General features: G+C 40.0%; 20 protein-coding genes and 4 long non-coding RNA genes across 29 annotated transcripts; 9 read left to right on the top strand and 15 right to left on the bottom strand.

The window, feature by feature from the left end:
- Positions 1-17,126: 17,126 nt before the first annotated feature.
- On the top strand, positions 17,127-17,511 carry LOC26533632 (uncharacterized). The gene is made up of 2 exons (XR_001450944.2): positions 17,127-17,217; positions 17,355-17,511. It is a non-coding gene; the product is annotated as an uncharacterized lncRNA (long non-coding RNA).
- Positions 17,512-17,780: 269 nt separating this feature from the next.
- On the bottom strand, positions 17,781-19,367 carry LOC6903478 (BTB/POZ domain-containing protein 9-like). Its single transcript, XM_002132321.3, has 2 exons — positions 19,140-19,367; positions 17,781-19,081 (listed from the first exon to the last, which is right to left on the bottom strand). Exon 2 carries the CDS (start codon positions 19,061-19,063, stop codon positions 17,951-17,953), a length of 1,113 nt encoding a protein of 370 aa, XP_002132357.2. The 5' UTR covers positions 19,064-19,081; positions 19,140-19,367; the 3' UTR covers positions 17,781-17,950.
- An 11,002-nt stretch (positions 19,368-30,369) lies between these two features.
- LOC6903485 (BTB/POZ domain-containing protein 9-like) lies at positions 30,370-31,622 on the bottom strand. Its single transcript, XM_002132328.3, has 2 exons — positions 31,547-31,622; positions 30,370-31,487 (listed from the first exon to the last, which is right to left on the bottom strand). The coding sequence occupies exon 2, from the start codon at positions 31,467-31,469 to the stop codon at positions 30,678-30,680; it is 792 nt and encodes a 263-aa protein (XP_002132364.3). The 5' UTR covers positions 31,470-31,487; positions 31,547-31,622; the 3' UTR covers positions 30,370-30,677.
- A 15,232-nt stretch (positions 31,623-46,854) lies between these two features.
- On the top strand, positions 46,855-47,527 carry LOC117184037 (uncharacterized). Its single transcript, XM_033380046.1, has 2 exons — positions 46,855-46,962; positions 47,033-47,527. The coding sequence occupies exons 1-2, from the start codon at positions 46,951-46,953 to the stop codon at positions 47,408-47,410; spliced, it is 390 nt and encodes a 129-aa protein (XP_033235937.1). The 5' UTR covers positions 46,855-46,950; the 3' UTR covers positions 47,411-47,527.
- Positions 47,528-50,062: 2,535 nt separating this feature from the next.
- On the top strand, positions 50,063-51,607 carry LOC4818007 (ATPase family AAA domain-containing protein 1). Its single transcript, XM_001357335.4, has one exon. The coding sequence runs from the start codon at positions 50,332-50,334 to the stop codon at positions 51,535-51,537; it is 1,206 nt and encodes a 401-aa protein (XP_001357371.4). The 5' UTR covers positions 50,063-50,331; the 3' UTR covers positions 51,538-51,607.
- Positions 51,608-53,750: 2,143 nt separating this feature from the next.
- On the bottom strand, positions 53,751-55,172 carry CSN1a (COP9 signalosome subunit 1a). The gene has a single exon (XM_001357336.4). The coding sequence runs from the start codon at positions 55,052-55,054 to the stop codon at positions 53,855-53,857; it is 1,200 nt and encodes a 399-aa protein (XP_001357372.3). The 5' UTR covers positions 55,055-55,172; the 3' UTR covers positions 53,751-53,854.
- A 2,340-nt stretch (positions 55,173-57,512) lies between these two features.
- LOC117184014 (uncharacterized) lies at positions 57,513-58,198 on the bottom strand. Its single transcript, XR_004469143.1, has 2 exons — positions 57,801-58,198; positions 57,513-57,605 (listed from the first exon to the last, which is right to left on the bottom strand). It is a non-coding gene; the product is annotated as an uncharacterized lncRNA (long non-coding RNA).
- Positions 58,199-66,565: 8,367 nt separating this feature from the next.
- LOC26532591 (uncharacterized) lies at positions 66,566-67,650 on the top strand. Of its 2 annotated transcripts, none has more exons than XM_033380620.1 (3): positions 66,566-66,746; positions 66,803-67,380; positions 67,441-67,650. In XM_033380620.1, the coding sequence occupies exons 1-3, from the start codon at positions 66,643-66,645 to the stop codon at positions 67,521-67,523; spliced, it is 765 nt and encodes a 254-aa protein (XP_033236511.1). In that variant the 5' UTR covers positions 66,566-66,642; the 3' UTR covers positions 67,524-67,650. The 2 variants fall into 2 exon arrangements, with proteins under 2 accessions (XP_033236511.1, XP_015035441.2); XM_015179955.2 differs by having other exon boundaries at positions 66,567-66,746; positions 66,803-67,375.
- Positions 67,651-72,267: 4,617 nt separating this feature from the next.
- LOC26533499 (protein bunched, class 2/F/G isoform-like) lies at positions 72,268-72,851 on the bottom strand. The gene is made up of 2 exons (XM_015179956.2): positions 72,692-72,851; positions 72,268-72,629 (listed from the first exon to the last, which is right to left on the bottom strand). Exons 1-2 carry the CDS (start codon positions 72,701-72,703, stop codon positions 72,348-72,350), a joined length of 294 nt encoding a protein of 97 aa, XP_015035442.2. The 5' UTR covers positions 72,704-72,851; the 3' UTR covers positions 72,268-72,347.
- A 1,396-nt stretch (positions 72,852-74,247) lies between these two features.
- LOC6903489 (uncharacterized) lies at positions 74,248-76,647 on the bottom strand. The gene has a single exon (XM_002132332.3). The coding sequence runs from the start codon at positions 76,578-76,580 to the stop codon at positions 74,274-74,276; it is 2,307 nt and encodes a 768-aa protein (XP_002132368.2). The 5' UTR covers positions 76,581-76,647; the 3' UTR covers positions 74,248-74,273.
- An 11,148-nt stretch (positions 76,648-87,795) lies between these two features.
- On the top strand, positions 87,796-88,251 carry LOC6903490 (uncharacterized). The gene is made up of 2 exons (XM_002132333.3): positions 87,796-87,907; positions 87,988-88,251. The coding sequence occupies exons 1-2, from the start codon at positions 87,887-87,889 to the stop codon at positions 88,138-88,140; spliced, it is 174 nt and encodes a 57-aa protein (XP_002132369.2). The 5' UTR covers positions 87,796-87,886; the 3' UTR covers positions 88,141-88,251.
- Positions 88,252-88,330: 79 nt separating this feature from the next.
- On the bottom strand, positions 88,331-88,887 carry LOC6903491 (forkhead box protein O-like). The gene is made up of 2 exons (XM_002132334.3): positions 88,779-88,887; positions 88,331-88,707 (listed from the first exon to the last, which is right to left on the bottom strand). Exons 1-2 carry the CDS (start codon positions 88,788-88,790, stop codon positions 88,429-88,431), a joined length of 291 nt encoding a protein of 96 aa, XP_002132370.1. The 5' UTR covers positions 88,791-88,887; the 3' UTR covers positions 88,331-88,428.
- Positions 88,888-90,088: 1,201 nt separating this feature from the next.
- Positions 90,089-90,514, bottom strand: LOC6903492 (glycine-rich cell wall structural protein-like). The gene is made up of 2 exons (XM_015179958.2): positions 90,406-90,514; positions 90,089-90,344 (listed from the first exon to the last, which is right to left on the bottom strand). Exons 1-2 carry the CDS (start codon positions 90,415-90,417, stop codon positions 90,159-90,161), a joined length of 198 nt encoding a protein of 65 aa, XP_015035444.1. The 5' UTR covers positions 90,418-90,514; the 3' UTR covers positions 90,089-90,158.
- Positions 90,515-91,749: 1,235 nt separating this feature from the next.
- Positions 91,750-92,480, bottom strand: LOC117184032 (uncharacterized). The gene is made up of 2 exons (XM_033380032.1): positions 92,359-92,480; positions 91,750-92,300 (listed from the first exon to the last, which is right to left on the bottom strand). The coding sequence occupies exons 1-2, from the start codon at positions 92,368-92,370 to the stop codon at positions 91,920-91,922; spliced, it is 393 nt and encodes a 130-aa protein (XP_033235923.1). The 5' UTR covers positions 92,371-92,480; the 3' UTR covers positions 91,750-91,919.
- Positions 92,481-92,600: 120 nt separating this feature from the next.
- On the bottom strand, positions 92,601-93,448 carry LOC6903493 (uncharacterized). The gene is made up of 2 exons (XM_002132336.3): positions 93,342-93,448; positions 92,601-93,277 (listed from the first exon to the last, which is right to left on the bottom strand). The coding sequence occupies exon 2, from the start codon at positions 93,208-93,210 to the stop codon at positions 92,722-92,724; it is 489 nt and encodes a 162-aa protein (XP_002132372.3). The 5' UTR covers positions 93,211-93,277; positions 93,342-93,448; the 3' UTR covers positions 92,601-92,721.
- Positions 93,449-93,607: 159 nt separating this feature from the next.
- Positions 93,608-94,945, top strand: LOC117184033 (uncharacterized). Its single transcript, XR_004469184.1, has 2 exons — positions 93,608-94,495; positions 94,556-94,945. It is a non-coding gene; the product is annotated as an uncharacterized lncRNA (long non-coding RNA).
- A 207-nt stretch (positions 94,946-95,152) lies between these two features.
- On the bottom strand, positions 95,153-97,137 carry LOC26534202 (spidroin-1). Of its 4 annotated transcripts, XM_033380033.1 has the most exons (4): positions 96,429-96,483; positions 95,491-95,561; positions 95,294-95,414; positions 95,153-95,260 (listed from the first exon to the last, which is right to left on the bottom strand). In XM_033380033.1, exons 1-4 carry the CDS (start codon positions 96,466-96,468, stop codon positions 95,196-95,198), a joined length of 297 nt encoding a protein of 98 aa, XP_033235924.1. In that variant the 5' UTR covers positions 96,469-96,483; the 3' UTR covers positions 95,153-95,195. The 4 variants fall into 4 exon arrangements, with proteins under 4 accessions (XP_033235924.1, XP_015035445.2, XP_033235925.1 ...); XM_015179959.2 differs by having other exon boundaries at positions 95,153-95,414; XM_033380034.1 differs by lacking the exons at positions 95,491-95,561; positions 96,429-96,483 and adding an exon at positions 97,054-97,130 and having other exon boundaries at positions 95,153-95,414.
- A 938-nt stretch (positions 97,138-98,075) lies between these two features.
- On the bottom strand, positions 98,076-99,482 carry LOC26532717 (protein Turandot X-like). The gene is made up of 3 exons (XM_015179961.2): positions 99,380-99,482; positions 98,711-99,321; positions 98,076-98,654 (listed from the first exon to the last, which is right to left on the bottom strand). Exons 2-3 carry the CDS (start codon positions 98,731-98,733, stop codon positions 98,201-98,203), a joined length of 477 nt encoding a protein of 158 aa, XP_015035447.2. The 5' UTR covers positions 98,734-99,321; positions 99,380-99,482; the 3' UTR covers positions 98,076-98,200.
- A 3,145-nt stretch (positions 99,483-102,627) lies between these two features.
- LOC6903496 (uncharacterized) lies at positions 102,628-103,416 on the bottom strand. The gene is made up of 2 exons (XM_002132339.3): positions 102,900-103,416; positions 102,628-102,834 (listed from the first exon to the last, which is right to left on the bottom strand). The coding sequence occupies exons 1-2, from the start codon at positions 103,290-103,292 to the stop codon at positions 102,670-102,672; spliced, it is 558 nt and encodes a 185-aa protein (XP_002132375.3). The 5' UTR covers positions 103,293-103,416; the 3' UTR covers positions 102,628-102,669.
- A 541-nt stretch (positions 103,417-103,957) lies between these two features.
- On the bottom strand, positions 103,958-105,646 carry LOC4817956 (uncharacterized protein ZK652.6-like). The gene has a single exon (XM_001357337.4). The coding sequence runs from the start codon at positions 105,481-105,483 to the stop codon at positions 104,158-104,160; it is 1,326 nt and encodes a 441-aa protein (XP_001357373.4). The 5' UTR covers positions 105,484-105,646; the 3' UTR covers positions 103,958-104,157.
- Positions 105,647-111,032: 5,386 nt separating this feature from the next.
- Positions 111,033-111,611, bottom strand: LOC117184027 (uncharacterized). The gene is made up of 2 exons (XR_004469178.1): positions 111,471-111,611; positions 111,033-111,405 (listed from the first exon to the last, which is right to left on the bottom strand). It is a non-coding gene; the product is annotated as an uncharacterized lncRNA (long non-coding RNA).
- LOC6903497 (uncharacterized) lies at positions 111,149-116,900 on the top strand. Its single transcript, XM_002132340.3, has 5 exons — positions 111,149-112,110; positions 112,170-112,318; positions 112,379-112,592; positions 112,665-114,667; positions 115,446-116,900. Exons 1-5 carry the CDS (start codon positions 111,180-111,182, stop codon positions 116,571-116,573), a joined length of 4,425 nt encoding a protein of 1,474 aa, XP_002132376.3. The 5' UTR covers positions 111,149-111,179; the 3' UTR covers positions 116,574-116,900.
- A 326-nt stretch (positions 116,901-117,226) lies between these two features.
- LOC6903498 (uncharacterized) lies at positions 117,227-124,183 on the top strand. Of its 2 annotated transcripts, XR_004469177.1 has the most exons (6): positions 117,227-118,229; positions 118,289-118,437; positions 118,498-118,711; positions 118,784-120,780; positions 122,602-123,808; positions 123,864-124,183. XR_004469177.1 is itself a non-coding variant. In XM_002132341.3 (5 exons), the coding sequence occupies exons 1-5, from the start codon at positions 117,299-117,301 to the stop codon at positions 123,736-123,738; spliced, it is 4,428 nt and encodes a 1,475-aa protein (XP_002132377.3). In that variant the 5' UTR covers positions 117,227-117,298; the 3' UTR covers positions 123,739-124,183. The 2 variants fall into 2 exon arrangements, 1 of the variants encoding a protein (XP_002132377.3); XM_002132341.3 differs by having other exon boundaries at positions 122,602-124,183.
- A 525-nt stretch (positions 124,184-124,708) lies between these two features.
- Positions 124,709-131,895, top strand: LOC6903499 (uncharacterized). The gene is made up of 5 exons (XM_002132342.3): positions 124,709-125,715; positions 125,775-125,923; positions 125,984-126,197; positions 126,270-128,263; positions 130,559-131,895. Exons 1-5 carry the CDS (start codon positions 124,788-124,790, stop codon positions 131,684-131,686), a joined length of 4,413 nt encoding a protein of 1,470 aa, XP_002132378.3. The 5' UTR covers positions 124,709-124,787; the 3' UTR covers positions 131,687-131,895.
- The last annotated feature ends 7,116 nt before the right edge of the window (positions 131,896-139,011 follow it).

Genomic DNA, 139,011 nt, shown 5'->3' with positions numbered 1-139,011 from the left:
GGTTTTCCCTCATTTTATAAGCCCTTTCTAGCCAGTAGCCAGCAGCTACTTTAATCCCCAAAACAGTTGAACAATCTGCAATAAAAACTTTGCCTGGTCTCTCAAGAAATGTGCCTTTAAGTCGAAAGTTTGGTTGACCCTCAGTTAACGCCCAGACGACACTCCCCCCGCATTGGCCCATTATTTGCAGTCGAGTCCCCTCTCGAAACTGTCGCCCAATTAGCCACAATTTCGACTCATTTGTTGCACTCACTTGTGCTGGAGGGTCAAAGGACTCTCCTCAAATTATGATGTGGGATGAAGAGAGATTTTGGTTTATACTTTCTTTTTTTTTTTTTAGTACAGCTCTTTCGAATGTTGTTTGTTATTGTGGGTAATAAGTAGGAGTGGTCCTGGTTCTGTCCCTGCTTCCATCGTATAATTTGCGTAACATAAAACTTTCAAAAAGTCATCAAAAGTTTATGTAGACGGAAACCACCTAAGTAGGGGGAGGGGGGGGGCGTGCAGCAACCTGTTTTCTCCCCCACCTTTCAGAGTATTTTCCATGGTGTTTTGCATATGTTAACAGGGGAACGTTTCCAACGTTTCCAAGTTATGGACAACTTTTTAAAGCCTTCTTTTCAGGATCTTTAAAGCAGCACAGCCGTAGCAGTCGGGAGTAGTACAGAGGTGTTTGAGCTAATTAGCCAATGCCCCCCAATGGGGGGGAAAAACGCACTAAAAGTAAACTCGATTCGATGCTATCGAGTTGCGCTTTCTTTTCCTCTCCGATACCCCCCACCCTCCCTCCGTCCTTTTACCCCGCCTGCTTATTTCTGCTTCGTTTAGTCCTGCCGCGCGTTGTAATTGCAAAAGTTTATCTTTATCTCGGCCACAGCAGCAGCAGCAGCAGCAGCAGCAACTCGGCCAAAAGCAGCAGCAGCAGCAACATCAGCCACTAAAGCGGCAAATGGTCACATTAAAGTAATTACATCCAATGCTCGATGCTCTCCTCTCATGCAAAGCTGCTGTGGCTGTTGCTGTTGCTGTAACTCGAGATTTAGCCAAAGGCGAACAAGATGTGGAGGAGAGATTGCGGCTAAGGGATACCCATTAAACACAATCTGGCTGGGGTGGAGACCATTTCTATAGCCATTTCAGAGAAACACAATCCATATTCATTCGATTTTTAGACTTATCTTTGATTTAAACATAAATTTATGGTATTAAAAAGTATTTTTAATATGGCCCATATTTAATGTAAGTATCAAACATTAAAAAAAACACATTTTTGGGAAATATATTAATTTTAAATTACAAAAATTATTTATTTTTTTTTTTCAAGCCTTAAACGACAATGAGCGAGTATAAGATACATATATATATATATATTTCTTTTCAGATATGTAATATGTACATTTAAATCAAATATTTTTATATTTCAAATAATTTAATGCAAAATAAATGAAAATAAAAATTGTATATTATTTATAAAATATTAAATTTGAAGAAAATATTTTATATTTAATCGAAATATAAAACAATTTAATTTAAATCATTTATTTAGTAGTTATTTATTGAATTATTTATTACCTTTTTATTTATTGATTATTTATTTATTATTTATTACTTATTTATTTATTTATTTATTTTTATTTATTTATTATTATTTATTTATTTATGCTTTATTAATTATTTATATATTCTCTATTTATTTATTTTCATATTAATTTCATATTCACTCATATCACTCTAGAAAAAATCATATTCGTATACATTTTTTAATCCAAGTGTAAAGATTACAATTTCAAGTATTTTTCTCCGAGTGTAGTCTCCGACAACCAGTTGCTATATTTTTCCCCTCCTTTATTCAAAAAAAAAATCCCTTCTTGTGGCCTGCTTAATTCAAAAACAATATACCCTGGTAGTCCAGCGATTACCCCGTACAAAAAGGGCAAGTTCTTCGAATTAGTCTTGGCCCTACGCTAATTTGCTGCCAGAAACCAGAAACCAGAAACCAGCAACGGATTTCAGTGCAAAAAAACAGCCAAAGATGTAATGTACTGCTGATGATTCCGCCCCCGAAAAGCCCCATGGGGCTCCCAGGTGTATTTGTGGGTCCGATTTCGTGGCAATCAATCAATTCCTGTACCTTAAATTCGCTTTACTTTCGGTTTATTTCTCTTTCTGTTGACGCACACAGAAACCACAGAGGGAGAGAGAGAGAGAGAGAGAGAGAGAGAGAAGGAAATTGGCTGCACAAAACGGAACAGAACCATTTGAAAGCTCGTTGACTTGTTTACTCCTTGGCCTGGTTTATTACCAAACTCTCACACTCTCGTTGTCCTTCGATGACAGGTCCAGTCCCGGTCCCGCACCAGTGGCAGCAGCTGTGCCCATAGCCCATGGCCATCGCACTTAAGAAGATTAAAGACTATTCGTTAGGTGGAATACTGCTGCTGCTGCTGCTGCTGCTGCTGCAAGTCCACTTGCCTCAACTTTCCATTTTGCGATGCGACTTTTCGCGGTCTGCCTGCTGGCAGCAGCAGCCGGTGACAGCTTCATTTGTTTGTGGCATCTTTTACAATCAGCCCTAAAAGCCACAAAAGCCGAATTGCTTTTTATGGATCTCTCTCTCTCTCTCTCTACCCTTTCCTTTCCTTTTTTTTCGTAAGAGATTGAGCGTAGGATTCGTTGCTCTCCCTCAGACCTTGATCGAACTACTGATGGCCGAAACATTTGTTAAATTAGGCCCAAAATTATGGCACACAACATTATCTCACCTTTGGCTCCTCTTTGGGAGCCTGGGTCTCCGCCTCGTGGGCACTATCCCGCTCGATCTTGTTCAAAATATTTGTGCAGCTTCTCCGCAGTTGTGACATGACATTTGGAAAGACGAATCTCATGATCGAGTCCTGAGTCGTGGCATCGGATTGTGTGATTAACTGTAGGTTCTTCAAGCTTTGGCTCACAAGTTTCTCGATTTGATCGAAATTATTTGATTCCTTATCGGTGGTATTTTCGGCACTTATTTCATTTAATTCAAGCAAATTTTCTTCTAAGGTTTTTGGCAAATTTTCTTCTAAGGTTTTTGGCAAAGTTTCTTCTAAGGTTTTTGGCAAATTTTCTTCTATGATTTTTGGCAATTTTTCATCTAATTCTATGGTCAAATTGTCATTAAATTTCGACATATTTAAAGCAGTTTATAACTAGGAAATTTTGAATAGAAAATGAATCTATAAAAGTAACTATTTCAAGTCGAACAAGTAGATACAAATTTTCCAGGCTACTGTGGCGAAGAAAAATTTGAAATTATTTTGCAAATAATCTTTAAAAGCTTTCATGGATTTTCCTGAGTACCTTCTATAGATTTATTTATTAACCAACTAAATATAATACAAAATAAAATTCCCAGAAACTTAAACAACTTTTTTTTTGAGGAATAAAAAATCCACAAAAGTAATTTCATATTTTTTCCTGCTCGAAAACCAATCGATCTGCGCATTGTTCCACTCTGTTCCCGCCCCCCACACAACCCGAAAACGGCATCCATTTCAAATAAAATACAAGAGAAGGCAAAGAGAAGAGGGTGGGGGAGGGGGATGGGGATGGGAGAGGGATGGCAAATCAACAGCGCCAAATTCAATTGCAAATAGTGAAACACATTGTTCTCGTGTCTCACTGTGTTTCGTTGACAATTTTTTAGTTTTTATTATTTTTCGCCCCACCCAAAGGGAGCGGAGACATCGACGACGATGCCATGGGAATTTATTGAAAATGCTTCGATTTATGTTTAGTGCGATATTTGCATTTTGGCTGACGAGCTGGGAGCAGGAGCTAGGAGCCAGGAGCTAGGAGCAAGGAGCTCCGGCGACAAATGCAACAGAAATATGTTTTCAGTATTGTGACAGGACCCAAAGGGTGGTCGCCAGTGGAGGATGCCATGGGGGTTAGACAAGGGAATGCAATCATTGTTCGAGATTGCATCAGAAAAAACCTTGAGCTGAATTTTTGTATTTTTCTCGCAAAACGAATGTAAAGCGATTATAATCCTTAAAAGTCGATAAAAAGTTAAACAGGCTTCACGAAGAGCAATCCCTGATATAGGAGAACTTTTTCTAATAATATTATTATACTTTTTGTCGCGCAAAAAAAAATTCAAATCAAAACGTTGGCAAATTTATACCTTTATGCCGCACTCTCTTATATCCCGGCGACTCTTATACGGGCCAGCCGTTAGCCGGCACCGTCTGTTGCTCTACTTTTGGCTTCGGCTTTTGGCCGAACTCCCGTCCTACCGCAACCAAAAACTTGGTCAACATTATTTGCCCTCTCTCTATTCAGCAAGGGAGCGAGAGCGAGCGAGAGAGAGGGGCTGATTCTCTCTTAAAAGGACTCGACTGTCGTGCTGTGTCGACTCGTGCCTTGTGCCAGTTTGGGTTTATGTCTTCATCGGATTGGGTCTGTTGGAAATTTATTTACATGCCGGTCAGGCATTTTGCCCCTTCTCGGTGGTGCTCTATAAATTAAGCATAAATCAGCTGCACGGCAAATCATTTGATTTCATTTGACGGAAAACTCTACCCCCCCCCCCCCCCCCCCCCAACCCCGCAACCCCCCAACCCCCTCCCCCCTTACGATTGTCAAGTGACATTTCTCTTTGTCTCACGTAGCCTCAGAGCAGGGCACCGCCATGCATGGCTGGGCTTAAAGGCCGAAACAACAACAACATGATGGCCCAGCAATTGATGAATGGAGTGTCCAATTGAGGTCCTGGTGGGGTTGACACGAAATTGATAAGCAAATAGCCATTTAATGGGCATGAACTGAATACTTCCAGTAATCGAAATGATTAGCCGCGAATGAGGTTAAAGCTGCCACTGCCACTGCCACCATTCTCGTTTAGCCATGATTTGTATATTTTGTAAATCGATAAAAAAAATACTTTCAAAATCTAAACGATTGGGCGTGGCAGAGGGGGCTTCAAGTGGAACACCTTTTGGGGTAATAAAATCAGATATCGAGCAGCCAATCTCCCTTTTTGTATCTCCAGCTTACAGATTCTGACCGGGAATTTTCTTCTATATATCGAATGATCGGATAATCGAAAGCATGTATATCTTAATCGATTATTATACTAATAAAACATCGTTAGCCTTAATGGCTGTGCAACATATTGAAGGGCATGGCATACACGCACTCGATACACCCACACACACACACACTTGTTAACCCCATACCAGCCAATGCGGCCAATATTCTGCCACGTCATAGAAAATACGCAATAAAATCAAATCATGCTCGAAAATTTGATGAATATTCATGACATTAAAAGCTCTTGAATTATTAACGAGTAGAAGATATTCAGTTTTGGGCCAAATGCGCCACTGTAAAAGCACTTGGCCATGGCCATACTCATGCATATTCCCCCTCACCCCCACCCCCACCACCACCCACCATCCATCGATGAGGGGAAACTGTTCAATTATGAATTTTTGACAATGTCGAAGAAGAGGCAGAGGATGATTCCGAGTCGAGTCTGTGAGGCAAAAAGGTGCAAAATAGGCAAAAATGTATTCAGTAGAGTGGAGAGAGGAGAGAGGAGCGAGGGGTAGAGCTGCTAACAACCCTTAAATGGGTCTGATGAGTGGGAGGCGGAAATCAAACCCTGTCATGACATGCCATGCCATGCCTTGCCTTGCCGCCCACCTACTGTGCGAGTGTGCTGAAGTGTCATTGAAAATGTCTTTGGCAGAGTGCAAGCAGGCCCAAAACAAAACAACAACAACAAAAAAAGGGCAATGCAATGCAATGCAATGCAAGTGAAAGTGCAAACAAAGGCCCTGATTAGACGATGAAAGATACAGAAAGACGTTGAATGAATGCATGTTAATTGAGAGAGGGGTGGTGGTAGAGGGCGGGGCAAAGAGTGGCAGGACATCTGTAAGAGATCCATCTCTGGACCTGTGTGAACAAAACTCTAGTTTTCACACGAGGAAATTCTTGAAATTAACACAAGTCAAAAAATAGAAATGAAAATCCTTACAGCTTCCCTATTTTTTTTTCCTTTTCTTTTTGCTCTCAGCTTCTCTTTTCCCCTGCTGACACTGCAAAAAAGAATTATGAGAAGAAAAAAAAAACAAAACAAATTTTCCATTTGGGTATTTTCTTTCTCTCCACTTCATTTGACCCACAAGCAACAGAAAAAAACGGTGAAACTGTCTAGACACATACCCCACGTATTTATAAACGTGAAAATGAGCTTCAAATACCTTTAACCTTTTTTTTTTGTTGGCTCCATTGATTTTTGGTAATTATTTGGGGAAAAATATCCAACATTTTATGGGTATTTTTTGTTGCGGAGAAGAGGTTTCAGATTTGAAGTTCACTTACGAGATTATTGGCATGACCCCTCAGATCAGCCAGTAGACAATAGACAAAGGTTAATTGACAGAAAAACGCGACAAAATTTTGTCGAAAATAGAAAATAATTTAAGGGATTTTTTAATTGACAGAAAAACGCCATGAAATGGTTCTAAAAATAAAGAAAATTGTAAAGAATGTTTGTAGAATATTTTCCTAGTTCCTATGCCATAAATGCCTTTCTTCGGCTTCCTTTCGCCTTAAATCGTAAAAAATTATTAAAAATTAGTCAAAAAGAATGCAAGCATTAATTATTTAAAATGTATCTATTTTTTTAGACATCCAATATCATTTTTCTAGATTATTCATCATTTAAAATATTTTATTACGTGTTCTATTATTTACTTATTTTTTTAGACATCGAAAATCAGTTTTATGGATTATTCATCTCTTAAAATATTTTTTAAGTGTTTGATTAATTAAATTTGTTTTTCAGACATCGAATATCATTCCTTTTAATAGATTATTCATCTATTAAAATATTTTTTAAAGCCATTAATTATTTATCTGTTTTCTAAGTTCATTGATAACTTGTATTTCACATTTTTCTGATCATCGAACAAATATATACATATTGTTTTTATTTTTTCTTTTCATATTATTGTAAAATCATCGATTAGTTATCTTTTTATTATTTAAAAAATATCGATAATATATCTCCGACTGCTTTAAAGTCATCGATTATTTATCTATTAAATTTGAAAGCCATTGATAATTCAAAAATTTGTTTTCAAACAGGATGCTTTTTTTTCCCAACCCATTCTCTGAGTAAGGCAACAGGCCAATTGAATGCCCAGTTCCACAAAGGACATTCTTTAAGAGAAGAGAACGAGCGGCCAAAACCCATTAAAGAAAACATAATGACCCAGCAACAACAGCAACAAACCAAAAAAAAAAAAAGGCACAAGAGACATAAAAAACGAAATCAAATTATTACTTAATTATTCTTAAACGCCTATTACCGCCAGGACACAGCTGTTGCTGCTGTATTTTCGATGGTTCCGAGGGCCAGGACCCGCCCTCAACCCTCCCTCGGAGAGAGAATGTTGATTTCATTACAAAATAAATAAGGGGACAACAAGAAAATATTTGTTACTCGGACTAAATTGGTCACGTCTTTCCAGGGTCTTCCCAGGTAGTATAAAGCGGATATTGTAAAATTAAATTGATTCTCGTTTCCCCTCGCCATGCCTCTGCATCTTCTGGTTTTTTTTTTTTTTTGTACAGATTTTTCTTTTGCAAACATAATGGAAAAACCGCATACGGGAGGGGGGGCATTGTGTGTAGAGAATAAATAAATATAAATGCTTGTTCATCATTCTCATTTTCATCAAGAGGGAAAGAACGTTTGAAATTTACGTGACAGATTAGTGAGTGATAGATAGACGGAGGGAGAGTGTGGAATTTCACAATTTTATTTTAAATAAATTTCAAATGAATTTCCAAAAGCTTTAAAGCTCCTCCTTGAGCACCAGAAGGGATTGCCAGCAAAAGGCCAACGATTTAAAGATGATCTATTGAATATATGTATATGGTATCTTATGGTACCATACGATTGATACCCGCATAGGGTTTCCAATTAGAAGCCGCAAACATAAACAGCTAATTCCATTTTCTCTCGACGCGCCGCACCGCTCGAATCCCATCCAATCGAATTCTATTTGGTCGCTGTCAACAAGCCCGTAAAAAAATATAGAGCAAAAACCTGGCAAAAACACACACACACAGGCAGAAAGAGACGAGAAAAACAACGTGAAAAACACTTGCAGAAATGAAAAGGAGGCAGGAGGCAGGAGGCCAGAGGGAGGGGGTGCGCAACAATATGTTGCAATTGTCTAGCAGCGGAGTAGTAACAAAAGTGAAATTCTAACATCACGTAGGATGTGTGCAGCACGGGGAAAAAAACCAGAGCCAGAGCCAGGAGCCAGGAGCAGGACTCACGTATGAGTCCGGGACAGGACATAACGCTTGGTGGCTGGCCAGGCTTATGATACATATGTACATATATCTCCTCTGTATTCCTGTATCTGAACTTCTGTATCTGTTTCTATGGGGCGGCCATCGCTGTTGCCGTAACAATCGCAATCACAACAAGACAAGAGGCAACACTGAAATGAGAGTGGTACGAAGTCGTGGCAGCATCAGGACCAGTAGTAGTAGTAGCAACACGATAATTGGTACAACGGGAATGAGCTTCTATTCCACATGCTACCGCCAAAAGGCAATATGAGACACACACAGAGCAAGGATACAAAACTGTAGGATTCTCCAGTGTATAGACAACGAAGATTGGATGCTCTTAGAGAAGGAGAAACATTAAGAAGGAGGGGAGTAGGATATGGCCAAAATATACACATTTTCCATGCCATTCCATGTGATATCGTACATATCGATAAAAAATAATTGCAAAAGCTCTAGCTGGAAATAATATTTCAAAATACACTTCCTTCCTTCCCCCCCCCCCCCCCCCCACGACAAGGTCAAAAGAAATAGAAAGGAAAAAAACAACCCAAATTGGAAACAACAGTGTCTTGTGAACAGTGTTGCAGATACAGATACAGATACTTTTGCTGCAACACTTTTACCATTTTCCCCCCAATTCCTTCTGGTTGCTCTTTTGACCCTTGGGCACACGCCGGAGACGGGACCAAACGATGCGGCAAATATTTGGCGTTTCAACTTTTTGATGTTTCATTTTCCCCACTTGACCCTGAACCGCAGATATTGATTTTCTTAGGAGATTCTCTTTAATTCTTTAATGCTAATGAGAATCTGTTTTAAGAGGCGAAAGAACGGAACATAGCCTAAAAACCTGTTAACAACCTTAATCGTGTTCACACACTTGGCAACACAATTGGCAAGGAAACTGAATTTATGGCTAATCTGTAAGCCATCGAGTGCTAATTTGCGCCAAGTGAGGTTGGGCCTAGTGCCAGAACAGAGCGGTTGGTTACGTTTGCCAAGACCCTATAATATTTAAAGTTCATATATTAAAGTTAAAAATGGTATTTTAATTGAATATAATATGGGGCGCTTCTTGTACTTCTTCTGGCTATAGAAATACTCTTTATGGGGAAAGTTATTTTCCAGCCTCCAACGAAATGGCAACAAAAAGTCGAAATAGTGTATGGAATTTCTGAAAAAACATGCAGTTTGCCGGGAGAAGCGCAAATGAGTAAAAACCCACATACCTGTGCAAGAAAAAGTAATTTCCACTCAAAAATGTTCGAGCGAAAACTGTGCCAATAATGACAGACAACCGCGATACAGCTTAAAACGTACACAGGGCATTTTACAAGCGAAAACGACAAAAAAAACGCACACTTTTGAAAAAAACCATCACAAAATATTGTTCCTAATATTTGTGGCAATATTTATTGCATATTTCTAATGTTTTTAATCACTTTTCTAATCGCGTAATTAACACAAGCCGCGGAACCCTTGTGGGTCCAACCGATGCCCACCGAATTTTTTTGCCGAATGTCGTGAGCCGTGAAGATGAGAGGAGCTCATTTACCCTTGTTGCCACTCAACAGTTTAACAGCGTAATAGAGGAAGCCATGGGACAGTGCTTATTTAACAGTACTGTAAATGATCTATGCATATTTCATTGCCTAAACTGCGCTCCGTCTCTGTCTCCCACTCTCATTTTTATTCTCTCTCTGCCTGGCTGTCAATATGAGTTACTTTTTGGGAGAGCTGCGTATTCTCTCTCTTGCACTGCAGTCGGCTGTCAATATGCGTGACTTTTTGGGAGAGCAGGGCGAGCGATCATTCACATATGTTGTCGCTTAAAAGATTAATGCAAGACGGGCTTCGGTCAACTCATATGACACCACTGTAAATGATCTGTGCATAGTTAACAGTGCCGATGCTGGGCTTCCTCTTCCACTCTCATTCGCTCACTCTGGCAATGCAGTGCGGAACTTCTACGTGTGGGTGTGTGGTGATTTGTTTTGCGTGTGTGATCTTTTTGCAATGTAAGTGAAATCCATTTCTCTCTGGCATTGCTGTTAAAAGGAACGACTTTTTTGGAGAGCGCGAGAGATCATTCACTTATGCTGTTCGCAACAATTTAACAGAGTAATAGAGAAAGACTATAAATGATATCCACATAATTGATTGCCCAAAATGCGCTTTGTTTTTCATTCTCCCTAATATTCTCTCTCTGGCATTGCATTCGGCTGTCAGTATGCGTGACTTTGTGGGAGAGCAGGGCTTTAAATTAGGCAAGTGCGAGACATCATTCACCTGTGTTCTCAGTCAACAGTTTAGCTGCATTATCGGATAGTACTGCTTTTAAACAACCTGCAAATGATTGCCCAAACTGCTCTCTGTCTTCCACTCTCACTTTCATTAACTCAGTGTGTCAGCCCACCGCTCACGTCATCACCTTTATGGATCATGTTACGTGGATTCTATCTCTGATTATGGATGCTATTGTGTTTAGCTCTGGTTTCTGGTGAAATTTCCTGTACTTCTGGCTTACAAAATTCTCTCTATTTAGTCAGGGAGCAGTGTTTTTCTGTTTGGATGTTTTTTAAATAATGATTATCCCGGGCTTTAAACCAGAGATCGGCCCGCACACATTGCAGTGTGTTTGGATGGAACAAAAAGTGTTATTTTTTTTAATGCCGATAGATAGGGCCTTGCCGAACCCTTCTTTAAAACAATTGGAACCTTAGCTTTGCATTTTGCACCCAGTGTGTCCCCCCCCTTTAAAGTATACAAAATACAACCAAATAGCAACACAAACACCCCACAAAAAGCATAATATTACAAAGAGTTCCACGCCTGTCACGCCCTCCCAAAGAATAATCCTCAACGTTACAGAGAGGGGAAATGCCATAATTAATTATAAATTAAGTAAATGGTAAACCCAAGTAATTATAGTTAAAGTTTTTGGTTAACAAAAACTTATGTGCAAGTGTGTGGGTGTGGGCACACGAGTTGAACAAACTCCATGTTGTTTTTTTTCTGGGTTGGATGTGGTTTCTGTGGAGTAAAGTCAAGATAGAATCCTTTTCCTGTTTTTCTAACAAATGAAGCATGTCGCGTTATGTTTTGTCAGGCAGCCCCCTTAAAAGCCCCCCCTCTCTCTCTCTCTCACTCTATCACACTCTTTCTGTGCCTCCTCCCTGCACTGTCAGCAAATCCTTTACATCTCACACAGACATGATGGAGGGGGGAGGGGGGGGCACATCAGAAAGCCGCATTTATCATGCAGAGAGCCGCCTGCAACTTGCCGAGGAAGTTGACGACGAAAAGCTTTTTAGTTTTTTCCCCCTCTATGTTTTTAGAGTTGTTGCCGGAAAGAAGTGCGTCTATGCGTCTGTGTGTATGTGTTTGTTTTTGTTGCAACATTAAAAGGCTTGAGGCAAGGTAGTATGGTGTTATTGTGAGGTTTTAAGGTTTCTACCTTTGGAAGGCTTTAGAAATATTTCTCAAACTATTCCGCACCGCCAATTACCGTTAAGATTCATAATGCTATCAAACAGATTCCACTCCGCATAATCTCTCACTAAATGATTCATACATATGTATATATATATTTTATTTATTTTACTTCCTTTTATCATTTCCCATTTTAATTATTGCTTCAGTTTAATTATTTTCCACGATAAACGCAAATTATTGGATATAAATGTTAAACGCAATTTGTTGTCGCTCCAAAACTGTCGCCTGCCTTCAAATGATTCAATTAAAGAAAACAATTTGCATACGATTTTCATTTTCGTTTTAATTTTTCGATTTTTCCACACGACAACAATTACAGCGGCAAATAAATTACATTAAAAATAGGCAGAACCAGTCGGAACCGTTTGAGTAGAGGCGGCACACGGGTCGCGACACTAAGATACCCGGTACTCATGCCACATCCTTGAAAGCCAGGTGTTCAAAGAGCCAAACGATCTTCTTTTTCTCTACTCTGGCTATAATAGGGTTCCGTTTGGAACCAGATTTTGCACTCTATTAGATTTGATCTTTATTTAAACGTTTTCCTTTGCTTTTCTTCTGGCTGACGTAACTACTTTGATATAGCCTCAGTACTATTTAAATACCGTTTATAAAAATGAAAATCATGTAACGAAAATTAAAATACCAATGTGTGTTATTAAACAAAACGTATATAAACAAAATACCCCAAAAAAATACCTTATGGCTTTGGAAAGCTTTTTCAAAATTCGATCTCTCACAGACAACATAGAAATATCCCTTTATAGTTTTTTGTATATCCTCCATCTCTACCTACCACTGTACCTGTGTTTTTTTGTTTTTTTTTTTTTTTTTTGAGTTGTCTTTCTCAATTTGCATATCAATGGGCGAGAACGAAAATTCCTCTTGAATTGTACCGCCCATCCGAATGCATCCATCAGCATTTCCATATGTCGACATCGTCGTCATCGACAGCATATACAGCAATCGGTGGAATTTTCAGGGAGCCAGAGAGACAGAGAGACAGAGACAGAGACAGAGCCGTAGAGCAAGCGGGCAATTTGTTGTTGTCACTTTGGCACCTGTGTGAAAGTTTGGGGCGCGACGATGCGCGTTTTAAATTCATTTAACCACAAAAATGTTAAACCACAAAAGAGTTAATGCCACGCCCATTGCCCACAGCACAGCACAGCACAGTTCCCGTCTCCCTCTCCCCCTTGTGTGGCACTGCGGGCGTGTGGCATGGCGATGCTGAATTTAATTACTCAAGTGGCAGGCATGCAGGCAGGCAGGCGGGCACGCAAAAAAAAAAATGTGCCAGAAAGAAGAAGTTAGCACTCGGATAGTACATCTGTATGCACAAACATATACATATATGTATTGTCCGCACTGTCCTACAGTTGGTATATGCATTCCGTACATCTGTATAAATTTATAGCCAACTTATGGCCTTCGGATAAAAAAAAAAATTAAAAAAAAAACATTTTTTCCTTGTGGTTTTCATGTCGAACACGGAACACATCAACGCGTGAACCAAAAGTGAAAAAATTGGCCAGAACCAGAGATACAACAGAACCAGAACAGAGCTGAAAGAACAATTTCAATATTTCCTGTGCCAGATTTCGTGCGATAATTATTCCAATATTCCACACTAAAGAATCGTGCACCTTTTGAGTAGCTCCATTTCGTAAGCCTAATTCAATGTGCATCCCATAAGTATTTGCCACACTTTCAGCTAGAATGCAGCAAGCAGGAGACCTAAAGAAACGTCGCCTGCTAAGTGCCAAGGATCTCTCACAGGCCTCCCATGCTGCAGGCAATTGCTCCTGCTCCAGCTCCTGCGACTACTCCCGGACTAAAATATTCGATTTTTGGCACTTGCCAGCCAACTCTTTAAATATGCATTATGTACATTTGTAACATGCCTCCGAGGTAGGTAGCAGGCGAGACCCGAGAACTCCTAGTGCCTAATGGCACTTAAGCTTAGGCATCTCTCCACGGTTGTATCCCCCACATCCACATCCTCCCTGTCCCTCCAACCTATTCCTTTGCACTTGCATATATATCACTCCTGGTGGTGGTAGTATGTACGTGATTCGTTGTCGCTCTCCGGTTCTTTGGTTTCGGTTCCGCATTTCACATTTCGCATTTTTGTCCAGAGAGAGAGAGACAGAGAGAGAGAGAGAGAGAGGTGTGCAAATGCAAATTTCAAGAAAATCAGATTTCGTCTATGGATTTCCTCCGTTTCCCTGGTACATAATTTATACGCACAATGCAAGGCCAGCCAACCCAACAGGAATTGCAGAACAAATGGAAATGGTTTAATGGAGGATGCAATACAGGATACTACGACTATATTACTGCTTTATGCTTTACGCTTGATGTGAGCAGCGAAGCTTTTAGGAAAGAAGATACGCAGATACAGGTAGTTGATTAGAGGATACAAAGTGCACACAAAGAAAAAAGGGCTGAAACTTGTATATTTACACTTGGATTTAAAAATCTATATTAATGGTTTTCAATAACATTTTATCATTAGTATTTAAATTTATTTAAAATAATTATATTTTGTATATAAAAAAAGTGTATATTTAATTTTTAAATAAAATATATTTAAATATAAATATATATTTAGTATTTAAATTAAACGTTTTTATTTTTTCATTAAATATGGGTCTATTTATTTTTAGATCAAAAACAATTTTATTTTATTTTTCTAATATTGTATTTAAAAACTGAATATTAAATTTTTTATTTGTATATATATATTTTTTATTTCTTTTATTTTTGTTTTTTCTTTTTTGTATTTTGTGTTTGTTATTTACAATTTTTTTATTTTATTTTTTTAATTATTTATATTTTTTATTTTTTTTTTATATATTTACTATCATATTTTTATTTTAATTTTTTTTTTTTGATAATAATACTTTTTTTCTACAATACATTTTTTTTGTTACATTAATTTATCTTTATAATTTCCCATTTTCTTTGGATCTTGAATATATTCATGAAATTTAAACTTGTAAATTTTCCATCTCTTTGGGGGCTATTTTTTCCATGTCTATAGTCCGCAGTCTCTCTCTCTCTCTCTCTCTTTTGTCTGCATCAATTAAAGTCGTGTAAGGGCAACTTAAATTGTTATTGTAATGTAGTACATTAATTAGTCCATATCAAATGCTTTTTGTCTAACATAAAGTTTTTTTGTATGCCAAAAAAAATCCCAAATATTATAATACCATATTTTGACCGCCGCGTCGGTGGTAATTGCTTTGATCTGCGTGTGCATCTCATAAGCACTGTGGCTCTATCATTCAAACGACCTAGCATTTTTCATACGGCCTATAATAAAGCCCCGACTGGAACTATTTTCTGCAATATAGTAAATATCATACATCTTTATAATTCTCTCTCTCTCTCTCTCTTCTGTCTGAGTCACTTAAAGTCGTGTGGGGAGGCTTCAAAATGACACCACAAAAGTCCGTGTGCTGCATAGCCGCGAGGCTGCATTAACACAATCTTTGTAAATAAGCTTTTATCCGCTCAACACAGAATCCAGAAACCAGTTCTGCTTTTGCCTCAGACGTGTATTGTCCAAGCCGAGTCGGGGCAGAGAATGGCGGGTTTCCAGTTCTTTTTTTGTATCTTTGTGTGCACGGGGGCTTTTGTTTGAGGAACAACAACAGCAGTAGCTGCAGTTCCAGCTGCAAAAGGTTCAGACTCCGTGCAACATGGCGTATGCGTGATGTTTCCACTTTTTGTCCATGCATTGGTCTCTCTCTCTCTCTCTCTGTGCAGTCTTTTGTGTGTCAACGGTTGTAATTATTGCTACTGCTTGTTCCAAACAGACACACACACACACACACACAAACACACACACGGAACCCCATACGTGAGTGGATAGTGTATTTGCATACAAGCATATGTCTGGGGCCTGAATCCCTTCTTCTGGCTTTCTACTTCTTGAGTGTTTGTTTCAGTTTTTTCGTGCCTTTTGTCTACGCTAATTAGCACAGTTTGTGGCCTTTTGACTGGGGCGGTGAGTGGGCGAAAGAGTTTGGTAGAGAATGTGGTCTATAACTTCCACTGCTGGTAGATTTTACATTGTACTCCAGAGTCAGGGGAGTTTTCAGCTGGATAACGGTTTTAAAGTCTGTAATTGAACAGTTTTTAACAGTTTCTATGATAGAACTAGCGTTTGCTAGTTGCTTGAATCTGGATCTGAGCCGGTGAGTAAGTTCTGGTGGTGTCTCAATTTAAGGTCGTTGCACTTTTAGTGAAACGCAACAAAGACCATTTGGCTCATGCTTGAATTTGAGCACATGACAATGCGGACATTCCTTGTCCGAAGCATCAATCATCACTTTCAGATGAGCGAAATTTTCTATATTTGACTCGTACTCCAGCGCGAGACGGATGAAACGAAGTGGATGTAAATGCTCAAAGTACTTGTTGTCGTTGTCTGACATTTTCTCTGTATGTAAAGCTTACACAGTCATATATTAGATGTTACTGTACACTTTTGTCTGTTTAACTTTTGATTTTTAGCTGCCCGGCCTCGGATTGCTCTTTTGTTCATTATTAATTCAATATTTAATAACTTTCTGCCACAAATCTCACAAGTTTTCGACCAGACCCAAATCCATTATACCATTTTGTACCACGACCCTATATCCTTTATCCCTTAAACTGTCAATTCAACATAATTTCATTTGCAACAAATTCTAAATCAATTAATGTTAAGCTCCAACCGAAAATATCAACATTTTGGGGATGAAAGGGGGCGTAGGAGATTGGGTGCTATTTTCAAGAGTAGTTTGCTGGATACGAGTGGGGTGCATTGCAATGCCCTAAATTGAAAACAACAAATGTCAGCAGTTTTATGTACTACAGCGGCAGTGGCAACAAGAACGACTACTACTACCGACAGACAAATACAATGTATAAATGATGATGTGGCTGATGATGAATGCACAAGTGGCTGTGTGTGTGTGTGTGTGTGTGTGTGTGTGTGTGTGTGTGTGTGTCTGTTTTGTGCTTGTGTGACAAAGTGAATACGAAATTTGCATACGTTGGCTTTACGACTGGAGGGAAAGAGTTTGCCTTGGCCAACAATTTACGAGCAGATCAACCAAATTGAAGGACTATCTCACCCTTTCTCTCTATCTCTATCTCTATCTCTATCTCTCTCTCTCTCTCTCTCTGCTTCTGTGTGTATCCCTCTGCTCTCGTCGCCTGTCATTTCAACTTTCAACCAAACACCACATTTTTAGTCAAAATATATCCAACAACAAAACAAAAAAATAGACATTTTCAGCTTTGAACCACTTGATTGCGGTACTAAATTAAATTATGGCATTACTTCATTCATTTTAGATCTATGTAAATTCCATTTACATATACTATGTGGCATTCTCTTTTATATTATATATTTGTCTATATCTATGGCAAATGAGAAATGCCCAAAGATGGCTTTGAAAATTCCATAAAATATCCTTATAGCAATCCCTTACTTACAGCTCCAGTTTGTTTGAGAAATATTCGATTTTAATGAACTCTGAAATGGTATTGTATACTAAATTAATTAGTCCACATCATACGCGTTTTGTCTAACATAAAGATGTATTTTATATAATAAAACCATATTTTGACCGCCGCGTCGGTGGCCCGTACATATCCTTCTGCCCCCCTCTAGGTCGGGGTTTTGTGGGGTTTCAATTGCTCCATAGGTCAAATCTTTGACAATCCTCTAAGCGGTGACGTTTCCCACAAATGAGTCTTTTCCATCGTTTTCTATGATTCCCGATGATTAGGAACGGGTCTGTGCCATCTCTTACTTTTTGGTCTTCTGCTACAATCAAGAATAATAATAATGAAATGCCAATAGACCAAAGACCAAAACCAGTTTGAAACCACAATTAAAATGGAAAAATAAACACAGGAAATGAGAACAATTTCAGTTTATTACATTTGAATTTTTGTATGTAGATATACGTACGGCTACTAAAGTCTGTATTTCCTGTAGAGTAGAGATGGGTTCGACTACCTTTCACTTTCATCAAAGGACGTAACCTTCCCCACTCAGAGGTCGCTGCTGATGCACAAAGTCACAGTGCTACTTTATGTACATGGCTGTCAGAGACTGTACAGAACCACTAGGTACACCTTTAAAACGAATGTAGCGAACGGGTCGCTGTTTGAATGTTAAGTAATGTGTCGCGGTTTCATAAACACTTTTCGATCCCACACGATTCCAGTGAGTCTGGTCGCTAGAAACATGCACTTCGAACGTGTTGTTATATGCGGAATATTGGAAAATAGCTTCAATAAAGTTGATTACGAAAAGGTCTCTCAGCTGGAAGGCTGTACGATTTTGCTCATCCTGGAAACGGCGCGCAAAATGTTTCCCTGATGCCACATTCTCCCCCGGCAACAACCCGACACGGTAGGGCAGATTCTTTCCGGTATCCACTTCACCAATGGCGTTGAATATTTGGTCCGGCTCGAATAAGCCAGAGAGGCGTACCTCTTGCACCAGCTGTTGGACAGTCAAAAGCGGGAGACGTACGAGCGCAGCCACCGTCTTGAAGTCCTCGTTCGGATGGTTGTCCCTCCATTTGCATACAGCTCGAAAGATATCAATTTCGAGGGCCCATAACTTGTCCCGTCGCAGGAGTTCCTCAAGTGATTCCTTGGGCAGTTGTGCGAAGGAATCATGTTTTACTATATCGAAGCCATTGTTGTCGATGAAATTGAGGCATTCTTCAGACAGCTGGTTGAGATTGTTGCGGCGTGCGACATCCAGGATCGTGCACACATTACTGACAGAAAGATTCTGCTGCAGGTAGTTTCCTATTCCCGACTCGACGGCCTGCAACCCGTAAAGATGGGCCAAATCGAGCACATCGATAATGGTGTCAACGTCCAGTGTGGACAGAGGCATCTTCCCCGAGTAGAGATATCCCAGGATTACCTTGAAGGCTTCAAGCGGCACCTCCAGCGGAACTTCCCGTTGGTTCGACTCGGCCAAACCGCCGTAGAGCAAAGCGCGGAAGTACTCAGAGCGCGTCGCCAGAACGAGACGGTGGCCCGGCAGCCGCTGATCCTCCACCAGGAACTCCACGTCCGAGTAGGGCTCGTTCATGCAGAGGCTGGCCATGTCCGCGACGAAGCTGTCGATCTCGTCGATGTTTTCCACAGTGGTCCCTTGATATTTCTGGCTGCTCATTTTCGTTGCTGTATCTTTCTGTGTGGAATGGAAAAATGATGTCTAAAAGTGTATTCTTTGTGTTCCATAAACTCACTTTATTTCAATTTCTTGAACAATTTATGCGCACAGATTGTTTTGTTCCTCGTTTTGTGGTGTTTGGCAATTTTTGTGTCAGTTTCTGCTGCTTCTATTTATGCAGGCTTTCAGGTACACACATGGGCTGTAGGTATGTATATATTTGTGGGGTTTCCCTTTCTTTGACTTCACAAGTCGGCACAGCGGCAGTCGGTGTTTTGCTTCGAGTAACTCTTGAATTCATCGATTGAGTCGCTATCGTGCTATCGATATATATGTGTATATTTAACACGCAAAACATCGATAAAATGGAGATATTTTAATGAATACTTATTTGGTTTAAATCAATTACAGTTCCACAGATTACGTGGTAATTGCTTTGATCTGCGTGTGCATCTCATAAGCACTGTGGCTTTATCATTCACAGTGTTTGATTTTTGTTTTTTCCGACACTGACAAATGGACATGGCTTACGTCTAACAATAGAGCCTTTTACGGCTGCAAACAATACTTAACCCATAGAAAACGTAAACGAAAGAAAAAAAAACCAAAGTTCAATTCATTTGCCACATTTTCCTTTGGTCCTGCCTTCACTCAATTTCCACCTGAGTGTCTTGGGAGCAAAAGCAAAACGTAGCTCATTATGTAGTCTATTTACAATATGCTTAAGCAACCAGACGGATGGAACCAAACCCCCCCCCCCCCCCCCTTCCTCCTCATCATCTTCCTTCTCCTCGTCGCCGATCCATCTCCGGCCCACTTCTTGCTCAAGAGTGCATTGTAGTGCCACTTGGTTGGTAGGTCCTACCCTGAGGCCCGAGAGAGAACCCATCGCTGATGATGCTTTTCTGAGTGCTGCAGTGAAAATTAAAATTACTTTGGTTACGTCAAATAATGTAGCCTGCGGTGGTGGTGTCCAGGACGGAGCACAAGAATCGGTACAAGAGCAGGACAGGACACTCCAGTGGGTGGGGCGTCCAGAGGCAGAGGCGGAGGCATCCTTTGGCAACATCTTCGCTTGCGAAAGGCAGCAATTTAAAGTGGCAACAGCATCTGTGGAAGGCACAGGCACACTGCCGTGCCGTGCCGAGAAGTGCCGAGTGAAGGGTAAACTGATAAATATGACAGGTACTGTATAGCTCCGAGGTATCCTTTAGCGGGAGTTGCATTCTGTAGATAACTTTTCCTCCTTGTCTACCTATTTTCATTATTTTTAATTATGCCCCAGGCACAACACAACATTTCACTGCCGTTGCTGCTGATGAAGATGGAGGCCAAGAAAATGGAGATCCCTTGAGGAATCAGGGATTTCTTTAGTTCATGGTATTTTACGTGACTTTTGAACTGGTTAATCGGCCAAAAAAAAAATACTATTGATGTGTAAGGCAACACCTGAGTACCCTAAACAAATCCCATAATACCCCTACCGATACCCAGATGTCAGCCCTGACCTATCCGGATATTAATCTTTAAGCGATACTCTAGTACGATATGTCTATTGCAATATTTTAGGTCGATAAGTCTTGTACAATATTTTGGTGCGATACTTTGTGCCCTGACCGATCCCGATATTAACCCTTAACCGATAAGTCTTATGCGATACTCTAGTGCGATAAATTTATTGCAATATTTTAGGTCGATATATTTTGTACCATATTTTGGTTTTGCGATAGGAGAAGACAGGTGAAATAAACTAGAGAATAAAACTAAACCAAGTACTGCGCCACAGATGGAGGAAAAGATGTATGTTGCCAAATGTTCTACCCATAGTCCTACGATTATTTTTTATGTAATCATCAAACAGCTTTTGCCTAAATGAATTTTTAGTAGGCATATCCCATACGATAATCCATTGAAAAATATAACAATAGATACCCGGAACAGCAATATTTAATTCCGCTTATGAAATTCTCTGACCAATAAATCCCTTAAATATTTTATCAATTTATTTTTGGGCCACAAGCAGACACACACGCAGAGCCATATTTTAGTTGAATTGTTGAATTAAAGCTCTACACTTTAAAGTCTAGATAAATATGTATGTATATTGTATCTACTCACCCTCTTTACACCACTGTCCACAGTCACTTCTCCTTCTTGGCCATCTCGTATTGCAATTATGGCTCGGCCTTTACTCTCTTGGCAAATCGTTGGGAACATTTTTATAACGAGCTGGTCTACCCTACAGAAGAACAGAAGCAAAGAAATGGTGAAATAGTTCAGTGGAAAGAAAAAAAAAATAAAAAAATAAAAGACCTTGCATGCAATATTTTATGGTAATTTTATGCAATAAACGTTGAAATGTTTGTCATCAATTTTCTTAACTCATATTTCATGTGCAAGCCCCAACCCACTAGCTCACTCACTCAGTCAACAATTGCCAGGACTGCACTCTCTGGCAGGAGTAAAATACCGGCACTGGGATGGGAATGGGATGAGTTGGGAACTTCATCTAAGAGAAATGAGTGGGTAAGCTGCTGCATGCCTTCCTATAATTTCAAACACTTTTTATTTTAGCATCCTCCCAGTCATCCATCCCGTCCCATTCGACCCCTTATCCCCCTTTCTGTGTCTCAATGATTTTAAGCCAGACGCGAAATGCATTTCACCAAAGACAAAACAGGGTGTCTTTTTGGGGTTTGAAAGTAGAACATGATATGTATATGTACATATCTTGTAGGGGATACCTCAAAGTGGTTATTTTCTGTATATAGGATAGAATATGGGATGTATAAGGATATCAAATTGTAACATATATTCCATAAAGCATAGCTATTAAAAGAAATATTAGTAAACTTATATAAAACTCCCTTCACTCGCTTTTTGTTATATAAAAGAGAGATATTCTCACTTTAGACCTTTGACCTTTTCTTTTCTGGTTGAAAGCCGGCCCTGAGCGGGGGGAACTTTGGCAACAAACACCCTGTATGGGTAGAACCACTTTCCAGAGCTATCTTGTATTGGGGTTTCGCTCTCGATTCGTGTTGGGGCTATGGGGCCGCAATCCCATGCATTTTCTTTGCCACTGCAGAGCAGAACAGAACAGAACGGAACAGAATTTTTATGCGCTTCTTTGGTTTTACGCTTGCCGGCTAATGTGATTTCCAGCGCATAAAAACGATAAATCTATGGGTAGTCCGATGATGATGATGATGATGACGACCACGAGGACGAAGGGGGGTCTGGGGTAACGTTTTCGATTTCAGCATTCCTTTCCGTGAAATGGTTCGATGCCTTGGCTAACGAGGCAGTTAAAAGGAATCTCCGCCAATTCCTGAATTTTTCGCACAAACTGCAGCGCATAGAAATTGCAATCCATTAAATGCACATTTTCTGTCTACAAACCAATTCGATTTTTCATTCTATTCTTCTATCTTTTGGTTCCGTTTATTTTTCTTCTATTTTTCATCAATTTAAAACCGACAAAATGCATAACCAAAAATTGTTTTCCCAACAAACGTTTGCATTTGTTTAGGCAAACAGATTTTCGATAGAACACAAAACAAAAACAAACAAAAATTACCGAAAAAACTGGAAAAGCGTCAGGCACAAGTGTATTCCCAACACATCCCATATCTCGTATTTGTATGTATCTACATATCTGTGTAGTCGTTTGTACATGCATTAGATACTTAATTGATTTCAATGATGGCGATACCATATATATAGAGAATACTAACTGATTTTTTGGCAACCAAAAAAGGAAAAAAGAGTCCCCGCCAACAATAGAAGATGTGAATGGAGTGCCGAAATATGGATACGCTGCATTTGATGTCTTTAAAGAGGATCTAAAACATTTATTAAATTTATTTATTAATATTTATTTTGTAGAATCAATTAATCAAAACTTTTGGAAAAACTATGAGCGAATAATTCAATTCTGCTCAAAATATTGGATAAATACTAGAAAATAGCAGAAAAATACTTCCAGTATACAAAAAATACCATAAAACACCAGAAAATATCAGAATATACTGAAAGCTACCAGAAAACTACTATTAAAATGACTAAAACATGCTATAGACTTTCAACATTCGTGATGTTTAATAAATCTATGCCATAAAGCTTATTTAAATACTAGAAAACTATCAAAAAATACTTTGATATACTAGAAAATATCAAAAAATACTATAAACGACCTATAATATTAGAAATATATTTATAGTATTTTCCACATTCCTGCTAAAATTAATGTCAGCTTCAATGTTAATTTAATTATTAGAAAGCTACCATTGAATACTTGAAGGATACAAGAAAATACCAGAAAATTCAAAATACTTAAAAAAAATGCTACACAAAATACTTAAAAATAACATTCAAAATAAAGTAGTATTATCAAACTAAGGGACCCTTTTTTTAACGATCTTCCAAACAGTAGTTTTCTAACTAAATAGCTTCGAAAATGCACAAAACTCTTCATGAAAAACACGTCCAAAAAAATATGGAAAAATGGAAACAATTCGCATTCGTCTGCCAATTGAAAATCCATTCGAAAAGCAATTAGCTGAGTGGTTTTTGTGTGTAAAATGCACGAGGGCGCACACAAGAATTCTGAAAATTCCACCAAAAAAATGAGTATCAGCTTTGTTGCACATTTTTAGAACAGAAGCTAGAGAGTTATTTGGGAAACATTTGTGAAAATAAAATCCAAAACCCCCAAAATACTAGTAGATTTTTTATCTTATGACAAGAATATTTTTTTAAACCCTTTTTGGGACATGAGAGTGAACTGTTTTATTTGGATTTAGTAGTGTTGCTTAAATAAATTTAAAGACACAAATCAATCATGTGAAATAATACTGAAAAGAACTAATATACTGCAAAAAACAATCCATAACAAATTTGGTAAAAAAAAAAGGTCCCTCTTCATTCCATATCAAATATTTAAATGCCTACACAACAGCAGTAGGCCTTGCTTCTTCCAGCAGTTCGATATGTAGAAGTTCCATCAACAGAATACAAAACATTTATTATTTTTGTTTTCGGCTAAAGCTTTTGTTGCTCTGTCTGGGGTGGGGGGTTCTGCCAAAAGCAGAGCAAGAGCATTGCCAACTAATTAAACTGATGAGAGGCAATGCCTCATGTAAAACAGTAACAAGCAAACAACAGCAAATACTGTCTAACTGTCGGCCGGCATCAGCAGCAGCAGTCGTCCCTGCAGCCCCACCTGCCCTGCCCCGCCCCTCTCTATCTTTCTCTTTCTATATCCCTCACTCTGTCTCTGTCTCTGTCTCTGACTGTGTGATGTGTGTAAACAGCAACAAGCAGACGATTCTACATCGGTATATGTCTTGTTTTTTTCCGATACACTAACGCAATGTGGGGAATGTTCTTGATTGGCAGGGAATTGACAGGAATTTGGTATACAGTTTTTATGGGATGTACCTTTAGTTTTGGCACTACTATCAAAATTCCAGAAAAATACTATAAGCAACTAAATCAGCTCTGAAAAATCAGTAAATAATAATAAAAATGCCAGAAAACAGTCAAAAAATACTAGCAAAATATATATAAACTGCCATAAAAATACTATAAATATTCGATACCACTAAAAAATGTGCAAAATAAATAGAAAATGGCAGAAATTGCTAGAAAAGTTCTAGAATATACAAGAAAATACTGGAAATTCCAAAAAATACCATAAATATTCAATACCCTTTAAAAAATACCCAAAATGAATAGAAAATACCAGAAATGGATAAAAAAAAATTCAAGAAAATATTAAAAGTTGCAGAATAATACCAGAACATACAAAAAAAAAGTGGAAATACTTCTAGAAAAATATAAGAAATTGTGAAAAATAATATGCCAAAACTCTTAAAAAAATACCAGAAAAATAATTCATATATGTATCCCCTTTAAAAAGGGGATTTCCATATTCGTTGTGCAAAAAACCCCAAATATTTTTCATGCTCTGTGTTCTGTTCTTTTTTCAGCATTGTTGTTACAGCACATTTAAACAATTGAACACACACTGGCACCGCCATGCGATGGTCAGGATTGGGGGGTGACGAGTGGTGTCTCTGTGCCTCGTATGTGTGGGAGGCCAAAAACGAAATGTTGTCATGGCATTTGCACAATTTCCCACAATGAAAAATAAATAGGTGCAGGATTCATTAGGATTACAAGAGTTTGTAGTCGACAATTGTCGGGCCAACAGAATACAGAGTGAGAAAGAGAGAGAGAGAGAGAGAGAGAGAGAGAGAGCGATGTGCCATATGTACATACATATACACCTATCTATATACTTTGAGTGATTATTCAGGTAGTGAGACGATGGCTAGCCTTTGGCCCAGTTCGAATTGTTACACAGCATCCAAATACATCGGGAAACAGAACGAAAACGATTGTAAATGAGATGCAAATTTGTATACTCTAAGAACGGTAAGAGGATTCTCATAAATTTCAATCAAAGATGATATTTTTTTTTAAAGCTAGATATGCCGTCATTAGTTGGATTCTTGAGATTAAAATATCTTTGATATAACAATGGGTAATAGCTGCGCTCATGCGCCAATCCCCGGCTCACTCGCTACTCTCGCTCGTACCAACCCCCGGCTCACTCGCTACTCTCGCTCATGCCAACACACGGCTCACTCGCCACTCTCGCTCGTACCAACCCCAGGCTCACTCGCTACTCTCGCTCATGCCAACACACGGCTCACTCGCCACTCTCGCTCGTGCCATCCCACGGCTCACTCGCTACTCTCGCTCATGATCGCTCAAGTAGATATATGTAAAAAACAGGGGGAAAAAGGTAATCCTCACAAAAGCGTATCCAATCTTCACATTTATTGAACCCAACATTTCCATTTTCATTTCTTGTTGCTACAGAATTTTCAATTGTACATTTGTAAATTGTATTGCCCATTGTTATGAACTACAATTATTGTTGGATTTCATTTCATTTCTGTTCTGTTCTGTTCTGTTAAATTTTTTGTGTGTGTGTGTGTGTGTGCTCTGTGCCCTGTTCTGTACTCTTCAAATAGCAGTAGATTTACTTCCATTTGACATTTTCATGGCAATTAAGATTACAATTTGGAATTGTGAGTGGCAATGTCAGTTTATTAGCCCTTTCCCAACAACAACAAATAAAAAGGGGGAATTAAATGAATAAAGTATGTGTATGTATGTGTATGTGTATGTAAGCAATTAAGAGGACACATGATAAATGTAGAATTAAATTGAATAAAAAAAAAAAAAAAAAAAACGTTTGCCAAACGTATTTTATTTTGGTTTTTCCTTTCACTTGTAGTATTGAGAGTTTTCTGCATCATTTCCTTTCGAGTTGAAGTTTTATGGGCCCGCAAAAAATGCTCTAATTATATTCCAGCTCCTGTAGGTGTTTACCTTTTCAGATCGTTGCCAGTTGCCACTCAGATGCTGTGTTGTATTTGCCTCAGAATTTAGGAAAATTTTACGCAACGTCGCCTGCTAATTACAGTGTAGACCCCACCATCCTCCCTCTCTCTCTCTCTCTCTCTCTCACTCTCTCTTCCTGTATCTATCCATCTCTGTCATTTTGTGTGTCCTGAGTTCCCAGAGCGCTCTTCTCTCTGATAAATGTTTGCACAATAACAAACAGTACGTACTGTTGGCAACTCTGGCTCCGACACTCACAATTTTCAGCAAATAGAGCTTCGAATGCATATGCGTACTGTTTGGTCAAGGAGTAGCCCGGGATGTGCATGTTTATGTGTGTGTGCGTGGCAGGATGGTTGACAAAATATTTAGCTAATTTATAAAATGCACTTGTGCTTCCATACTCCATTCCCCATACCCCAAAATGCATATATGAGCAGGTCTTTGGCCAACAAAAGACAGCGGGTCCTGCCAAAGTGCAGGGCAAACAATACGAGTATGAAACGTATTTTTTTTTTTTTGTTCAGCCTCAAGCACCAATAAAGAATAATTGATACCCTATAAAGCAAAAAAAAAAAAAGAGACATAATAACTCTTTTATTGCTGAAATATTCCACAATTCAAAGACATATCCTTCATCTTTTGCATCCAAAGCCTTAAAGGATATCCCAGAATCGAGAGACTCGGTTTTTAATGTTTTTAAAATATTATATACAATATCCGGTATTATGTCCATTGGGCGGGCATAAATATATACTATATATATACTATATATATACATATATATGTAAACATAATTCATTTTAAAAATCGATTTACTCGTCCAGAGTTTCGTCCTGTGTTCTGTGTCCTGTAACGCAGACATTGTCGCTGCAGTTTATGAGTTTATTGTTTACGCTGCCTTTCAGCCATAAATATTTGCAAAGTGCTTGTAAAAAACAAAAGAGGTGACCAAGAACTGGTTGAAGAGAGATGCAGATGGAGTCCATAAAGATAGCCACGCACAGAGGAGTCCAGCCCCTCCGCAGTATCTGGCATATCCGGATGGAGTGTTGATGAGGCCCCACGATTGCTAAGGAGAGAGGGAGAAAAGGCCAATAACTTTGTGAAACACAGCATCCATCGCATAAAACATAACTTTTAAGTGGACCGTCCTATACATTTAGTACGATGTTCCAATAAGCTCCAACTAAATCTTTAATTGCTCTCTCACTCCTTCCCCGGCTCCAATCAAATTGGCCCTGATTCCTTTTGGCCCTGTGCCGTGACTCACCTTTTGCTACCGTACGCGCCACCAAAAGCCATAAAATTTAATTTATTTGTCTCTAATAATTTCCCATGGCAACTGTTTGTTCTGCAAATAAGAGGGGCATCAGGGGTATATAGGGAGCGGTGTGCACACAATCCCTCTCTCTCTCTCTCTCTCTCTCTCTAACCACCTGCCTTTAGGGTATCTTCAGGGTCCAGCATTGTTATGGAATGGCTTAAGGCTTCCCCAGAGCTCTGATGAAGCAACAAGAAGATGGACAAACACACACACACACACCTCCACCTCGGCCCAACACTTGATTTGGTTTGCGTGCCACATTTGAATTGAGCTACAGCTCAAGTTGAAGGACCGCTCGTAAAGTTGCCTTCTCCCTACCTCCCCTGCCCACACTTAAGCGCAATTGGTGGCGGCCATAAAACTGGAGGCCAAACAGAGGCAGGGCCCAAGCAATTAGTACGTTCTGGCCAGCACACAAATTGAAACTAAATACTGGTTAATAATTGAACCCCAATAGAACCCCAAAGCTGCAGTTGGTTGCATTTTCCCTTCTTCTTCTTTTTTGTTTTATTATTGCCTTGGCTGAAAGGAGGGAAGGTCCGGGTCGAGATTTCAAGCCAAACAATTGACTTATCATTTGACTTTGTACGGCAAATCCCAGAGGAGAAATCAAACGGAAGGGGGCGGGGCTAAACAATGGCGAAATTCCACGCAATCGGCTTATGCTGCTGCTGACATTGTTGCTGCGGTTTGATGTCCGCCCTCTGGGCGCAGGACAACCCAGCAACAACGACAATGGCAGCAGCGGTGGTTGTCCCGCAGTGTAGCCAAAATGCGAAACAATGAACCGCATAGAGAGAATCAACAATAGCTTTAGAATCGGGCATGGGGCATGGGGCATGGGGCATGGGGCATGGGTGTTCCCCCCAGCCCCTCTCCCAAGTTCAGAGCAATTAAAGCCACGGTTTTCTGCTGACCTTATTTTCTAGAATAAAACTGCAATTTTATGTTTTCTTTTATTTACTTTCTATATTTCTCTGGCAAGGGACAAGCCCTAAAAAAAGTATGCCAAAGAAATTAAGTGCTGGAAATTATTAAAGGAGCGCGGAAACCACAGTACTTATTATTGAGGCTAAAATTATAACAATTTTTTGCTGAAATGCGGATATTACAGTAGTATTGAAAACTTTTAGTGTTACAATATTTTTTCGTTCCCAAAAGTATTCTGGTTGAACAGGCAGCGAATCGATTTATATTAAATATTTTCTTATTTCAATTAAATATATTTCATATGTAAATTAAATATATTTTATATTTAATGAAATATATTACATAATTAAATAAGAATATATATCATAATTAAATTAAATATATTCTTATTTAAATTAAATCTTTTCTTATTTGAATTAAATACATTTCATATTTAAATGAAATTACAATTAAATATTTGCATAAGTAATTTAAATATATTTCATATTTAAATTAAATATTTTCTAATTTAAATGAAATTTGTTCTTATTTAAATTAAATATATTTCATATTTCAATTAAATATATTTCATATTTAAATTAAATTACAATTAAATATTTTCTTTAGTAATTTAAATATATTTTATATTTAAATTAAATATTTTCTATTAACAAAAAATTTTTATTAGTTAAGTTTAATCTTTTCTTATTTCAAATAAATATATTTCATATTTCATTTAAATATTTTCTAATTTAAAAGAAATTTGTTATTATTTAAATTAAATATATTTCATATTTAAATTAAATTACAATTAAATGTTGTCTTAAGTAATTTAAATATATTTTATATTTAATTTAAATATATTTCATATTTAAATTGAATATTTTACATATTGAAATTACATTTATTTTATATACATTTTACATTACATTACATTACATTTTTATTTATTTCATAAAAATGTTTTTTACTTATGATCTACTATTTATTTTAAATTTTTTATATCTTCAGATTAAGTATGGGCCATGTTAAAAAAAGCCATTTCAATATATCTATGTTTAATTCGAAGGGAATTCTATTTATTTTTTATACTCGTATGTATGTAAAATATTTATTTAAAAATCAAATGTTTTATTTATATATGGATGTGTTTCTCTTTACTACACGCTTTTTTCTGAGAGCCTTAATAGCATATTTATCCCAAATTGGTCCATGCCCGAGATGGCTACAGAGCGAATGCTAGATTCCCTATTCCATACGTTCTTTGTCTTGGATTTATTGGCAAATTATCAGCGTCGAACGCTTGCTAACCAAAAAAAAAAAACTTTTAGAAATTTGCATAAGTTTGCTTAGCAATTGAAATTCCCTCTTCACTGAATTGAATCCTTTTCTTTCCCGTTTTTTTTTTTCTGTACCCAGCTTTTTAGGTGGAAGGAGGCGAGACGGATAAAGGGGAGCCACAACGAACTGAGATAAAAATTCAATTAAGACCCGGCCCCCATTCCAACAACGAACACCTTTTGTCAACTAATTACATGTCGGCAGCCAGGCCAGGCCAGGCCAGCCCCCCCGATGGCCGACGAAAGGTTAAAGTAATTTGCAGAGAAGCGTTCTTTGGCTTTTAATTGGAAAAAAAAAATACGCTTTCGCATTGAGTGACAAAGGTGTGATTTATTATATTGAATTGCTTTTGGGTCTTTTTTTTTCGTTGCCTTTCTCCGAATTCTTTTTGCTTTGCTTCGCTTTCAATTGTCTGCAAAGTTTCTTGTTTACTGATTTTGTTGGCCCAGCAATTGGCATTTAAATTAAGCTGAAATTTGTTTTTCAATACTTGAAAAGGGTTTCAAATGGTTTGTTTAGGTGGAAACGCAAAGGACGTGTTCTAAAATTAAATATCTGTGGCTCCTGAAACGGATCTTCCGTCTGACTTAACTAACTTGTGTCTGTCTGGCTAGTCAATTAACAAAGAACACTAAAGTTGAACTTATTCAACTTAAAATCGATGGCGTCGAGTATTTTTTCCGGCTCAAAGAGGCCTGTAGGACGCACCTCACGCAGCAGCTGTTTGACACTAAGTGCTGTGAGACGTACGAGCGAGAGGAGCGTCTTGAAGTCCTCGCTCGGATGGTTGTCCCTCCATTTGCACACAGCTCGAAAGATATCAATTTCGGGGGCCGCAAACTTGTCCCGTCGCAGGAGTTCCTCAAGTGATTCCTTGGACAGTTGTGCGAAGGAATCATGTTTTACTATATCGGAGCCATTGTTGTCGATGAAATCGAGGCATTCTTCAGCCCGCTGGTTGAGATTGTTACGACGTGCGACATCCAGGATCGTGCACACATTACTGACAGAAAGATTCTGCTGCAGGTATTTGTCTACGCCCGTCTCGACGACCTGCAACCCGTAAAGATGGGCCAAATCGAGCACATCGATAATGGTGTCAACGTCCAGTGTGGACAGAGGCATCTTCCCCGAGTAGAGATATCCCAGGATTAACTTGAAGGCTTCAAGCGGCACCTCCAGCCGAACTTCCCGTTGGTTCGACTCAGCGAAATCGCCGTATAGCAAAGCACGGAAGTACTCACAACGCGTCGCCAGAACGAGACGGTGGCCCGGCAGCCGCTGATCCTCCACCAGGAACTCCACGTCCGAGTAGGGCTCGTTCATGCAGAGACTGGCCATGTCCGCGACGAAGCTGTCGATCTCGTCGATGTTTTCCACAGTGGTCCCTTGATTTTTCTGGCTGCTCATTTTCGTCGCTGTATCTTTCTGTGTGGAATGGAAAAAATGATGTCTAAAAGTGTATTCTTTGTGTTCCATAAACTCACTTTAAGCGCGCATTCAATGAATGGATTCAATGAAACGATGCCGAACGCACTGTTGAAATTAAGTTTGTTTTGTGCCTTTTTTTTGTTAATTTAATTGGTTTGCCAGCTCCTACTGTGTTTCGTTTATTTAGGCTTGAACATATCGATGTACGATATATGGAAAAGTTGCGTTGCTTGTGGTTCCGTGGAGCGATCTTTTGAACCAGTTTCTAGAGCGTCGAAGGGCGCTTAAGTTTGGTTGACTACTGTTTTAAAGAAAGAATGAAAAATAATAGAAAAATGATATCTTTTGCTTTCCCTGGGCCAGCAAAAAATTTCGAACTTCCTTAACAATTTTTAATTATCAGTCGGAGGTATTTTTTTCGTACCCTATAGCTATATAGATAGCTCCTAAATTGGCCAATAATTATTGGAAACGGAAACCTCTTCCCTTCCAGGAATCCATGAGATACCACTGATGCCGAAAGAGAGAGAGAGGAAATTAATTTATTGAACAGCTGCCAAGGCGCCACAAAATTTGAATATAGCTGCCGGTTACAATTTAATTAAAAATTCCCCTCGTCTGCGACAAGTCCAGGAAGAAACATCAAAGTTTTGCCTTTTGCCCGGAAGTGGAAAGGCGGCACGGGGATGGGCGGAAACTCTCTCTGGCTAGCTTAAAAAAGTGTGCAAAAGGGAATTTCAATATTGGCATCAACAAATTCGTATAGATTATACAATTGTTGGATACGATTCCGATTCGCCCCTTCTTTTTGGTTAATTATATTTTAGAGATGTATGTACCTGGGGGGGGGGGGGAGGGGGGGATAAATAGGAAATTAAAATCACCAACTGATCCCGTTTAATGGAGTATTTTCCATTCATTGATATCGCTTTGGGCGCTGCAGCTGCCAAATGAAGTGAATTGACTTGATAGAATAAATCATTTGAATATCAATTCAATCTTTGATTCCATTGAATTATTTGTCACAATTTTTTGGTAAATCGTTTCTCGACCAAAAGTGAAAAATTAATTTTCCATAAATTTCAATGCGATTAGTTCCTATGGCACCGGGAATGGCAATTTATGTCGCAATTTCCTTGTCAACATTCTGCTCTCACATAGATACGGATACACGCCCCCACACACACACACACACACACACACGCCCATAAATTATAAGACCCCCCCCCCCCCCCCCACATATGGCACAGAGCTCTTTGGCAGAAAACTTAATTGCCTCTGAGTCTCGTCCTTACTCTAATAGTCTTATAAAATAAACACTGTAAATTATCAAACAGGATTTTTGTCGTCCCCGGCAATGGAGCGGTTTCGGAGGTGCGCAGAGCCCTTAAGTGCGCTGTGTGTGTGGGCGTGGAATTATGTGGGTGGTGGGTGGTGGGTGGTGGGAGGTGGGAGGTGGTTGTATGCTCCATTTTGCATGCCAATTTTCTTATCAAACTGAAACTTGCTTCACAGTCTCCATACACATGCAGATTTAATGTGAATGGCTAAGGGACATTTTGAGGCAATGAAAAATGATTTCTTTAACTTTCAAGATTTATCGATCTATAATCAGATCAACGCTTCAGACAGGAGTTTGAATCGAACAGGATATTCGCAGTCCAACTTGTGTGATCAGAGATTCGACGAGCTGTTAGTTAACAGAGGCTGTTAGGTTTACAGTGCTGTTAGCAACATCGATACTTCGTCTTGGCTTCGAGGCTCGAGATCATATTCTTTCCCTCTACTAATTATATACTCTTCTTATATTCTTAGGTTATAATTTTCATATATTTTTCATAAATATTCCATCATTTTATTTGTGTGCCAACAGCAAAGGGCTTATGAAAATATCCTCTTTGCTCTCGATTTTCGAATACCCTTGAGTGGCTGTCATGATTATGGCTTATAGCAATGTGTGTGTGTGTGTGTGTAAGCCACTTTATGCTGCCTGTGCACGTAATTAGTTAACAAGTTGCATAAGCACTTCAAACCTAAGCCGTTTAAGTAGCCATATAGCTATGCTGATGATGATTCATCATCATCATCGTCTTCGTACTCGTTTTAGGTTCCTCCTTCGTTCTTTAGCCACTCTTTGTCCACTTGTAAATACCCTGTAATCGTGTGTAGCAAAGGGTTATGTCATTTTGTGGCTAAGGTATTCCTAATAATATGTACCATATACATAATTTGGGAGTTTTGTAAGACTTTGGCGACGAATTGTTACATTGGGTATCCCCTAGTCGTTAGACTAGACCTTGCCATGCTTGTAGTGGTTATATGTGTGGGTGTGTGTGTTTCGACAAGGACATTTCATGCAGCTAATGATGTATTCATTTGCCATGTTTCAGCTCTATGTCCCTCAGTCGCTCTATTTCTTTCTCTTTCTCTGCCTCTGTCTCTGTCTGTCTCTTTTTGTGTGTGTCTCTTTTGCAGCCTTTCAATTGCGACTAAATGAAGCTCCTTGTGGGCCTGTCAGAGTATGCTGGATGCTCTGATGCTGAGAGGTTTTAGTGCACTGAAAATATACGCTACGGTGCTACTCTACTTGTATTCTTATGAGCAAATAATGCGATTTGCTTAATGAGCTTTTTGCAGGCGACAGAGAGATAGAATCGTGACCCTCCGTAAAGTAGGCAATTCGGTCAGTAAAATCAGCCTTGAACCTTGAACCTTGAACCACCACAGTGTATCTGTAGCTTTTCTTTGCTTCTCCAGTTAATTCCATTAAAATATATTCATCCGACTACGATTCCGATTCCGATTCGGACTCGGAGAATTCCCAGTAGAACTATAAATAACCCTTTCGATAACAAACATTGCGATGTGTTTGTTGATAATAAAAAGGGTTGATTTATTTCTATGCTATGATGTGATTTATGACCTTTAATGGCCGCCGCCGAATGCCAGAAAAGCCAAAGGAAACAACCAAAACGAATGCTGGCCTTCGACTTTCGACAATGTGATTTAACATTTAACATTTTTGTGGCAGATGCAACAAGAAAGCCACACAAAAAGAGCTGTAGAAAAAATCATTTTGGGCGAATGTGCGGAATAGATTTACGTTGTTGAGGGGTAAAGGATCATTAGAAACTTCAAAAAGGACTTCCAGAAAAAAACTATGATTGAAATATGTACTTTTTAGTGGCTATTTATCCACTAACCATGAAGATTTTTCTTATGTTATTCAATTAATTATTTAGTTTTGTCATTCATTTAATTTCAAATTATTTCCTAACTAGGGAATACAAAAATTAATAATTAAAAGTACTATTTGGGGGGAAATATAAAAGAAAATTTACAAATTTCACGATTAAAAGATACTATTTTAGGGAAAAAAATAAAAAAAAAAAAATAAATGTTGTGAGTAAAATAAACTATTTTTGGGGGAAAAATATAAAAAGTAATTAAAAATTTAAGGACTACAAAATAAAACTTAGGGGAAAAAATATATAAATATAATTACAAAATTTTACGATTAAAAGAAAAATATTTTAGGGGAAAAAATATAAAAAGTTATTTAGGAAAAAAAACAAAATATTTAAAAATTAAAAAATATATATACATTTTTATAATATAATATATATATATAATATATAAAATATAAATATATATATAAAATATAAAATATATAAAATATAAAATATATAAAATATGAATAATAAAAACTATTTTGGGGGAAAAAATATAAAAAGTAATTACAATTTTACAGACTAAAAAATATAATTTTAAAAGAAAAATTAAAAAAATATTCAAAAGTTATACGATTTTAGGCGGAAAAATATAGCAAATAATTAAAAATTTTGCGACTAAGAGATACTATTTAGATTTTTTAAATTTTAACAATTTTACACTTAAAGATTTAACGACTATAATATACTATTTTAGGCGGAAAAAAACAAAATATTTTAAAATTATCTGTTCTAAAGATACTATTTTAGGGGAAAGCATTACAAAAAAAAATAAATACAAAATTGTATGATTAATATAAAAAATTGTAGGGGAAAAATAAAAGGTAATTTAACATTTAATAATTAAAAAATGCTGTTTTAGAGGAACAAATAAAAAGGTAATTAAAGATTAGACGATTCAAAAATATTGGTACATTTTAAGGGATATTTCCGGTGATACAACCTATAAAAAGGTTATTATAACAAAGACATCTAATGATGGAAATCTAAAGGTTAGGTTCCCATTTCCCTTTAAATATCTCCTTTAAAAAGTTCTTGTAAAGCATTCACTGGGAAAATGATCTAAAGGTAATGCTTTTGGGGCTGCCTCCTGCCCCATTCAGCAGCAAGAGAAATGGAAACAGCAACCGTGAAATTTATGCTTTATGCGGCATAAATTGAACTACGGACGGACTCCCGCAGCACGACGACTGATGGGCGTAACGCCCCCAGAGGGGTGCGAATATTTCCCACTGATTTTGTTTGAACAATTAAAATGCCGAACGGAAAACCCAGCCACCCACATGGCCCGGAAAACCGAGAACACATTAACTACAAATTACATTCACATTAGTGTTTCCTCCAGCCGCCTGGTCTCTCCTGTTGTTGTGCCTGTGTTGCCAGGGCTTTCTTCTTTCTGCAGTTACTTCCTTTTGTTTCCTCTTTGTTCCTTTTATTTCTTCTTTCGTTTCGTTTCGTTTTTGGTTTTTCTTCGTTTTTTCTTTTTTTTTTAAACCAAACACCTAATAAATCAAAGCGGACTCGTGAGAGAACCCCAAGAGTATGCTTGTTAAATGCTCGTAATAAATTAGCTGCCGCCGAGGCAGACCACACCAATGCCGCCCCCACCGCCACTCCGAGCCTCCCCCCCCCCCCCCCCCAGACCACCCCCTTTGATTATTGGCTTAGCTCATGGTCTGGCCATTTTACAATTGCTTCCTCTTCATCTTTTGCCCCGCAATTGAACTCAATCGATGGACCCCGTCTGAGGACTCCACCTCTCGCTCTCCCCCCCCCCCCCATTTCACTGTGGCCCAGACTCATTCATTTTCCCTGCAAAAATTTCTTCTTCGTTTTTTTTCAGAATTTTCTTCTTCGTTTTTGGAATTTTTAATGAAGTCAGCGCAAAATTTTTTTGTGCTGTGTGAGCAAAGTTTTTAGCCAAGATGCAGGAAGGGGTGGGGGGGGGGGGGACTGGCGGCTTGGGGTGGATTTCGTGTATTTGGCATTCGCTTTTATGCAATTCATTTTTAATTTCGCTTTGTTTGAACTTTTACGCTACTGCTAATTTTCCTGAATCTGAATCTGCAGCAAAATTCTACCAAAAGCTGTTTTAAGGTTTACCTGTATTTTGGCTATAAATAAACCAGTCCATACCCGGCTCTATATGCACTAAAAGCATGCACGCAAAAGCTCATTGCTCTGACATGAGGATTATTCGAAAGCCAGGTGTTCAAACAGCCCAACGGCCACCTTGCTTCCTTCATTCTGGCTATAATAATAATCCGATTGGAACCAGATTCTAAGATCTAGTAGATAACAATCCACTTTACGATTCTGCATTGGCGGCGTTTTTTTTTTGTATTTTGAAATATGAAAATTACAAAAATTCATATTTAATACATCACAATTTTAGAACCAACTTTTTTTACACCTTTAAAAAAAATTATAAAAATTAAAAAAAAAAATAATGAAGAAAATTTTGAGAAAAATACGAAAAACATTATTCTGTTCTTATAATTTTTTCCATGACTGTACATACTCTAAGGCATCGGATACGGCTTCTTTCTAGCTGTTATATCGAGTACATCTGTACGAATTGAATATACCCCATGTGATCTTTGAGTACTGAGCACAGGAAAGCGACCACAATGGGGATCTCTTCACTTATTCTGAATTTCAATGAGATACTATTCATAAAATACCATTAAAATAATCAATAATTGTTCTGAGAACACCAGCAATGAGCGATCTGTGCTATAAATAAGAGATTGTTGCCCAAAGTTAAGCTCACATTGAAATCAAATTTCTTAGAGAGCAAACCACATTGAAAGATTATTTTATAATCTATGCCAAGAATCTCCAGAGCAAATAAAAGCCCCTATCAAATGAAATTTTTGGTGGGTAGAACACCAAACATATAATCTTTCAAATATATTTTTCAACATAAAATTTTCTCCGCAGATTCTAATATTATTTTCTTGGGTTGTGTGTGCTTTCGGCAGACCCCAAAGATTCATGGAGTGCATTCCATACGCCTCTGGATCGATCTGCAGTCAGTACAATCGAGGAAGGCCAGTCTCCAGTTACTATATGGGTAACCAGCGACCCTTAAGGATATTTCCTATACGGAAAACCAATGGATCTTCAAGGAAAACGGCGGCTCTACAACATATCTATGGTGGAGGAGTGGAAGAGCAACTGCCGGCTTTACCTGGTAGATGATAAAAGTCACATTATGAAAGATTCGAATCTCATTTTCCAATTAAAAAAAAAAGGTGAATGTATCCCTTATCTTTTCCTCTTATATTTTCGTTCTCTGCAAAGCTCCAGACACATCTTATGAGCTGGGGCGTAAATGTTGCATAATTGTTTCACGTGCACAATGTCACAGGCGCGGAATTAACGAAGCGGGGAACTACCTACTAGGCGGAGTAAAAGTCAGTGGCAGGAGCAGGAGTCGAAGGCGAAGGCGACTAATTAGGACGCCAGCGACAGACGGGCAGACGAGAGATAGTCGTCATCATACTCGTACGCAAAACCATTCCCCACTTGACTTTCGTACCCTTCAAAGGGGGGTCCATTTACTTTGATATGGCTCAGATATTAATGGTTCTTCGAGGGTATCTTCCACAGCGGTGCTTAACATTTTTGCGAAAACTTTTGGGCGTGCAGCAGTGAAAAGTGCAACGTCAACGCCTTGAACATCCCAGTGGACCAAAACTTCGTAAAAGATATCGCAAACGAGAGCTAAGCGGAACTCAGCCGTGTAAAACTACCGATTTGAGATCCGAAAACGATAAGAAAATGAATCACTAGTCGCTCAGTTTGTGGCAGTGAAAGTTTCATTTTCGGTAGCACAGAAACGGATCTTTTGCGAGCCTTTTATGATATCTTTTGCGGGCCTTTTGCGAGCCGTCTATGATATCTTTTGCGGGCCTTTTGCGGGCCGTTTATGATATCTTTTGCGGGCCGTTTATGATATCTCTTGCGGGCCTTTTGCGAGCCGTTTATGATATCTTTTGCGAGCCGAAAGTAATATGAAAAGGGACGCACAATTTTTTTTTGTTTTTTATAATTTTTAATTTTATTTTAATTAATTTTAATTTTTAATTTTGGTTGTACATAAATAGATTAAAAAATTATATTAGTGAATTAAATTTAATTTGTTTTTTCTCCTTCGACACTCTGTCCTGGGCGTACTGGAAAAATGTTTGCGTGATTCGGTCGAAATCGGCGTCTTCTAACGAAAATCTTTCCTTAAATCCCGTTGTAAACAAATAATCATGTTTATTATATTACAATATATATATATGTAAATTTGAAAATAATACTTACTACGGATGGCTAGAGTAACCCGCAAGTAACACCAAAAATGGTGCGCAAAGTCAGTTCCAGCGAAAATTGTTATATGTACATATTCGTTGACGCAGGTCGCCTGATGCACAAGAAGATGGCTAGAAAAAAATATATACACAGTATGTGTAGATTGTTGTCTTTTTGGGGTCTTATACTGCTCCCAAACTCAAATTTTGTGCACTATACTATACTATTAAATAAATAATAATTTACTTACCGATTTTTCCTTTTTTTTCACTATTTTTATGATTTAACTCCCCGTTTACGTCCTTCTGCTGCGGTTTTTAATCACAAAATAACACAAAACGAAAAAACGGCGGCGTTGTGCCGGGCCGCAGTTTGACATGTTCGTTCATGTTCTATTACGTGATGCGGCGTTTCTTGCGTATTGTGCCCGTTTTTAAGTCCGTTTGTGATAGTTTTGCGAGACTTTGGTCGTCGCACGGTTTTCGCCCGGTAAATGCTCTTTTCTGAGTCCGTCTGCGAGCATTTTGTGAGACTTCACCCGTACCTAGCTACTTTTTCCGTTATGTTTCACTTTTCTGTCCATTTTTCACCCGTTTTTAAGTCCGTTTGTGATAGTTTTGCGAGACTTTGTCGTCACTCGGTTTTTGTCCGGTAAATGCTCTTTTCTAAGTCCGTCTGCGAGCATTTTGCGAGACTTCACTCATCGCTCCCGGATTTTTATCATTTCTAAGTCCGTTTCCGGACATTTTATGATAGTTCCGTTTTACTATCGCTTTTTGGTCCACTGGGATAGAACGCCAAAATTTCAACGTATCTGTGTGTGTGTGTGTGTGTGTGTGTGTCTACATCACGCTAATTTTTGAGCAAACGCGTGCCGGGCTAAAATTAAAATACCAACGCCAGAAAAAGAGATGCTTGCACTCCCCGACACGGCACCGGCACCGGCACCGGAAAAAATCCGGCAAGCAAATAAAAACTGGCGTGCGCTGCAAAGTATGCTACAACTCCTCTACTCGGTGCCGGTGGCCTCTGCCTCTCAGCCTTATGAATTTCAAATGCATATAAAATGAGGAGCGGTATCCAAACAGAAGGCTTATTTGCTGACTGAATGAGTATGACACACCAGGCCATAACTAATGGTAAATCTTCCAAGTATTTCACTTATTTTAAGGCATTCAAAATACCTGTTCTTTGAATGTGCAAAAGAAATGCCATTTCTCTGCCACTTTTACGGATTTTTTCTTTACCATAAGTCTCTACTATACTGAACAATCTATCGTCTTTCTTTTATATCATTATATTTATATATTTATATAAATAATATAATTTATTATTTATATATATTTTATTATTTATATATATTTTAATATTTATATATATTTTATTATTTATATATATTTTATTATTTGTATGTTTATATATTTATACCAATTTCCTAGCAAAGTTAGTTCCAATTTGTTTCAGAGCAATGCCATAAGTCTTTTGCTTCAACAATTTCCAGTCTTTCCCTAACAATTCCCTTAATAAAAGACTCGCTAAAATTCCTATATATTTTATTATTTATATATATTTTATTATTTATATATATTTTATTATTTATATATATTTTGTTATTTATATATATTTTATTATTTGAATATATATATTTTTTTATTTTTATATATTTTTTTTATTTTTATATATTTTTTATTATTTTTATATATTTATAAAAATTTTCTGGCAAAGTTTGTTCCACTTTATTTCACAGTAATTCCAAAAGTCAACAATTTCGAGTCTTTCCCTAACAATTTCCTTAATAAAAGTCTTCCCAAAATTCCTCTTAAAAAATATAACCAGCCTCCGAGTACTTTAGCTCTTTTAGAGCATTCCCTTAGTCACCATTTGTGGCCCATTTTTGCCGGTTTTATATCAAAACCCAAAGTGACCAAAACTTATTTATTATTCATATGCCGAAAAGTAGTAGCCAAAAAAAAAAAAAAAGCCAAACAATCTTCTTTTCTTTTTTTTGTTAATAAATGCAGCTGGACGGGGGGTCTGGCGGTTGCATGCCACACGCGTGCCGGACACAACTGTTGCCCCAGGAAGGTACTGGGAAAAGGACTCCAAATGAAAAATCACAGCGCTGTGCCTGCCTTTTCCCCTTCCGTTTCATTCCGTTTCGTTCCGTTCCTTTGCCGTTTGGTCTGGCATTTCTCTAGCAGTTTCTTTTTTTTTTTATTGTGTTCTGCTTGGTGCCGCAAAGCCATATTCATTCACATTCATTCATTCATTCACTTCTGACTTGCAACACATTTTTATGTCTCCATATTCTTTTTTTATGCGAATATTTTGTTGTATTTTTTATACACTTACAGTGGGTACCCACTAAAAAAGAAAGATTTTGGTTGGTAAATGAGTTCCGAAAGGGAATCCTTAGGTTATTCTAGGCTGGTACCCAAAAATCCTCCGAGAAATCTTAAGTGTAGGGTATCTAAAGTTTCACCCCCTTTGGCGTTACTTTTTCTTGGTTTTTATTATTTTCTCTTTTTTCTAGCATTTTCATTTCCTATTTTGCACATTTTTCACTTCTCTTTCTGCTATGCTTTGGCTTTTTGATGTGTCTCGTTTTGGTGTTGCGTGTGTGTGTGTGTGTGTGTGTGTGTGTGTGCAGCAGTTAAAAGATTTATAAATATGAATTTTATACATTGTGGCATAAAAAATGCAAATTTTTAGAAATGGCCAAAAGGAAATAGAAATGGTCCGGTCGGGGGCTAGTGGTATTTTTCCCCAGTGCCATTTCCCACTGACGCTGCTTGTGGTCTCTACTTTTCACTCCATTCCTCCCCCCTACCCCCACCCCTCCTCTCTCTCTCTCTGTGTCTCTCTTTCTTTTTATGTCTCTTCCAACGAGTTTTGTAGTTCTTTTTTCGGCTGCACACAGATGCATTTAATGACCAAGAGACTTGCAACGAATGCAACAAATGGCCAAAGGAACCATCAAAATGATACTCTATATTTTTTGCTGTAAAAAATGGTTCTTTTGAATGGGTGACAGACCGCGTTCAGGCTTTGAAATAATACTTTGCCGTTTGGCTCTTGGAACACCTGGCTTGAATGCCAGAGCAGCCAGCTTTTGAGCGTTCTATTTTACACTCCCTTTGGTAGTGTATCCCCAACGTCGTTGTTGCTTTTAAAAACCCAAACAATTTGGTTTCATTATTAAATAATTAATTGCTATTTCTGTAAGAGTTTTTTTTTGTTGTTGTTGTCGTTTGTTGCTTTTGTTTTTTCTGCTGTAACGCCACTCGTTGAATGAACTTGTCCGGGCCTGTTGGGTTTTTGTTGCCGCTCGAATGTCCATAAATCAGTGCATTTTAATGCAAAAATATTCCAGCAATTTTATGGTCTAAAATTGGCAATCGCCGCTGCTGCTCCCCAATGGCCACTGGCCACTGGCCATTAATATTTATTAACATGCGGTGCTTGATTAATGCTCAATAATGAAATTAGTTAAATCCTCGGCGAAAAGCCCACAGATGAAAAAGAGTTTCCACTGTCATTTCAAGTAGAAAGCTGGCAATTGTTAAGTGTAATTAATGTCAAATGTCATCAATTATTCTAAGCCAGAAATGCACTTTGGACGCGAGACCGGCGAAGACCAGGCATTTAAATCAATTCAATTATGAATGCAATTAAATTCATTTAAGGGCCGTCCCGATGACAGCAATAATATTCAATTTTTATTTTGCAATTTCAGTTAATTAATAATTCAATAAATTTTCTGCACAAAACCACTTAAAAGTATTTTCAAATTATTGTCATCAAATGTGTGCGTGTGTGTGCCCGTTACTGTGATCAATTATGCAGTTTATCAAAGAATGAGGCCATTTGAAGAGTGTGTTAATTGCCGATTGAAGTGCGGTGTGAATTTTTAATTTAAATTGGTTTTAATTTTTCAATTGAAATCCTAATCACTTCAGGCAAAAAAATAGCAATCGCTGAATGCAGACCGAAGGTCGCCACCGAACGCACCATTGTATTGGTGCCAGCCACTGTTATACGTAGCAAACTTGTTATACCATGCATAGGGTTCGTTTAGCCACAAAGCACTGGCGTTGGTGGCTTCGGGTCTAAGCACTGGCGTTGGTGGCTTCGGGTCTAAGCACTGGAGTTTCTGGCTTCGGATCCAAGCACTGACGCTGGTGGCTTCGGGTCCAAGCACTGACGCTGGTGGCCTCGGATCCAAGCACTGACGTTGCTGGCTTCGGGTCTAAGCACAGGCGTTGGTGGCTTCGGGTCTAAGCACTGGCGTTGGTGGCTTCGGGTCTAAGCACTGGAGTTTCTGGCTTCGGATCAAAGCACTGACGCTGGTGGCTTCGGGTCTAAGCACTGACGTTGGTGGCCTCGGATCCAAGCACTGACGTTGCTGGCTTCGGGTCTAAGCACAGGCGTTGGTGGCTTCGGGTCTAAGCACTGGAGTTTCTGGCTTCGGATCCAAGCACTGACGCTGATGGCTTCGGATCCAAGCACTGACGCTGGTGGCTTCGGGTCTAAGCACTGGCGTTGGTGGCTTCGGATCAAAGCACTGACGCTGGTGGCTTCGGGTCCAAGCACTGACGCTGCTGGCTTCGGGTCTAAGCACTGACTTTGCTGGCTTCGGATCCAAGCACAGGCGATGGTGGCTTCGGGTCTAAGCACTGGCGTTGGTGGCTTCGGATCCAAGCACTGGCGATGGTGGCTTCGGATCCAAGCACTGGAGTTTCTGGCTTCGGATCCAAGCACTGACGCTGGTGGCTTCGGATCCAAGCACTTACGCTGCTGGCTTCGGGTCCAAGCACTGACGCTTGGTGGCTTCGTGCCAAGACAAACGCTTCGGTTTCGTATACGATCGGTTGGACGGCAGAACACATCGAACGGCATCGGGGACATGTTTGATCTTGCATTCTTCGTTGCTGCGATCTCAAACAGAATGTAGACCTCGGCAGGGAAGAGCTGCGAGAGAGCCCAGCACTTGGAGAATAACCTACCATTTATCTATTTTTATACCCGATACTCAAAATGAGTATTGGGGTATATTAGATTTGTGGTAAAAGTGGATGTGTGTAACGTCCAGAAGGAATCGTTTCCGACCCTATAAAGTATATATATTCTTGATCAGCATCAATAGCCGAGTCGATTGAGCCCTGTCTGTCTGTCCGTCCGTCCGTCTGTCCGTCTGTCCGTCTGTCCGTCCCCTTCAGCGCCTAATGCTCAAAGACTATAAGAGCTAGAGCAACGATGTTTTGGATCCAGACTTCTGTGATATGTCACTGCTACAAAAATATTTCAAAACTTTGCCCCGCCCACTTACGCCCCCACAAAGGGCGAAAATCTGTGGCATCCACAATTTTAAAGATACGAGAAAACCAAAAACGCAGAATCGTAGAGAATGACCATATCTTTTAGACTGCAGAATCTGAATTGGATCGTATTATTATTATAGCCAGCATCAAGAAAACAATTTCATTTTTTCTCGCCCTGTCTCTCTCTAACACACACGTAGCATAGGCGGCTTTGCTTAGAGTAAAACATTAGCGCCTAGATCTCAGAGACTATTAAAGCTAGATCAACCAAATTTGGTATCCACACTCCTAATATATCGGACCGAGACGAGTTTGTTTCAAAATTTCGCCACACCCCCTTCCGCCCCCGCAAAGGATGCAAATCTGGGGATATTCACAAATCTCAGAGACTATTAAAGCTAGAGCAACCAAATTTAGTATCCGCACTCCTGTTAGATGTCACTATAAAACGTATATCTCAAAATTTCGCCCCACCCCCTTCCGCCCCCACAAAGGACGAAAATCTGTTGCATCCACAATATTGCAGATTTGAGAAAACTAAAAACGCAGAATCATAGATAATGACCATATCTATCAGATTGCTGAATCTGGATCAGATCAGATAATTTTTATAGCCAAAAGGAACAAATCAATTTGCATTGGCTACGCAGCGCCCGACGTCACGCTCAGACTGATTTTCTGTCTCTCTCGCACGCACTCTTTGTCGTGTCGTTTAATATTAGATGCCGCCTGCTGGAGGAGAGCCATACTGACTTAGTATCGGGTATAACCGTAGAGTTGCGGTGTCCGCAGCAACTCACAACGTTCCCCCTCGTTTATCTTTAAAAAACTGCCAACTATTTGTGAATACCATTTTGAAAAGCTCCAAGTAAATTCCATATTAAAGTGCATTTTACCGAATGTTTAAGGAACTACCTCAACCCAAGTGATTTGCCGAGAAACGACTCCGGCAAATGAGAACATAAATTGCCTGTCAGACTGCCTGTCGAGAGTGGCACGGTTTACGATTGTTAGTTTTATTATGCCACACGTTTGCCATTCTCATTCTCATTCCCCCATTCCCCCATTCCCATCATCATCAACTGAGATGCTGAGATACTCAGAAACTTTGATGGATTTGTCTTTGGCCTCGAAACTGGGATTATGCTAATAGTCTCAAGAGCTGGCTGGCCTTTGAATTAGCCTGCAAAAGTGTGGCGTGCGTTGCATTAAAATTTATCCACTGAATGTCTCAGAACTCCTCTGCATATATGTAAATTGATTGTTAAGGGCTGACAGTGTGGTATGGTGTGGGGTTTAGGCGGCAAATCGCTTCTCGTAAAGTTCGTCTTGGCTCAATTATGACTTTTAGCCGGGAAGTGGCCTCATCTGGTGCAGCAAGTCTTTTACGACTGCCATAGACATAAAACCCCACACAGGCCGCAGTGCAATCGTAAATTTTAATGCCCTGCAAATCAAATTATTCGAATAAATTAGCCCCAAACACACACAGAGACAGGATAAGGGCTATTTTTAGACCAGATAATAAAACAAGTACTGAGACAATGGTTGCTGTTCTACGAGTGTGTTTCTCCCCAAGAGATTTGGAAAAGTTCTAGCATTAGGAGATCCCAGAATCGCCATCAAACATTAGCTTCATTGAAACATTTCCTTCTGCCATCCATAAGAAATTCAGGTGAAATTTAGGGGTTTTATGGTTTCCTTGGTATTCCAGGAAGTAGAGGTGAGTAGAGGTTCAATTGTGGGATCGAAAAACACGGCTTCAATCAAACCCATTGAAGCCGAACTCAAAGACGAACAGACTGTTCGTTCTGGCCTGCTGTTTGAACCATAAATAACATACGCCTATAAGCAATCATCTATGATTTATTGACAGCAGTTTAGGATCAACAATCTTACAACTGATTGAATGACTGAATAAATCATAATACGGCAATCATTCCCATCATCCATAATACAGCCCTCCTACCATTGGACCTCCAGGATAACTAGAACCTTGGTTCCATGGTTGTTGTGGATAATTTGGATATCCTTGAGTCATTGGTACCCCAGGATAGTTTGAGCCTTGATACGTGCGACGGGATTGACATCCCCCGCCATTTGGCCTTGCCAGAGCAGTGCCCATCAAACAAAATAATAATATTATCTGCAATATAAGAATTTTTATAAATTGGGTATGTCGGATTCCTGCATTTCAAAAGGAATCAAAGGAGGTAAGGGATTACTCTACCGCGTAGGTCCCCATTGATCCTCTTTCCTGCTCTACTCACCAATAATTTCATGTCCATTTATGCTTCCGAAAAACATCGAAAGTGCGCGATATTTATACAAAAACAAATTGATCTGCGCGAATTAATGGCATCATCTTTTGAACCTTGGGTTATCGTGATTATTTTTACGTGTTTTACAAAGAAACAATATTTTCGGTATCGCAAAAGCTAAAAGGTTTCAGTTCAAGTTTATTCGGTTATCAATTTCCAGTGAATCGACCTGTGAACTCGTGTGGAACCTTATCGTTGATAAGAGCTTTCTATGGCCTCTCCATCCCGTATAAGAAGGGGCTTCTCATAGGAAAACATTCACATAATTGATACCAAAATCGAAATGAAATTAATGGTAAGGCTTGTTGACTTAAGAGCGACTTTAATCGATTATTAAAACAATATTTGAAAATATATATCTGCAGTGGACTCTACTTGTTTTTGCCTTGATGGTGACCATTGGAAGGACCCATCAGGAACAGAACTTTGACTACAGACGGGGCTGGGGCTGGGACGTAAGGCTCTTAAATGGGCAGTATATTGCCTCAACATTTTATAGAGGTCATAATTGGGTAACTTGGCCTATATTTGGTGGATACCCCGCGGTAGTATATCCCTGCGGAGCAACATGCACTATCTGTGGAGGAACAACTACTCCAGGATCACAGCCACCACCCAGTGCTGGAGCCAGTGCTGGAGCCACTGCCGAACCATCCACTGTCGCACCATTGCCTGGTAACAGTCCAGATATTGATGAAGATATTCCTGATTTCGATGCAGTTCTAGAAAAATTAAGACAATAATCGGAAGGCGCAGTGATACACTTTTTCATAATGGTAGATGGCGATTCCGGAGCTTAATGTAGGCCCTCGGGATTAAAGACATTAAAGAAATTCAATGAACAAAAAAAAAAGAGGTATTTTATAAATTATTGGAAACCCAAGGGTCTTCTATTAATACCCTATCCCTAAGGCTAAAAAATACCTTTCATTTAAACATTTCTTCTTTACTTTTTGGTCTTCTCTCATATCTGATTACATTTCCCTGTTTCTAGGACATCCATTGTGATGGGAAAAGTGTAAGCAAAGGGTGGGCATCATGCCAAAGGCAGTGAAAAAGGCGAAAGAGGGTTAAATGATGGCTTAAACCTATCAAAGACTTTCTATCCATAACGATATAGCAACGATCCATCTGTATCTGCAGCTCCTCCACTATTCTTGGTATATTCCAATCAAAATGCAGGCATCTCTGGTCTTGGAGAGTATCTATTCATCTGTCAAAGTATCTAGGGCTTTCTTGATGTATTTTATATTACGAGACTGTGACAAAAGTCGGCCACCGTTGCAGCAGCACAACAATGTACCGTACAACAGCAACAAAACAACATAATTAAATTTTCGTGTGTGCAGCAGAACGAAAGAACGAACTTGGCTGCTGCTCCACAAAAGACTCGAAAGGGGGACTGAAAGGAAGGGCCAGGCCCAAACTATGGGCGAAAGGGGAAGGGAAGGGCAGGGGAAAGCGACGCTCAAAAGATTGACGCTCAAAATCATGGAATATTGCACACAGTTGAAGTGATTTTTATGAACTCTTGAAAAGTAGCTCTCGCAAGAGAAAGAGAATGGGGCGACAAAGGAGTGCCGGAGTGGCGGAGTGGCGGAGTGACGGAGGAGTAGTAGGAGGATTGCCAACATAAAGGACGGCATTCTCCGGGACGCTAACGAGCTTAAAGAGCGCACTGGAAATTGCACCCAAGACGGCCATTCATGGCTGCAGGTGATTTCCTCTAGGACGAGGTCTCCTATTTCCCCACTTCCGTTTGGTCAAGACTGGATCACATTCAAGGAGGTTTCTTTGAGCAGCATAAGGCCATCATCTAGGTAATTTTTTGGTACAAAATACCCATTAAAAAGAGAATCAGAGATTAATTTTTTGAGAAAAATAATACAGTCTTTAGGCACTAGAAATATTCGAAATTAAAGCGTCTTGAAAATGGTACAACTAAAACAATTGGTTGGAGTATATACAAAAGGGATTATGGTGGATGAACACAGGGGAAAAAAAGAGGTAGAGATGGGTGGCAAAAACTGATCTGGGGGCTGGCTGAGAAAACTTTGCCCCAGACATTGTGTTGAGTAATTCTTTTGTAATGCGGAAGGAAGCTCCTGCACAGCACAGCGATTTTCTTCAGCGGTCTGGGCTCTGGGATGGAAACAACAAAAAAAAAATAAAAAAAAATAAAAAAAAATATATAAACTTTAAGACAAAGCGCATAACTGACCTACGTTCGGTTCGGGTCGGCGAAAGGGGTACCAAGATAAATTGCTGCAGTGTTTAGTTAATACTTTTGACCGTCTTATGCCTTGGCCTTTAGTCTGCCGCTGCTGCTGGAATACCGACAGCATCCTTGGAGGAGGACTACGGACTGGAGAGTACAAGGAACTGGCAGCTGGCTGGACAAGTTTATCTTTTGTTACATTGACTTCCGCTAAAAAGATGCTTAAACTAGAAAACATCTTCTGCCCGCAGTCCCTGCCCCTTCTCTATGCTGTACTTTTCTCAACTCTTTTTTTTTTTGTTTTTTTTTGTTCTTGGCTTTTGTTGGCTTACATTTCTTCGCAGGTCCTCGCACCGGATAGAGGGAGACAGAGAGAGCTACGGGCAAAACAGGAAAAGTTCAACAGAAATTAAAACGCAGATACACTGACAGAAATCGTTCTTCAGGAAAGGTGCACAATTTTCTATAAGCCAGAGATCACAAAAAATAAATATGATTTTGAAAAAAGTGCTACCCTACTTTTTAGAGAGCTATCCTGCAAGAGGATTAACTTTTATTTAAAAAAAAAACATTTATATATAAATATAAGAAATATAAAAATAAAAAAAATAATATATTAAGAACAAAAATTAGAATTATTAATCAATTTACTGATTGATATTTAATTTTTCTTCATATCATATTTATCATTATTATAATTTTATTATTTATATTTACTATAATTTTTTAAACACTTTTTTATTTTATTAAATTTATGTTATATATTATGTTTGTATCTTTCTATTATTTATTATTATAGCTTTTATTTCGATATACATTTTTTTATAATATATTTAATATTTTTTGTATTATTTTTTTCTTATATTTTTTTATTTGAAATTTTTTAAATTTAATTTCAATTTAAATTTTAATTATTTTTTTTTATATTTATTTTCTATTTTTGTTTTTTTTTTTTGTTCTGCCTTTAAAAAGAAGGAAAATTCTTGTGTTTTTTTCATAATTTTTAGATTTAATTCAAAATATTTGTATTTGATTTTATTTTAATTGTATTACATTATGATACCTGCTATAAATCATGAAGCTATGGAATTTTAATCATTTTGTGATATATTTGTGACAGTGAAACGAACTCAACTTCCTCTCTTTGAAGCGCCATTTCGAAAGATCGAGCTTCGATCTACATGCTTTCCTCAGTCGCCGTATATTCGGTATTATTCGGTATTATATTCCAGTGTGGCCGTACATTTATGGCTTATTAATATACCGCAGGGATGCCGTATTGGCTGATAGGGGCTGCCACATGTTTTTCCACTTTTAGTGCATTTCGTAACCACGCAGTAGGCCATTTATTTACTTTTATTTCCGGCTCAGTTTAGTGCCTTCCGTTTTAGTAGAAATCTAATCTGTAGACATCTCTTCTCTGGTTCCAAAAATATTTGCACACCAATGGATACAATTGGCGACTATTTTTTAAACAAAATGTCGCCGCGTCGCGTTGAGCAATCGTCGTACTTTTCACGCGGAAATCTCTTCTTAGATGCGGTGAAAGCGAGCTTTATTTTAATAGGTGGATACCTTCTGTGGACTGGAGTTACCTGCCTTATGGACAACGCTTTTTTCGTTGACAAAACCCGCAAGGAGGCCAAGAAGCGGGCCCAGAAGCAGTTGAAAAAATTGGTTGAAAGCGTGAAGAAATCTGGTGGACCACAGGTGGAAATTGATGACTTGACCGAGCATGAGATGCTTATTGCCGCTGGTCTGGTCGTACCCGAGGACATAGACATCCACTGGAGCGATATAGCCGGTCTCGATAACATTGTCCAGGAGCTGAAGGAGACGGTGGTGCTGCCCGTGCGACACCGGGAGCTGTTAAAGCAATCGCATTTGTGGCGTGCCCCCATGGGGGTGCTGCTCCACGGTCCGCCCGGCTGTGGCAAGACACTGATTGCCAAGGCCATTGCCAAGGAGGCGGGCATGCGATTCATCAATGTCGATTTGGCCATACTCACGGACCAATGGTACGGAGAATCCGAGAAGCTGGTCGCCGCCGTCTTCTCGCTGGCCAGGAAACTGGAGCCCGCCATCATATTCATCGATGAGATCGATTCCCTGTTGCGTGCACGGCGCCAAAATGATCACGAGGCCACGGCCATGATGAAGACCCAGTTTATGCGGCTCTGGGATGGCCTGGTCACGTCCCAAAACTCGGCTGTGATAGTCCTGGGTGCCACCAATCGGCCCGGGGACCTGGACAAGGCCATCATTCGACGCATGCCGGCTAAGTTCTATATTGGCATGCCCGATACGACCCAGCGCGAGCAGCTGTTGCATCTGATCCTGAAGGACGAACAGCTCCATCCTTCGGTGGACTGTAATGTGCTGGCCACGCAGACGGCGGGCTTCTCTGGCAGCGATCTGAAGGAGCTGTGCCGTCAAGCCTGCCACCATCGCATGCGCAAGTTTATGCGCGACACTCTGACGACTGAGGACGAGACCATCAGGGACTGCCTCAACCTGGAGCTGCACATGGGGGATCTCCTCGAAGCGCTGACGGCGATGAATAAATCCAAGTACCCGTCGCCGCCGTCGCCGCCGTCGTCGCCCACCCAAAGCCAGCCCAAGAACTATCGAGTGAAAGCTACGAATATGTGATGGACCTATTTTTTTTCATCGTTTTCTTCTAGTGTTGGAAATACAACTCCTTTGCTATACAACTTCTGAACCCCTTCATCTTTTTTGTTTTTGGTATCGACCTGGCCAATATTTTTCACATTTCATGCCATGCATGAAGGAGCCAGGCTGCAAGGCAGAGTGGCAGGCAGAGCCTGCAAAAGGACACCAGCAACAAAAAATCTTTTATGTAAAATTGAATATTCATAAGTTGTTCCACAGTAGCAGCCGCAGTGGCAGTGGCAGTGGCAGTGGCAGTGGCAGCCTAACTGCCAGGCCTCTCCTCGTTTGCAGCAGCCCTTGTTGTTGTTGTTGTTGTTGTTGTTGCTGCATTGGACGGGCCAGTTGATTGTTATACCCTGTAGCTGCAGAGTAAGCAGGGGTATATTGGTTCTCCAAGGGAAGATAAATCGTCTAAGTCTCTCTAACATCGTCTCTCTGTTTGCCAAATGAAAGACTGTGTATTTTGTAGCTGGAATTGGTCGTGCCTCGTCTCTCGTCTTTGGATTGAACTCAAAAATACTCTATAAGTCCAAAATATTCTAGGTTTTCCAGTTCTCCCGGCTATCCAAGTACAGGGTGTATCCTTGGCTCTGAATATCGGAGATGTTTCTACGTTTCTACTTGTTTTTGTGTGTAGTTTTGTTTGGCTGAGTGAACCTGCAGACGCTTCCCCACACATGCACTCCCCCCCCACCCCCCCCCCCCCCACACACACACACACACACACACCCTCACAGAGATGCATACATTCATGGAAAAGCTGCCGTTGTTTGCTATTTTGTCATGCAAATTGTATTTATTGCGGCGAAAAACCAACAACACCAACAACAAGGCAGAAGGAGACAACGCCTGCGATGTTGTAATTGTTTGTTATTTGCCATTGTGTGTGCGTGTGTGTGTCCCCGCCCCGTGTGTGTGTGTGTGTGTGTGTGTGCTCCTGCTCCATTGTAAACAAGAAAATTGACTGCCGTTGGCGGCATGGAAACTTTGGGGGGGGGGGTGTGGGGATTTCTATGCAACGATGCCACAACAACGACATCCTGTCCACTTCCAAGATTTCCCAGCATCTCCCTTAAAACTTAAAATATCTAAGCGGAACGGAAAAAAAAACATACACACAGATTTGCATCACCCTTGGGGGGGATGGGGGGGGTGGGGGGCCCTTCCTGGTGCTGCTCTGTGACTTTTGGTTATTGAGCGGATGATAAAATTATAAGGGAAAACAATAAAAGCGATGGGAAAATGTACTTCAGATGTTAGCAGGTTTATGTTCGGAGAAAAATGTATTAACGGAAATTAAAATATGTTCCGAAACCAGAAATTGAATATTTAAAATTATATTTAAACCATAGAAATAATTCATTTAAATTTATACTTTTTATATAATATATAAAACAAATAAATAAATAAAATAATAATAAATTTATTTCATAAATAAAATAAATAAATTCTTGTTTAAAATAAAATAATAATAATAAATATATTTCTTATTTAAAATATATATATTTTATATATAAAATAAATATATTTCATAAGTCAAATAAATATATTTCATATATAGAATAAATATATTTTAAATTTATTTTTATATATATAAAAATAATAAATATATTTCATAAATAAAATAAACATATTTCTTATTTAAAATAAATAGATTTCATACATCAAATAAATATAATTCATATATAAAATAAATTATTTCATACATAAAATAAATATATTTCAAATTAAAAAATATATGTATATATATATTTCTACTTGAAAAAACAAAAATATATTTCATATTTAAAATTAATATATTTCATATTAAATAAAATTAAAATAATATATATTTTAAAAGTGTTTTATAATTAAAAGAAGAAGAATTATATTAGAAGAGTTATGAATAGATTTATTTTAAAATCAAAGTGAATTCTATTAAATTTTTTAATGCTTGTATTTAAAACCCATATATTTAATTTGATTTGTAATAATAATTTCCTTTCGGTTGTGTCTGTAATTATTATACGGTAAATATTTTTATTGTTTCATCCAAGAGCCCCTGGACAGCCCTTCTATTGAAAAACTTGAGGATTTGCCTAAAAAAAAACGATGATATTTTTCTGGAAATGAAAATATTTCCATATCTGAAAATTAAATTAGAGGTGTGGTAGTTATTTAAAGATAAAATCTTAAAAATAAATACATGCAAATAGGATTTACTATATCTTGAATTTTATTAGCATAACTATAACTTAAAGAACCTCCCCTTCCCCCCACCCCATTGAAAAACCCAGAAAATTGAATATATCAATATTCAGTCCATGCGAATATTTCTTCGTTCGTTAATGACCCTTAACCTTTGCGGTGCTTTGGCAGCGGGAACAGCGGGGGGGGCCCTTCTCTTTTGAATTCTGGCCTTGATCTTCCCGAACAGCGTATCCACATGCGGCGCCAGATAATAGTCCAATCTCACGTGATCCTCGATTTGGTTCAGCACCAGCAGACAGTGCTCAAAGTCCCCGGCATGGAATGTGGTCACAAGGGACAACACTTGCGGCGACAGCTGAAAGAACGGCCGAAAACCCACCGAATTGATGACGTCCAGAGCCAGCTGGTCGTGGTCCAGGGTGGCCAGGCCACACAGACCCACATAGTAGCTGACATCCTCGCGGGCCACAATCTTATCAAAATCATACTGATCGAACGGCGTCTGCAGGAAGCACTGTGCGGCCGTTTTATAGATCTTCAGGCCCATATTGGCCAATCCGGCGGCACAGTTGAGCTGTGGCGGCACCTTCTGTGCGAGATTCTCAAAGCCAAGGGCGTACTTCTTGGCGTCCTCGATGTAGGTGAGGACATGCCACCAGTTGGCCATGTAAATCGAGACCCTGATCAGATTGCGAAACATATTGATCACATTATCGGTGCTGGTACAGTACTGCCTGGCCCTGGCGTAATACTTGACGGCCAGCTTCAGGTTATAGCCCTTCAGATGATAGTCCCCGATCTCCTCCAGTATGCGCCTCACCTTGGCGCTGCCCGAATTCGCCTTCTTGTATTGCAGCTCCGCATCCAGCTCCTGCTGCAGGAGCGTCGACTCCATGGTGTTGTCCTCCACCCAAAAGGCATCGTAGGGCACTCGACGACCGGCCTTCTTGATACATCCCGCCTCCGAGGAGGACGACGCCTTTGATGTGCTGGCGACCACCTCGTCGCTGGGTTCGATTTCTGCCTCTCGCTTTTCAATGGCCTCGCACAGGGTCCTGTAGAGTTCATCGTAGAGCTGAACATTGTATGTGAACGTCTTGACATGATTGATGGCCAGCTCTAGGGCCGGCACTTGCAGCTTGGGGCACACTTTGGCAATGAATTTTAAACGATTGAGGCGTGCTATATCCGTATAGCGACTGGCATAGGTGGCCAGGTGTAGCGTTGAGGGCTCTGCCGCCACCGTGGTGCTACCTGTGGATGTGCTGGCACCATCGACAGCTTCTTCTAAAGTGCCCGCGATCATTGTTGAGAGCCCAAACAGTTGTGATGTTTATGGGTGGAAATATATATATTTTGTTGGGAACTACGGAATGGAATGATGTTGGGGGAAGAGTGTGCTTAGGTCGGGGAAAACTTGTACAAAAATTTATGTTACATTTTCTCGGAATTTTCTACAATTTTTAAACCAATTTTGGGGCCAATAAATTTCAGCTAAAAGCCAAGCATCAATAAACCGTTAAATAGCGGTAACAATTTCTTATACCATTTGCCATTTTGCCATTTCCCATTTGGTATTTTCTGTTTCGATTTCGGTTTCCACTGATTTATGTGTCTACTGATGTCTGGCGATTTTTCAAGTTCTGGTAATTTGATTTTTCTTTTGCATATTCTTTACACCCCCTCCATGCCATACACCCCCCCATCACAATTTGATTTGTATCTACGTAATGGAATGTTCAATGCCTTCGGACAATCTGCAGATACAGATACATTCGCTTCTTTTCGATGGCATATTGCATGGATGTCACACCACCTGACGGTCAGAGGTGTATGTTAAAAGGATTCGGATTGCCACGCTTCATGGGAGACATTTAACAGCCGCCACCTGCTGTTTAAATGGAGATTTTATTGTATGTTTCAGCATGAATATATGAGTAGCAGTAGAGACACCATCTATTATTTTACTTAAACCTGCAATTCGATCAGATATTTGTTAATGTTTCTCTCTTTAAAAGAACACTTTTTGTCCATGGAATACTGCCCATATCCCCGCGCCAATCGGTGAGGGGGGGGGAGGGCCATTCATTGGGCGTGTGAAAATTTGACAGTTTGGATTGATTTGCCTTTGAGCGACAATCATTGACACGACGTTGTTGTAATGGCAGTGCCATATATTCCGGAGTAGCAAAGGCGGAGGGGGGGGCGTTGAAAAAACCAAAATCTCTCGATATTCGACACATTAGTCACGAAAACTGCCAGTAGCATCAAAATTGGGATTCAATATTTCGCTGGACTGCGGATTGGGATTGGAAGAAGAAAAACGCCCAAAAAATAGAACCAATTATGGGCCGAGTGGCCGACATGCCACGCCCAGTTAATGCCCACTGCCTGTCTACACACACACACACACACACAGTAGCGTACGCCCTCTCGACCGCCAATCGAGCGTTGAAGCTTTTGGCGGGCGCTTAGATTGCAATTAAAATCGATTTTCCACTTTGATCGGCGCACTTTGATTGCCAAAAGCCTGTCTCGCCCACAAGCGGACCATGTCACCACCTCCACCTCCTCTCTGCGCCGTTTCGGGGCGAGAGTGAGCGAGACAGAGAGCTTTCTGACGTCTATTGTGCCGATTTCTGTCTGTCAACGTCTGGGCCAAACGGGCCATCGAACGGTGGGGCCTTTGAACAAATTTTAATGAAATTAGAAATTTGCACGCGCCGACGAAAAACTGAAAGCGATGCTCTTCCTCCTCCGTTACGCAGCGATTCCATCCCCTGCCCCCCCCTCTCGATTACATGTCAATTGCGAAACATTTTGTGACTTTGATTGCCCGGGAAAATCCGTAGTGCGCCTTCCAGCCATCAATCACCGATTGCAGAAGGGCCATGAAAACTCAGAGACTCTCGCTCGCTTTTGGCTACTTTTTAATCAAAAGTCATCCCGAAACGAACAAAGGAGAGAAAGAGAGGGATGAAAGCAACAGAAGAAAAAGCGAAAAAGCGGGAAACGCTGTAAATGAGAACAAGAAATCTTCAAAATCTTTGGACGCATCCCCTCCTTCAACAATTCCATAAATATTTCGATTTCAGGTAGATTTTGATAGAGAGCTAAAATATGTCAAAACAAATAAACAAAATACAGTAGAAAAATATTTTATTTTAATTAGTAATTACTATTATAATTATAGTAAATAAAGTAATATATAAACACCATGTTGTGCGGACTCACCATTTATTTAAATCGACTCAACTCTCTCTTTGGTTCTTCTCGGCTTTTACTGCTTGCCGGTCTTTATTTAGTTCTTGCTGTTCATTATATTGTTCTTATTTTCACTCACTTCTGTCTTATATCGTCTTGCACTGCTTATAGCGTTTGAGTGCTTGTCGCTTTGTTTTTGTATAATTTGTTCGCTGCATTACATTGTTTTTATTCTCACTCGTAGTCTCGCCTGTTTATGGCTGCCGCTCTTTAAATAGTTATTGCGGTACATTTTATAGATTTTCTTTTCACTCACTCAGTTTTTGCCTTTTTATTATGGTTTTCGCTTACACTTTCACTCACTTTTTGCCAATAACGCCTTTCGCTGCTTGCCGCCTTCAACTCCTTGCCGTCTTGAGACCATCCTTCACTCACTCACTTCACTCACAGAAAAAAAAAATTCTAATTGTTTGCTGCCAAGCATTGCGCTCAACATTTCCGCTCTTTATATAGTTCCTGCGGTACATTTTATATATTTTCTCTTCACTCACTCACTTTCACTCACTTTTTGCCAATAACGCCTTTCGCTGCTTGCCGCCTTCAACTCCTTGCCGTCTTGAGACCATCCTTCACTTCACTCACAGAAAAAAAAACTCTTATTGTTTGCTGCCATTTATTGCTCTCAATATTTCCGCTCTTTATATAGTTCCTGCGGTACATTTTATATATTTTCTCACTCACTTTCACTCACTTTTTGCCAATATCGCCTTTCGTTGCTTGCCGCCTTCAACTCCTTGCCGTCTTGAGACCATCCTTCACTCACTCACTTCACTCACAGAAAAAAAAACTCTAATTGTTTGCTGCCATGCATTGCGCTCAATATTTCCGCTCTTTATATAGTTCCTGCGGTACATTTTATATATTTTCTCTTCACTCACTCACTTTCACTCACTTTTTGCCAATAACGCCTTTCGCTGCTTGCCGCCTTCAACTCCTTGCCGTCTTGAGACCATCCTTCACTTCACTCACAGAAAAAAAAACTCTTATTGTTTGCTGCCATTTATTGCTCTCAATATTTCCGCTCTTTATATAGTTCCTACGGTACTTTTTTTTATATTTTCTCACTCACTTTCACTCACTTTTTGCCAATATCGCCTTTCGCTGCTTGCCGCCTTCAACTCCTTGCCGTCTTGAGACCATCCTTAACTTCACTCACAGAAAAAAAAACTCTTATTGTTTGCTGCCATTTATTGCTCTCAATATTTCCGCTCTTTATATATGTAGTTCCTGCGGTACATTTTATATATTTTCTCACTCACTTTCACACACTTTGCCAATATCGCCTTCCATTTCTTGCCGCTTTGCACCCTTTTCCACCTTTATGACCAGCCTGCTTCGCTCCAACTCTCTCAGAAAAGAAAAGAAAAAAAAGGAAAAAATCAAGCTGAACGGTGACATTATCGCACGGTGCCATGCATTTTGCTGAATTTTGTCTTGCGCCGTTTTCACACTTGCTGCGATCTTTTTTTTCATTATTTCGAAACCTTTGGCGCTCCACACTCATGGGATTGCATTTTCCTGCCTTTTCGACCACTTTTCATCTCTTTTTCGGCTTCTCACTACACTTTTCACCACTTTTCCGACTTGTTACAAGACTTTTCTGGCGCATTTTCATTATAAGCACTTGCTACACTTATCACACGGGTTTTTATATAATTTTCCGAACATTTTCCACTATTTTTCAAGATTTTTTTACTCCACCGCACGGAAAAACGTGCGTCTGCGCTGGGAGCTAAAATTTGACACAGCATTCGGTCATTTATTTGTAGGTGAACGAACCGTAATCGGTGAGAGCATTGAAGCTCTCGTTTTGCTTTTGCATTTTGTGTGTGTGTAGTGCTTGCGCTTATGCTCCAGAAAGGGACGGAGGGAAAATGGTCAGTGCATTGATGAGATCATCAGCATCGAAAAAGTCTACTAATTTGAAGAATTTTTGTCTTTGATCCTCTCTTTCCATTGCAGTTGGTGAGAGTGCAATGAACTGAGGCAGAGGCGAAAAGTTGAGAGCGTCTTTGCTTTTGCAATGTGAGTGTGTGTTAAAGCTTCTGCTCTTGAGGCGTGGGTGGGAGATGGGCAGTGCGTTGTTAGTGTGTTTAGTTTCAAGAGTTTTACCTTTGATTGATTTTGTGTTTTAGCTTGAGCTTATGCTCTAGGGGCGGGGGGAGATGGGCAGTGCATTGTTGAGATCATCAGCATAGAAAAAGTGAGAGTGCAATGGACTGAAGCAGAGGCGAAAAGTTGTGAGCGTCTTTGCTTTTGCAATGTGTGTGTGTGTAGTTGCTTGAGCTTATGCTCTAAAAAGGTGGGGGGAGATGGACAGCGCAGTGATGAGATCATCAGCTTAGAAAAATTCTTTTAATGCAAAGATTTCTTGTCTTTCATTCTCTCTTCTTACTGCAGGTGGTGACAGAGCAATGACCTAAAACGAAAGCGAAAAGTAAAGAGCGCACCTTTGCTGAGAGGATATAAAACCGACATTATTTCCATTGCGTTTCCTCTCTTCTCAGTTTTTGGCACTGCAATGAGCGTCTTTGCTTTCGTTTTGGTTGTTTCTATCGTCTACCGTTCATTGTCTTTACTCAGTGAGGGTGGTATAGGGAGGTGGGGAGTGTGTGAATGAAATTCTAAGCGTAAAGATTATATTCCAGTTAATCCTCTCTTCTTAATTTACGTGGTGTCAGCGGAGGCGAAAAGTTAAAAGCGCACCTCTGCTGAGAGGATTTAAGCGCAGCCATGATGAAGTTACATACATATATGTACATACATATGTATATTGTGGCTCTCTCTCGTGTATTATCTTACGCTCGGTACTGCTGAGAGCGCAAATAAATAACCACGCAAAGTAAGATCCGAAAAGAGAGCACGGCTTTGCTTTAGCAATGAGTTTTTGTTGTTCTTGTTGCTCTGAACTATGGATCTTTTCCTTTCTTTCGTTGCTCTGTAAAATGTGTGCAAGAGAGGGAGTGCGTAGATGAGAGCAGTAGCATAGTCTAAGGTCTATTCAAGGTGAGAAATATCCGTTTTGCGTTTTGCTTGCTTGCCCTCCTTCTTTCTATTTCTTTCTACACGCTTGCCTTCTCTCTTTCTGCAGTGAGACACTGCAGTGCGGTGATGTCATTTAATGGAGAGAACCGCAACTTCGCTGAGAGAGAATGAAAAGAGCGGTTTTGCTTTTGAAGTGTGTGGTTTATGTTGGTTTTGCGTGCCTATGCTCTACACTAAGTTTTTCGGTAGGTATTTTTTCTCCAACATGCGAGTATTTAATTATATTTATATTAAATTCTTGGATATCAACAGAAGACAGAAGGATGCCAAACCAATTGTTGGAAGCTTTTTTAACTCATATTTTTGCTGCCTTTGACGCGGTTCAGAAGGAGGTCTGGCAGCCGTTAGAAGGAACAGATACTGCCGCCACGCCCCCTTGATTCAGGTTGCAGAGGCGGTAACCACACCGCACACACACACAGCGGTTGGTGTGGTAGTGAGGGGGGGGGGGGGGTGACTAAAAGAGAGAGCTCTTTCTTGTTGTTGGGGCTAATTAAGTTTGGTTTTTGCGTTTAATGGCAATGCAGGGAGACCCAAAGGAAAGGAAAGGAAAGGCTGCGAAAGGATTCCCAGCCATCAGGAGAAAGCATCTGCGTCTTGGTCCTTTGTTTTTCCATTTATATATTTCTTTTACCCCGCGTTCTGGGAAGACCCTTCAACAAGGCCAAAAGATGGAGGTGGAGATGGAGAGAGCATTTCTATCTCTTTCTCTGCTGCAGTTGTAGAAATGGAGAAATTATCGTCTTGGTTTGTCCACTTTGAGACGACCTGCCCTTCAGCCTTTGTCCTCGCACAGCACTCCACTGTCCACTTTCTCCTTTGTTCTGCGGACCAAGAGAATCCTTTTGCTCAGATTTTTTTCTGGTATTGCAATTAAATTCCCTTTGTGTTCTCAGTAAATTAAAAATGTATCTACGGTCTAGCTTCCACTAATCATTCGAATGAAAGGGGGTCTATTAATATAATAATCCACAATTTTACAGCGAAGAAACATAATTCTCAGTTATTCAAGATCTATACAATAATAATCCATATGATAAAAGATAAGGAGCACTTTTTGGCACTCTAAGATACAAATGTATCTTGTAATAATTTTGTTTTGGTTAGCTATAAATGCATTAAAATATCTTTAGCAAGTTTTAAAAAGAAAAAATAATACCATTAAGGTACAAATTACCAAAATACCAAAATTAATCCTGTAGATATTTTTGTATATATCTTAAAATTTATTAAAATGTTAATTTAGTGACATTTTGTAATAACAATATAGGTTTTAGTGGGTAAAGATAAAAATTTATCTTATCGAATTTTTTTTAATGGCTATAAAATCATTAGAATGTCATTTTAGGGACATATGAATACAGCACGTGGTCCGCACAGCCCAAAATACAAATGTATCTTGTAGATCATTTTCTAGATAGCTTAAATTTCATTAAAATGTTGTTACAAGGACATATTCGTTTAAATTTGTAAATTAGCTATAAATTCATTTTTAAAAATAATACCATTTAGGGATAAAGATACAAAATAATCCTGTAGTTCTTTTGTAGATAGCTTACAATTCATTAAAATATTAATTTAGGTACATATTCACACATTTTTCAATAAAAAATAGGGTTTAGTGGGTAAAGATTCAATTGTATCTTGTAGATATTTTTTAAGAGCTATAAATTCATTAAATTGTCATTTTAGCAACAAATACAAATTTTCCATAAAAATATAGCTGTTAATAGGATAAAATAAATATGTATCTTGCAGATAACTTTCTAGATAGTTTAAAAGTCATTAAAATGTTATTTTAAAGATATATTCACCATTTGGTGTTTAAAAATAAATTGCCAGGAGGTAAAGATACAAAGGAATCTTAAAGATACTTTACAGAAAGTTGTACGAAAATGTAAAAAATAAAAAGAGAAAATTTAAGAAATTCTAATGGCCAAAAGATGCAAAAATTATTTAAAAGATTTTATTTATTTATTATTGTTTTAACCATTATTTTGTAAATAATATAAAAAAATGAATAAAACCATTAGATTGTCCATTAGTTCTCAAGGTAAATATATTCTTTGATTTCTCCCAAACATAAAATGATTAACATTTTTTTAAATAAAAATTCCACCACCTCTGCAGAATGTTAAAACTTTTCATAAAACTATATTTTGCAGTGGCATTTTTCCTTTTTCGGTTGATTATCATTTGAATCGTTGTTTTTGTCGCCTAAATTGAATATGGATAAAAACTCTTTGTCAAATAATCCCCCAAAAACATTTATGACCCAATCAAGGCAATTAATTAAAAACAAAAACCGAATTTCTGCACAAAGTTCAACGCCCAAAAAACAAAACAAAAAAATATGAAAAGCTCGAAAACTGGGAATCATGTCAGAAATAATTGTTTGCTTTCAGCAAAATTTATTGTTCAATGCACCTGCGGCAGAGAAAGAGAAAGCGAGCGACAGAGAGCGGCAGGAGGGAGACAGAACGAGGGATAGAGTGACCAGAGGTATTTTCTGTCATTTTGCCTCTCAAAAACATGGCCGTCCATGTGTGTGCAAATTTTGTACAAACAAATGAGTGCGAGAGGGCGGAGATGTTTGCATTGAGTGAGAGAGGGATAGAGAGAGAGAGAAAGATACCAGGGGGATACCAGTTTAGTTTGGGCTTTGGAGTTTTGTTGACCATTCAGGCCATTGGGTAAATAAAACATGTAAGCCGTTTGTCAAATATTTGAATATCGAAGCTTTAATGCCATTTCAAGCGCGATATGGAGGCACTTAAAGTTATAGCCCGCCCTTCCCTACCACACACACACACACACACGTCTATACATGTATAGACATAGAAAACTGAACAACAAGAACAACGAGTAGGAGTACGAGTACGAGTACGAGGACGACAAGGACAAGCGAGAAAGTTCAAATTCAATTACCTTTCAAATATTTGCATTTTGCGACACAAACTTTCATCATAATGGTGCACAATGGGGCCTGCCTGGCTGCCTGGCTGCCACTCGAATGCCACTTGAAAGAACAGCCGCCAGGTTGTGGGGGTTGCGGGAGGGATGCCAGTGCCAGGGTCCTGGAACGATAAAGAACGGACCGACAGGAAGCAGCACTCAAAACAGTTGCCGCTAATGTCGTCCTTCTTCTGTCGGAGCGAGAGTTCGGCAACGACAATGACGTTAACTTTTGCCGCCTACTGTATCCGTTGTACCACCACCATTCCATGCCATTCCCCCACCCCCACCCCGTACTTTCAAAACAATTACAAAACAAAGGCCAGGGCCAGGGCCTGCCAGCAGCCAGCAGCCAGCAGCCTGCATCGTCGTCGTCCGTCGACATCGTCGTTGAATGTCGAGCGCATAAAAAATACCTAAATAAGCCAATTTCAAAACAGAAATTGCAGCAGCGCTTGCTGCTCCCCGCCCATTTCCCCTCCCAGCTTCCGTTTCGTCTCGTATCTTGTATCTCAAACCACGAAACGGATCCAAGGGCGAGACGAGGCGGCGGCGGCGGCGGCGGCCGCAAGGCCTGTGGCTGGGCATTTTTTCAATGCCACTACTCGTAGAGGAAGGAAGAAAAGATAGAGTATCTCAGGGATACAATTGGCTATTTGGAGAATTGTTCAGAGAAAAGTTATGGAATTTTAAAGGAAAGATCACTCGTTTTAGAATGAAGGAGGTATTGAAACTGTTTTGGTACATTTTTAATTTAAAATTAATACATTAAATATTAATTTCAGTTGATTTTATAATTTTATTTTAATAAGTTTATTATTAAAAAATAAATAAATTAAATTTCAATTGATTTTTTAATTTAATTTGATTTTATTTTAATAAGTTTATTATTAAAAAATAAATCAAAAAAAATATATATAACATTTTAATTGATTTGTTAATTTAAATTAATTTTTAATTAAAAATTAATAACTTATTTATAATAATAATAATTAGCTTTTTTCATTTAATTATATAATTAATAATTGTTGTCTTGGTATATGTAATTATCTGTGTACAGATATAGGATCATTAGGATCTTCAGAAAATCCGATAATATAATATTTTCAACATTTAATTTTGTATTATTTTATTATTTAATATATTCTATTTTAATTTTTGTATTATTTTTAATATATTCATGCTGGCTTCGATTTTCACTTATTTTTGCGTCCCTTCCGTTTTTGCAAATTTTTTTCTCATTGATATGTCTCATTTTCTTATGTTTCCTGATGAGCCATGCCATCTGACTCATGATTAAATTTGAGCACATGAGATATTCTCTGTCGAATCAGCAATTTCGGATGAGCGGAATATTGAATACATAGTTCGTAGCGTCATCCTTATATAAGAAGATGAGATGAAATACTTTTTACACATAAACATATCTCAAAGAGAATTCCTAGTCGATTTCATCACCATAAAAAATCTATAAAACATTTATATTTTATATATTTTCTATATCTAGTAACAATGCATACATTAGACTCGTATTTCACATAATTGGAATAGCCATGTTAATGCTAATTCCAAGATTTTTAAGATATTCCTTTTTCCCGCCCACCAAAAAAATAGAAAAAAACATGTGCAAATGTGGGAAACAAATTTGTCATCTCCCGTGTACGAGACATTGAATATTTTATGCAACAGGAGGGTTGGGTGGATCCACCCCGCACCCCGCACCCGACCGACATACACCTTAACCTTATTTGCATGCGGAATTCTTTGACACGCAGGACGAGGTCCCTGCCTTCTGGTCAGAGCTCTCAGGGGACTCTCTCTCTCTCTCTCTCTCTCTGTCTGCATAGAAAATGCAGTTTCCCGACTCGCGTCCCATGTGCGTGTATGCCGGAAAATGAGACTCGTATCTGCATATATTTTATATAATATGTGTGCATATATGGTGGGGTTGGCGAATGGGGTATGCGATGCATTCTATGAATGCCCTTTGGCTGAGTAGCATCATATAAAATGCATAGAATTTTCCCTTTTAGTCGATGCATTTTCGAGTCAAATTTATGTTATGCATGATGCTCAAGGAAAAGCCAGCAAGCAAAGAGACTGAGCGGCAGACCCATGGGAAAGGAGTTCCACAAAACAGATTGAAATGTATCTAAAATCTTGGGCTTGAATTTTTGGTTCCATTGCCCCCTGTATTACTATATGGCTAATATGAATGATTTCTGCTTCTGGGCCTCGATTTTTTTTTGTTGTTTACAGAAGGACAATGGAAGCCAAGCTGTCAGCCACAATGAAGATGTGCCACAGTGGAGAAAGATGTGCAGCGAAGGATAGGGGCAGATGTAGATGTAGATGCGGATGCGGATGCGGATGCGAATGCGGAGGTAGAGTCTGCCGGGTGACATGTGCAGGCCCGTACAGAGAGGCTGGGCAAACAATAAAGGATAACATTTACACAGCCCACCCACACCCACCAACACACACACACACACACACTCTGACTCTCTGGTAGTGGGGTCATAAAATCCTTTTGGCCAAGTTTGCTTTTGTCCTCGCTGTCATCATCGTTGCAGTCTCTCTTTCTCTCTCGCCCCGTACTCCCCGTTCACATTGTCTTTATGCCGGTTTAATCTGTGTCAAAAGGCGTGAGTTATTACAAGCCAAGCCACGCCCATTTAGACTGCAGTCTGGGCTCAGAGAGAGTGGAAGAGTGAGGAGTGCCCAGTGCATGGACCTGGACCTGGACCTAGTCAAAGGTTTATCTTTTGTCAACGGCTTTTGTGCCTCTGACCTAATCGGCTCTTCTTTGATCGGTTGTCCATTTTGAAGTCCACTAATGAGCGTCACAACGACGGCCATCTGTCTAAGGATGCGAGGGCTATTGAATAAGTTGCGACGCAGATAAGCGCTGGATAGGTCTTACTTTTCGGTCCCAGGACACAGCTAGTCCCATATAACGTTATCCAAGTGAGTCAAATAGCATATTGAATGCGTTTTCCAGATGGCTTCTATCTCCTGAAAAGTTCTGCTTTAAATCCCTTTACAGACACACCACATTTCCGGTCCTGGCTGGCTCCCACAGGCCAATTACCTGAAAACATTTCAATGCAAAAACCACTTACCGAAAAGCCCTGCTCGTATTACAAAATAAAAGTATTAATATGCATAAAAGTAGCATAAACTCCAATTAAAAATGGGGATAAAAAGGGGCCAGAGACTGGGACAAATATTTGCTGCCATTCGATGGAGTGAGTCCTTTGTCCTGGCCCATCGCCCAGAGCGAGGGTCCTGCTAATGAACTTATTTCGCATTTTGAATTCAAATGCAAAGCGCCCACTCCCCACGCCCTCTTTGCCGGAAAATTGGCTTATTACAATCGACTGTCATTAAACAATCGATGCTGCTAATTGTGAGTACCATAAGGAACAGATACTGGGCAACGAGTCAGGGGCTTGGGGTCACCAAGGGTCGGGCCCGGGCACAATTGCAGTGCAAACGAGCTGACTAATTAATTCAAGTTTTTCGTTCAATCTAAGAACTCTGAAAAAACTCCGTAAAAGTCAACATTCAACATTTCAATCAAACTTCAACTCTCTTTACAAATTTTGTAAAATAAAAAGAAATAACACAATGAGCTATGATAAACCCCAAACATTTTCATCGTACAACCATGATGAAGAAGAAGAACACCGTCTTATTGAAATGTTCAAAAACACAAACTTCATAGCTGAATCGTAAGTACAGTCGCTCCTTCCATCAGGCACTCCCAGCTGATGCCAATCCACCGCAGTCCCACCATGATCCGTCCGAGTAGGTCAAAGTTCACAGCCGAGGGCATTGTGAGCACACCCTGTGACGACTCGAGCCTGCGAAAACGCAATCTAAATGCGGTCCTAAAGCTGCCTGACTTGAAAGAGCGTACCTCCATGTCGTCCATGGAGGGTCTGTACGAGCTGTCACAGAAGCTGGCAGTGACGTCACCCAGACTGACAAAGTTTCTCAAAGACCCAGAGCAGCCAGAAGAGATCACAGACCCAGACATGGTCCGGGGCCTTGAGAATACTCCCCAGAAGAGAGAGGAACAGCCCGAGGCAACCGTCCAGCAGCCAAAGGTTAAAGGCAGAATTTTACTTTTCAAGCAGCATCAAGAATTAAAACTTTGGAAGTCTATAATCCGTAACCCGATTAACCGTAATTGGTGCGAACAAGTAAAGAACAAGCTAAAGAACAAGACGAAAAAGAAGAAAAAGAAGAAAGATCATCTGCCTGCGCGGGTCAAGGCTGTGCTGGACTTGAAACGAAAAAATTACATAAATTTATTACGAAAGCCAACAGGCCATGGTGCAAGGAAATACCTGAAAAGGTTTGGTAAGGATCCAATGCTATTTGTAGGTCTTATATCAGGTTTTTTTTTTTGTTTTCCCGCAGTCGCATCTAAAGTACTCCCTTGGCTCCTGACCTTTGGTATTGCTTTCCTGGTATACGTAACATTATTAAGGTGGACAAAATGATGCGTAACGGGGATGGCGATGGGCAGTAATATTAATCCATTCTTAATGTTTAGTTACTTGTTGAATTATTGATGTTTTATGTCCTAAAACATTTTCGACAGCAAAATTATAAGGGCCAAAAAAATAACAGAAACGTTGTTCACCCTTTTTTTGCCGTAGGAGAGCCGAGCAGAAAAGAATGGCAATTTGTAATGGTAGAGCAATTAGATAGAGAAGCAGAAAGAGAGAGAGAGATAGCTTGAGCGAGCATTTGGGAAGCGCAGCAAAGAGAGAGAGAGAGAGAGCATGAGCGAGCATTTAGGAGGCGCAGCAGAGATAGAGAGCTCGAGCGAGCATTTCGGCAGCAAGGCCGAGAGAGAGAGATCGAGCGAGCATTTCGGCAGCAAAGCCGAGAGAGAGAGCTTGAGCGAGCATTTGGGAAGCGAAGCAGAGATAGAGAGCTCGAGCGAGCATTTCGGCAGCAAGGCCGAGAGAGAGAGCATGAGCGAGCATTTCGGCAGCATTTCGAGCGAGCATTTCGGCAGCAAAGCCGAGAGCGAAACAGAGAGAGATAAGCCGCCCACGCAGGCAGCGCTGCTTTCGTTCAGTAAGGTCTCTCAATTTAAGGTGCGCCCTGGCCTCTCCCTCTCTCTCGTTCAGTGCGAGTGGATTTTAAGTTGAAGGAAAACATGCTAGTGTCGTGAGTGTAATACCTGTAATGCCTCACCTTACACTTAATGCACCCCAAATATGGGCTTCTTATGGATATTGTTTTGTAATCCTTTTAAGGGTTTTTTGTTGCACTTTTATTCCCCGATCAAAACCCAGGTTCATTCAACCTTCCAACGATTTGATGTACATTTGTAGTTTTAATTTTATTTCTAGTTATTTTCCATTCTACTTATCGTTTATCCCTTGGCTATCAAAGCGTTCCACATACGGAGAGTGAGAGAGGGGGAGGGGGGGGGGGGTGAATGGGGTTACCATCCTAGATCCAGTATCCTGTATGCTGTTGTGTAGAGAACCCTGTTGGATTTTTATTATCTCAACAATATATAAAGCCATTTTAGTTGATATTTGTTAAGTGGGCGTCGGTCACGCCCCCCAAACAGAGGGTGCAAGAGGGGGCCGAAGGCGGATGGCCAGGCAAAAAGGGATTGGAAAATATGGCAACTAACTAAAGAGCAAAATAACCGTGAAGCAGTGTATGTTTTTGCAGTTGACTGCATTTAGACCCCGGGCTTAAACCCCACCCCAGCCCCACGCCTCGATTGCCGGAGCATTTTTGTGAAGTGCATTGCCAGATAACCAAATGGATGACAGCAGCTGTGTCCTGCAGGCTAGTCCTCTCTCTGTCCCTTTGGCTTGGGTTCAAGTAGCCCCATTGAGTTTTTTCTTTCCCTCTTTTTGTATTTGTATGGGCAATACTCGTATTGTTGCTTTATGGCCGAGACAGGCCCAGGACTCTAGTACTAGTACTCGTTGTAGTTGTCTCTACGATTTGTTTCCTTGTGGCTGCTGGACACACTTGTTGGGGATGGGATAAGTGGAGATCCAGAGCCGTTTCTGGATCTGTAGACTGTTGATGTATTAATACTTAAGTAGCTGTAACTACAGTGAAGACTCCAAATAAAAGAACTCGCTCTCTCGAAGAGCGTCTTAGCCGTCATACTCGTGCAAAAGAGACAATTTCTCTCGGCAGTAAATTTTCCAGCAATCACTCCTCTATTTACTGTACCCTACTGTACTTTTAACTTTCTGCTCGCAGCTGCAACAATTGTGCGACAGAATTTAATGACACTTAACATCTGCCATGCAACGTACAAAACTTTTACTGAATGAGAGAGGGAGAGAAAGAGAGAGAGAGAGAGAGTGGGCTTGATAGGGGCTGAGAAATGTTAGCCATGTATTTTCTAAAAAAAAAAAGCGCCTGCAAACCAAAACTGCAGTCGAGGGACGAGAAGGCGATGGAGAATTTGAGTTGAAAAATGTTTCCAAGTTAAATGAAGCGCATCAAACGTCAGTCGATAAATTTAAAAGCCAAAGCTATTGACTTGCAAAAAATAAAAGCAAATAATACTGCTGCCGCCTGACCAGGCAGTCGGCCAGGATGGCAGGAGGCGCACACGGGCAGTCAGAAGGAGTCTGGCGATGGCCAATCTCCGTACCCCAAGCCCAATCAAATACAGGACGTAAGGAGAGAAAGGGATGAAAAAAAGAAAACCGATTCCATGTGCATGCTGGTGACATTTTGCTGACAGCAGCAGCAGCGCCCCAAAACGGAAGTCCAAGTGTTGACAGCGGCCCCCCTTCGGGGAGCCCGTGGAGCATATAAAAGTAAAGGAGATAGAGGAGAATCTCTCAGATAGTTTTCGGGTGTGATGGGAGGACATGGTGATTGGCTACTTAACTCTTTTGCCAAACTCTTCAGTCAGATGGCTGTCGAAAGGTGGGCGTGGCAGCGTATGTGATCCAATACCCCACCCCCCCCCCCCCCCCCCCCCCTCCCCGAGTCTGGACAAACTTTGTCTTTTGCATGCTGTCGAAACTTTTATAGAAATTCAATTTCTATTATATCGGTTTTTGCTAGTTGAAACTCTCTGGAATGTTGCATATGTCGTTTGGCCCTATTGAAACAATAAATTTTTTGAACTTGAACAGGAATATGGTGCACACTCGAACATGTAACCCAGCCAGCACGAACTTTGACTTGTTCCAAAAAGTAAAACGAAAATAATATAATAGGGTGAAGCGTTGAAGCCTGAAAAAAAAGAAGAAAAAATAGTGGAAGAAAGTTTTGCAAATTTTATTAGGTAAAACTTTGGGTGTGGCCTATGCTGGGAAAATTAAATAGTCTATGATAATGATTTGAGAGGGTATACCAATACCTCTAGTGGTAAAACAAACCATAAATTCACAAAACCTTTCGTTCATCATCTTGTACCGTTCATTTTTGTATCAACAAGTGGGCCACAGCCACGCAAAAATATTCGCTCATCATATGGGTATGGGTAGAGGGGGGGAGACGAAACCCAATGAGAGAGCGACACACAAGCAAAGCGTGGAAAGAGCAAGAGAAGGACAGAATGCTATGCGCGAGTGCTAAATCTTCTACGCAGTTACACTTTCATACAAAAATCGCGGTGTTAAATTCAAGAAAAACTGTTTGGGGTGTGACAAGGACCGACGTAATACACAATTCCAGAAACTCGAAACAATCAGATCAATTAAAACAATCTGCGGAAAGCTGTGCAAATTCATTTTTTCATTAACAACCACCCTTTCCACTTTTGTCACGCGGTTTTTTTTCGTGCTGTCTTGTAAGGTGTGTGTGTGTTTGTATGCGTGGGAAAATAAAGCAAAAATAAAAGGCAGAAATAAACGCGTGAGAGCGGCACAGCTGTGAGGCGTAGGAGTATTAGTAGGTCTCGCTCTAGCTGCTCTCTCTTTGGAAATATTGCCATTTGCTTTTGCTCATCTTCCACTTTATCGTTTCTGTTTTCCTTTTTTACTTAAAAAACAAGCAAACAGCAGGACTTGCAACGATCAAATTCCAATAAGAGCACAGATTTCGGGCATTTAGTCAAGCATTACACGGAAAACTCTCACTCAAGCGACCAAGCTGAGCGAGTGAGAGAGAGAGAGACTACTAACCCAAGATCGCCCATGCAGGCGCAGTGCACCTTAACCCTCACAATCACCCCTCTACAAACAAGTGGCCAACACATGTATAAACTTGTAACATAAATGTGCATGCTCTTTTTAACATCAGAGGGTCAGTGAAACACGGAATTTCCAATAAGAGAAAAATTTGAGCGAGCACTAATCTCCCACACATGTATTTCACACGGACTGTAAATTGCTTAAAAAATATCACCATATCGAATGAATCAATTATAAAATATCCATATATCGATATATCGGAAAAAATTCAAAAGTTCAAATTCGAATTTTTTTGTGTTTACAGCAGATAGCAGTTGTTTTTAACAACTAATTTTATTGTTGATGCCTGATGTTAAATATTTGAGAGCCAGCTGTGTAATATTCGGTTTGCAATTGGGTCTAAAAATATCGATTTGTGATATAATCGTGGACAAAAATATCACACTGATAATATCGTAAATAAATATATCGGAAAATAATAATATCAGCCATATCGATATAATATCCTAACGCGGACCCAAGAAAGCACGCGTCCTAAGTCAGCTCCGCGTTTTCAGACCGGGAAAAGCGCGAAAACTCGGAAAATAAAATGAAAAAAGTGTCGAGCAGCTGCGTAGCGTTCCGGTGCGGGAGAAAAGGTGAAAATCAGATAATAAAATACAAAGGTAAGTGGAAAATTTGAGGTTTTTTATGTTTCCTTGTTCTCTCTCTCTCGTCGCGCTTCTCACGAAAAGAAATCGCTCTGCCCAAGGGACGGAGGGGTGCGGTGCGCTGCTAATTTTGCCGCTTTGGTTTCCCTTTTGCCACTGATTCGCCCCGCCCTTGTCAAACTGCAAGCAGTTTTTCTTGAACTCACGATTTTTGAGTGAAACTGTAATTGCGCAGCAGGCTTAAAACTCGCTCATATTCCCTGCCCTGCTCTCCGTCTATCGCACACTCCATGCCTCGCTTGTGTGCTCTCTTCCTTATTGCTCTCCCGTTGAAAGCTGGCAATTTCTGCTCCTTGTCTTCTCCCTCTCTATTTGTTGTGTCTGTGTGAGACACTTGTTGGTGAAAATAGCAGATTGCTGAACGAATTGTGAATAAAAGGCAAACGAAAGAATTACTTGGGCATTCTTATACATTTTTTAATAATCATAAAAAGGGTAATATACTTATTTATATAAGATAATGTGTATTTGCTTAAAACAAACTTGGGCTTGTGTTTTTTATTTTGCTTAGATAGGCGTCGAAATCAGGGGTTGTATCATATGTGTCTTTGATATCTCCTGCCTGAAGTCCTCCATCATATTGTCCACCGCCTCCCAGATTTGTTTCTTCGTAAGGTCCGAAGCCGCAGTGTACGTTTTGTACATTTTGTTGGAAATGGTGACGGTTATGGTGATTGTGATAGTGATGTGGACCATGACGTCTATGATGTTTGGATGCTACTGCAGCTGCCATCAAGGCCATGATTAGAATGTGCTGTTTAAAGGGAAATCAAATGAATATTTAAAGTATTTTACAAACTCCTCAGCTCTACTTACCAATAAATTCATGTCACTTGTGTATGAAATTTTGGCTAGAGCTTCGTATTTATAGACAAAACAAAATAGGTTCCAGCGAACTCTAGTTTTCGTTGAAATCGAAGCTTATCGGCTGTTCAGATTTATGGCATTCTTAGAAACCATAAAAGTCTGGTTATAATCGGAATATTTGTGATTTTGGGAATGAGAGAATGCGATCTTTGTCGATCTTCGAATCAGAGGTCTTTGTGTACATGTTTATCTCTTCTTGAGAATTCGGTTCAAAAGGTAGACTCTTATCTTTTCAGTGATTTCCAAGCTGTGCAGTGATTTTTGCTATAAATACGAACCTATATTCCAAATTAAATTCAATTCCAAATTGTAGATCAACCAATGAATTTCTTGGTGAGTAGACGACAGCCGTCAAAATGTATAGAATATTAATGTGACATTTTGGGACCCTGTAGATCGTATTGTTTGCTTTGGTGGCCGCAGCATTCGCCGTTCCCCAGTACTACGGTTATTCGGTCGGGTATCCTACATACTATGGGGCCGAATATCCTTCATACTATGGGGCCGAATATCCTTCATACTATGGGGACAGATATTCTTCATATCCAGATGATTCTCAAGAAAGTTATGAGAGTGAGGAGGCACAACAAGAGTGTTGAAAAGTTCCCCAACTTCCGGAAGCCTCCTGTGCTATAGTTTCTATATTCTATGTTTCTTGTACAATTAATGAATTAAAATTAATAATTAAATTATCCAATACAATGGAGATACTGTTAAGAGAATTTTCCCCTATCTCCACATCTTTCTTTGTGTTCCTTTGGCATACAAATTGCATATAAATTGCGCTCATTGACGACACGGCAGATACGGCTAACAAAAAAGTAGCACAAACACGGAATTTACATGGAAAATATTTTGTTGGAACATAAATTTCGTATTTCACATTTTTCATAACACCCCTTCAACCCGCCCTCCGGAGTTTATCAAGTGCCGTGGCAGTCACACCCCATGCACCACGCCCCCTCTCCCTGTCTCTCTCTTTCTCTCTCTGCCCCTCTCATCTACAACAACCGGCGAAAGCAGCGACAACTTTTACCTTGTCAAATGACTTGCCGTGCGGAAAGTTTCAACTTTTTTGATACCCTCGAAATGGGTACTACCCTTTTGAAGAAAGGTTCGACTCGAACATGTTTGATCCCGAAAGCACCCCATCGAACCACGAAGAACCATCAGCTCTCGAACCTCAAACCCACGATCAGCAAAAGCTACCCGAAGATACCCTTCGTCTTACTTGTTTTTTTTTTCGGTATTTTTGATGAGCAGCTTGCAAGCAGTGCAAGGGGGACAGACGGTCTTTGGGGCTGCTCCAGGACTTTATTAAAATTATATATTTGCATGTTTGTTGCAATTTCGTTCAGCGAAGGCACGAAGCCAAAAGAAATGGCAATTGCATATGAATTTATAAATATGAAAGAGCCATTTCCCAACTTTTCTTTTGGTTTATTTGAATTTTTCGTAGCCGTCTTTTCAATTAAGAAATCAACGAGAAAAAAGAACGAAAAACTAATTAAGGAAAAGGTGCTTTATGTTTCTATATTGGTACAACATCTGTGCTTTCGATGACAGATACAATATCTTCGGCTATGTTGCACAAATGTGAGTAGGTCTGTATAAAGAGGGTGTCCCGAAAGTATTTCGAATGGTAGAGCTTTGACAACACAATGGATTTGATCTTCTCCTCGTCCAGCTCTTCTTCGGCATAGACTTCGAGCAGTTTCTCCAGATCTGCGGGTGAGAGTGTGGTCAATGTACTCAGATCCTGAACCGGCTCGTCACCCTCCTCCTCCTCCTGCAGCTGCTGCAAGAGAGTGATGTAGTAACGCTGCAGTTCTGGCTTAAAGAACGATTCCTCGATGGTGCACATGAGATCCTCCCACTCCTCGATGCCATTGCAGATGACGCCGCGGACGTAGATGAAACGCGAGCGTTGCTTCTGTGTGTCCATCTGCCGGATGTCGTCCAGGCTGCACGACGGCTCCAGCATATTGGCCAGGATATCCATGTACAGGATGAAGAGCTTCTCGCGATCCTCCAACGTTTCGATGCGCATTATGTACTCCTTGATGGTGTCCAGCCGCAGATCCCATGGCCGTTCACGTGGCTTCTTCAGTTGCTGGTGCAGACCCTTGAGCACCTCCAGATCGTCGAAACGACAGCAATGATGGCCCGGATTCAAGGCATTAAAGATCTCCCGTTCATCCAACGTCCGATCGTAGGGACAGCAGGCGGGCGGCGGCACTACCAAGGGCGATATTGTGCCCAGTCTTGTGGTTATTTGATTGACTTCTTCGGTGTTCGCCTTGCATATGGGAATGCAGCGGAGCTCCCTCAGCTTGGCCCTGTATTCCTTTGGGGTGGTACAGCAGCCGTGTAAGCGGACCAACAGCGACTCCTTGTTGCTGCAGAAGATCCTGGGGTCCACGCTTAAGAACCACAGTTCCACGGCCATGCTCACCTTTCGTGGCTGATACATTACGATGATGTTCCGGGTCTCGCCGTAGGTCAAACGAAAGCTATCCAGGTCGAAAAGGAACTCATTGTCCTTGGCCAGCAGCAGGGAGCCCCGATTGTAGTAGTAGACACCCTGTTTCCACGCGAAGGACAGCGTCTGCTGGCCAATGTTGGTCAGCTGCAGGATATGCTGGGCACTGCGCTGGAAGGGATCGCAGGAGAACTTTATCAGTATTTCAAAGCACTCGTTGAGACCCTCATCGCCTTCGCCTGGGATGTAGTCCTTCTTGTTGATCCGCAGCCCCAGCTGCGGTACTTCGGCCGCCTCTACGGAAGGCGTTTGATACTCCGTATACGACTCGTATTCGCACTCCTCGTGGCAGGGCAGCGAGGAGCTATTGGTGATGGTCCTTAGGGATGGTGCACCCATAAAGGTGGTCGATGGCACACGCCTGAGCCGCTCGATATTGATGCCCGTGACCTGCAGGTTATCCAGATCGGGGAAAAAGTCGAGAACATTGCAAATGTGGCCGAATCGCTTTTCGAGACGCTCATCCAGGACGTTGGACTTTAGCCAGCCACGTGACAGATCCTGGCCCATTGCCTCTCTGCCTAAAAGCTCTCGCTTGGTCACATCTGGCAGGCCTATGATCTCCACGTCCTTGTAGCCATCGCGTTCTGCCTTGGGCAGAGTCTCGAGCAGTTCCCGGATGATCGTACACGTGCAGGGATCCCGGAACTCTCGCAGCGCGGACACGGTCTTCACCATCAGCTTCTGGCACTTCATGCGCTCCGCGTACTCCAGCAGACGCTTCACCGTCTGCTCGTTACGATTCTCCAGAGTGGCGGGTCGATTGAACAGCACTTCGGCGGCAACCTTGCCCGTGAGTTTCTGCACTCGAACCTGCAGCTTGCGGCGTCGCTGCATCATCTCGCGCCAGTACTTGAGACGCGCATCGACATGCAGCTCCTTCTTGGACTTGGCCCACTTCACAACGGCCAGGTCGCAGTGCGAGGATGTTGCCGTAAAGTCGCCGCGTCGCTCCTCAAAGATCTGCTGCAGTATATCGTCCACCACACGATCTGTGTACTTGGAGATCGGCGCTGGCGTTGTCAGCTGATCCACGGCATGTGATTGCGCGGTCTCTATATCGCCGGCACTGTCCGAAGGCAGAGATGCCAGATTGGCCAATGTGAAGCGGGAAAAGTCCGGCAGCACCAGAGTGGTGGCCTTGCGGCTCAGCATCGATGTGGGTGTTCGATTGTTCAGGACCAAAGGATCCGTGATATCCGGATTCATTAGTGTATCCCATTGGTTGTGCACGTTCGGCTGTCCCCGCGATTTCCGCGGCCCCGCGGCATCATCCATCGAAATCTGATCAGTCATTTTTCCAAGCAGTTCGGGAGCTGTTTTGGTTTGTTTTATATGTAATATGGTATTTGTGAATGAAGTATATAGAATACTTACTTACTGTTATTATGTATGACGTCTCGGTCAATGCATTGTTTGAATAAGTTCCGAGAAAAAGGAAAAGCAAAAGTGTGGCAGGAAGAGTTTAGTCGATCCTATACCCTCTGGTGGCTATATAATAATAGGTATGTTAATATTTTTTTAAATAAATTAAGAAAAGAATCAGGGCTCAAAACTGTATTTAAGAATGATTTAAGAAGACTCAATGTAAAGGTAGAAATTATCTTAATTACTGGAGGACATGTGCTCATAGAAACATAAAGAGAAACATCATACAAACATCATACTAAATCCTACTTGGGACCGACTTATGCTCGTGGCCAAAGAGTGTGTATTTTGTTGTTGGATTTGTTGGACAAAAGCGCACTTTTGTTGCTGGATTCTGGGGACTGACTTAGCATTGAGCTTAGGCATGGAGTACTTTATTCAGCTTCGGTTTTAAACCTTTCCTTTAAGCCATTTATTCCGTACACCAAATGATCCCCAAAACGTTGCCTTTTCAAATGAGTTAAGTGACAAATTCTCGGCTTTCTCTGCGGCGCCGCCCCCCTTAAACGCGCATTTTTCCGTCGAGTGGCATAGACATTCGCCCAAATAAGCCGAGCATAAAATGCCTGCACAGATACCCCCCGTCTGGTTAGGGAAGGACTGGGGTGTGCACCCTAAATGTGTGTGTTTTGGAGGTAAATTAAATTGAAAGCCAGGAAATGTGGGCATAATATTTGCGCCTTGTTAGTGTTTGTCAACGCTTGGCTAACTCTGAATGATGCACAGATGACAACGATGACGACGACGGTGGCGTTGAGTGGGTTAGCGGCAGCTGAAGGAGTGGAGCACCGACTGGGAAGCGGGTGAAAATGTTTCACATTTAATCACATTTCACCGTCACATAATTAAAATAAAAATAAATGCAAAAAAAAAAAAAAAATCACAAATAAAATGCATTTTCTGTTCCAATTTCGGTTTGGCATTTGAGTGGAGAGAAAAAAAAAACACATTGGAGGCCCCCCAATGCCACAGTGCCACAATGCCACCCCAACTGCCAGAATCACGCTTAAGCTAACGATTTATGTGGGATTCTTTAAGCGAAATCCAAGTCAATTAGTTTCCTAATTCGTTTTACGAAAAGGAATTTATCGATTTTATCTGCAGACGTGCAGAAAGTAGTTAAGACCACAGTTTTCTCTGAAACCTATTTTCATCGCCAACCAGCCCGCTCGCCCTCTCTCTTTGAACAAGTATTTCTGTACTATATAGTGTATGTATATTTCTCTGTGTTTGTGCTCCACGAAGTGTTGATAATGATGCTGAGCTGCGTGGCTGCGTATCCGTGTGTTTGTGTGTGCGTTTTATGCCTTTGGTGGGAAGGAGCAGCGTATAAGCAATAAACAAGCCGCATTGTTTATACGCCATGTGGAGCACACAGGCACACACAAAAAAGTAGGCAAACAATTGTTTGGTTGCTAAATTAAATTAGATTTCCAATTTGTTTTTGGCAGTCTTATTTAAATGCTTAAATGAGCCCCCAGCCACCAAAAAAACTAAAGGAAGTAGAATGGAGGGCTAGGAATTAAGTGGCTGTTGCACCGCATACATGTCTTGTGCATGATTCAACCAAACAAAGTCTTCCTTCGGCTTTGGCTTGGGCTTCTCTTACCTTAATTTTTTCCATCAAAGCCTTGGCCCTCAAAGTAAAAGAAATTAAGACCCAAGAATAAATATAAATCATTTTAAAATTAAAAACTTTAGTTATTACTTCACTTGTGTTTACATTTTCCCAGCGCAAAGGAAAATTGCAGTTCCAGAGCTAAACCCCTTAAGCCCCCCCCACCCCCCTCACAGCGATCGCATATTTTGTGGCCTACCGTGAGGCAGAGGCAGAGGCAGTGGCAGGTCTTGCGCAGTCTTAAAGAATTTTTAATTGCTTTAAAAACAAGTTGAATGCTGTTTTATTTATATTGGATGGCCAGAGTGGTAGATAGGGGTGCCAGGAGGGTGGGTGGGGTGCCACCGGAAGGCGATGCCATAGACAAATTCCATTAAACTTTTGGCTCCTAAACTGTGTCAAAGTTTTTGGTCCCGGGGAGTAGGCGCTTCCGTGGTCCGCTGGCTAAGGATAATTCACTGGAGAATGAGAGACGGAGAGACTGAGACTCAGAAGCTCTCTCTCTCTCTCTCTCTCTCTCTCTTTTGCTGGGTGAAAAGTTTTTGCGCAAAGTAAACTCAACTCTGAATGAAATGAAAATGCCACAGAGGCAGAGTCCAATAGGGTATAAAAAGTAAGAGGAAGCGCGGGGTGGTGGTGGTGGGGTGGGGTCGGGATACTGTGGCTGGGATTCTTGGTGAGCAATCAATTTCTGTTGACGTTGACAACAAGGCAAAAGTCCGGCTAAAGTTAAGGCCAAAAAACGAGGAGAAACGAGAGGAGAGGAGAGACACCGAGGGGGCAACAAATCAAAGTCGATGCCAAGAGAGAGATGCTTCTTAAGACGCCTGTCGAATTGTTCAGGGTGTCAGCGCGTTACGCCCCCTCCTCCAGACCCCCACCAGACCCCACTCCACCCCACCGAGACCCCTAGCTATATCTCAATCTTAAGTCTGTTGCTGCTACTGCGGTTGAAGTGTATTTAAAAGTTTGATTAGTTTTTAATGTTTGTGGTGGGGCAAGTTTCATTCGCATCGTCATTTCAGTTTTTACTTTTTCCGAGTAATTTTAACAAAGTTCTCCCTTCGATTCGTTTAAATAAATACCCACACAATATATTTATGCAAAAATCGATTTAATCACCAACAAAAACATATTGCATAAAATAACAATTTTATTAAATTGAAACAAATGCCTAGTCTAGACTCTCCACAGAAATGTGCGCCCATAAAATTATGCAAAATTAATTTTAGAGCTCAACAAAAATGGCAACAATTTCTCATATTTTATGGCCCCTACCGCGACCCCCGTCCCACCCTAAAATATGTATTTTTGAGAGAGGGACTCTTGTTTTGTTGGAATAACATTCCATAGTTCTGGGACATTTGTGGACTTTTGTTATTCTTCTGATAAAAGTTCAAGCTTATTGGGAATTTTCAACGATTTATTTCAGCTATTTTTATTGTAATTTAATTCAAATTTTTCATGTTTTTCCAAGAAAATTTGTATTGAATGTTGAAATAATTATGCTGTAAAGTGTGGGCCTTATAGATTAGCATTTTTTATACGTAGGCGTACGACAATTCATACGATTCTTTATCTCTGATTTCAGTTTAAATGGAACTCATTGTTTTACCCAATTTTTTCATAATACATTCTTCAGAAAAAATTAATTTTCTGGTGTGTAATTTTATCTGATGGAACCATACATTTTTTTAATAATAATATAATATACAAAATAATAAAAATATATAAAATCATAATAATATATAAAATAATAATAATATATAAAATAATAATAATATATAAAATAATAATAATATATAAAATAATAATAATATATAAAACAATAAAAATATATAAAATAATAATAATATATAAAATAATAATAATATATATCAGTAATATTTTATTAAAATTTTTTTAACTATTGTTTTTGTTGATTTGAATGTGTTCTTCATTTTTTAAATGCGGATTGCTTGTAAAAAATAATTGAATTAATTAATTTAATATAAATAATATATTATAAAAAAATATAAATAAATTTTATAAAATTAAAGAATTAAATCAAAGCCATTATTTGCTTTAAAAAATATGCCAAATTTTTTTTCTTAAACACCGTTTTTCCACACCCGATTTTCCCTAAAAGAAAATTCAAATTACTTAAAGAATGTTATTTAGTATTCTTTGGCTGTCAGCAGATGGTTATTAAACATGTTTTAATCATTAATTGCAAGTTAACGAAAAGAAAAAGTCTTCCTTGCTTTCAGCCATAAAAAGTTACTTACGGTTTGGGCCTCCTTTTATGTTGGTGAGCCATAAATTATGAATATGAATGTCAAGGTAGAGGTGTCTACGTGTGTGGCCAACAGAGACAGACCTGCCTGGCCTGCCAGCCTCTCTCCCTGGGGTCCAATAATGCTAAGAGAGCCAGAGGACCACAGGAGGGTTAATAGAAACACTCCGTCTCTCTCTCACACTCTCACTCTGTTTCTGTCCGTAAAAGTTATAAACATTTATGGCAGCTACTTAAAAATGTCAAGGCGAAAAAATTATGATAATGATACGTGACATTTGAAAGCAATAACAATTTAGTTAGCACACACTTTTTGATTACTTCTCTGCGCCCTTCACAGCCGCCCCACTTTCGTCCTGTTTCGGGTTTCCTGTTTCGTTCATTATTTATGAGTTTTGGTCTACATAAAATTGAAAAATTGCTTAAGAAAGTACACACATATGTGTGTACATTTTTGAGAAGAAAAATTCTACCATACATACTCGTAAGTGTAATAACAATAATCATAAAGCACGGCAATGGCAACGGCAATAACAGAAAATATGCTTAAAGAAAGCGTGGAGCAAAGGTTGAGCAATGGGAATGCCCTGTAATAGATTTGCAATAACAAACAGGACTCTACTTTTGGATATCCCACCGGAAAGGGCCTTTAGCTTAATGTCCCAATGGGAGGCAAAAGGAAAAGTGGAGCTATACAAAATCTTTAAATGTATTTAAATAATATCAATTAAATAGTTTTGATTAGACGGTGATCTTAAAATCATGAAAAAATATCCTCGATGGACCTTTGGTTGGTAAGGACCATATCCATCGACAAAAATAAAACAAACTGAAGGATACAGAGAGGTGTTAAAAAAAGTTTTACTTAATGAATACTCCGCTTTCTACTCACCAAGACTTTCGAAAGTTTTGATTAACGTTTCGAACGATTTTGAATGAGATTTTTGTAGTGAAATTTTATACTAAATGCTCTGGTAGAAACAGCGATAACACCGGGGTCAGAAACCAAAAGTATTCTTTCTATGAAAAAAGTATATATATATTCATACCATAGAACAAGCCCCAGAGATAGGTTTCAAGTTGGAAATCTTATTGTTCCCATTCTTCTTAATTTTGAATAAACCACAGCAAAGGGTATCCTTTATTCTACAAATCTCAAAAATGCACACCCAGAGAAAAAATAACTGAAATTTTAATATTTCCACTTAGATTTAAAAATATAGAACATTCGAGTCTAAAAGTTGTAAAATGAAAGTGGCTTTGAACTACATTTTGACATGCAAATGAAAATACTAACTGATTCAGCACACCATTTGCCGTAGTATTGTTAACTATTTCTAGTGCTCTGAACGATGTCATAGGAAAGCATGAACTAAATAAGCGAATGGACTTCAGGAACAGATTTTAATTTGTCTCCGGACCGATGAGCAAGCCATTCAGGAGGTTGACTGAATTCATTTTTAAGCACATGACAATGCGGACATTCTTGGTCCTTAGCACCTATCAGCACTTTCGGATGAGCGGAATATTAGATACATATTCGGCTCGTACTTGAAAGCGAAACTAAGGGTATATAAATAGTATCACTTGATCAAAGAATATGTTTATTAGATTTGAGTATATTATGTTTTCAGGTGAAAAATAGTTCATTCTTATTCGCATATTTATTAAATATACAAAACAAAGTTCATTAAAATCGGTCGAGCCGCTTAAGGATATATAAGTATAAATATATAAATTTACTTATATTTTATATTTAAAAACAAATAATTTCATATTTTAATAATTTATTATTTTATATTTTATTTTAAATGGTTTTTATTAAGATTGATTACGGGCCGTGCTCTAAAAACTTTTTAAACTTTTAAACTTTAAATATGTTTTTATTTAAAGCCCGAATTTTTTTTGTTTTAATTCTCCTGCTGTTCCATTTTACCCCCCAGTGTGTGTAAACACTCCTATAATATGTTGCTACAATAAAAATTAATTGGAATTCTGTTTTCTTTTTCCAGTGTATGATTTCTTTATAAAAAACACTTTTGGGTAAGTGACATAATTTTATTTTGGCCACAAATTGCATTGTTACGAAATTAACCGCTACCAAAAAAATTTACCCTGTGTGTGCGCGTGTGTGTGTGTGTGTGGGGGCGGGGGTCTAGAATCCGGGCGCTGCTCCTCAGAGAGCACAAGCGGACTGCTGCAAGCGGCAGCCAGAGGCAGCAACAGCAACAGCAACAAGAACAGCAAAGCACACATCCGGTGTGTCAACTGAATAATTCGTTGCATGCACAAAAGGCATGCACTCACATCCGGTTTCCTGTCATTCTTTTTTGCATGACAGACACAGAGGCAAAGGCAATAGCAGTGGCAGTGGCAGTGGCACTGGCAGGGTCAGAGGGCAGGGGCCAGGGGGCAGAGGCACAAGCGGATTCGGATAGGGGCAGGAGCAACCTCTGCAGAGTGGCTAGGGCCCTGCAATTTATGTCTATGTTGCTGCTGTTGCAATTGTCTTTATGGCGTGTTTGGTATTTGTTGCAACTTTTGTTTTGAATTCCTGTGGCCTTGTCGCACGGCTCCATGAGCTTGCAGTTAAATTTATGTTGCAGCACACACAGACACACCCACACGTGCACAGGCGTAACTCTTAACGAACAATGAAATGCAACCAAAAAAAAAAAGAATGGGTTGCGATGGGGCTGTGGCAGGGGGTCGGCGGCTCGGGCTCGGGCTCATAGGTCGCGTGGGAGGTTCTCTTGCAAAAAGGAGCGTATAATCCACTGATTGCTCCCAAGGTTCAGCTTTCAACAATGAAGGACAACACACACACACACACGTCCTCGTGCATCCTCTGAAAGAGAAGAGAAAGGATGGCCAGACGAGAGCAAAAGAAAAAGAAGAGTGAGAAACAGGTAAGGGAAAGAGTGATGAGAAGAGAGAGAGCGTTACCATAGCTATAGAGCTGTCGGGTCATCGGAAGTGCCCCTGCATGTTGGACCTCCCTTAAGAGAGGGTACATCCACTGTCCTAGGAAGCTGTGATCCATCAGTGAAGGAGTACCAGTTGCCAGTGAAGGTTTACTCTGAAGACTGGGGCCTGGAAATGCATTAGGTCTGTCATCGTTGGACCCCTTCAAGTTAGAGTATTACTTCTTCGATTTCTGTGCCCGGAGTGGACAAAAAAAAAGCCAAAGTTTCGGCAAAGCATCGCCGCCTCTATTCTGCCCATTCGGATCGGATCCTTTGTGTCGTCCGCTGCAACGCCGCGACGACGTGACATCGCACCTGGCGTGGACCCCGGTTGAGGCTTGAACTTTCCCATAGCCAAAGTCCCCAGCCAGCATTAATTTTGCATATGAATACGAGGACTATGGACAACTGGATTTGTCCTTGTTGCTGCTCCTGCTTCACCGGCATACGAGCATTCGCGTCATGTTTATTGCATGCAATAAATTTCTCCCTTCCAAAAAAAAAGGGAAGCAGAAAAAAAAGATAAAATGAAGAGCAACCATCTCGGCAACCCGGTCCTCCCCTGTGTCAGCCCTGGAGTGTAACAAGGCTCTTTGCGCTCTTCTCTAATGCAAAAGGCTGTAGGGGACACGGCACGGCACGGCACGGCACCCGGGCATCAACGAACGGACAGCCGGGCAGACGGGGCTTCTAGCTCGATTTTCCCCATTAATTTTCCTTTTGAAGCCTTAGCTCTCCGCTCAATTAGCTGTCGCTGTCGGCTCATTAGCAACACGAGAGCGCGAACCGAGACCCACTGACCCCCCTTCACCAACATCGCGGGACACGGTGAGAGCGTTTGCCAGCTGTTTATACGCAAATCCTGTAAAGGAAAAGCACACAAAAGCAACACCAAAAACAAAAAAAGGTTTTCAATTTTCCATTTCCCCTTCGGTCGGGACATTGCCATGGGTAAATGGATGTTGCTTTTGGGTCTGTTGTGGGCCTGTGTGTGGTCAGTGGATTTTCGAAATGTTTGGGAGTTCTCTAAAGGTGGCTTAGAGGACTGGCCGGCAGACTGGGGGAGAACCAAAAAGGTTGGCGAAGAGTTTCAAAAGATACAATAAGGCAGAGGGGCAGGAGGCTTCGCAGGGAGTCGCGGTTATTTCTCTTTCGTTTCAAATCTATGGGCAAAAACGGCCTAACACCTTCATATGCTAGCCTCTCTCAGCTCACGCCATACCCGACGCAGCATTGCATCATCCAATTTCTCTCCTTCAGCATTTCCTTTTCTCCCTCAAAGCAAAAAATTCGCCGCTCCACACTTGCCAGAGACGACTCAAGCCTCGCTCTTTAACTTCGCTCTCAAGACTCGCTCTCAAGCCTCGCTGTCAAGACTCGCTCTCAAGCCTCGCTCTGGAAGGCGTAATAGAAAACTCTACTGCGTAGTTTCTGTCCTTCTTCTACCAATACATTTGCGCTCATACATTTCCGAAGCGTAGAAGCGAACATTTTGTGATCAAACATGCTCCAGGGCTGTGCCGTTTGTTTGCCGGTTCGACGTGTTTGCGATCGAACCCCGATCGCTGCTGCATTCGAACTTGTCCGTTAGTTTCGAACCTGTGCTAACCATACAATTTATGTTGCTGCTACAGCCACTAGCTCTTTTGGCTCTCACAAAGACAAGCGCTGGAAAGCAATCGTTGGCTTGACAGACGGATGGACCCTCGAAAGAGAGCAGAGCATGTGGTGAAGACGTCACCTGTTTCATAGTAGTAGATTCCCTTTAATCGGCAAAAAATGGTGACTTTTCTGATATTTTCCTGTTTGTATGTGTTTATTCCCTAACCAAAAAGTATACACCGCATTCAAATGAAAGCAAAACCAACCACATTCCGGCCAAAAGTATGCACTCCTCCTTTGTTTTGTTTTCTAAATTATTTTCCATTTTCCCCCGCGTGTTGCTGTTTTGGGGTTCATTAGGCAGCAGCGGAGTAAATCAAGCAGGGTTGCCAACGTAGCAGAAAAATTAAGTACAGCACACACAGACATATCGCACACACATGGACCACCTGATGAAGGGGTAAAATAAAGTTGCAAACGCTGCATTTGTTGCTCTCTTTGGGGCTTTTTTTTGGGTGGTGGGCACTGCGTTTAAGTAAAATGAATTGCTTGCAATTTATTTTTGTTGCTTATCATATAAATTGCACTCGCCTGCAAGTCATTATTTGGCACATTTGCGCTCAATGACTGCACATTGTTTCTGATGCTGCTCCTTCAGCCAGCAGTGGCCCAGAGGAGTGTTAAATAGGAGTGACGAACCGGAAGTTTCCAGATACAACAGCACTTTCGAGTGGGCGACCAGTTGGCCTTTTTGCGCTTGACTGCATCTTTGACCTCCCACACAGATGGACACTGGGCCAGGTGGCCAGGTGGCCAGGTACTTGGTCTTGGGGCAGGGTAGAGAGGCTCTCTCTGCTACCTGTAAATGTCGCTTGAGCATATTTGCTGCAGCTTCAGAGAAGTACATTTCCGGTTATCTTTTCGATATCTATGCTTTAGCCCCAATAAATTGTGAAAATTGCTTGCTTGAAAGAATGGAGAACCAATAAAGGATAATCACTGAGAAGAGGAGAACGAATAATAAAGAAAGAAACTTTGGTAAATACATATACAAAGGGGGTATACATTAATTACCAGAATTACCACTTAGAATGTGAAATGGAAATATTATTCCTTAGGTAGTTTCAGAACACCTCACATAAAGTATATTTCCTAAATAATTTCACCCCCAATTGCCCTGCCTTGCAAAAGTTTCGTTTATTTTTTGGGGGACAGCCAATCTGAAATACCTGACAAACGGCGCTCCGCCCTGGCCAACCTTTCTCTTGCTCCCCATTGAATGGCAAACAAAGAAATACAAAAAATACCCCAGAAAGAACCAAAAACTGGGTGTAGAAATATTTTACAAATGCAATAGCAATTAAGTTGTCCGATTATTGGGTCAGATAGGAGTCTGAAACACACACAAACACACATATAGGAATAACGCAATCACATAAGCAATACAAACGAGCATACAATATACATACATATAGAAAAAATGTATAGAAATATATGTACACCCAGAGAAAAAAGCCCTGAAAACCAAATATTTATATATATATTTAGGAATGTAGGCCAATGGATTTATTTATCGTATTTATTTATTTACCAGATACCAGATGTATATACCTTATTTGATATTTTTCCTAAAAATTTAATATAATTTAAATTAAATATTTAAATTAACTTTTATTTCCTACGAACCCCCGGATCACTCGCTTCGCTCGTAAGTATAACTTTTCAGATAATGTTTTATGTTAATATTAATTTATATTTTTTTTAAATATATTATTTGTTTTTATTTTTATTTTTAATTTTTTTAATATTTGTATTTATTTTTTATTATGTATTATTCATTTATTATTTATAAAAACGATTTTTGAATGCATTAATATTTAAATTAATGTATTTAAAATCCGAATATTTAAATTAAAGTATTTAGAACCCGAATATTTAATTTAAATATTACTTTTCTCTCAGTGTATAGAAATATATTTAAAATAAAGTGCTTTTCGAGAAAAAGTGAGGCGAGCAATTGGACAATCGATTTGTTTGGAGGCAATTGATCTTTCTACAGAGAAAATGCATTGCTCTCTGTAATCGAACAGAAAATAAAAGATATTTTACGTGCAACTAGATCTCGAAAATACCATCTAAATTGTTTGATTAAGAACTGGTTTTAATTCAGGTTCACACTGTATTCCAAATCAGTTTACAGTGACTATTTTTGTTTACATTTATTTGTGTTTTGTATACCAATTCTGGAGAAAACCAACTCCAATCAGGTTTTGGTATACCGTATAGCGTATAAGCGTGCGTATATGTAAATCTATGACCGATAATATCTTGAAGAAACTTGGTTATTTGATTTTAAACATGTTTTTTGGACTTTAAACAACGAAATTTATTACGTTTTTTAAGATCATTTCGATTCTTATTCGTCATCTGTTTGTTTCTAAACAAAAAAAAGTCGCTGATAGGCCCCCTTTTTTTTGGGGGCAGGCCCTAGAACTCTAAACACAATGTATTTATAGCTGATGGATATTCAAGGGTATTTAGAACTGAGATCCCACAAAAGCTAACCCATTTTTATTGCTTATTACGAAACCTTGAAGCGTATCGTGGCCGGTTCCGTTCCGTACAGTTCCGTTCGGAGCACTAGCTATATAAGCCCCATGCTTAGGTACATTCGCACGAACTTCTGTTCTCTGCGGCTTTGCGACGAAACAAAATGAATTTCAAGTGCTGCTGCGTAAGTTTGCCCCTCCACAGCAATTATATTAAGTTAATCTCATAGTTTTGACCTACGCTTCCGTGCCCCCCGTCCTACAGTTGCTGTTCCTATCGCTACTGGGGCTGATGGCTGGAGCCATGGCGCGGCCAGAGCGCCACTCCAGCAACACCACTCCACACACAACCCCACTGCCACCGTGCACGCCCTGGTGTGCCGGTCAGCCTCCACCGCCGCCGGGTGCCGTCAACTAGAGATTGAGAGGTCCAACCCAACACCACGTCCAGAACCCCAGACAATCTCTTGCGATCGTAATTATTTCGTGCCATTTGCTAAAACAATTAAACTCACATAATGTCTACAAATAATTTCTCGTTTTGCTACTGCTGCTCCTTGGTTGCTTGCAGAAGCTTGCTTATGTTATGGTTAAGAAAACTTCAGTAATTGGTATTGGGGGTAGATTTTATTGCCTGGGAATTGGGAACTTTAGCTGGTGCCTCCTGGAAGGCCAACTGCGAGAACTCGAGAGAGATTTCCCCCCATCAACCTCCGTATGGACCGCCACCATAGAAATACGGGTCCAATTGCTGCTGTTGCAACTGTTGCTGTTGCTGTTGCATTTGCAGCTGATTCAAGCCGGCGGCAAAAGCTGGCCCATAGCCATAGCCAAAACCACCGTTAAAGTAGTCCTGGGTCTGGGCCTGCTGCTGTTGCTGCGGCCTCTGCTGTCCATAGGGTCCGTTGGGCGCAGCACCGTATATACCGTCCTCGCCGAAATACTGCGCTGAAGTCAATGACAAGGCCCCAAATATGATAGATAGCTGTGGAGAACACACAAGGAAAATTATTGAAGAAATCTTAAATTCCGAATTAAGTTACGATTTTGACTTACAAAATATTTCATGCTGATGTTTCCTTCGTGAAATACAAATGAGAAATGTTGGACTTGTTTTTGGTTCTCAAACTATTTAAATGAATATTTGGTGGTTTGAGATTGTGACCTGCTTTCGGGTAGGGATTAACCAGCAGCTGCTCCTTAATAACAGATGGTCAACGATTGCTTGGAAAACCATATAATATAATCTACTCAGGTACCTTGGTAACCTAAGCAATAAAACAATTAACCGTGGAATAACCCTCTATGCAAATTCGCCTAAGATGATTTTATATGCCTCTCAAGTCTTTTATTTGCTTTTTGATTTAAGGCATTAAAAGTAAAGCATCACCAATATCTATGCAGTTGCTATCGCAATAGCCAGAGCCAGAAATACTAAGTTGTACAATTTCAGGTAGTATCACATTTCCTGTTGAGCCTCATATACCAATGTGGATATTTGTTGTGCATAGCAGCAATCAGCACTTTCGGATGAGTTCTTGAATGCGAGACGAAAGAGCGAATCAGAGATAAATGCTCGATATACTTGTTTGCATTGTCTGGCATTTTCCTTGTACTTGTTACTTCCGTGCCTTTTGTGATTTAGATACACGCAGCTGCGACTTGCTCACACGCACATTTTCGTTATATCTTTCGATTGACTTTATACGTTAGATGTTAGATGACTTTATACGGGTATTCCTTTTAAGTCGTTTAAAATATAGTACCACCAAAACCTCTGCTGTGGCCATCCGAAGCGCCAAGGTCTCAAACATATATCTGGGGGAATATCTTCAGCTAGGATGACCAGCTCTGCTGTATGAACGAAAGCGCGAGAGCTTTACTGCTTCCACGCAATTCACAAACTCTCGGCAATTGTTCGCTCTCTCCCTCTTTCTGGTTCCGCGTACAGATGGATGTAGAACAGCGGTCGGCAATGCCCTGTCGTAGCTCATAGGCTCATAGGAAAGTGCGCCGCCCACGTAGACGTGTATTACAGTGGCGCTGGCACCAATAAAATGTTCCTTTTTGCCTGCTGTCTACGCACACAAAAGCACTAAAAACATGTGAAAATATGCGTGCCAAACCCTGATGTAGAAAGAATAACGGACGTTTATCTCTATTCGGATCTTTTCTGCTACTGTCCATATGATATGTCAATGCCACATATAATTGAAGCAATCTAGACCCCGTTTTAAAGGAAGTCATTGCCATAAAGCTATCATTTATGTGTATAGACGATCTTTCAACAATCTTTCGTCCATTTCAGCTTAGAGGAATTGCAAATACCATCCCTACAATTAAATACACCGAATTAACATACATATGTTTATATAAAACTTTTTATTTATGTCTCTGGGGGGTCTATAAAGGATAGATCTGAGAAAAATGCACGATCTAGTGATGGTGATGACCTCCACGATGTCCATGATTGCCCTTGCCATGTCCGTGATGTGAGCCACCACCACCACCGTAGTTATGTCCTCCGCCCTTCCCATGGCCACCGTGCCCATATCCTGGTCGATATCCACCTCCATATTGGGGCAAGGCCAGGGCAGCGGCCAGCAGAGCGAATAAAATAATCTATAGAAGAAATATAAATGAGTTTTTGCTGTTCAAGAATTCAGTTTTCCGATCTACTCACCAGAAACTTCATGTCGTTGGCTGATACTTTGCGAATGGTATCCTTGCAGGATCTACTTTGATCTTTATAGCAAAAAAAGAGTGTGTCCGGGCCGGTACCTGGATTGTATTTCCTCTACCTGTGGATATCCCCCTGAAAGTCCCCTTGGCCCATCTGCTTCTGCTTTTCTTTGAAGGGAATGTCCTGGCTTCAAGCGAATACCAAATGTAGACGAACTATAAAAGGTTAATGGGATGAAAAAATAACATTGGAAGCACCCCAATCTTTAATCATATAAAGTCATATATTTTAACAAAATTTTCAATTAATTCTATCAAATCTGCTGAATTCAACAACAGGGTAATCAGGGTTGTTTTGAGAACTATGTACAGAAGGGCTTCCAGAATCTACCGAGCCACTTCCACTTTGGTTTGGGTATGGCCCTCCATTAGACGGTGGGAAAGTGGAGCCACCTCCATTATTTTGTTTATCAACGTAATGGTAGTTGACAAAATGGCATATTGTGCCGAATAGACAACACTTGGCCTCACCGCAAACCTGGCGACCGTTGGAAATGGTGCACATATAACTACTAGCACCAAAAATGTTGTTCAAAATATAGGGTCTAGACAGAGCCATGCCCACCAACGACAATAAAACAATCTGAAGGATAAATAGAGGATTAAGGAATATATTCCATGTAGTACCGTCTTCTACTCACCAAGACTTTCATTTCGAATGATTTTGAATGCGATTCTGCAGCGAAATTCCATTATTTATAGCCCAAAAATCTTTATCAATCTTAAATTCTCCGAAAGGCACAGCGATAAACTCAGGTTTCAGATCATATCTGAGGTTATGGAACATAAAAATATCTTTACGATTTCTGAAGAAACATTTAAGATAATTTTTGAAAGTCGCTGTTGGGATTTGGTTCTTGGAATTAAGACTTAGTAGTACTACTCTTATCAAATAATTCATAACAAAAATCTAATGGAATTTCATAATCAAAAACTATGCCAGGGCGTCTAAACATTTTGGTTTGAGACATATGCCAGACGCTTATTAACAGTATGCCAAAAATAATTATAAAGGTTACAAGAAATAAAGGTAGATACTTCAAATATTAACTATTAAATCACATTTAGGCAAAAAAAAATAATAATAATCAGTTCACAAATTTTTTTCATAACAATACTTTAAGGTTACCTATTATTTTGAGCAGCCTGATATTGACTTTGAAGTAAAAATGGATCTTTATTCTTTTATAACATTATCCTATAATATAATCAAGTTTATTTTATTGAAAAAATAATATTAAGGAATAATTGAGAACTAATTTTTATTCAATAAAACCGTGTTCTGTTATGTTAAAGTTTACGTAGATTTGTGTATATACTTTTATGATCAGTTGTTGAATTTTGAATGCAAATACAAAAAATATTAAAACTAAACATTTGTGCCTACGGATATAACGTAACAGTCCGCGATTTAGACCATATATTTGATCAAATTTTCAATTAATTGTATTAAAATTATCCTTGATTAGGACTGAATTCAATAACTTCATATTCAGAGCTTTTTTGGGGTTTTGTGCTTGGCTTTGGGGTGGTATTTTTACTGGCAGGGCCACCAAAGTCAGGAATGCTTCCAGAATCACCCCTGTCTGGGAATGATCCTCCATGAGACGGTGGGTAATCAGGTTGTCGTGGGTAATCAGGTTGTCGTGGATAATCATTCTGTCCATCCACGTAACGGTAGTTGAATAAGCGGCATATAGGCTTCCCGCCGTATTGAAAACACTGGGTTTCTCCGCAAACCTGGCGACCGTTGTGCATGGTGCACATTTGCCCACCATAAAATACGTATCCCTGGGGCCTACACAGAGCCAAGGCCACCAACGAAAATAAAACAATCTGAAGGATAAATAGAGGATTAAGGAATATACTCCATGTAGTACGGTCTTCTACTCACCAAGACTTTCATTTCGATTAGAGTTTCGAATGATTTTGAATGCTATTCTGCAGCGACATCTCGTTTTTTATAGCACAGAAATCGTTATCAAAATTAAATGCTCTGGAAGAGACAGCGATAAACTCAGGTTTAAGATCATATCTGAGGTTATGGAAAATTAATATTCTTTACGATTTCTGAAGAAATATAGACAATTTTCGGGTAGAAAGTCGCCGTGGGCTTTTGGTTATTGGAATCAAATCTTAGTAGTATTATTCATAGCAAAAGTATTGTACAATTTTTTGTTTGCTTTTCATTAAGTATATTTATAATTCGTTTATTCGTGTGTGATTTAATCCTTAAAATGCGATTGACCAATATTCTTCATGGAAGATGTCTTCGGTCTGGTCTTCTAGTATCCATGATGGAAACGATGGGTATGGCCATTCCGCTGTTCGCCAAAGCCTCCTGGTCCAAACCCTCTTTCTCCGCCAAAGCCTTCCCTTTGTCCGCCAAAGCCTTCCCTTTGTCCGCCAAAGCCTTCCCTTTGTCCGCCAAAGCCTTCCCTTTGTCCGCCAAAGCCTTCCCTTTGTCCGCCAAAGCCTTCCCTTTGTCCGCCAAAGCCTTCCCTTTGTCCGCCAAAGCCTTCCCTTTGTCCGCCAAAGCCTTCCCTTTGTCCACCAAAGCCTTCCCTTTGTCCGCCAAAGCCTTCCCGTTGTCCTCCAAAGCCTTCCCGTTGTCCTCCAAAGCCTTCTCTTTGTCCGCCATATCCGCCTTGTCCAGCACCAGGCCCAAATGATCCTCCTCCAACTCCAGAACCATAGCCGCCTCCTTGGGCACCATAGCCGCCAGGACTACCATGTCCATAGCCATCACCGTAGCCTCCACCAGATCTATGGGGCATGGCCAGAGCAACGGCCATCAAAGCGAATATTACAATCTACATTTAATAGAGAATTTTTAAAATTAGTTTCTTTCCACCAAAACTGTTCTACTCGACTTACCAATGGTTTCATTTTGGATGATATTTCGCAAATGAAATCATTTTTCAAACGAATTTAAACTTTATACCAAAAAAAGAGAGTTTGAGTGTTTCGACTGAAAGATACCTATTAATCAGAATTTAATTCTTACATCTTACATACATTATTCTCTTTTAGACATCAAGATCAAAGAGTACTTGTTATTAAGAAAGCGAATGCCTTGAATTCCAACGAATACCTATTAAAATGATAAGCTGATAATACAAATATTCAGACACAAAAGGTCAGACTTTTTGATGTCCATTTTAGGTTTTACCCGACATAGAACTTCCACAAAAAAATAAACAAAATAATTGAATTTTTGATTAGGCATCAAAGAAGGCGTACCGAAAGGTTATGACCCATCCCATCAATAGACTCATCCACAAATTGTTTATAGAATTAAGAAAACAGTTTTACCAGCGTGTCTATCTCTCTCTTCGTCTCCCAAGGTGGCTTAGAACTTAGGGATTATTTATATATTCACCACTTCTGGTCCTGTCCAGCTCTCTGCAGAATAAGGCTTCAATACTTGGGATTGACCTTTCTAAATGACATTTTGGAGATGTCTACACTATGTTCCAGGAAGATCGCTAACTTTGTGAGAGCATCCGGATGGGATAATTGCTGACGTGAAGTCCCACAAAGCAGGAACGGAAAGATCCCAAACGGTATCACAATGGGCCGTAACCGGCTGAAGAGCGACAAGCAACAGCCCCTACCCAACCTAATCTAACTTATATATTCATTGTAAACATCTTTTACTTGTTTATTTAACCCTATAATCACAATCTGTTGTCCTTTCTACTTTTTTTGACCATTCACTCACTACATTGCCAATGATTCCGCCTAAAGTAAAGTCGCTCCCACTATAAAGTGTTGGTGCTCCCTGCTCACTAATAATTTCATTTCAATGGAAGTCCAATTTATTCCTTATTTATACGATTCGGGGAGAGATCGTGAACCCAAGTACTTTCCGACAAAAAATCTATAAATTTAGAGTTTCCCAGAAATCGCATTTAGCTTGAATTCACATTAAATGTCAATCTGCTGTTATCATTTCTTCAATTTCTTCGGGATTAAAAGCTGCCGTTTGTATTCCAAACGCATTCAATTTCATAATAGCAATCGAAATGGTATGTAAGTGGAAGGCCTAAGACATCTCTGGATTTTGTATAGATTATATTTCTTTGCAGAAAATTGTAATTATCGTCTTGGTCGTGCTGGCAGCTTCGATTACAGTGGAAGCCAGAGGATGCTGTTATATAATTTGTCAGCAAAAATCGCGAGAACAACACTATGATCCGCCAGCCCCGAATCCTCCACCAGTCCGGCAGCCTGCATCGAGTCCCCCTGGTTCGAGTGGGACATATCCTATCATAGATCTCTCTGCTCGTGGATTTTGGCACAAAAGATAATGTTATATGTGTGTGTATGTGAATCTCAGTACAGCACTCGTAGATTCTTGTTCTTCTTTTAAAACGGATTATCTTTTTACCAAAATTGTTTGTTAAAGTCAAGTTGAAGTAAAGTTGCTGGTATCGTAAAAACAAAGTAAAATCTTTATGATATATAGTCGTCTAAAATAAAGGTATATTGTTTACTGTGTCAGTAGTAAGTGCTATCAGAATTTATCATCCAACCTGTTCGAATCAGCAGCAGCGTGTACAAATCGATCAAATGAGGATCAAACATGTTCGGTCTTGTGCACTTTGATTCTCTCGCTATACTCTCTCCCAGTAAGGCTTTGTTTTCTCTACCCAATTTGTACCCGAAATAATTCTAAGGATTGCATTTTTCGTAGTGTCGTTTATGTATTTGATCAATCAATATTGTTTAATGTCCGCCATGTCCGGCCTTGTTGTGTCCTTGGGCGTTGCCTTGCTGGCCATGGCCAAAACCTTGCTGGCCGCCCTGTCCGCCATGGCCAAAACCTTGCTGGCCGCCCTGTCCGCCATGGCTTCCTGCTTGCTGGCCATGTCCCTGCTGTCCATGTTCGCCGTGGTTACCGGGTCCGGCGGCCAAGACAGCAACGATCAAGGCGAAGAAAATAATCTAAACGGAGGAGAAAAGAAGATCCTTTAGTAAACACAAACTCCTGAATCTTTCACGACATTTTCTTTAGACTTACGAAGAATTTCATGGTGATTTGATTGCTTGGACTCAAGCTCTTAACTGATTGCCAAACGGCCGACGACGAGGCTTATATACCAAGATTTCGAACATAACAAAATAATAAAAACAAAGATTGTTTTGCATATTATACGAGTAGACTTCATTTACTATCACCTATACCGAAAGACGACCCCAAAGACTGACTCGTTTCGTTGTATATTAATTTGCCGGGATTAAATGACATTTTCTATTGACAAAGATTGGACCCGTAGCCTCCACCAGATAGCGCAGGGCCAGAATTAAATTCTTTTGCACATCATTGTCTATGAGCCATCAGGGTTTTGGGTTATTAAGCAGATCTCTGGCAATTTTTGCGTGTAAGATTCATTCACTATCTATGAGTATTTGTTATAAGGAAAACCAATGCCTTGATTCCCATTTCAGGGTTTTCCCCCACATAGAACTTCCACAAAAAAACAACAAAATAATTGAATTTTTGATTGGGCATCAAAGAACGCTGGCCTCTCACTTACAATTAGAATGCAATAGTCGTAGGTTCTGGTTCTACTTTCAATTCTTGTCATCTTGTTAGATTTGTGTCTTGTGTATATTAGCTGAAATTTTTTTTCTGAATTCGCACTGTTGTTTATGAGGCAATTATTCTCCCATATTAGCATTGATCTCTCTCTCTCTTTCTCTTAAAAACTGTTTGTGGCTTATAAAAATCCAGTTTTTCACTACCTATTATCTCTTATTGCTTGTGAAGAAAGACCTTTGGTATTATTGAAATCAATTGACAGAAGTCTATGACAGAATTATGGTTTTAATTAAAAGTACTCCTACAATCGGACTGATTTCTTCACAATTACTTATTGCCTTCTATATATCTTGAATCACTGATCATAAAGGTGCTTGGCGGAAACTGAGTGAATTTCCCCTAGGTATATTGTTTACCGTGGCAGTTGCAAGTGTTTAATCCATCAGAAAGTTGCATTTTAGTATGATCGAATCTGATCGATCAGTGGCAGCGTGTACGTACCAGTTCCGCTCACAGAAATCGAAGATCAAAAGAGGATCACACATGTTCGGTCTTGTGCAGTTTGATGGCCGGTTCGAGGTGTTGTCAGGAACCTCTCGCTATACTCTCTCTCCCAGTAAGGCTTTGGTCTTTATACCCAATATAGTACCCGAAATAATGCAAAATATTGTGTGTTTTTTGTATTTTTTTAATCAATATTGTTTAATAACGTCCGCCATGTCCGCCCTGGCCGTGTCCTTGCTGACCATGACCACCGAAACCTTGCTGGCCGTGTCCTTGCTGACCATGACCGCCGAAACCTTGCTGGCCGCCCTGTCCGCCATGGCCGCCCTGGCCGAATCCTTGCTGGCCATGTCCCTGCTGGCCGAAGCCTTGCTGGCCATGTCCCTGCTGACCGAATCCTTGCTCTCTACGTCCCTGGCTACCACCGTATCCGTTGGCGAAGACAGCCACGATCAAGGCGAAGAAAATAATCTAAAAGGAGGAGAAAAAATAGATGCTATAGCAAACACAAAATCCTGAATCTTTCTTAAGACTTACGAAGAATTTCATGGTGATTTGATTGCTTAGACTCAAGTTCTAACTGATTGATAATCGCCGGACGACGAGGCTTTTATAGCAATACTGCGAACATAACAAAATAATAAAAACAAAGATTGTTTATACGAGTAGATTTTTTCATTTGTTATCACCTATGTATTCCGAAAACGACCCCAAAGCCTGACTCGTTTCGTTGTAGATTAATTTGCCGTGATGAAATGACATTTTCTATTGACAAAGATTGGACCCATGGGGTCTTGTGACCTGCCTCTGCCATTTCGTTGATTTCTTTCGCTTTTTTTTACAAAACAAATCAAAACAGATTAGCCAAATGCCTTATCTGTACTTGTGTGATTCAGGGATTGTATTTTATATGGCATAACTTTTGCTGATGATGTGATCTGTTTCCTCCGTAACTTTGTGATCTTTTAAGCATAATTTTTGGCAGTGTCTATGCATTAAGTATTAGACAATAAAACCCCAAAAGATGCTCTCTCAATCTTAGACCTTAGAAGATGCTTTAAAAAACTTGCATTCGGTATGATCGAGTATTCTTTGGAATTCGATTTCCATAGAATACTTTTATATTTGCTGTCGAATTTTCTATTTATAAAAATGTGTCAAAGATACCAAATGCATCACTTACGGGTCCTTGAGGTTGACCTTAAGCTCCTCTACAACGATATATTTTACTCCAATGATTTTAGGAGCTCTTTACTCAATGTGTATTGAAGTAAAGAATAAAGTTTTTAAGTGAGAAAAGATGACATGGGAGACCGATAAGAGTATTTTTCAGGAGTACAAGTATCAGAGAATTGCATTGAGTATGATCGAATTAGCTTGATCATCATCAACATGTTCGTTTGAGTTGTTCAGATGACACTAAGAACTTTGAGAACGAACATGTTCGAACCAAACAGCGCGATATGTTGGTTCGATATGTGTTCGATCATACTTTTAGCATGAAACGCAAGGAACGATCGTTACCGATCGAACGATTGATCCGACTGATCCTCGTTTTCTTATCAGCGAATTTCTTTATATCTGTGTGATTCATTATTTTCTTAATCTTGTGGTTCTTTGTGTTTCGCTTAATGATTGATATAGGTATATATATTATACAAAATGTATTAAAGAAACAAAAAATCTAAAAATACTTTGACCTGAACATACCGCTAGAAAAAAGGCAAAAAATAAATAAAATAATTGTAATTATACGATTTATCTCGATTCCCTTTGCTGATGAACTTCTATGACTTTCAACGACTTTCGCCAGATCCACAACACCCTCGACAATGTACTTGGCAACAATGGGTCCAATGGTGCCCTCCCGAGAAGTTTCACCCTCCGCCAAGACGCCAGTTTGGATGGCCTCAGTGTATCGCTTTCGCAGTTCTTCAGCACGTAGTCTTTCCTCTGAGGTTAAGCCGATTTGATCTTGATAGGCGTCATAGAACTGTGCCATCTCCCGAAGATTCCTTTCCTTTGTGGCTCGATTGACATCTGGATTTGAGTAGATCGCCAACAAATGGCGACCAGCGGTGCCGTATTGGTCATCATCCCCTCGAGTACCAGAACATACCAGTACGATCAGAAGACAGCTGAAACGACAGACTGTATACGAGTAGCCCGAGGTTTATTTATTCACTGATGTTACCTCCAACGTATCAAATGGCCCATGGCTCGGATCTAAGAGACTCGGTTTGCGATCCGAAGTATACTGGTCGTCACCAAAGGGGGATTGATTGCTTTATAGCGATGTCTGAGAGAAATTATTATATGTCGATGTAGTATGGGTGTTGGTGGACTGATAAGCCGGACCTATGCACATTATATTTAACTGGAGATAGCACTGGTCCAGGGATCAGATCGAAACTAAACAAATTGCTGGGGTAAAAGATCAATGCTCTTTAATATTAATGATGTACCCTTAAAGCTTTAGTATGTGTGTTATACTTAGCCTAGTACTAGGTTATGTTTTATGCAGTAGAACTGGAATCCAGGTCTCTATTATCCACTCTTCCAAAATCCACGGGCGTCCATGTTCACGACTTCATAAAGTTTAGATGATGGAGGATTATTGATGGTTTGGAGCTCAGGCTCTGGCTCTGGCTCTGGCTCTGGCGGTGCCTCTGTTGTGGAACGGCAATGCTTGGGACGTTTTCTGCAATGCTTGTGATGGCTGGAATGCCTGTAATGGCTGCAATGATGGTGGTGATGAGATGCTTCATTTATGGCCACCAACACCAACAATAGAATCAAAATTTTCTGCAAGGAACATATCGTTTACTCGTTAGAAATTTTTTTTGTCCGAGTTCTCACTCACCAGTATTTTCATGTTGATTGATATTTCAATAATGAAAGCCAATCGAGCAGAAAGACACGCTTTTATACACGGAATCAGAGCATTAAAATGCTATCGGCAGATCAGCATTTTATGGTTTATTCGGGGAACTTTTTGGCTTATTTCTCTGAATTCCACAGAGTTCCCAAAAGTCGTCTGTGCCGATCATATACAGACAAAATTTAATTGGCGATTAATCTTTACCTTTTTTTAGCGCACTTGATGCCCCATAATCTCGTCGTCATGGTATCAGGGACTGCCGCACTCATACTTTAAAGTATTTTCCACATCAGTTTCCATACCCTGCTCTCTTCTGTGTCATATTTTATTTTTTTAATTTATATTTTTCACTAGAGGAGTCAAGACAAGTATTTGATTTTTTGAAATTACTTCATAGTTGTTCGGTTTTTAATTCATTCAGTTTTAGAACAATTTCGTAGTATTCAGAAACCAAGCAGAAATTTCAGCAATTATGTACTTGCTTATCGGCTAAAAGTCCCAATGATATATGTTTTATAAAAAGATAAGATTGATTGGATTGTCCCATAATATTATTTTCAAGGGCGTAATAATACAAGCTTCGATTCGATTGAATTTGGTGGTCAGCTACTATATTATCTTCAGAAACCAAATAGTAATAATATACCCCTAGGCTCATTGTGAGTATTGGGTATACAAATTTATCAACGCGTATTCATGAGATCGTCTTCTAAACCTTGGGTTTTTGCAATTTTTACGAAAAAATTATATTTCTATTCGATTTTGCAAAAATTCTGGTCAGTTTTATGCGGTTATCAATTTTCAGTGAATTAAACTATGAACTCGTAAGGAAAATTCCAAGAAACTTTATCGTTGGTCACAAAGCTGATGCCGAAACCGAAATAAAATTAATGGTAAGCCTTGTGGACTCAAGACAGATTTAATTGGTTATTAAAAAAATATTTAAAAATATGTTTCTGCAGCGGATTCTACGAGTTTGTGCCTTGATGGTGACCATTGGAAGTTTGTAAGGACTTTAGCTACAGGCAATACTGCGTCGCAAGGCCCTTAAATGGGCAGTATGTTGCAAGAACATTCTATGGTGGTCATAATTGGTTAACTTGGCCTATATTTGGATGATACCCATGGGTAGTAATATCAGAAATCTCTGGAGGATATCCCTGCGGAGCAACATGCACTATTTGCGGAGGAACAACTATTCCAAGATCACATCATTGCCTTTCTATTGATTGCACACATATTTCCCTGTTTTCAACCTAATTTTTGCAACTCCTCCTCAAGAATCTATAGTTTAAGAGAGTATCTATCTGGGATTCTGTCAAAGTAAGGCTTTCTTTTCGTATTTTGCATTCTCTAACTATGACAAAAGTCGGCCATGAAAAGCACCTCAGCTACCTCACAGATGGGCAATTGCCAATCTAGTTCCATTTAATTCAAAATTTCATGTCAGAGTCTGCTAAAACTTTTGTGTGGTATCGATTCCTAATACCTCACTGAGTATGGAAGTAATTGCCGCTTTGTGTTGCTCTCATATTTCTTGCAGCTTGTTAAAAAAGATGAAGTGAACAAGTTTTGGCGCCTGTTTTGTGAAGCAAAAGTTTTTACAAGACGTAAAAACTCAAAGCTTAGCTTAAATTGATTGTGCTCTAACAATTTATACGCTTTTAGCTATTTGTTAAAAATGTGTTCATTTAATATAGTTGTGGAAATTGACCTTTGGAAAATGTCTGGCTTAAAACAGTTGTTTCCTTGTTTTGTTGAAGTGCATCTTGTGGGGCGTGTGCGATCTGGTTTCAATTGTTGTTTATAAACATTCTTAAAGGTATTCTCAGAGATCTGCCTATGGCTGCCGAAAATAATAATAGTTTTATTTTTAGAACATGTCCATCCCAAAGCGAATCATTTTTTGCTGTTTGGTACAACCAAAAGGTCGCAATTCCGGCTGAGAATTATATATTTTGAATGTTTAATAATTATGAACAAGACAAAGAGGGATATATGTAAGTATTCGTTCTGCAAAAATGGAAAAAATGTTATAGAACATTGCCAATTTTCGAGAAGTATAATAAGCAGTGGTCAGGGGGCTATTGTCCAGTGGCCAAAAGATTGTCAAAAGATTTTTCAGATTGTTTATTAAAAATCCAATTAAACAAAGCTAAATCTCTGGCTAGCAAAGCATTGAAGGAAGAACGTGCTTGTACAAAGGTGGGGAGAGAAATGCTTCTAAAGTTGTATTATTGTTCAATTCAGTTAAAGAGGTCTTGGCAAAAACAATAAAATATGCAAGCAGTGATCCCAAACGTCCTGAGTAGGCTTTGGCGATTGAACGAGATGGGCGCTTCATATAGGCTTGTGGAGGAGAAAACTAAATTTATTGAGAACAGCAATGGTAAAGTGATAGCCAACAAGTCAAGATTTAATTGTGGCTGTTTCTGCCAGAAGATAGAAAAAGTAGAGATCCCTATAGAAGGGAGAAGTACGAACAAGAATCATCTTCATATTAAGACAATACTTTAGCTATTTGGCATTCGTGTATTACCATTTCCATTTTCATTTGCTACAAGTACCCAAATGGTAAATGTAAATCCCCCACGGAAATCCATTTATTTTAATATTTTATGCATTCATTTAATTCTTCAAAGCAAATCAAGACAGGGACAGCGTAGAGCGGACAAGACAACACAACAAATCGCAAACATTAAAAACTGTAAGCTTTTGCTGCTGGCTGCCGGCTGCCGGAAAATCCCCGCAACAAAAGCTGCCGAGCAGCGTTTTCCCAGCGTTTTAAGTGGCAATCGTTTTAATTAGTTCGCAGTCGCGTCTTGCCTCCGCCCCTTGGCATTGCCATCAAAAGATTTATGCAAACGCATCAGCTGCTAGGAAATTATTCGAGGGGATAGCAGCTTATACAGTTTTCTCCACTAACATTATGACCGGGGATTTAGACAATCAAAACGGTTGAAATTGCAGCAAGCAAACGGACGCTTCATCAATCTCCTTAAGCTTTGAGCAACCACACGACTGTTTCAGTAATGCTTGAGCACTGCTTTTGGCTTAAATTAACTTCAAATTCGTTAGATGAGAAGTAATACAAAGACTTAATTTCTTTAGGGATTCAAATGATGCAAATTGGTGAAAAAATTAATATTTTTCGGCTCAGTCTTAAGCTTTTGTTGTTATTTATTGTAATTAATGCTTTACAAAAAAAAAAACTTATCGAAACATTGCTGTACACTGCGAATTTCGAAAGTAGCCTAAAATCAAAAAATATACTATCTTAATGCCTTGAGACCGTTCGAAGTCCATTTGGCAGAGGGATCTTTGGCCGTGGCTTGGTACATAATTATGGAGCCATCCTCAAACTCTTTCATGGCGAAAAAACATTTCCCCGGTTCCATCCAGACACACTTTTCTTTAGAGTCGCTGTCCGTGGGGTACTGCAAGAAGGATTCCCCCCCCCCATCAGTAATCCCAATCGTCGGTGGATTTGGATGACACTTACCCACTTCTTGTATAGTTCCACCGGTTGATTTAGCTGCGTCCATCTTAGTGCCTTGAGATAAAATTTCAAAAATATATTTACGTTCTTTTTTATTTCCAAAGAGTATGAATTATTTAGCCTTGAGACGTTTTCGAGCTGGGTTCGGCAGCATTTCTGGTCCCTTGGATGGACCAGCGTCTGGCATATTGCTTGAGCCTGACGACGCATGTGCTCAAACTCCAGGTCCAACAGTTTGGCCAATTCGGTTTCGTTCAAATCATCCGGCTTCTGTTCCGACTTTTGTTCCCGCTTTTGTTTGCGCTTCTCTTCGCGCTTGTCCTCGCGCTTGTCCTCGCGCTTGTCCTCGCGCTTGTATTCGCGCCTCTCCGACTGGCGTCCCAGGCAACAATCCATTTTAGAAGGAGTATAAATAAGAAACGAAAATTTTGTATTTCTTAAAATTTGCTTAATTGCTGAGAATTTTGATTGACTAATTTTGAATTTCTGTTCGTTTCGGGTATATGGGAATTTTGAAACAGAGTTTACTACAGTTTTACAAAAATTTCTGAGTACTCAGAAACCAAGAAGAAATTTCGGAAAATATGTAATTGCTTATCGGCTGAAAGATGCACTGATATATACTGTTTTTGTTTTATAAAAAGTAAAGTATATTTGACTCTCCCATAATATCATTTTCAAACATAATATGGAATATATTTTATAAAAAATTCTCCCAAACGGTTGGACCGATTCGTCGTGTCTATTGCGAGCAGCCATACCAAAGGACATATAAAATATATTGTATAATTTACATAAACCATATGATCATATATATTGACTAAGAAAATTAGTTACGTTCCCCCTCGTTAAGTAATGTGATTTTTATGTGACAAAACTATCTAAAACCAACGATAGTTCAGAGCTGGCATAGATAGCGCCGCGACAGGGACCTACCAAATGCTACGATGGTTTTCCACCTCTAGTATTTAGATGCACAATATGTATATCTAATGCCGTTCTCATATACATACTTTGTATATGAACATGATAATCGGCTGTGATCGTAAACCACAATTGAATATATTTGCTTTGTTAGGTTTTATTCTAAGCTAGAATCCTAGTTTCACAAAACCCTATATAATTTCATAAAGACCGAAAAATAATCCATATTAACTTCACTATCACAATAATTTTCAAGTGTTTTGTGCAAAGGGAACTCAGAAAAATCATTAAAAAAAAAAGAAAACAGCAATAGCCATTAAATGTCAGGAGGTTGGCCTCAATCTAAAGGCTCCTGATTAATTTCATCTACTTGGGTCTCATCTGTAGTTGCGCCTATCAGATGAATGAACTGCTTTATGGCCGAGCTATTACAATCATTCGTCTGAGAAGCCATAAAGGCCTGGGTCCAGGGTATGGCCATCAATGACATGACCTGGGATATCTTCGGCTCTAGAACCTTTTCAGTTTTCAGCCGAGTCAGATCCTTTTCAGCTAACATGGGCTCTAGAACCTTTCCAGTTTTCAGGGGCTCCTCTGTCTCGGATTGATTCGGCTCGATGGTTTCGATTGATTCTGTTTCGGACAGCTTCAATTCCAATGTATCGTCAATTGGCTCTATCTCCGGCAGCTCCAAATGCTTATCACACATCATCGAGAGGAGTATCTGTTCGGTAAAGAGTGCCTGTTTCTCCCGGGACTTGCTAGCTTTTGAAGAGATCTTCCATTGCTTTTGCTGGCCAGCCATCCATTTTGTTAGTAGACAACGATCTGCCTTAGGGCGGCGCTCTTTTTTCGGTTTCTCTGGGTGTGGAACCACCGGAGTGATTGGAGTGCTTGGAGGCGAACTGGTTCTTCCAGTAGGGTTCAAAGTTGATGCACTACTCCCCGTCATATTGGCAATTTCTTCGTCGGAATAAAGACTGCGTAGATTATTCAATAAGTCGTTGCTTATTTGCACATTGGACAGATCGAGAAATGTATCATCTGTAGCGAATTGTCCGGTATTAACCAATTGCGCGTAGGCAGCATCCTCTTGCTGTTGCTGCTGCTGCTGCTGCAGCAGACGCGTGTGATTCCGTCGTCGTAGTCGTCTCGAGCTAGTGGCAGCCTCTGGCGGTAGTGCGGGCAGCGGTGGTGTATTCGGCTCCAGGAAATTCGCATAGTCAATGTGATTGGTCAGTAGATGACGTGATAGATTCTGCATTGTTCTCAGATTAGCGGCCGGCGCGCAGGCACACATGGGGCACACCACATAGCTATCGTCCTCGCTGTGCAGTCCGTACACATGCTGGATGAGGCCCTTGGCCGTATAGCCCATTACCTTGCAATACGGACAGGTGTAGCAGTTGGACATGTGCAATTGTTCCACGGCATCGCTGTCACTCGCTAGCTCTGGAACTGACTGCGGTTCCAGCAGTATCAGCTGCATGGGATGATCCATCAGATGGTGCTCGGTCTGGACACATTGATCGTAGCAGTCCCCGCACAGATCGTAGTTGCGGCAACGCAGGCAGCGGTATCTGCGGCCAGGAAACTCGTGTCGCTGACACCCATCGCATAGGACATGTCGATGGCCCATTGTGGCCATATCGCCTTGTGGCATTGTACGTACAGCAATCACCAGATCTTGAGGCTTCAATATGTCCAGTATATTTGAATTGCAGCAAAGATGTGGGCTAAAGCATTAAATAATTATCGAAATACTAGGCAATATGGTTTTGAATTTCTATAGAAACGGTAACGAGCGACTGACATTAAATGTAGGGCTACTAGAGAAATGAAATTTATGATACACAAAAATTACTCTCTCACAAAGTAGATTTACATTTAAAAGTAAGCTTGCATTACTCAATGATCGCACCAGAACTGTCTCTCTCTCTCTCTCTTTCGCACTTTCTTTCTCTTTTTACCTCTATCCCCTGCACATACATACAAACGTAAATTTTGTCCGTGTTCCCACTGGAAATTTAATTACTTAAATACATAGAGTTATCCTTTCAAGTAAATTAAAAATTGAATGTATAAATTTCATTTCCAGCTTTTTGTTCAAATATCATTAATTTCGTGGCTTAATTTATTTAGAAGAGCGTTAATTGAACATTTTTATATACATACCTATATTTGGTGCAATTAAACCTGATGTTTGCCGTGTGAATGTGGCTTAACCCTTTGCTGCCAGGAGACATTTGAGAACAAATATTCCCATCACTAAGAAGATCCAGCATGTTCGAGCCAACATTCCATTGAGGTGTTTGGCGGTTCGATGTGTTCAAACGATCAAACCCCAGAGTGATTCGAACTTCGAACATGTTCGTTGCGAACTTCGAACACGTTCGTTGCAAACCTACGCCAAGCCTACGCTAGACCTACGATTCTGCAAATTTCGATAAATTCTGATATTTTTTTGCTTCTACAACTATCGCTTGAATTCCATGGAAATGTGCATATGAACTCCAATTAAATTTTGCCCGTGCCACTAATGGGTTAAGAACCATCGTATGCTCTCATTTTATGGCTCTCTCTCCCTCTGTTTGCCTTGTGGTCGTCTGACTGTTGTTCCCGTTGCCAACTCTCTCTCACTCTTGCGCTTTCCTTTCCCCTTGACTCCCTGCCTGTGCCTCTTGTTCTCTTTCAATTTCCCTTCCGTGCCGCTCTCGTTGCACGGCAATTGTAATGCCCGTCTTCCGGTTTCCTGCACCTCGCCTGGTGTACCCTTTCCGGCCATCGTTTCTGGCCAACTATTCCGAGATATGGTAAGACTAGAGCGGCTCCTCTGCTCACATTTTCTGCATTGGTGTTGGTAATTATTTTATGGAGTGTTGCAGACGGCAGCCGTTAGCTCCTCCTCCTCCTCCCACACTCTGTGTGTGTGTGTGTGTGTGTGTGGGGGGGAAACTTATGTTTACCAAGTGCGAAAGTGGAAACGTGCTGCAAACATGAAGTTCTTGTGCACCCACTGCCATACCCCAATCTCTGTGCCCCTCCTGCAGCTCCTGCAGCTCCTGCATGTTGTACGCTTTATAATAGGATTTGAATACAATGGCATTGTAATGAAATGTGCAGCAAACGATGGGCTGCAAGTCGAGTTTTGTGGTTGCCTCTCTGGGAAGATGCTTCTGCTTCCTTCTGTGTCCATTGGCCAGAGTACAAGCCAAACAGCTGTTCCGCTTTTGTCTGCCCGTTTTGGCCGTGTAATTCCAGTTGGTAATTAAAAGTAAAGCAAAAGGCAAACAGCAGCAAAAGCAGCACACATTAAATGACCATTTTACACGTGCATGTACATACATATATGGCACTTCCCTCGTATCCTCCGCCGTCTTCCAAGTGCCTTAACATTGGTTTTTATTCGAAAGCAGGGGGAAAGAAATGAACACTTTGGGCTGGCTCCTAAAGTTCCCATAATTGCATTAACCCCATTAATTAGGTGTACTAAAATATTTTCCTTCCTGCTGTGCAGGAGCTAGAGTGTGCCTTTAATCAATCAACGCCTGTCGGACCTTTTGTTGATTAATTTCTCAATTAAAAGTAATTGAAATTTTATTTTCATTAACCTTTCGCGGCCAATCCAATCCTCTTTCCTTTGTGCTAATTAATAGAGAGCAGGCTTTTGGGAAAAATCTGAGTTCTTCCCCGCAAGCGATTTGCCCACGAAAAATCCAGGGGGAGTGCCATTGCTCATTAACCCATTGAGGGGTTGACTACCTAATTGCGCTACCATTTTCCATTTTCCCCCATTTGCTGTCAATGAAAATTCGTTCCATTTTCGTTTTTATTTATGTTAATTTTCTTTTCCTTTTTTTTCTATATAGAGCTGAGGGGTTACGCTCAATTGCTTTTGTAATCAATCAAAGTCAAAAGCATTGGAGAAAGATATACATAGCAGAGCATCTGAAAGGGGGTGGGGGTGGGGTGAATGCTGGCAACCCGTTTTTACCAAAACGGAAACTGTATTGTCATGTGTGTGCTCTAGATGCTGCTGCCGATGCTCTTTGTTCGTATTTCGTGTTGGTGTTTGACGTGACACTTGAGCGACACTTGAAGCCCGATAATTGATATTGTGTGCCTGAGGCGCTGGAGATGTTGAGAGGGTGGCTAGGTGGCTGGTGTCGGATGCCCCCGTAATTGCCGCTGACACATTTTGGCGGTTTAGTTGCGGGTTGCCGGGAAGCGGGGGGAGGCCAAAGTCATTGATAAATCTAAAAGGGTTTACTCCCTATCAATCACTTATACGAGTAGTGGCTTGAAATCAACTAAGTTTTGCTGAAAACTATAGTAAAGATCTAAAAGAAACGAAAGAAGAGTAAAACAGTGTTTCCACTGCACTAAAAGAAAAGTTTTAAAGAGAGCGAATCACTTATTTAAAGCTTCAAGGGGTCAAGGACGCTCAAGCGAATGAAGAACGTAGAATGAAGAAGAAAACAACTCTAAGAATACATAAAAATTACATGTCGTGTGCATGATTGATGCTCGTCCGACACTCACAGCGAAAGATAGAAAAGAAAAAAACGACTAAAAAGGGCGACAACAAAATACATATCGTGTGCATGACGATGCCGATTGCTTCTCTATCTACCCATAGAATCTATAACACAATTTTTATTCCTAATATAAACATTGCCTTTCAACTATAACCTAACTTTCCCATACTTAAAGTTCTTTAATCAAATAATTTGATCAATATGTAGGATGTATGTATTTTGAACACACACACTTAGTGTCAACTGCAGTATCCAGGGAGTTAGCACATGGCTCCTCCATGTCGCCGGTACCTCTGGGGAACCACACTCAAATGTCAGGCAGAGATAATTGTTAACCATTAAGTGGCACCGCAAATCAAGTGCAGCAATTGGACTTGCAACTGGACTGCAATTCATTTGCGGCATGGATCATTAAAGGGCGCAGGGTCAGAAGTTTGGGCCAAAGACAAACCGCACGCAAAGTTGCCAGCATGGCCAAAACAGACGTCACCTCGGAGGCCCACAACCAAAAGCCCCAGAACCCAAGCAGAAGGCACCAGCAGTCGCCCAACCCCCCCACAACTGAAAGTTGGAGGCGAGTACAAAGAGTTTCCCCATCAAGTGATGGATGGAATGGAAATTGAATGGGGAAAAAGGATTGCAGAACGGTTTTACGCTGCTTTTCAGAACCATTAAGCATTCAATGATAATAATACTGATGATGATGATGGTGGCATTAGAGTGCTTTGAACTTTTGAACTTTGATAACGATAAAGATGCTGATGCTGATGGTGTGTGTCGGGAACTATTTCTCAGTTTGGAATATTTAATGTACACCAGAATTCTATCTGTCATTAGTGTCAGTGAGAAATTATGGTACATCTCGCGCGCGTCAAATCCTTTTAATGTCACATCTCTACAGCCTTCAGCCTTCATCTCAACCCTTCTCAAACACGAAATGAAAGTATTAAGTCGATTCAGTTAATAAAATGTCAGGCCAGAGGAAAAACAGAGACTGAAACACTGACATCTATTAAACAACAGGGCATTAATATTCATTTATCTATCCATAATATAAGTAAAACTTAATTATGATACTCGTTCTCGGAGGGGTCTATGACATTTTAATTAAAGCGAAAACCAAAAACCGCAGACAGAGTGAGTGCCATAAAAAATAGCACAAAATAAAGGACCGCCGCCTTCAAATTCCTCTTCAAATTATTAACATCACAGGCAGTCCACAAAGAGGACAACAAAAAGTACAAAAAAGCAAAAGTAAAGAAAGCAAAAGTTTTGGGTGACACTACCGACGCACTTTTATGGGGAAAGTCTCAACCTGTGACACCCCCACGTTGTTATCCTTGTCTTAAGTGAGAGATACTATCTTCTCTGTATCTCTGTACTAGAGATGGTAAAAAGAACACTACTGAAAGAGCTTGACTTATCCAAAGAGTACTTTTTAGCCCAACGGTTACCATCTCTAGAGTGGGGGGTATGTGGGGTCTCTTTTGCTTAAAGTATGATTGCAAGTGTGAAAATATATATGCTAAACGTGCCCCGCCATCACCATGTGTGTGTGTATGTATGTGTGTCCCTCCCAACCGTTGGCCGTTGCGCTTCATGCGTTTTTGTTTTATGACGCGGCGACGTGCTCGGAAAATGAAAAGCACTTGACGCGCAGCCAAAGTGCTGAACTTGGCGGTCCTCTGCTTCACTCCCCATCCACACAGAACGTTCATCAGACCCCAGTAGACTTCACAGTCTCACAGTTGGTCCTCCCCACACATGCCAAATCGTAAAATGCTTCATTCTTTTGTTTTTTTTTCCGCTTTACTGTTAAAGTTTTTTGATACTCTATTTGAAGGGTTTATCTAATAGATAGCTCCGTTAGAAGAAGAAATATAAAATTTTGTACTTAAAGCTGAACTATTTTCAACTCCAATTTGGTATATATAAAAAAAAAACGTAAAGGCAGAAAAATCATACCTATTCGATTGTAGAATCTGGCAGCGATCGGATCATTATTATAGTCCGAAAGAATAAAACGGGTCGTTTTTTGCTATTTGAGCACACGGACTTCTAATAACCGTGTTTTTGATTGCATACTTTTAGGACGCGTAGGCTGTTGGCAGACCTATGTATTTCCGGAAAGAGTATTTTCTCAGCAGTCGAAAAGACACACATATCTTCTATATGTTTTTTCTTACTCATTCCTCACTGTTTTTTATGCGAAGTGCGCTCTGGCCTGTAAATGGTTTGTCGCCTTGGCTTTTTCTTACTCCTATTTACTACCATTCCATTCTCATTTGTTCGAACAATTTAAGAAATTTTTGCCTCCCATATCACCCATCTAAAGGAACGCAGAACAGAGAGAAGAACTATGCCATGCCATGAGCAAAGTTTATAGTAAATAAAGTATGATTGTCTATTGTCGAATACTTGTCGGTGTCTTTGGTGGTTTATAAAAATTCAGCACTCAATTTGCTGCTTGCCGTGTCTGTGTGTTTTGACTTAATTTCATTTGATTTAAATGGATTTTGTAAATGCGAATGGAAATGAAAATTGGAGCTCTGCGTTAAGTCGTTTTCCGTATTGCTCACTCGTTGATAATTGTGGGGATGTGTCCTTTTGTTTGCTGTTGTGTGGTCAATAAATTACCAGCTGTGCCAGGCTTTTGTTCCTTTCTGGACTCGTATTTGAATTGCAATTTTAGCTTTTATTTTTTGTTTGGCTCTTTGATCACCTGCTCTTCACATTCCCATTGCCTCTTGAGTCAAATGGAAATGTATTACAAAAACAAATATGGAACAAGTATTTATAAATTTTGAGAGAAGTTTGTATAATGCAAAGACTCCTGTGCTTCATGATGACATCGATATCGATGATGTGGTTTATGTATCATGGTAGTGCCCAAAATGAGGGAAGCCAATGGGACCTTGAAGGGGATAACATTGAACCAACCTCCAATCAATCGGCACACATCTCCATACAAATACAAAAAATACCCGAAAGATATCGTAACTTTTTGAATTGGAGTAACAAAGTCCAGAATTACATAAAGACATTTCCTGAAACGAGAAATCAATTTTATAATGAAGAGCAACGAATCAAAACACTTTGGGATCCTGCTTACAATGAAAGCCTTAATTATCGGGAAAACCAAAAAGCATACTCCAGGAGGATGAAACGGCAAGGAAAACGTAAAGATATTACGTATCCCCTAGAAAATCATATGGTATTCAATCGTCATCCGATTTATGGCAGACTTTATCACATTGTCGTCATGATGCCCAGCCTAGGCACTGAAAAATTTGTTTTGACCTTGGCGGCCGATACGAATGATTATCTGATCGATGAGATAGTGACTGTGCCCAACGGTAAGCCAAATCCTTGGCGTTACACCAAAAAATTGCCATCGATATTGAGAATGTATGGCATTCGTGTTACCAGGCTGCCGTACAGAAGTGGCTACTACTATCACACGCGTGCAACTTACTTCAACTCCCATCAGCGTTACGTGTACATCATGACTAGGGCTTTTAAGAATCGAAAAAAACATTTGGCACGCAAAGCACGACTTGGTATCAAAGTAATATTTCCAAAATCCATGAGTTGTGACCCGATGTTGAATCTTCCCTTCTGCAAGAATCCCGATGAACCCATAGATGTCTCACCCCGGAGTCACTTGCAATTCTTTGCCGAATTAGGAGACGAATGCGACAGTTTTGAATACGATCATGTGGATTGGAATTTTTACGATATGAGCGAGAATCGTAATCAATTTTTGTTCTTAATATTAATTTTCATGCTAATATCTATATACCACACACAGATCTGATTGGTCATGCGGGTATAACCAAGGGCCTTGTGCTCAAGATACCACCATATAAGATCAAATTTAAATACAATCCACGTTTGGTACGTTTTCTATTTCTCTTGCGTGTAAATGCGATTATAAACGGCGTGAATTGTGTGGCAAGGGTAAGTAAATAGTTACGTACAGATGATCGATCACAAATGATTATCTGATTTCACATTTAGTGTTATGTACGAATGGTCGCACTTCAAGTGGAACCAAGAATCCGGGGCAACATTTTTCGACGGGCCAATTCAGCACGTGAGATTGTGATGGATGGCAGAGAAAGTAGAGACAGATCGAGGGCACGGACAGAAGATTATTCCAGGAAATTCCTTTGGAGCTGTGTCAGCGTAGATGATCCTAATAATAAGTACTGCCGTCCAAAAATGAGTACTAGTGAGTACGTTACGAATACTATTTAAGCACACAAACTCTCAATCAAAAATCCTGAAATGGGATACTCCACAGAGGAAAAGATAAAAATACCACCAAATGCACTGAAACCGGGCAAATTCTATAACTACAGTTTAACATTGTATTCGCGAATGGATTTCCGAGTCTATGCCACGGAATATCAAATGCTGGAAGTTGTCAAGCAACGTACAATCACGCCAAACATACGTTGCCATCGAAATTGCTATATGAAAACGTATGCCCCTATCGACAGCTTCCACTTTTCGGGTGAATGTGCCGATTGTGATTCAGAGGTTTATTTCTATAGATGGTATGTGACAGTGCCAGGGGGACAGCCAAAAATAGAGTCAAGATCTAGAAATCTTGTAGCACGGCATACTGAGCCGAAGCTAAAGATACGACTGGAGATCGTGCTAAGGAATGGTGTCTCCGGAGAGGCACATTTCTTATTGATACGAAACGATGGACCACAGAATGGAGAATGCACGATATTCCCACAAAAAGGAATAGAGGCCCATACATACTTTTACGTGCCCTGCGTACACTTCGAAACGAAGTATCCACCATTACAATTTAGGTATACAGTTGCAATGAAAGTCATCGACTCGAATGTACCCTACCCACTGTTCAAATTGACTCTACCGTCCACCAACGAGTTACATGTATCGATATGCGATTACCTTGACATGTGCATCGATGTAGATCTTAAGGTCACAGTGCTTAAAACCAAAAGAATAGGTGAATACAACGCAAACAATACGCTTAAGCATCTTTCGGATCTGCAGAACTATATAAGTGAGGTGCCGTACTTGCTGTCGCGTGGTAGATGGAACAAGGCCTACGTTAAGACACTGGTGTCTATTCAGAAGATTGAAACATCTGCCGAGGGCACAGAGATCTACGAATACTTAGACAGGGGAACCATAATAACGGGTGCACAGCTCGAACAGCTCTCAGTGTTGGCCTGTGAAGTTATTGAACGTTTGATGCCCATGGACTATAAAGAAGCAGCCATGGTTGCTCAAATATTTACTCGAATGAGCGTGGTGTTCGAGCAGATAATCCAAGACATCGAATGGCTACATCGGGCAGCGTACAACGCGCTCACCGAGCACCACTTCTTTTTCGTGTCCACACTGGCCATGCCAACTGAAAAGCATCCACCGGCGCAGTGCAAGACCCATGATGAAAATTGTAACATGGGTCAGAGTTTGGGTGCAGAGAGGAAGTTTGAGATGGATGTGGATCCGGTCACCCTGAAGCGCATAAATTGGTGGCTATTCGAAACATGGTATCTGTACAAATGTGTATACTATCTGGGTGTTCTCGGCACCAAGCGACATCATCCCTACGATAGTGCTCTGTCAATGTTCCAGGGCGGCATTTCCTATCAAATGAATGTAACAGAGGTAACAGAACCTATCGAAAATTTAACTGTAAATACCGTTGATGATTTGTTCCATGTTCACATCTCGGCGGAGCTCCTTGAGGAGCTACGGGACCTACTGGCTGATCCCGCAGTGCTCTTTCAGATCATATCGCAGCAGAACGTTCACAACATGTACTGGTGGTATCCGGAGCCATTGCCATCGGAGACTAATGTACTCATTGTTCATGCCTACAGTCCCAAAAAGAACTACCCTATGGGGGCGCGTTTACCGCTTAAAAATCCGTTGAATTATTACATGAACATTTCCAAATTCAGTGCGAATCCAGAGTTCGTCAAATGGATGGCCAACAGCACCATCGAGAGCCACTCTCACATACACGTTTATAAGATACCCTTGAGATCGAAAAGTGTGTTGGCTGTGCGCATCGTTCTTGTTACAGAGGACACACTTATTTTTATATCTATGCACAAAAAACCAAAAATGCACGAAATCAGAGAAAGCGCTTGCCACATAACGCCAAATATGAAAGGGAAACGAATTTGGATGACGAACAACTGCCCAGGCACTTCCATTGCCTATGTGGGTGTACTCAGTAGAGAGCATAAGCTCAAAGATGATCAAAATGATAATAGACATGACGAGTCGTCAAGGAGGAGTCCAGTAAAGGTAGGAAAAGCTCAAAAAAACAGAGGTTTGTTTTTTACTGATCTTAATCGATTTCATTCCTATTTTGAACCAAATTGAGATTTCGGATACTTTTTATTTTTTCGATAGATTACTTTAATTTTTAAAATTTAATTTAGTTTACTTTTTGTTGATTTTTTAATTTTGATACCCGGAACTCGGAAAGTATAGAGGTATCCTAGAGTTTTATTGAAAGTGGGTATGTCTAACACCCAAAAAACACATATATATTTATTCTTGATCAGCATCAATAGCCGAGACGACCGAGTCTGTATGTGCGTCTGTCCGTCCCTATCAGGGATACGCAGCGCCCGACGACTCTCTCAGACTGATTTTCTGTCTCTCTCGCACGCACTCTTTGTCGTGTCGTTCTATATTATCGGCGTCTGCCGGAAGAGAGCCATACTGACTAAGTATCGGGTATAAATGTAGAGTTGCGGTCCCCGCAGCAACACACAACTTTCCCCCTCGTTTACTTTATTGATTATTTATATTTTTTCGTACATAATTATTTTTTTTTTAATTTAAATTTTTTATATATGTATGTACATATGCTAAGGTTTATTTATACATATTTTATTTTATTAAGAAAGTTTTTTGTCCGATAGTTTTTTAAAATTTTATTTCATTACATTTATTCTTAGTTTTTAATTTATTTATTTTTAAGTTTGATGTGTTTTTTTTTATTTATCTCATATCCTTGAAATTTATATTTGCGATAACTAATATCTATGTATTCTTCCACATCCTCATTCTGCAGAAATCAATTAAAAATGGTCTCAATTATTCGATTCTCCTTGAGTCATATCAGTGCAACTTTTGGTTGAATCGCTCGTTGAACCCCGGTTGGAGTTCAGAATATTGCACCACAAAATTAGAAAATAGGGATGGCATTTTTGTCGAATGCACCTGCGATATCCTCGGATCGCAAGCCGCGCGCATATTTCCCGTTGCTGCCGAACGACATATTACGGTGTTAGTCTTTCCCATACTGGAGACAAATTGGTATATGTTTGCCTTATTTGCGATGCTACTCCTACTGCTTTTGGTGGTACTTTTTACGTATATCAGTCGTATGGGCGACCTGGTGCGTCGGCCTATCCAGCAGTGCCAGAAGAAGCATGTACGGTTCAAGAAGGACATGACGTTTAATCCGGAAAAGGCAATACTTGTACTGATCAAAACTGGCGGTCATGAGTTCGCTGGAACCACTTCCAACATCAAATTCTACTTTAAATCGAACAATGGCAGACAGTCCTCGTACATGATATCACAGGATCCGATGCGACCACGTCTCGTACGGAATAGTATCAATAAAATAAGCATGCCTGGCGATAGCGTGCAAATACCCACCCGTCTGGCCCTTGGCATCGAACGGAATGGACGGTATCCGAGCTGGTATTGCCGGACGGTGTCTATTGCCCAATTGGAGAATGATATGGAGCAACTTTTTATTGTCGAGAGATGGATCGAGGAGGGGCACACGCCCTTCATTCATTCCCCCTACTTCACACACTCGGCAAGAGCAAGGCCCGTGAAGTCCTGGACGAGACGTTTCCGGAACAGTTTCGAGGAGCGTTTCATCAATTGGTTTTTTATCAACCCCATGACGGGGCCCTGGCTAAGCCGCAATACCCTCTTTGCGATGACAAGCTTTGAACGCTCCTGCGTTTGGATTTGTAATGTCAGTCTAACGATTCTCCTGGTCAGTCTCTACTTTGGAGCCTCTCCGTTTGAGCCGGTCATCGAGGAGTCCCTCAAAGATGAAAAGACTAGTCTAAAACTGAAGGAAGTTCTCATCCTAGGGGCATATTCTGTTGTTATTGGAATCAGTGTGCTTTTGTTCTTTGAGTTTGCGATCATGCGTTGTCTCTGGCGACGGCATTGAAATGGAAAATTCTAAAGGAATGGGAATAAAAGAGAAAATGGAACCTGTTTTGGGTATTCCTCTGTTCCCGGTATACGGCTAATGGATTTTTCCATGGATAATTACCATTACCTTACCCAGAATCCGAAAAGCAAGAACGCAAACACACTCACACACAAAAAAATGTTTGCCCTTTAAACACCTGGCGTTTGAGTCCTATTATTACCAGATAAACGCACTTTTGATTGCATACTTTTAGGAAACAACCCATAGAAACGCAGAGAAGAACTATGCCATGCCATGTGTAAAGTTTATAGTAAATAAAGTATGTTTGTTTGTTGTCGAATACTTACCGTTGTTTTCGGCGGCTTATAAAAATGCAGCACACCATTTCCTGCTTGCCGTGTCTGTGTTTTTTGACATAATTTCATTTGATTTAAATGGATTTTGTAAATGCAAATGAAAATGGTAATTGGAGTGGGAAAAATGATTGGAGCTCTGGGTTAAGTCTTGTTCTTTGTTGCTCTCTTGATGATAATTGTGGGGATGTGTAAATTACCAGCTGTACCAGACCATTTCTCCTTTCTGGACTAGTATTTGAAGTGCACATGTATGCTTTTTTGGCCTTTGGACCGGTGCTTCCCATTCGCATTGCCTCTTGAGTCAACTGGAAAAATATGACAAAAACAAATGTCTACACAAATATGGATTCCAAGTATTGATAAATTTTTAGAGAAGTTTGTACTATGCAATACTATCTGTGCCTCATGATGACATCGATATCGATGATGTGGTTTATGTATCATGGTAGTGCCCAAAATGAGGGAAGCCAATGGGACCTTGAAGGGGATAACATTGAACCAACCTCCAATCAATCGGCACACAGCTTCATGCAAATACAAAAAATACCCGAAAGATATCGTAACTTTTTGAATTGGAGTAACGAGGTCCAGAATAACATGAAGACATTTCCTGCAAAGCGAAATCCATTTCATAATGAAGAGCAAAGAATCAAAAGACTTTGGGATCCTGCCAACAATGAAAGCCTTGATTATCGGGAAAACCAAAAAGCATTCTCCAGGAGGAGGAAACGGCAAGGGAAACGTAGAAATATTACGTATCCCCTTGAACCTCACATGGAATTCAATCGTCATCCGATTTATGGCAGACTTTATCACATTATCGTCATGATGCCCAGCCTGGGCGATGAAAAATTTATAATGACCTTGACGGCCGACACGAATGATTATCTGATCGATGAGATAGTGACTGTGCCCAACGGTAAGCCAAATCCTTGGCGTTACACCAATAAATTGCCTTGGATATTGAGAAAGTATGGCATTCGTGTTACCAGGCTGCCGTACAGAAGTGGCTACTACTATCAAACCCATGCCAGTTACTTCAACTCTCATCAGCGTTACGTTTATATCCTCATTACGGCCTTCAATAATCGAAAAAAAAATTTGGCACGCAAGGCACGACGTGATATCAAAATAATATTCCCAAAAGCCATGAGTTGTGACCCGATGTTTAATCTGCCTTTCTGCAAGGATCCCAATGAACCTATAGAAGTCTCACCCCGGAGTCATTTGCAATTCTCTGCCGAGTTAGGAGACGAATGCGAGAGTTTTGAATACGATCATGTGGATTGGAACTTTTATGATATAAGAGAGACACGTAATGAATATTTGTTCTTTATATTAATATTCATACTATAATCTAGCTACTACACCCAGAATTGATTGGTCATGCGGGTGTCACCAAAGGCCTGACGCTCAGGCTACCACCGTATAAGATTAAATATAAATACAATCCAATGCTCGGAAAATTTGTGTTTATGTTGCGAGTAAATGCAATTATAAATGGCGTGAATTGTGTGGCAAGGGTATGTAAAGATTTACAGAGAGATGATCGATACAAAATTGTGATCTGAGATCCCATTTAGTGTTACGTACGAATGCTCGCACCTCTAGTGGAACCGAGAATCCGGGGTAACATGAATCGTATGGTCAATGTCGAGCGTGAGATTGTGATGGATGCCAGTAGAAGTCGAGACAGATCGAGGAAACGAACAGAAGATAATTCCAGGATATTCATTTGGGGCTGTGTCAGCGTAGATGATCCGAAAAATAAGTACTGTCGTCAAGACATGAGTACTAGTGAGTGCATTATAAATACTATCTAAGCACACAAACCCTCAATCAATAATCCTGAAATGGGATATCCCACAGAGGAAAAGATAATAATACCACCACATTCATTGAAACTCGGCAGTTTCTATAACTACAGTTTGACAATGGTTTCGCGAATGGATTACCGCGTATCTGTCACGGTATATCAAATGTTGGAAGTTGTCAACCATCGTACCATCACGGCACATATACTTTGCCATCGAAATTGCTATATGAAAACGTATGCCCCCATCGATAGTTTCCACTTGTCGGGTCAATGTGTTGATTGTGATTCAAAGATTTATCGCTATAGATGGTATTTGACTTTCCCTGGGGATGAGACAAGCTGGTCCGTGTCAACAACTAAAAATCTTGTAACGCAACATACTGTGGAGGAGCTGCTGATAACACTGGTGATCATACTGAAGGATGGGCTCACGGGTTCGGCGAATTTAATAATGAAACGAAACGATGGACCACAGAATGGAGAATGCCATATATTTCCACTCAGTGGAATAGAGGCCCATACATACTTTTACGTGCCTTGCCAAAACTTCGAAACCAAATATCCACCATTACAATATAGGTATACAGTCGAAATGAACGTCATCGACTCGAATGTACCCTATCCACTGTACAAATTGACACTACCGTCCACCAACGAGTTAAATGTATCTATATGCGATTACCTTGACATGTGCATAGAAGTACAACTTAAGGTCAAAGTGGTTAAAACCAAAAGAATAGGTGAATATAACGAAAACAATACGCTAAAGCATCTTTCGGATCTGAAGAACTATATAAGTAAGGTGCCGTACTTGTTGACGCGTGGTAGATGGAACAAGGCCTACGTCATGACACTGGTGGCTATGCAGAGGATTGAAACACCATCCGAGGGCAGAGTGGTCTACGAATACCTAGACAGGGGAAACATAATAACGGGTGCACAGCTCGAACAGCTCTCAGTGTTGGCCTGTGAAGTTATTGACCGTTTGAATCCCATGGAATATAAGGAAGCAGGAATGGTTGCACAAATATTTACACGAATGAGCCAGGTATTCGAGCAGATAATCCAAGACATCGAATGGCTACATCGGGCAGCGTACAACGCGCTCACCGATCATCACTTATTTTTCATGTTCAGACTGGCCATGCGAACGGAGAAGCATCCGCCGGCACAGTGCAAAACCCATGATGAAAATTGTAACATGGGTCAGAATTTGGGTGCAGAGAGGAAACTTGAGGCAGAATTGGATCCGGTCACACTGCATCGCGTCAATTGGTGGCTATTGGAAACATGGTATCTGTATAAATGTGTATACTATCTGGGTGTTCTCGGCACCAAGCGACACCATCCCTACGATAGAGCTCTGTCCACGTTTCAGGGCGGCATTTCCTATCAAATGAATGTAACAGAGGTAATAGAACCTATCGAAAATTTAACTGTAAATACCGTTGATGATATGTTCCATGTTCGCATTTCGGCGGAGCTCCTTGAGGAGCTACGAGACCTACTGGCTGATCCCGCAGTGCTCTTTCAGATCATATCGCAGCAGAACGTTCACAACATGTACTGGTGGTATCCGGAGCCATTGCCATCGGAGACTAATGTACTCATTGTTCATGCCTACAGTCCCAAAAAGAACTACCCTATGGGGGCGCGTTTACCGCTTAAAAATCCGTTGAATTATCACTTGAACATATCCAAATTCAGTGCGAATCCAGAGTTCGTCAAATGGATGGCCAACAGCACCATTGAGGGTCACTCTCAAATACACTACTATAAGATACCCTTGAAGTCGAAAAGCGTGTTGGCTGTGCGCATAGTTCATGTCACAGAGGAAATACTTATTTTCATGAGTTTGAATAAAATACCAAAAATGCACGAAATCAGGGAAAAAGCTTGCCACATAACACCAAACATGAAAGGTAAACGCATTTGGATGACGAACAACTGCCCAGACACTTCCATTGCCTATGTGGGTGTACTCAGTAGAGAGCATAAGCTCGAAGATGATCAAAATGATAATAGACATCGCAAGCCGAGTAAAGTAAAAGTAAGAAAAGCTCGAAAAACCGAGGTTTTATATTACATGCGATTTCATTCTTATATTTTTACATTTTTAAAATATTATTGTACCCGATACTCTAAATGAGTTTGGGTAAAAATGGATGTGTGTAACGTCCAGAAGGAATCATTTCCGACCCCATAATGTGTATATATTCTTGATCAGCATCAATAGCCGAGTCGATTGAGTCATGTCTGTCTGTCCGTCTTTCCGTCTGTCCGACCCTATGAGCGCCTAGTGCTCAAAGACTATAAGAGCTACAGCAACGACATTTTATATCCGGACTTTTGTGATATGTCTCTTTTACAAGCATATTTCAAAACTTAGCCCCGCCCACTTCCGCCCCCACAAAAGGCGAAGATCTGTGGCATTCACAATTTCAAAGACACGAGAAAACAAAAAAAAAAACACAGAATCGTGAAGGATACCCATATCTTCTAGACTGCAAAATCTGAACCAGATCGTATAATTATTATAGCCAGAATTAAGAAAACAATTTCATTCTCTCTCGCTTTGTCTCTCTCTAGCACTCACCCAAAATGTGAGATCCTAGATCTCAGAGACTATAAGAGCTAGAGGAACCAAATTGTTGTATCCAGGTTCCTTTTACGAGTGTATCTTTCTCCTTCCGCCACCATAAAGGATGAAAATGTGGTCTTCACAATTTTGAAGATAAGATAAAACAAAAACAAAAAAAAAACCAAGAATCATAGAAAATTACCATTTCTAGCAGATGACCGTATCTAGATTGGATAATTTTTATCTAGAAGAAAAAAATGTAATTGCACTGGCTGCTTTCTCACACACTCTTCCGCGTGCAGTGTGGATGCTCTGGGGGAAGTGAGCGAGATAAAACAGCTGTGAGAATAGAAGAAAAGAAACAGATGTACAAATATGTAAAGAAAGCAGACACAGATAACACCTCTCGAACATGTTATCTGCCAATTTTTTTGTTTTTTTTTTTTTTTAATAAAAAAAAAAATTAAGGTTTCCTTTTTTCGAACAGCGATACCAAACTACATATAAAATCTATATCTATCACATATGTACATACATGCTGACTGAGGACAAGGTACTCGCAACGTTCCTGCTTGTTTTTATTTACTTATCTTATAATCACATAAAATAGCTCCTTTAGGACTGTTCGGGTGTAAGCCCATTAACACTTATTCAATGTAGACCATAATACCATTTATGGTGCATTTTTTTTTTTAAACCATAAAGCTTTGCCTTTTCGATCTTTGCTCATTGAAGTAAATCCAACGGGAATTCCCGAGGTATTCATGGTGTGTAACATTTGCTCATATGCTTGCGAAAATTGTTCATACTGGTAAAAGTTAATTTTAAATTAATTTACAAGTATGTAATAATCTTTTGGGTGAAATTAGGCAAAACAATTCCATAAGTGTAAGAGAAGGATCTGTTATCGATGTAACTAATGTTGTTCCTTAAAAGCATCAATCAATGTATTGTTATTTTATAATTTTCAGTGAAATAATTTTTTTAGAAATTGAAACTTTTCAGAATGCAGAAAAACAAAGTGATCACATTTTTCGAGAGATTCTACTGTATTATGTTTAAATTTTTGTGTGTTTACTTAAATGTTATTACTATTTTTCAAATTTAATTATTATTTATTTAGCTTTTTGAATTTGATATTATATTATTTATATTTTTTTTCTTTCATTTTTTATATATTTTTAGAATTTATTGTTACCTATTCGAATACTTTGCAGTTGTTAATAAATAATATTTTTCACAATATACTTTACGATAACTAATATCTATATTTTCATCCACACTCTGCAGAATTCAGATAAAGTTTTTATCGATTATTCGATTCTTCTTGAGTCATATCTGTGTAACTTTTGGTCAAATCGCTCGTTGGACCCAGGTTGGAGTACAGAATATTGCACCACAAAATTAGAAAATGCGGAAGGCATTTTTGTCGAATGCACATGCAACATCCTGGGATCGCTAGCCGCGCGTATATTTCCCGTTGCCGCCGAGCGACACGTAACGCTAGTGGTCTATCCCATACTGGAGACAAATTGGTATATGTTTGCCTTATTTGCGATGCTATTCATACTGCTGTTGTTCTTACTCCTTTCGTATATCGGTCGTCTTATCGTCCATCGGCTTCGACATCTGCAGGTCCTGCAGTGCAAGCAAAAGCGTGTGCGGTTCAAGGATGAAATGACATTTCAATCGAAATTGAATATGATTGTAGTGGTCAGAACAGGCGCTCAAGAATTTGCTGGGACCACTTCCAACATCAAATTCTACTTCAAATCGATGAGTGGGAAACAGTCCTCGTACGTCATAACACAGGATCCGCAAAAACCGCTTCTTCTACGGCATAGCGTCAATAAAATAAGCCTGCCCGGCGGTAACGTTGAAATACCCAGCCACCTGGCCTTTGGCATCGAACGGAATGGACGGTATCCGAGCTGGTATTGCCGGTCGGTGAGTGTTGTCGATTTGGAAAATGATATGGAGCAACTGTTTATAGTCGAGAGATGGATCGTGGAGGGGTACACGCCTTTCATTCATTCCCCCTATTTCACAAACTCGGAAAATGCAAGGCCTGTGCAATCCTGGACGCGACGTTTCCGGAACAGTTTCGAACAGCGTTTCCTCAATTGGTTTCTTATAAGCCCCATGACGGGGCCCTGGCTAAGCCGCAATACGCTCTATTCGATGACACGCCTTGAACGCTCTTGCGTTTGGATGTGTAATGTCAGTCTAACGATTCTCTTGGTTAGCCTTTACTTTGGACCCTCTCCGTATGAACCGATCACCGAGGAGTCCCGGAAAGATGATAAGACTAATGAACTACAAATGAAGGAAGTCCTCATTCTAGGGGTATACTCTGCGGTTATTGGAAGTAGTGTGCTTTTGTTCTTTGAGTTTGCGATCATGCGTTGTCTCTGGCGTCGGCATTGAAATGGAAAATTCTAAAGGAATGGGAATAAAAAAGAAAATGGAACCTGTTTTGGGTATTCCTCTGTTCCCGGTATACGGCTAATGGATTTTTCCATGGATAATTACCTTACCATTATCTTACCCAGAATCCGAAAAGCAAGAACGCGAACACACTCACACACAACACAATTTTGTACTCTTTAAACACTTGGCCGTCAAGCCCTATTATTTCCCGATAAACGAACTTTTGAGATGCAGTTTGCAGACCCATTTCCGGAAGGAGTTCTCTCAACATTCGGTCAAACAGTCGTACTTAATACCATTCCATTCCGCTTTGCTCGGACAATTTAAGAAATGTTCGCCTTCCATATCACTCATCCATAGAAACGCAAACCAGAGAAAAAAACTATGCCATGCCATGAGTAAAGTTTATAGTAAATAAAGTATGATTGTCTATTGTCGAATACTTGCCGTTGTCTTTGTTGGTTTATAAAAGTTCAACACTCAATTTCCTGCTTGCCGTGTCTGTGTTTTGTGACTAAGATTCATTTTATTTAAATGGATATTATAAACGCAAATGGAAATGAAAATTGGAGTGGGAAAAATGCTTGGAGCTCTACAGACCTTTACTGTATTACTCTCTCGTTGAAGATTTTGCTGATGTGTCCTTCTGGATGCTTTTGTGTGGTCAATAAATTACCAGCTGTGCCCAGGCTTTTGTTAATTTTTGCACTCGTATTTGAAGTACACTTTTAGGATTTTTACATACACAATTTGTAACTACTTTAAAACAATTATGAAGGCAGACGGCAAACATGTATCGAGAAAGTTTAAGAAGAAAAACGCAAGTTTTCTGCGTTTAAATATCTCGTGGTGCCTGTCAACCGCACATTTCGGCTGCATTTAACCAAAGGAAGGAAGATTTTCCACACCGAAACGCTGTCGCTTTGGATATCTAAACACCTGTGCTTCCCATATCCATTGCCTCTTGGAAAAACATGACAAAAACAATTGTATACAACAAAATATGGTTTACAAAATATTAATACATTTTGAGAGACGTTTTTATTATGCAAAGACTTCCGTTATTCATGGCAACGATATCGATAATGTGGTTCGTGTATCATGGTAGTGCCCAAAATGAGGGAAGCCAATGGGACCTTGAAGGGGATAACATTGAACCAACCTCCAATCAATCGGCACACAGCTTCATGCAAATACAAAAAATACCCGAAAGATATCGTAACTTTTTGAATTGGAGTAACGAGGCCCAGAATAACATGAAGACATTTCCTGCAAAGCGAAATCCATTTCATAATGAAGAGCAAAGAATCAAAAGACTTTGGGATCCTGCCAACAATGAAAGCCTTGATTATCGGGAAAACCAAAAAGCATTCTCCAGGAGGAGGAAACGGCAAGGGAAACGTAGAAATATAACGTATCCCCTTGAACCTCATATGGTGTTCAATCGTCGTCCGACTTATGGTAAACGCTATCACATTATCGTCATGATGCCCAGCCTAGGCGATGAAAAATTTATAATGACCTTGACGGCCGATACGAATGATTATCTGATCGATGAGATAGTGACTGTGCCCAACGGTAAGCCAAATCCCTGGCGTTACACCAAAAAATTGCCATCGATATTGAGAATGTATGGCATTCGTGTAACCAAACTGCCGTACAGAAGTGGCTACTACTATCACACGCGTGCCACTTACTTCAACTCGTATCAGCGCTACGTGTATATCATCATTAAGGCTTTTAAGAATCGGGGAAAGATTTTAGCACACAAGGCACGACGTGGTATCAAAATATTACTTCCAAAATCCATGAGCTGTAACCCGATGTTGACTCTGCCCTTCTGCAAGAATCCCGATGAACCTATAGATGTCTCACCCCGGAGTCATTTGCAATTCTTTGCTGAATTAGGAGACGAATGCGAAAATTTAGAATACGATCATGTGGATTGGAACTTTTATGATTTGAGCGAGACATGTAATGATTATTATATCTTAAAGGAAAAGTTCATGCTAATATCTATCTACCACACACAGATCTGGTTGGTCATGCGGGTATATCCAAGGGCCTTGTGCTCAAGATACCACCATATAAGGTGCAATTTAAATACAATCCACGTTTGGTACGTTTTTTATTTCTCCTGCGTGTAAATGCGATTATAAATGGCATAAATTGTGTTGCCAGGGTAAGTACATATTTACGTAAAGATGATCGATCACAAATGATAATCGGATTTCCCATTTAGTGTTACGTACGAATGGTCGCACCTCAAGTGGAACCGAGAATCCGGGGTAACATGAATCGAAAGGCCAATTTTGCGCGTGAGATTGTGATGGATGCCAGTAGAAGTAGAGACAGATCGAGGGCACGGACAGAAGATGATTCCAGGATATTCCTTTGGGGCTGTGTCAGCGTAGATGATCCGAAAAATAAGTACTGTCGCCCAAAAATGAGTACTAGTGAGTACGTTACGAATACTATTTAAGCACACAAACTCTCAATCAAAAATCCTGAAATGGGATACTCCACAGAGGAAAAGATAATAATACCACCATATTCATTGAAACGCGGCAGTTTCTATAACTACAGTTTGTCAATGGTTTCGCGAATGGATTACCGCGTATCTGTCACGGTATATCAAATGCTTCAAGCTGTCAAGCATCGTACCATTACGGCACATATACTTTGCCGTCGAAATTGCTATATGAAAACGTATGCCCCCATCGATAGTTTCCACTTGTCGGGTGAATGTGTTGATTGTGATTCAAAGATTTATCGCTATAGATGGTATGTGACAGTGCAAGGAGGACAGCCAAAGATAGAGTCCAAATTTAAAAATCTTGTAACGCAACATACTGAGGCGGAGCTGCTCATACGACTGGAGATTAGACTAAAGGATGGCCTCACGGGTGCCGCGAATTTAATAATGAAACGAAACGATGGACCACAGAATGGAGAATGCACGATATTTCCAGTTAAAGGAAGGGAGGCATATACATACTTTTACGTGCCTTGTAAAGGCTTCGAAACGAAATATCCACCATTACAATTTAGGTATACAGTCGCACTGAACGTCATCGACTCGAATGTACCCTATCCACTGTACAAATTGACTCTACCGTCCACCAACGAGTTACATGTATCGATATGCGATTACCTGGACATGTGCATCGATGTAGGTCTTAAAGTCACAGTGCTTAAAACCAAAAAAATAGGTGAATACAACGAAAACAATACGCTAAAGCATCTTTCGGATGTGAAGAACTATATAAGTGAGGTGCCGTACTTGCTGTCGCGTGGTAGATGGAACAAGGCCTACGTCAAGACACTGGTGGCTATTCAGAAGATTGAAACATCTGCCGAGGGCATCTACGTCTACGAATACCTAGACAGGGGAACCATAATAACGGGTGCACAGCTCGAACAGCTCTCAGTGTTGGCCTGTCAAGTTGTTGAACGTTTGATGCCCATGGACTATAAAGAAGCAGCCATGGTTGCTCAAATATTTGCTCGAATGAGCGTGGTGTTTGAGCAGATAATCCAAGACATCGAATGGCTACATCGGGCAGCGTACAACGCGCTCACAGAGCACCACGTCTTTTTCGTGTCCACACTGGCCTTGCCAACAGAAAAGCATCCACCGGCACAGTGCAAGACCCATGATGAAATTTGCAAATTGGGTCAGAGTTTGGGTGCAGAGAGGAAATTCGAGATGGATGTGGATCCGGCCACCCTGATCCGCATCAATTGGTGGTTATTGGAAACATGGTATCTGTATAAATGTGTATACTATCTGGGTGTTCTCGGCACCAAGCGACACCATCCCTACGATAGAGCGTTATCAACGTTCCAGGGCGGCATTTCATATCAAATGAATGTAACAGAAGTAACAGAACCTATCGAAAATATTACTGTAAATACCGTCGATGATATGTTCCATGTTCACATCTCGGCGGGGCTCCTTGGGGAGCTGCGGAACCTACTGGCTCATCCCGCAGTGCTCTTTCAGATCATATCGCAGCAGAACTTTCACAACATGTACTGGTGGTATCCGGAGCCATTGCCGTCGGAGACAAATGTACTCATTGTTCATGCGTACAGTCGCAAAAAGAACTACCCTATGGGGGCGCGTTTACCGCTTAAAAATCCGTTGAATTATTACTTGAACATTTCCAAATTCAGTGCGAATCCAGAGTTTGTCAAATGGATGACCAACAGCACCATCGAGAGCCACTCTCACATACACGTTTATAAGATACCCTTGAGATCGAAAAGTGTGTTGGCTGTGCGCATCGGTCATGTCACAGAGGAAATACTTATTTTCATGAGTTTGAACCAAAAACCAAAAATGCACGAAATCAGGGAAAAAGCTTGCCACATAACGCCAAACATGAAAGGTAAACGCATTTGGATGACGAACAACTGCCCTGGCACTTCCATTGCCTATGTGGGTGTACTCAGTAGAGAGCATAAGCTCGAAGATGATCAAAATGATAATAGACATCGCAAGCCGAGTAAAGTAAAAGTAAGAAAAGCTCGAAAAACCGAGGTTTTATATTACATGCGATTTCATTCTTATATTTTTACATTTTTAAAATATTATTGTACCCGATACTCTAAATGAGTTTGGGTAAAAATGGATGTGTGTAACGTCCAGAAGGAATCATTTCCGACCCCATAATGTGTATACATTCTTGATCAGCATCAATAGCCGAGTCGATTGAGTCATGTCTGTCTGTCCGTCTTTCCGTCTGTCCGACCCTATGAGCGGCTAGTGCAACGACATTTTATATCCGGACTTTTGTGATATGTCACTGTTACAAGTATATTTCAAAACTTCGCCTCGCCCACTTCCGCCCCCACAAAAGGCGAAGATCTGTGGCATTCAGAATTTCAAAGACACGAAAAAGCAAAAAAAAAAAAACACAGAATCGTGAAGGATACCCATATCTTCTAGACTGCAAAATCTGAACCAGATCGTATAATTATTATAGCCAGAATTAAGAAAACAATTTCATTCTCTCTCGCTTTGTCTCTCTCTAGCACTCACACAAAATGTGAGTTCCAAGATCTCGGGGACTATAAAGCCTAGAGCAACCAAATTTGGTATCCACACTCCTGTGATATCGGACCTTGAGAAGTTTGTTTCAAAACTTCGTCACACCTCCTTCCGCGCCCGCAAAGGTCGAAAATATGGGGCATCTACAAATCTCGGAGACTATTAAAGCTAGAGTAACCAAGTTTGGTATCCATACTCCTGTTGGATCTGACTATAAAACGTGTATTTCAAAATTTCGCACTACCCCCTTCCGTCCCCACAAAAAACGGAAATCTGTGGCATCCACAATATGAAAGTTACGAGAACTAAAAACGGTTTGCCGGAGGAGAGCCATACTGACTAAGTATCGGGTATAAATGTAGAGTTGCGGTCGCCGCAGAAACTCACTACGTTCCCCCTCGTTTTTATTTTATAGACTTTATTTGGTTTCTTTTCATTTAGTAGTGCTCTTATTCTTTTATTCTATTTATATTAATATTTTTTATTTCAATTTTGTATTTTGGTTGATATTTTTGAAAATTATTTATCCGATAGTGTTTTAAAAACTGTTTTTAGTATTTTTTTAATTTTTATATTCACTGATTATTATTATAATTTTAATTATTATAATTATAATTTTGATTATTATAATTATAAGCTTATATTTTTTTTAAAGAAAGATTATTTCGGAGATATTGGTTTTTAATTTAATAATTATTCCGATTATATAAAAACGGCGCACAAATAAAATTTCGATATGCTCCTCAATGCATGATATCTAAAAACGATAGCTTGGTGCCCTTTACATGCCTGCATTTCCGATCCTATCGCTTCGCTCGGCATACATACATAGATAAGCACACATACTCGAAAAGCGAGCTTCGAGAGAACGCTGAGGAGGGCATGGCTTACACAAACATAGGAGTACGTATAACCAAAGACTATACAATTGTATTGTATTGTATAGTCTTTGGTATAACAAAGCAATTTGTAGCAACTAAAATATGCGGCTGAAGGCTAAACACGCTTCGAAACAAAACCGAGTTTATCTGATATATCTATGAATTATGATTCTTTTTTAATGGTGTGGGTTTTCTTTTAAATTTGAAAGACCTGATATTTAAAATTTTTTCTTTCAGAGTTTGTGATTTTTTCAGATAACTTTAGAATTTTACATCCGGTTGTAGGGAACTTTGCTATTCTGAAAAGCAGATAAATCGGAACCAAATCTTGAATATATTAAGCTTTCCAATTCCAAATATAAAATTTTGTTTATATCCGTCCGTCTTGTTTGACGCCTCTCAGAGACTATTAGAGCTAGAGCAACGAAATTTTTTATTCAGCCTCCTAAGATATAACACTTAAAAAAAAAATAGTAGTTTTCAAAGTTCTGCTACTCCCCTTTACACACCCCCCTAAAGGATGAAAATCTCTCGCATGAAACAAATGAAATTACAGTGGCTTCGATAGCGTAACCACGCGCTTACTCATTTTCTGTCTCTCTCTATCACACACTCTTCGTAGTGCAGTGTGTGCGGCCTATGCCGGAGAAGAGCCATACTGACTGAGTACTCGATGCAGCAGTCGATTCAATGTTTCCCTTCCATGTTCTTTGATATATAGACATTAATTAGACGTTGTTTAATGTGTCGTTTGTATGCTGTAGTTCGTATATTTTTTACAATATGCCTTTACAAGGAATATATACTAATCTAACTAATATGTACTAATATGTACTAACTAATCTAGATGTATATTTTCTTCCACATTCACATTCTGCAGAACTTAATTGAAAATGGACTCAATTACTCGATTCTCCTTGAGTCATATCTGTGTACATTTTGGTTGAATCGATCGTTGAACCCCGGTTGGAGTACAGAATATTGCAAAACAAAATTGGAAAACAGGGATGACATTTTTGTCGGATGCACCTGCACCATCTTGGGATCGCTAGCCGCTCGCATATTTCCCGTAGCCGCCGAACGAATCATTACGGTGTTCGTCTTTCCCATACTGGAGACAAATTGGTATATGTTTGCCTTGTTTGCGATGTTACTCCTACTGCTTTTGGTGGTACTATTAACGTATATCGGTCGGATGGTCGCCCATCAGCATCGGCGTGTCCAGCAGTGCAGAAAAAAGCATGTGCGGTTTAGGGAGGACATGAAGTTCGATTCGGAAAAGGCAATTCTTGTACTGATAAAAACTGGCGGTCATGAGTTTGCTGGAACCACTTCCAACATTAAATTGTACTTCAAATCTAACAAGTCCAGTCAGTCCTCGTATATCGTATCACAGGATCCAGCACGACCGCGTCTCCTACGGAATAGTATCAATAAAATAAATCTGCCTGCCGGTAGCGTTCAAATACCCACCCGCCTGGCCTTTGGCATCGATCGGAATGGACGGTATCCGAGATGGTATTGCCGGACGGTGAGTGTTGTCGATTTGGAGAATGATATGGAGCAACTGTTTATAGTCGAGAGATGGATCGAGGAGGGGCACACGCCCTTCATTCATTCCCCCTACTTCACAAACTCGAAAAATGCAAGGCCCGTGCAGTCCTGGACGCGACGTTTCCGGAACAGTTTCGAACAGCGTTTCCTCAATTGGTTTCTTATCAACCCCATGACGGGGCCCTGGCTAAGCCGCAATACGCTCTATACGATGACACGCTTTGAACGCTCCTGCGTTTGGATTTGTAATGTCAGTCTAACGATTCTCTTGGTCAGCCTTTACTTTGGACCCTCTCCGTATGAGCCGATCACCGAGGAGTCCTTCAAAGATGATAAGACTGGTCTAAAAATGAAGGAAGTTCTCATTCTAGGGGTATACTCTGTTGTTATTGGAATTAGTGTGCTTTTGTTCTTTGAATTTGCGATCATGCGTTGTCTCTGGCGTCGGCATTGAAATGGAAAATGCTAAAGAAAATGGGAATGAAAATGAAAATGCCACCTGTTTTGGGTATTACTCTGTTCCCGGTATACGGCTAATGGATTTTTCCATGGCTAATTACCATTACTTTAGCCAGCAGCCGGACAGTGCAGGAACAGCCAAACACAGAAAAAAATGCAAGAAAAATTACATTTAAAATTATTTCTCCCTTTTTTGTGACATAAAATCCAAAAAAAAAAAAAAAACTATGCTTATGGTATTTTAATTATAATTTTTTTGTTTTAGGTCCTTTTGGCTTAGGTGTGGTATGCAAATGGAATTTCATAGTCACACCATTAACACCTTTTTTTTGCGCACTCCTTTCGCTTCTACTTCTTGTGGTCCTCTGTTTCATTTTGTATGTGTCCTTTTTCTTCAGCGCATATTTTATGTGACGCTAAAAATAAAAATGAATTTAATTAAATGCCTTACCAAATGCGCGCGAAAAACGGTTTTCAACGTGTGATATTTTATGCCAGAAGTCGGGGGCCATTTTTTTCATTCTTTACAGCTGTTTTGTTCGCTACGTTTCTTATTGTCGCGTTGGGCACAGGGAGAGGACAGCACCGAAAAATGCATTTTCATAACGTTTCTGCGACGACATTATAAATGGGCCACCAAAAAAGGTTGGCAGTTTGGGGTTGAAGGTGTTATGGGGGTCTTTCCAGGTGTCATATTGTCATAAGACGGTACGGTATAAATATTTAACCGGTAGGTGAGATCTTTTCCTGTTCTGGTCTGATCATAGATGAATTTTGATTTGTTTCATAGCACTCTGAAAACGCTGAATCTTCCCAGCATAATCTGAAAGCTGCAGAAACCTTATTTCCTCTTGTAAGTGAAAATTGCTCGAAAATTCTGTCGTTACTTGCATTTCAATGCATTTCCATCATCCACTCCAATATGCAGCAGCCTTGAGGCAACAAACCACGACGATGACATACCAGAGTCGCCTTCTCCCTCCCCCCAAACAACGGCTCAATCTGTAACCAGTTCCGATTTTTGCTTACTTTGTAGTTAGGCATAGATTTGCAAGTTTTTCTCTCTCCCTTTTTGGCTATTGTGTCGGTGCAACGGAAATTGTACTCGAGGGCAGGACCATCACACATCCCCTTAAACTCTATAGAGGACCAAGGAGAGACGAAGCAGAATTTGTCATATTGCAGTTGTTTGGGCAACGTATTCTCGTTTTTATACAGGGTATTTGTTGGAGCTTAGAGGTGTATTTGATGTGTGGATAAGTTTGTAACCTTGCACTATTTCCCTTGAAATGATCCTAAAAGCAGTGCATCATGCTGAAGCCGGAATGTTTGGTTCAAGCAGTGAACTGCAGTGGAAGGAGTGCATCTGTTAAACCTTCGTCAGTAAAACCGGAAGGCTTGGTCCGTTTTTAAAGCAGTGCATCTTCTAAACCTGAAGGTTTTGTTCAAGCATTCTTCCGCCACAAATAATGCAAATTTTCTTATCAAGATCTTTTTTTTTAGCAGGTATCTAAGAGTACGAATATTTTGGATTCAATTTCTGTTGATTTTTTCTGTTGCTTGTTTATGCGTTTTTCTTACCCCCAGCCGACAAAATTGTACCCGACAGTTTTTGGTGTACACAGTCGCCACGGGGCCTTTTTGGGGGCGGCAGAGAAGAACGCCCACATTTTGGCCACTGTTTGCATACGTGCCCGATGTGAAATTGCCGGGGCGCACTCCTCAAATCATTGGCTGTTCCGGTTGGGCCCATGCCCCATGCCTCATGCCTCATGCCACTTTCTACAGCTCACAATCCGTACTCGTGTTTGGCAATTTTTGTGCTTGGCGGCAGTGGCAGTGGCAGCGGCAGCAGCAGCAGCAGTGCAACATGTAAGTGACACAATCGAAATGGAAAACGACATGGAACATGGCAACAATAACGATGGGGGGGTGCAACACAGCAACAACAAATAGCTTGCAACTTGTCTGCGTGTTTGTGTGTGTGTCGCAAGGATGAGGATGTGGCGTACCCACCTTTGCGGAAATTGAAGTGTGAAATCTGTGAGTGGATTAGTTATCCTGAGAATTGTTGCTGTTTGACAAATTTTCTCCACTGATTTGTGTGATCCTTCCACTCTTCCCGTCGGATTATGCCACAAACGTAGACCAAGAGTAGCAAGCGAAAAAGATGTGCACACAAAAAGTGGAATGGGAGAGAAAATAATGCATGAAAACTTCTGGTTTCAAGGAGGCACACTCTCTGGAGGATGCTGGGGGAGGAGCTGGAGCTGTAAATACGAGCGTATACCACAGTCTGGTACTCCCTTTCATGCCACATTCCCCTGTCTCTGTGGGTTGTTTGCCTTGCAACGACTCGCGACGCGACGCGACATTGCGGTGGCAGTGGCACATAGGCAAATGCGAGACCAAACCACCTGGTAAATGTTTCAGATTGAGTGACTGTCGGATGAGCTCTACAGAGAAGGAACTTGCCAGTGAATTTTGTCACTTTATTTCAAAAGAGATTTAGCAGATGGCTAATGAAAAAAAATTTAGTGAAAATTTAAAGATTAAAGCCTTTATTACATAGAAATTTCTCTGATCGATTTTTCTAGTATTTTTTAAAGTGTGTATTCAACGTTTACCTAGATAGTAGAACCCATATGCTATGTTCTACACTCGACTCTAAGCTGGACTGCTCATGTGGAACGTCGTTGTAGTCGGTCTGTGGTATTCCCACAGTTTTCTGGGGCTTCCGTTTTCCCTTTGGGCACCGCTACGGCGCATTGCACATTGCGCCGTTTGCTGCACTCGGAGTTTCGTATGAAATTTGCAAGAATTTTGTTGTGTGTCCCACTCTGTAGGCCCCTGTCTCGCCCACTTTAACCGACTCTCGCTCGTCTGTTTTTTTGGCAAAAATATTTATTTACAGCATTTCATTTTGTTTAACAAATTGCCATTCAACGGGCGAGAACTTTAAGGCAAACATTTGGCCACGAAATTGTAGCCCAAGATGAAAGCAAAACCAAGCAATCAAGATGTCTGTCTGCATTACACGGGGCGTATGCGTAATTTCGGCTGCAGTAAAAATCTCCAGCTGCAGATGTTTCGAAGCACGAAATTAATTACAGAAAAATACGCACACAGAAGGAGGGGAAAAGACCAACAAGAAAAGCAGCGTTGGAATAATAATAATAAGTAACAAAAATAAACTTTACACGAAGAAAAGCGAAACTGAAGCTGCGACGGAGACGGCGACGTCGACGGAGAGAAAAAGACAGGCAGCAGAAACAGAGCAGAAGAAGCAGGAAAACGCAGAGGGCCATAAACAAGCATATGCTAAGGCAAAAGGCATATAAAAATAAATCCAAAGAAAAAGGAAGAAACTTTTTTGGATATTATCTGACAACGCAGATGCATACACACATACGAGCATATGTGTGGATGTGAGTGTGGTAGTATCTGTGTGTGTGTAGATTTATGTATCTTATAAGTCCCGTCATCACCGGTTTTCTGCTTAACTTTTTGGCACGGTACTCCCCGTAATATGTATATGATTTCTGGCAGCTTGTCCTTCAAATCATTTCGATACCAGAATGGCACAAGACTTTATTCCTGAGGGGTATGCTGAAATGCTAAAAGTTTGATCCTGCAACCGGATAGAGAGCATTCACACTCCGTTTTGGCCTTAAGAGTGCTCTTTCCTACTCGTTGCTTTGATTGCTATTGTTTTGGCTGTGCATCTTGGTCCTGGCTTTCACTCAGCCTTTCAGTTGGATCCTCTCTTTGCCGGACCAAAGGCGAAGGCGGAAGGCCGAGTAAAACATGAAATAAAGGCAGCAGCAATTAGTGTTAAATAAAGAAATCATAAAGTGTAAATAGAATTTTTCAAGCGCAAATGAAATGCAAGCAAGCAGGTCAGCCCAAGAAGAGAAAAGTCTAGAGAGCCGAGACCCATTATTTATGGCTGTCATTGTTTTATGGCATTTAAAAAGGGGCAAAATCTCTACCCTCTCATTTCCTTTCCGGCAGCTGGCAATCATTTTGAAAGGCATTTGGCTAAATAAATTAATTGTTGCACAAAAACATTGTAAACAAATTCCCAGACAAATGGAGATTTTCCGTATATATTCTTGGTGTTTGTGTATGGATTGGATTTGTATCCCCATGTAAGTTGAGATGAAAGTGTCAATTAATCAGAATAAATGTCAAGCCTTGAAAGGAATAACACTTTTGAAGTGACATTCTTAGAAGATTGTTTAAGGTTTATTGTTGTCCTTTATTAGAGATTTTTTACGGTATTTAAGTCAGAAACTACACATAAAACTATTCATAAATATTAACTAAACTATTAACTACGACTTACTCGCTTCTTCCTTTTAGGATTTGTTCTTCGTTCGGTTTCAGAGCTGTTGTCCCTTAACTTTAGAACTGAGGAAATGGAACGATGAAATGAAACGATAAATGTATAGCTTATACATAACAATTATTAAGGTGAGCAAACAATGAAAAAATCTTTCAATAGCATATATGATTAATATAATAATACAACTAAAGGTTAGCAAAAACATAAAAATCGATAATAATAGATTAACAAATTTAAGTAAAAATAAATTTAAATAAAAGTCGGTAAATATGAGAAAAGTCGATAAACCAAAAGTCGAAATAAAATCGGGGTAATCGATAAATATCGTACTATAAACCATAATTAATTCGCCTCACATTTTCCTGCATTTATTTTAAAGAATATCCTAAATTTCTATTTCCTTTAAAGTTCCTTTCCCCAAGAGTTCATGTCTTTATTCCATTAAATTTACTTCAAACCTTAAATAAATCGTACAAATCGTAAGACAATGGCCTTATAATAAATATAAACCAAAAAGCATGTCCCCATGCAAAAACCTAAATGAATTTATGACTTCAATTCACCCAAAAAAAAAAAAGCTCAATAAAATATGAACGAACGTTGCTTTCCATTCAGGATTGCATGCATAAAACCATCAGCAAAAGCCACAGAGAACCCAAAAAAAAATAAATGAAAAAAAAATATATATATAAATGTACGTATCCCGTATGTAAGGTAAGAGTTTGTCTCTTGGCGTTTACTTTGAAGAGAACGGGAGGGGACAATATTCCTAGTGGGAATCACGTAACGAAGTGCATTGTTAAAATATAATAAAATTGCAATTTTGCGTTCATGTTGCAATGTGGCGTCATATCCTTTTTCCTTTAATTTTTCACGAATTTCGCCATTTCGTAGTTCCGCAAAAACTGAAAACTATCCTCCCCTCCTACTCCTCCCCCACCAACAGGAACATTTTCTGCGCTTTTCTATGCACACTCCATAGATTTTAATGCAATTTTCTCCGATGGTGGAAGAATCCAAGGGTTTCTATATATACATATTTATACGAGGTATTCGTAGAGCACAGTGGGGTATCTTCTATTTTTGTATGGGTTTGTAACAAAAATGCGTTTTTAATCATATGGATATTGTGTGATATATACATTTTTAGTTTTCTCGAATAGTTTTAGACTGGAAGAAAAGAAGACTTGTTTCTTTTTGTGACAGAATTTTTCATATAACCTTTGTCTACGGATCTTCCACCCATCTGAGTCGTATGGAAATAGCAGTCCAGTTAGAAGAAAATGTTCCATTTAGTGCTGGAAAACGGTTATAGTAATATTATCTGTTTGAATATCTTTGCATTACAATTATAATGGTTTCTTTTTTAAATAATTCAAAATGATCTGCTTATTATGAACTTATATAATAATATAAAGAATAAACGTTAAATACAGGAGACGAAAGAAATAAAATTGATAGATTCAGATGATGTGCTAATATTTTAAGCGATATTATGGGCAATTATAGTATTGCAAAGGCAGCTATAATTATCGCAAGGAACCCTAAAATGGTTCACGCCGAGAGTAGTTCGAACATCATATATAATAAGCGAATAATGATATACATACAACTCGAACAAATTCTGGGTCGCCGTGGTCGTTCCGATATTTGACTCATATCGGCGCGATCGAGTGAGGCGAGTGAGTCGGGGGTTGGCGCACGACCGAAGCGAGTGTGCAGGGGGCTTGCCCGGTACTTGTATAGGGTACTCTATAGGTTCAAAACGCAGTCCATCTATTATTACTTGTTTTTATTTTCAGTGTTGTCATTGTCGCAGCTGCCAAAGTCTTTGTTCTTTCGCTGCAAGTGAGCGAGAGGAGAGTCGAGTAGAGTCGCATTGTCCGAGCAGTGGTGCATCGAGGCGTGAGCCCCGGACTCCGTACGGGTCCCGGGTCCATCCGCTTTTCCTGGCTTCGCTTAAGTTTAGTTGCTATTGCCGTTGCCGCTTGCCGTTTGCTGTTGTTGGCTGTTTGGACAGCGTATCCGCTTCCAAGTTTCTCTCTCTTTCTCTCTCTTCAGGCTTTCTAGCCATATTTCTGCACTCAATTGTCCTTCAGTGCATTTTGTGGTCGTCTCACTATTCTCTATTTCTGTTTGTTTCTCTGTTGCTCACTCTCTCTTGCGCTCTCTCTCTCTCTCTCTCGTTTTCACTCCTTCTCTGTGGTTTTCCCTCTGCTAGTTGTAAAATATAATGCCTTTGTTTGTTCGCGCAATAAAAAATGATTACTTTAATTTCCGTGCCACATAAAAAAGGCACGTCTAACATGAGAAATCGCTGTCATTCCCTCTCTCTCGCTTTTGGGTTCCTTTTCCTGCTGGATCGTTGACCATAGACCTGCAAATGGGAAATGCATTAGTGGCTTTTGCTTTTGGCCAGGAAGTCCTTGAGAGAACAACTACTGTAATTGATATCAGAGTTAAGGCAGCCTTGGATCGGGCTAAAATCATTCTTTCTTTCCTCGAAGCAGCATTTGAATCTATTTTTCTGGATCCCTTTTGATCTCCACTAAACCAAACCGTAATCTAACTAAAAAGCCCCACAGCTGCATATTCTAATGTCTATTTTCCACATTTCCCACAGCAATCCCTTTCTTTCCATTATATTTTCCTTCAAACAAATGCAAGAAAAATATGCCTCCGCCTCTTCCTTCTTGGTTTTTCTTTTTTTTTTCGCCTTTTATTTGTTATCATGCCCAACCATTTTTTTGTTTTTTGTTTTTGGGGGACCAACTCTCTCTGTTTTGTGTCAAACCGCATTGGGCCACAAAACAGAAGTCAGAGCCGCGTGTCTGCTCTGGGTCTCTGGGTCCTTGGGCGCTGCTGAGCGCTGCTAAGCGAAAACTTTATGCACCAAATTGTTTTCACCTGCTGTCCTCCAAAAATTTATAACACCTACACCGCTTTTCAACCTTTTTTTGTTGGCGCTCTTG

This window comes from Drosophila pseudoobscura, chromosome 4 (assembly GCF_009870125.1).
Source record: "Drosophila pseudoobscura strain MV-25-SWS-2005 chromosome 4, UCI_Dpse_MV25, whole genome shotgun sequence".
NCBI classification, from domain to species: domain Eukaryota; kingdom Metazoa; phylum Arthropoda; class Insecta; order Diptera; family Drosophilidae; genus Drosophila; species Drosophila pseudoobscura.
This window is presented reverse-complemented; position numbering and strand designations above follow the sequence as displayed.

Excerpts from the sequence above, each read along its gene's own strand:
- LOC6903478 (XM_002132321.3), bottom strand. The coding sequence starts at position 19,063 with ATGAGCAGCCAGAAATATCAAGGGACCACTGTGGAAAACATCGACGAG.
- LOC6903485 (XM_002132328.3), bottom strand. The coding sequence starts at position 31,469 with ATGAGCAGCCAGAAAAATCAAGGGACCACTGTGGAAAACATCGACGAG.
- LOC4818007 (XM_001357335.4), top strand. The coding sequence starts at position 50,332 with ATGGATACAATTGGCGACTATTTTTTAAACAAAATGTCGCCGCGTCGC.
- CSN1a (XM_001357336.4), bottom strand. The coding sequence starts at position 55,054 with ATGATCGCGGGCACTTTAGAAGAAGCTGTCGATGGTGCCAGCACATCC.
- LOC26532591 (XM_033380620.1), top strand. The coding sequence starts at position 66,643 with ATGAGCTATGATAAACCCCAAACATTTTCATCGTACAACCATGATGAA. Across the intron at positions 66,747-66,802 it reads ACAAACTTCATAGCTGAATC|TCCCACCATGATCCGTCCGA; the intron begins GTAAGTACAGTC and ends AATCCACCGCAG. Across the intron at positions 67,381-67,440 it reads GAAATACCTGAAAAGGTTTG|TCGCATCTAAAGTACTCCCT; the intron begins GTAAGGATCCAA and ends GTTTTCCCGCAG.
- LOC6903489 (XM_002132332.3), bottom strand. The coding sequence starts at position 76,580 with ATGACTGATCAGATTTCGATGGATGATGCCGCGGGGCCGCGGAAATCG.
- LOC6903490 (XM_002132333.3), top strand. The coding sequence starts at position 87,887 with ATGAATTTCAAGTGCTGCTGC. Across the intron at positions 87,908-87,987 it reads TGAATTTCAAGTGCTGCTGC|TTGCTGTTCCTATCGCTACT; the intron begins GTAAGTTTGCCC and ends CCCGTCCTACAG.
- LOC6903493 (XM_002132336.3), bottom strand. The coding sequence starts at position 93,210 with ATGGCTATGGACATGGTAGTCCTGGCGGCTATGGTGCCCAAGGAGGCG.
- LOC26534202 (XM_015179959.2), bottom strand. The coding sequence starts at position 96,468 with ATGCAACTTTCTGATGGATTAAACACTTGCAACTGCCACG. Across the intron at positions 95,562-96,428 it reads AAACACTTGCAACTGCCACG|CCTCGTCGTCGGCCGTTTGG; the intron begins GTAAACAATATA and ends TTGGTATATAAG. Across the intron at positions 95,415-95,490 it reads AAATCACCATGAAATTCTTC|ATTATTTTCTTCGCCTTGAT; the intron begins GTAAGTCTAAAG and ends TCCTCCGTTTAG.
- LOC26532717 (XM_015179961.2), bottom strand. The coding sequence starts at position 98,733 with ATGGGCCATTTGATACGTTGGAG. Across the intron at positions 98,655-98,710 it reads GGCCATTTGATACGTTGGAG|CTGTCTTCTGATCGTACTGG; the intron begins GTAACATCAGTG and ends CTGTCGTTTCAG.
- LOC6903496 (XM_002132339.3), bottom strand. The coding sequence starts at position 103,292 with ATGGATTGTTGCCTGGGACGCCAGTCGGAGAGGCGCGAATACAAGCGC. Across the intron at positions 102,835-102,899 it reads TGGAACTATACAAGAAGTGG|TACCCCACGGACAGCGACTC; the intron begins GTAAGTGTCATC and ends TCCTTCTTGCAG.
- LOC4817956 (XM_001357337.4), bottom strand. The coding sequence starts at position 105,483 with ATGCCACAAGGCGATATGGCCACAATGGGCCATCGACATGTCCTATGC.
- LOC6903497 (XM_002132340.3), top strand. The coding sequence starts at position 111,180 with ATGCAAAGACTCCTGTGCTTCATGATGACATCGATATCGATGATGTGG. Across the intron at positions 112,111-112,169 it reads TTACGATATGAGCGAGAATC|ATCTGATTGGTCATGCGGGT; the intron begins GTAATCAATTTT and ends TACCACACACAG. Across the intron at positions 114,668-115,445 it reads CAAGGAGGAGTCCAGTAAAG|AAATCAATTAAAAATGGTCT; the intron begins GTAGGAAAAGCT and ends CTCATTCTGCAG.
- LOC6903498 (XM_002132341.3), top strand. The coding sequence starts at position 117,299 with ATGCAATACTATCTGTGCCTCATGATGACATCGATATCGATGATGTGG. Across the intron at positions 118,438-118,497 it reads GCGTGAATTGTGTGGCAAGG|TGTTACGTACGAATGCTCGC; the intron begins GTATGTAAAGAT and ends GATCCCATTTAG. Across the intron at positions 118,712-118,783 it reads TCGTCAAGACATGAGTACTA|AGGAAAAGATAATAATACCA; the intron begins GTGAGTGCATTA and ends GATATCCCACAG.
- LOC6903499 (XM_002132342.3), top strand. The coding sequence starts at position 124,788 with ATGCAAAGACTTCCGTTATTCATGGCAACGATATCGATAATGTGGTTC. Across the intron at positions 125,716-125,774 it reads TTATGATTTGAGCGAGACAT|ATCTGGTTGGTCATGCGGGT; the intron begins GTAATGATTATT and ends TACCACACACAG. Across the intron at positions 126,198-126,269 it reads TCGCCCAAAAATGAGTACTA|AGGAAAAGATAATAATACCA; the intron begins GTGAGTACGTTA and ends GATACTCCACAG.